The 106,474-nt window shown below is 40.0% G+C and overlaps 4 protein-coding genes across 17 annotated transcripts; 1 reads left to right on the top strand and 3 right to left on the bottom strand.

Annotated features, from left to right (window-relative positions):
* Positions 1-19,928: 19,928 nt before the first annotated feature.
* On the bottom strand, positions 19,929-32,696 carry CASP3 (caspase 3). 4 transcript variants are annotated; one of them, XM_014259261.2, is made up of 8 exons: positions 32,593-32,696; positions 28,431-28,564; positions 27,269-27,361; positions 26,309-26,433; positions 25,694-25,822; positions 23,037-23,212; positions 22,407-22,524; positions 19,929-21,356 (listed from the first exon to the last, which is right to left on the bottom strand). In XM_014259261.2, exons 3-8 carry the CDS (start codon positions 27,340-27,342, stop codon positions 21,130-21,132), a joined length of 849 nt encoding a protein of 282 aa, XP_014114736.1. In that variant the 5' UTR covers positions 27,343-27,361; positions 28,431-28,564; positions 32,593-32,696; the 3' UTR covers positions 19,929-21,129. The 4 variants fall into 4 exon arrangements, with proteins under 4 accessions (XP_014114736.1, XP_005517714.1, XP_087912995.1 ...); XM_005517657.3 differs by having other exon boundaries at positions 32,589-32,670; XM_088056869.1 differs by lacking the exon at positions 32,593-32,696 and adding an exon at positions 32,242-32,404.
* Positions 32,697-32,776: 80 nt separating this feature from the next.
* Positions 32,777-48,828, top strand: PRIMPOL (primase and DNA directed polymerase). 5 transcript variants are annotated; one of them, XM_088056735.1, is made up of 13 exons: positions 32,777-32,963; positions 36,524-36,708; positions 37,746-37,837; positions 38,793-38,934; positions 40,381-40,528; positions 41,829-42,113; positions 43,799-43,961; positions 45,116-45,213; positions 45,596-45,685; positions 45,770-45,878; positions 47,046-47,128; positions 47,207-47,253; positions 48,228-48,828. In XM_088056735.1, exons 1-13 carry the CDS (start codon positions 32,912-32,914, stop codon positions 48,531-48,533), a joined length of 1,800 nt encoding a protein of 599 aa, XP_087912861.1. In that variant the 5' UTR covers positions 32,777-32,911; the 3' UTR covers positions 48,534-48,828. The 5 variants fall into 5 exon arrangements, with proteins under 5 accessions (XP_087912861.1, XP_014114826.1, XP_014114832.1 ...); XM_014259351.2 differs by having other exon boundaries at positions 41,970-42,113; positions 48,228-48,827; XM_014259357.2 differs by lacking the exon at positions 41,829-42,113.
* An 84-nt stretch (positions 48,829-48,912) lies between these two features.
* On the bottom strand, positions 48,913-60,049 carry CENPU (centromere protein U). Of its 5 annotated transcripts, none has more exons than XM_088056739.1 (12): positions 59,958-60,047; positions 59,613-59,681; positions 58,143-58,260; positions 56,637-56,766; positions 56,242-56,332; positions 55,128-55,200; positions 53,992-54,109; positions 53,535-53,613; positions 52,488-52,535; positions 51,333-51,394; positions 49,973-50,129; positions 48,915-49,316 (listed from the first exon to the last, which is right to left on the bottom strand). In XM_088056739.1, exons 2-12 carry the CDS (start codon positions 59,661-59,663, stop codon positions 49,179-49,181), a joined length of 1,065 nt encoding a protein of 354 aa, XP_087912865.1. In that variant the 5' UTR covers positions 59,664-59,681; positions 59,958-60,047; the 3' UTR covers positions 48,915-49,178. The 5 variants fall into 5 exon arrangements, with proteins under 5 accessions (XP_087912868.1, XP_087912865.1, XP_087912867.1 ...); XM_014263264.2 differs by having other exon boundaries at positions 48,916-49,316; positions 59,793-60,049; XM_088056738.1 differs by having other exon boundaries at positions 48,916-49,316; positions 59,800-60,049.
* Positions 60,050-61,672: 1,623 nt separating this feature from the next.
* On the bottom strand, positions 61,673-100,005 carry ACSL1 (acyl-CoA synthetase long chain family member 1). Of its 3 annotated transcripts, XM_014261729.2 has the most exons (22): positions 99,916-99,969; positions 93,839-94,067; positions 90,888-91,115; positions 84,779-84,893; positions 84,341-84,405; positions 82,978-83,079; positions 79,255-79,354; positions 78,910-79,088; positions 76,151-76,183; positions 75,922-75,973; positions 74,906-74,979; positions 74,070-74,147; positions 71,649-71,783; positions 69,899-70,033; positions 69,064-69,159; positions 67,974-68,046; positions 67,217-67,305; positions 64,762-64,878; positions 64,257-64,400; positions 63,658-63,759; positions 63,485-63,556; positions 61,673-63,287 (listed from the first exon to the last, which is right to left on the bottom strand). In XM_014261729.2, exons 3-22 carry the CDS (start codon positions 91,080-91,082, stop codon positions 63,147-63,149), a joined length of 2,097 nt encoding a protein of 698 aa, XP_014117204.1. In that variant the 5' UTR covers positions 91,083-91,115; positions 93,839-94,067; positions 99,916-99,969; the 3' UTR covers positions 61,673-63,146. The 3 variants fall into 3 exon arrangements, with proteins under 3 accessions (XP_014117204.1, XP_005517717.1, XP_014117218.1); XM_005517660.3 differs by lacking the exon at positions 93,839-94,067 and having other exon boundaries at positions 99,916-100,005; XM_014261743.2 differs by lacking the exons at positions 93,839-94,067; positions 99,916-99,969 and adding an exon at positions 97,532-97,553.
* Between the last annotated feature and the right edge of the window lie 6,469 nt (positions 100,006-106,474).

The raw sequence follows: 106,474 nt of genomic DNA, 5'->3' as shown, positions 1-106,474 counted from the left end.
GGTTTTCCCTGCCGCTCCACCAGCACCGACTGAATCTCTCCTTGTGTCTCTCTAGCCCCTCTGCTGAGGTGGGAGTCTTGGTTTCGGTCTGGTACAGGCGCATGCTAGGACTGTCATTGCCTTTGGAAAATGACAATGTTGTAGTTCCACAACGAGGACAATCACAGATCAGATCCTTAGAACCCAGCGAGGCTCAAGCAGCTGTCTTCAAGAGAGAGTTCTTGGATTTCAACAGATTATACAAACTGCCGTTAGTTATGGAGTCAATGAAGAGACCAAAGCTTTCCACATGATTTTGCTAATCCCGATTCGATCTACAGTAAATAAAATTGAATGAGGTTGCAATGCGCCATTCCTAGCCCTAGCCATACACGAATGATAAAAGAAAAGAGCGCTTGGAGGCTGGAGGAGATATGAAATGCAATAATTTCAAAAGGCTGTACATGGATACAGACAGGTGTATGCATCTCTCTCACATGCACGCGTGTCTGTACGTGCGCATCCATACAATGTGTTCGGGTAGCCAAGAGGCGCAGCTCCCTGATACATTACAATGTAATTTATGTACATTGTAATGTACGTGATGCACCGAGACATGATGCACGGCCGGCAGCGGTGGGAGAAGCGCCGGGACACCGGGGTTGTTCAGGGAGTGGTTAAGGCGCTGTGTGCTCTCCAGCTGCACAGCAAATGGAGGGGGAGCTGTTCTCCAGGTGCTGTGTGCTGTGAGGATCCTTTATGGCAGCATCCCTGGACGTGCAGAGGACACTGAGCTAGCAAAGAGATAGGGAGTCTACCCTTGTGGGTCACAAGACCTCTTCCTGTCGTGAAAAGGATTTCCTTGCATTGAGAACATAATCACAGAACAGTTTAGGTTGGCAGAGACCATGGATGTCAGCAATCTGCCACTTCCCAAAAAACCACTGTGGCCTAGAAGGTGGCCACGGTTCACATGTGCACCAGTGAAGCAGGAAAGGTCAAGGAAGGGGTTTGAGAAGCAAGACATAGGTTGCCAGCTAGGACAGTAAAATCAAGCATCTCCTTCTAAACTTCTCTAGAAACATTCCCGGCAGTAAGGAGAGGTCCACACTCATTTGGAGTGACACAGGTTCCCAGGGAAGCTGCACAAGAGAAGCAAGGAAGGTCCTACTCATGGGGCTGATACTCCCAGATATGTCCAGAAGAGGCTGATTTCCATGAAGCCACAGTGGAATGAGAATGAGGTATATGTGACACCTGGCTTCAAATTGGCATGTTGATTGAATAAATGTGCAGGGGAAGGAAATAATCAGCAAGTCATGATAGTGACAGACCACAGGTTATGTAGGAGAATCAGACTAGGCTGTGACTATAGGGAAAGGGGCTATGAACTCCATGACAAAAGAAACAGCAAAATCAAACTCCAATAACTAAAGCCAAATTTTCACAGACTTAAGGTCTAACTAGCATAACAGCAGGTTGTTAGTGCCCTCTGACCAGGTTGGAGATAGTTACTATGGCCAGGTTGGATTGGAGTAAACTGATTGAAAGTGAGAAATTTCTTACCAGCTAGTTCCTACTCAGAAATAAGATATAACAGTTGCAATAAGTCATGGAAGAGTTGGTTCAGCACTCAAAAACTGGTGGAAGTCCCAAAGCTGGTGGAAGACAGCAGGATGAAGTGCAGAGAATGGAATGGGCACATAGCTCCAGATGATCGCTCTGGCCCATGTGCAGCAGAAATAGCAAAGATCCAGAGAAGAGCAACGAAAATAAAGAAAAATGTGGAGCCACCCTTACGTTAGAGCAATTCAAGGATTTAAGTGACCAAGATTATACAGGAGGGAGAAGTGATAAATGACAGAAAACAGTGAGACCAGAGAGAATAATGCGTAGAGAGGAGTAGGGGTGGACTATTTGCTTTCTTTTCTAATATAAGAACTAGAGAGCATCGAGTGATAATAGCAGGTGGCCAATTTAAAGCAAACAGAAGGAGGTGGACCTTCATACAGCAGGTAATTAAACAGTAGGACACCTTCCTTTGAGGTGCCAGTAGTTCACAGGGGATCCCAAAAAAGCACTTGTACACATTCACAGAAGAAAAAATACTCCACAAGGTCTATTAAATGTAAAGACACCAACTCTGCCTTCAAGCAGTCCCCAAAGCCATAAATTCCTAAGGGTTAGGAGCCCTTTGGTACCCTTCAAAAAGTCCTGGATAAAAATGCCTGCATATTGTTCAGGGCAGGAATGCTGCTCCAACACCTCCCTCCAAGCAAAGAGTAGAGTGACTTGGGCTGGCTTTTGCAGTACTCAGTAGCTGTTATTTTTTCTAGTATGTGCTTTTAATTTGTTTGCAGGATGAGCCAGCTGTGAAAAATACTGTAACTTATGTATCAGTAAATATTATGTAGAAAAAATACCATCATTTTAATAATTTAATGTCTCATTCAGAGGACACTATTCACAAAATGGCATTGCTTTGAATTGCATTGGTTGGTTTTGGTCCAAGGAAACTGTCGACTTCCCTGAGAAACACTAGCCAAGCCACTGGGAAGAATTTGCAGCTCACTCTTGACGTTTCCTCCTACCACCTTCACCTGATCCCAGTGGAGCACATTCAAGGATCTTGGTGCATTCTGCGCATTGACAAAGGCCTTTCCCTCCTTGTCTCCTAGCACCACAAAATCAGAAGTTATACCAGAAGTTAATTCTTCTGTTGTGATTCCCTTTTTTAATGCTGAAAAATAATGGGAATGGACAGCTTTTGTTGTCTAAACTTAACTTTCAGCAGTGACTCATTCCCTTCGAAAAAGAAAATCTTGTGACTTCGCTGTTTCAGTAAGATGTGGCAGCTTTAAGATCAGATAATTTAACCCAGAAGCATCATGTGTCCACAGATTTTTCTCTGCAGAACTGTCAAAGCTTGCAACTTATTCTTTTAACCACCTTCTTTAGAGATCTGGCTACTGGAATCAGTTGTTTCCATTAACATCTTGCCTTTCCTTCACAAATGAGTCTCTTTCCTAGCCTGGAGCTTATTGCTGTGAAAAAAAAACTTCAAACTGGGAATCCCTTAAGTTCCAGAAAATAAATAAATATGCAATATACCAGCCATCTTTGTGGGTTTGTTTGGTTTTGTTTTGTTTTTTACTTGTCTTTTGTTTTTAAAGTTTATTAACATATTTAAAAAGTTAAATAACATTTATGAGACATTTTCCATTTTTGCTGCTTTTGTTGTGGATTTTACCCTGTCTTTATGTGGAGCTGACTATACCATAATTTTGATTCTTAAAATCACTGTCACAGGCATTGGGACTATCCATATGTAGAATTGGAGAGGCTGAATTTTCTCATGGAGCTGGGACTCAAGCTTACCTACTCACCTACACCTGACCTGTTTATTTTTCTGATACAATTAAGTAGGAAAGCTAATTTATGTTACAGGCCAGTATCAATAAAATAAATCAATTGCAGGAGACTTGTAATTCTTACTTTAATAGTATTACCCACATCTACCTGAGTGCCTACACCCATTTTTAAACACGATGCACAGTTAAATTTATTTTAAATTTTAATTTGTTCTGTGAAAAACATTCTGATGCTGATGTAATCTTTTGCACTGATACTTTAAGATACTAGATAGTAATGACACCTTACTTATTGAAAAAGTGAAAAACAGACAAAAAACCCATGAGATTTTTAGGGATAAGTATTTAAAGTATTTGCATATTACTGTAACACAAATAATCATCCAAAGTGTAATGAAAAAGTGTTGGCTAACCTTTTAAGAAATTCTAATTAATTTGTCCTCTGAAATCAGTTGCATTTGTTGGAGGGGGTTGATTGCAGGGTTTTTTGTTTCATTTACTTTGTGTGTATACTGTTGTAAATAAAAGGACAGTCTGGACTTTGGTGTTCCTGCAGTGTTCTAAAATTATTTATGCTCATGTTAAATTCCATAGAAACTAACGCTTGTTGCTAGAACCCTGGAGATACAGCTGGGTCTCTTCTTCCTCACCCAGTCTCTGGAGGGAAAAAAAATAATTGACATTAAGTCCAAATTGGGGAAATAGGGCCTTAAATAAAAGGACATGAACAATTCCTCTCAAGTGCAGGGAGAGTCTTCACGCATCTGAAGTTAATGTGCACACAGGAGCGTGGATGGGGAGAGCCTCCCACCCCTCCTTTGCCTTCATTTAGTCCAGGTTCCTTAACTTGTGCTCTTTCTTTCTCTCCTTTTTTCTCCACTCTAGCGGCTGCAGGGAAGCGCGTAGCTCGCTCCAGCCGCTCCTATGGGATGCAGGCCCCTGCCCGCTCCTGGCGGGGTGCAGCTGTGTCACCTGCAGCAGCAGAAGCCCAGGCTGAGCCCTCCTGGCCCGCTGCAGCAGGGAGCCAGGGACAGCAGCGTGACTGAGCACTGGCAGCACCACCCCAGTGCTACCCACGCAGCACAAAGAGGGAATTTCCTGAACGCGTTTCGGAGCAAATCCATCCGTGGGATGTTTCCTTTGGTTTTGGTTGGGCTGCGCCAGCAGGGACACCGACCTATGAGAGGCTTAACAGGGCATCTAAATTAGTGAGTACTTCTCAGCTCTCATATTCCAGCTGTGCCGTTCTTCTGATTGCTAAGGAATGAGATGGTGGGAGTGTGGCTTTGTTTTTATTGGTAATAATTAAGGTAATAATGACAGAAAAGTGTTCCAGATGGAACAATCTATTTGCTTGGACCAGATCTCTAAGGAGTAGCTTCTCTAAATTGCAAAATAAAACTTTTCTGCTGCAATTCAAAGTCTCTTACAGTTTCAGAAAAGCCAAGTATCTTCACAAAGATGTTGTTTTATCCAGCCTTTAGCAAATTCAGTCAGAAAGAGCCAAGGGATAAAACAGTAACCTGTGACAGACATTATTCTACTAAGAAAGTGTTCTGCTTTCCAAATCATATTGGTCTGGCTGCAGCTAGGAGCTGCAGGAGGACAGGTAGGAGGGAAGAGCCTGTCTCCTGAGCCCAAACCAAATACATGACATAGAGGAACCCTACTGAGGACTATAGTGGCTGTTTATGTTACTTGCCACTGCTTTTGTTTGGCTGCAGTACTTCAGCCCATTCCTCTGCCAGCTCAGCTGCTGTACACAATTCACTTTATTTAATAGGAGAGAAAGAAGGGAACCAGGTACTTGCTTAACAGCACTGTAACATGGTTTTGGTTACTCACATCTCTTGGCCCTTGCAGTAAAATTTAGGGAGGAAAGAAGTCCTTTAAAAACATGTACAGCATCTTGTCATTTCAGAGCTGGAGTGGAGCTTGGCCGAGAAAGCCTGGATGGGAGCCAGGCTGCTTCAGCAGATCACACCTGAAAGTGATCCTGCTTAGCCCTGCTTCAATAGAGTGTTTCACTGAAGTGGAAGTTTTTATGGCAATTTTCCCAGTGAAACTTAGGCAGAATATAAAGGTAGGTGATATGTTGCCTATTATCTTGACAAAGCAGAATGAATGTATTTCTTCAGGATAACAATCAGCTGTTAAGAGCTTTGCTTCATATAATGTATAAACACATCCTTTGATTTATTAATTCAAAACTTATTTATTGTTAAAAATAGTTCAGTTCTCTTTGTAGAGGGGAAGGACACTCTTCTCTTTCTACCTTCCTGTTTGTAGTGGATTTTCACATAAAAAAGAGACTTTCCAGGGATACCTGTTGCAGAAATGTTCACCAGGCATATTGCCCCATCAATCATTCTCTGAAGCAGATGATATTGTTCCTTAAATCCTGCCATGGTCCCATGGTTTTGTGGGGAGAAAAGTTCCACCCCATGATAGGGGTGTTTTCCTCCTCTCCAAAACTGGAGGACAAGAGGACAGAGGGAGCCAACCCACCCGTTGGACCTACCCCAGACTGTGCTGGGCATCCCCTGACAGATGTGCCCACACAGACAAACCAGCATCCCAGCTCACATCCCCACTTCTCATGGTCCATGCCAGTGCACCCCTTTGCTGGGCAAGGGGGGTTGTCAGGGACCATTGTCCATCTCAGAAGGAGAGGCAAGAAGTGCTGGGTGCTGGGATGTGGCCACCTCACTGACCTCTCAACGGTGAAGGAGGCATAGGGGTGCCAATACGGGGGGGTCCTCCTCAGGAGGTTTCCTGCTGACAAAACAGGAAATTCTCAGTGTGCCCCCCAGCTTATCTGACTCTGCAGCAGCCTCTGATGCTACAACTTTGGGAGGCTATTTAAATACAGCTCCAGTTACACCTCCTTGGTGTATTCTCCAGTTCATACTGCAACACCACCCAAAGTAACCACAAAAAGAAAAAAAGAGGGACCCAATTATAAACAGTTAATTTAAGGCTTTTCTATCTGAAGTTAAAATGGTCATTACAAGTTATGAATCCATTTCCAATTCACCACTCTTTAAATCTTTGGCTCTTTCATTTTTCCTCAGTTTAATTATTTATAATTATTATATATTATATAATATATTATAATTAATAATAAGTGTTTAATTATTAACAAAAGAGTAATTTTTAGATAAGAAGTCCTGTCTGTTGACTGCCTTCATGTATGTGGCCTGGAAACACTGATCTCAGAGTGCTTCTCCATAACCTCTGCACATCCAACTGACCATCCTCTCAAAGCAAGAGCAGATGCAGCATCTTCTGGATACACTGGACTAGCTGAAGCTGAGCTCCTCTGCTGCACCTTCAGTGCTAGCTTGCAGAATCCAGCAAGTTAATTTTCTGAAAGGCAACAGCTGGCCCTGCTGAGCTGTTTCTGGAGTGCAGCTCATCCATGACTCATCTCTCCTACAGCCCATCTTGCTGCACTTCTTTTTTGACAAGTCATTTCTGCCACTCTGGCCGTTGCCCTGCTCTCAGGTTTGCTAAGCCCACGTAACTGAGGCTTTCAGAACTGAGTGGATAATCAGTGTCAGGGTCTGAACAAGAAACCTTTCATGGCACAGTAAAAGCTGACATCAATTTTAAGTCATCTATTCCCAATATCTTCCATTGCTACTGGTATCTTGATTGGGTTACAGGGGCGTTATGTGGCATATTTTTTAAGGAAACTGCATTGAGTACTCTAGAGAACTGCTGTAATGCAGCTGGAAAAATGCTGAGCTGGTATCTGAACACAAGGGATCTCAAAACCTTGGACAGGGCTGCTTTATCACTTTAAAAGAAAGAGGTCGTGGGAGGGTAGGGTGGAGGAAAACTCCTAGCTATTAATAGAGAACATGAGTAGGAGCTTTATTTTGAATGGTTTCTTTAATTAGTGACATGCAATGCAGAAGCAAGGCTCGTGATGCACCCTACCTGCTGACTTCCCAAGCACAGATCAGAGAGAGGCAGACAGATAAAAGACGATTGCTGTGCAGGGGAGTTTTGAATAGGCTGAGCTAAAATGCCCAGATTAAAAAAAAACCAGATTAATTAACCTTGCTCTTCAGAGGGGCTGTCTCTTAAGGTAGTCTAGTGGAGTCAGTGCCAGCTCAGACTCAGAAAACTTAAGTTACCTTCCCAGTCTTACCTGTCTGCTGTGAGTTTTCCTCTTTACTTTTATTTCTCTCAGACTATGTGGAGGAGAAGTTCCCAGAGATAACAGCTATCTCTTCTTACTCAGTGTTACAGTGTCTGCTACAAAAGTGTCTATCTCAGGAGCCCTGCTCTTGTACAGTGCTACAAGAAATAATATTGCTTTGTATAGTGGTTCTCCAGTAGCCCAATTAATTTGTGCTTGTGGTTTTAGTATTTCAAATGAATCAACAACAATTTAGGCAATTTAAAGCTAGGAGAAGGCTTGCTTCCTTAGTTCTGTAAGTCATGGCATGATACCTGGACCCATGAACCCAATTGGATTTCTGTAGTACATTATGATAGTGGGACTATTTTGTAAAACATAACTCAGGTGCTTGTGGCCACTATTTGCACCTTGCTTTCAGTAATTACATGTGGGGTGGCAAATCCTCCTCCTAATGAAATGTTATGAGGCTTATAAGCAGTAACCAACCCTGCAGGAAAGTTTTAGTATGCAGATACCAAAAGCAGGAGCAAGAGTAAACAGCTACCAGGCTGAGACAGAGTTCCTTCTTTCACAGTAAAGCAGTTCCATGGGAATGCTGACTCACCTGCTCCCTGTATAATAGAGGTGGAGAAAAAGCAATTATGTATAATTTCACTGCATTTCTTTTCCTCCTGCACTGCCATTTCACTGGTGGAGTGGATCTGACTGAAGAGTCAAGAGTTCTCTGTATGGGAAAGCCTTATAAAATTATACCTTGGGCTAGATATGTAAAAGTCTGATAAGCAGATGTTAATAGTTCCCAATCAGCTTCAAAGAAAAGTTAGTGTTTCCAGGCTTGGCAAGCCAAATCTTAATGCACATAAACCTGTTGTAAATAGTTTGTGGAATAGTTGCAGAGAACATTCACACAAAATCTGTTAGCAGATCTGCTGCTAGTGTTTGTGCAGGTTTCCCCCACTCTTTTCCAACTGAACTGTGTATTTAAGGTTTTCATCACATTCTCTCCCCCTTGTTCCCAGCCTGGGGAATCTTGTTCTTCTTGAAAGAAGAACATTTCAGCTCATCTGCAAGTACTTGCTCATCTGCTGGTGCTGGTCCATGACCAATTGTCCAAAACAGTGTGACTTTTAGCACCTGGCACTCTCAGCAGCAGCATTTCACTTCACCAGTTGAGAAGTCACAGCCTGTCCGGTCAATGACTTCTCTCTCAGCCAGAGTCAAATACCAGTGTATTAAATGGTTGCATGTGCAAAAGGGAGCAGACATGGAAGATAGCTCTGAGAAGAGCTTCACTACATGGCCTGTCATCACATCCGATTAATCATGTCAAGAACTTCAGCTGTACTGTTGCTTTCCTGTCCCTCAACTTGACAGCACAGCTAAACTATAATACCAACCAGAACTGATCAAGATACACTTTGGTTTTTTCTCCTTAAGTCACAGGGTCTGGATTCACAGAATCAATGCAATGGCTTGGGTTGGAAGGGACCCTAAAGATCATCTAGTTCCAACACCCTTGCCATGGGCAAGGACACCTTTCATTAGACCAGATTGCTCAGAGCCCTGTCCAATGTGTCTTTGAACACTTCCAGGGATGGAGCACCCACAGCTGCTTAGGGCTACCTGTTCCCGTGCCTCACCACCCTCACCATGAAGAATTTCTCCATACCGTTTAATCTAAACCTGCCCTCTTTCAGTTTGAAGCCATTCCCTCTTGTCCTATCACTACATGTCCTTGTAAAAAGTCTCTCTCCATCTGTCCTGTACCTTCCCTTCAGGTACTGGAAGGTCTCAGTTAGGTCACCCCAAAGCCTTCTGTTCTCCAGGTTGAACAACCCAAGTTCTCTCAGCCTTTCCTCATAGGAGAAATGCTCCATCCCTCTAAAAATCCTGGTGGCTCTCCTATAGATTTGCTCCAACAGCTCCATGTCCTTCCTGTGCTGAGGACCCCAGAGCTGGACTCAATACTCCATGTGGGGTCTCTATTCCACAACAGAGGGGTGGAGTGACCTCCCCAGACCAACAAAGCAGTTGGCCACACTGCTTTTGATGCAGTAGTTGTAGTAGCCCTGATGAGCTGAAGACATGAGGAAGGTAAAAAAAGACAGGTTGCTCAAAATGTCCCTTTGTCCCACTTTGTTTATGGTTCTGGGGAAAACATGACCTCCTCTCCCTAAAAACCCAGTGCTCTGCAGATCCTTATCTCCCACTTTGTGCCAGGACTCCAATGCTGTTGCTTGTGCACTAAGGCTGGTTATTTTGCTAACTTAAAGAAAATGCCCAAAGGACAAAACCCACAGGGCTTGGAAGGCTCATTGAGTGTCCATTATCACAGGACTGCTGTCCACCTGCCTTTGTTATTCCATGATTGTGGAAAACTGGGAGTAGTGGATGCACAGCCCCCAGCCCACCCAACCTGACATGGCTGTCCAAAGCCAGTTGATCCCTGCTGGAAGTTAAACTTCTGTAAGACAGCAGGGTTTGATGCACTGCCAGATACCACAGCAGTCCGTGGGAGCAGGCACTCAGGTAAGTCCTCTCCTCACTGCCCAACACCGTGCCAATGAGGCTGGCAGGGCTGCCTGTGCCTTAAAATACCTTCCCCCCTGCCCCCCCCCAGCCCTCACTCAGGATCTCACTTTATCTCATTAGATATGAGTTTCAGTTTTCCCATTTCCCAACCAAAATCCCCATGAGACCTCAGTGAGTTGAGTTGAGGATTTTGGCTGTGGCTGTGCCAAAGCTATATATGCCTCTGAGACATGGAGCAAAATCAGCCTGAAAATGGGCAACATCTGCAGTGCTGTTGACTTATGCCTGCAATCAGTGTTTGGAGTGTTTTGCAATATTTTTCAACATGGCAAACCAAACGATTCTCTGTTTTAGAAAGGAGGCAAATGGCGAACTCCACTACAGATACCTTATCTCTCTCAGTTATGGAGTGATCAGGACACAGTTGAAAAAAGAAGCCTGAGGGAGAGGAAGCTTGCCTCTGTATTTTTACACTTTTTCAGTTCTTATCTTTGGGATGCAGATGTTCATGGCATTTTGCTCCAATCTTTTGCAGTGCCCTTGCCTAGAAATATCTTGTTGTTTAGTGCCACATCTACACATACATCCATGCTAGAATCTCGTTTTCCAGCTTAAATGCAATACCCCCGCTTTTTTTTTTTCTTTGCTATCATGATTCAACTGCAGGTGTAATTTTAAGGGACATGGCTTAGAGCTCAAATCCAGAGTAAGGCCAATGAATGAACTGATTCCCAGCGAATCTCCCCAGAGCTTCATAATTGTAAGCTAAATACAAGATAGTGGCAAGTTTAGTGGGGTAATTATCAGTCCTGTAAAATGTAGATCCTTTTAAAATCACCTCCATCATAAAATGAAGGAATCGTAGAAGGTCACAATGTCTTTGCACTGCTTTCATTCTGCTCAGCTGCACACAGGTTTCAACACCCTGTTAGTCTCTGGGCTGCTGTAGATGCTGTGATGATCAGCTCAAGAACAAATCACCCTCAGCAGCTGTCACTCACCTTCTTCCTGGTGAAGAAACATGCACAGGAGTAATTTGCCACAGCCACAGGCACCCAAAAAACCCTGATGAGAGCTCACCCCTTCATATGTGTGGCGTGAAAGGAACACAAACAGGAAGCATAAAGCCACAGGAAACTTGACAACTGACATTTCTCTGTTCATAGGGTTTGGGTTTTTTCTAGTTCTATTGCTATGTCTTATGCCAGTAAAGGGTGTTTGCTTTCTCACTCCCTTTAGACCTTGGGTAGGAAACATATCCAAGGTATTATCCGTTTAGGTTATGGATTGCTTTTTGTTCTGCCTCCTGTAGTGTTGCAACCTAGTAATACCAAGCTCTAAAGATTCACACCAGGGGATGCTGAAACCCAGCCATAGGGAAACAGCTTCAGCCAGAACTTGGGAAGACTATATCAGTGGGAATTTTGTATTGATTTAAATGGGTTTGTAGAGCTTGGCACCCGTGAATGTTGCTGCTATTTGTGCATGCACTCAGGGTTGGCAATAAGACAGCCTTCAGTTGCAGTAGTGTTTCAGTCACTAGGACAAAGCTGATAACTACTATTTTGTTTTGAAGTAATGGGGGAAAAGGTATATGCTTTGTTGCATCTCTCAGACTACTCTTTTTAATCCTTCACAACACTTCTTTTTGTGCTTCTCTCAGCAAAATTCTCCAATCTATGAATTTCATAAATGAGTTGTTTTACTCCCAAATACTCCAACATTCAGCAGTGAATGAGGAGCACTCCATACTTTTCTCCTCTTTTTGTCCTGACTCACCTCTCCTCAGGGATTTCTTCATTCAGAGACACAAACTCCATTCCACCATGTGTGCTGCTGATCCATTATCCTGTCAAACTGAAAACCAAGTTGTACTCAGAGGCAGGAGAGAGGGGAATCTGAAGCTTCTAGGTCAGTCTGTCCTGAATAATCTCTCTATCGGTCTGCACTGTGAGCTGGCAGGGAAACAGCACGGGGAGACCGCAGCGCCTTTCCAAACGTGGAAGCAGCCTGTGGACACCAGCAGAGCTCACCTTCCCTCCACACTCTCCTGCAGAGGATCTGTGACCCCGCGTTTGCAGGGCATCCTCGCAGCTACAACTCTTGCTCAAGAGCTCCACACCTTGGCCACCAGTGTTTTCCTGGGCCTCCCGCAGGTGGTTTTCCCACAAACAGCTCCCTGGAGTTGGCTTTTCTGGTGGTTTTCCCAGCCCACCACTGGTCCTTGCTCTCTTCCTCTTGCATCTCTCTCCTGCTTCATTGTTCTCTTCCAAGTACGGGTTTTTGACATAGCTTGCTTGTCTGTTTTCAAGGCTTTTCCTGGACCCCATGCCCACCAAAGCCATCCTTGCCCCACTGCCCATCAAGTGCTCTTCCACTTTCTTCCCAGCTGCCACCCTCATCTGGATGATGCTCTAGAGCAGAACCCTGCAAAGCTCCTGGCATCTCTCAGATTACTCCTTAAAATTCTTTTTTACTAGCTTTAGAAAAAGCCACAGCAGGGTCTCTTTCTACAGCACCTGACATAATTTCCTTGCCTCCTTTTCTGCCCCACTGTCCTGCCTGCTGTTCCCTTTGCATGTTAAGTCACAGAATCACAGAATCATTTAGGGTGGAACAGAATTTTAAGATCATCAAGTGTAATTCTTGACTGATTACCATCTTGTCAACTAGATCATAGCACTAAACACCATGTTCAATCCTTTCTTGAACATCTCCAGGGATGATGACTCCAAAGCTGAGGATTTTGAGCTGGATGACTCCAAAATCTGAGGCTACAAAATTCGGGCTTTTCTGGGGAGCTTTCCTGGAGCTTTCCTCAACTCTCTGAAACAGCACAGGTCTAGCAGCAGCTGCTGCTCAAACTCGTGGCTGATAGAATCATCTGCTCCTGGGCACATTTTGTGCCCATCTCACAGTGCTGGGCACAACTCTCAGCTAGAGCAGGTGCCTCAAGCTGCTGGGTCACTCACAGCTTGCACTTCTCCTTCCCTACCTCCTTTTCCCCTCAGTTTCTGCCACACGCTATTAAATGCTGCTGCCTGAACACAATTAGCACTGATGGTTTACCTGGAGGTTTTTACTTCTGATATTGAGGGCATTCCCTTGTTTTTGGGTTTTGCTGGTTTAGCCTTTTTCATTGCAGGTAATTGTTGTGTTTTAGCTCTGACGTAAGCCTGGCCCATGCCTGGACTGGGATCCCTCACAGTGACTGTCCTCCCTCTTTCCTAATTCTCTCTGTTCCCTGGCCTGTTCCCCCTTGTCCCTCACCCCCAGTTTTGTAAGCCAGGCTGCTTCCTCTTTCCCCCTCTCACTGGGACCATTTTTTGAGTATTTTTTTAGCACTTCCCTTTTTCAGACTTGCTGTGCAGAACAGATGATGGAGGTACAGAATGTTTAGTAGACACTGGAGTAACCCTCTGCTTTCAACTGCCTGCGGCAGCACATGTTAATCTCATCAACAACTGCACAAACTATTTATAATTAGCTCTCTGATTGCATTCCTGAGGTCAACATCCAAGTTAAAAGACTCAGTGCAGCTGATACACTGCTGCAAAGCCTCCTGTCTCCCAGGGGTTTCCAGAGCTGCTGGTCAGTAGTTCAAGGCTGCAGTCAGAGGTGCCACCACCTGCTCAGGTCTCCCACCTCACTGCTACCCTTCCTGCTCCCCCTGCCCCCCACAGTGGTACCTTTGGAAAAAGCTGATCAAAATGTGCCTGCATTGACATGGCCCAGCAGGTAAAGCCTGCATTCCATATTCCCCAGCAGGCTCTCCCCAGCCCACCCAACCTGTGTCTAGCCCTGAGGAGATACAGCCCTTGCAGCACCCAGCTGGTGACACAGATTCCATTGCTTGCCCTGCTGCTGTCCCTCCCTGCTGCTCAGGCTGCTCTGTCACCACCACAGAGCCAGGTCACTTTGAGTAGCTAAGGCACCTGTTGAACTGATTTCAGTATGACTCAAACCCCCACTCTTCTTTTGTGACTTACTTAGAAAAGTGAGTGCCACCCTTTGGGCTTCCCTACAGAAACCTGAAGTCCTACGGGCCACCGAGCCCTGTGCACCACTGGCCCTTAGAGGTGGTCTACAAGGAAGCCCCACTAGAGCAGGGTGCTGGCCAGGGAGGCTTATACACCACATCAGGCATCCAATATGGGAACTAGTGAAAGGGGTGGAAGAATCTGGTCTTCACTTTGCCTTTGGACGTGGGTTGGTCACCCCGATGGAGAAGAGGCTCTAGGATGACCTTACTACAGACATGTAATACCTGAGGGGTTCTAAAATAGTGGAAGAGGGACTTTTTACAAGGGCCTATAATGATAGGACAAGGGAAAATGGCTTCAAACTAAAAGAGGGTAAATTTAGATTAGATAATAATAAGAAATTCCCTAGTGCCCAGAGAAATTGTGGATTTGCCATCCCTTGAAGTGTTCAAGGCCAGATTGGATGGGGCTTTGAGCAAGGTAATCTGGTGGAAGCTGTCCGGGCCTGTGGCAGGGGTTGTTGAAACTAGATGGTCTCTAAGGTCCCTTCCAACTCAAAATATTCTGTGAGTCTGTGCTTTCACCCAGCAGCATTTCAGCAAGCAGAAGCTACCAAACATAAGGCCAAGCTCCTGTTGTGATGCTGGAGATTCAGTAAAGCTGGATCCTTCTTCTGATGCTTCTCCCATCTTCCACAGATCTGCTCAGGAGACAATTTTATCATAATAGTGCATGCATTCTTGTATAGATCCCATCCTGGGAAAGAAAAGGTTAACCAAGAATTATGAATTCTTGGTTTTAAATGTCAAGCCTGAAGAGCAGGGAGAACAAAGCCCACTTTGGGGTTTTTATTTGCTTTCTGAGGTCTTAATAACTGGCTGGCTGTAGGAAGAAAGCAACACCTGTGGGATCACCAGTCTTAACAGCAGTGTGGTCAATGGGACCACAGGTCAGGTGGGGAAGCCACAGTCTCCCAAGTGCTCAGAGCCTCCTGCAGCCACAGCATCTGCATCACCTAAAGGTCATCCCTCATCCAGAAAGCTGATAGCCTCAGCTGAGGCTAGGTAGGAGTGTGCTGAGCACAGGGAGCCAGCTGAGGGATGAGGAGGCAAAGAGTGAAGAGGCTCAGCAGGAGAAACACTCTGTGCAGAGAAGGCTACTCCTGCCTTCAGCCAGCCTTTTTGCATTGCATCATGCGGGAGAGGTAAGGGTTGTACATTTGAGGAAGTGGCTTTTAGCTGAATGGAATAAAAGGGAACACAAAATGTTCTGTGTTTAGTACCAGAAATAGACAGAAAGAGGAAATGCTTGTGTCTGTTAAGAAGGATCTTGAAAATTTAAATCACCCTGTTAGTGTTTACTATTAATCATGTTTTTATGCTGCTGATAGTAAATTGCACAGTGATGGCTCTTTCCACTACTCTTTGTAAAGGTCTTGTGGTAAAATAAATAGAATCAACATTTTTTAATGGTCATGGAGTACTGTGGTTGGTATATCTTCGTATCAGATACTCTCAAACCACTCAGACAACATTACTACCACTTTACGCATATTCTGGAGAACCTGTTACTGGTTGTCTTTCAGAGGTAAGGAGATGGATTTGCATGCTACCTTTCTGCACACAATTTGAAACCAGGAGGACCTATTAGGTCATCTAGGCTGGTCTTCTACACACCCCATCCTATGGAATTTCATTAGGTAAGTCCCTGTAAAGCTCACCATATTCAACTAGATAGAAATATTCTGGTCTTTGCTCAGCAGGCAAAGGCAGAGCACCATTGCTAGTCCTTTGACACTGGGGGCAGCACTGGTGAGCTATTTAACCTGAGGTCAGATCTTGCCTGCCAACACTAAGCAAAATCACTTTTGGAAAATGACTACAGTGCATCTTGTTTTCTTTTGAGACACTTTAATTATGCAACTATCTTCCTGACAGAACATCTTGGTCTCTAGGAAGAAAAGAACATAGTTTCATTTCTTAGAACACAGGTCCAAAATTTTTGGTTTGTGATTATGCAGGAAAATCTGAACTTCAGAGTTTGATTTGAAGACATAAAATTAAAAATAGGAGCTTAAAATTAGGGCTTTCTTCTCTCTGTTTCCACTAATTGACTGTCATGATGCAGGCAAAGCAAGCTATTGCACCAGTCTTTTGTTTGAAGACCATCACCACAGATAAGGCAGAAACCTATTTTGGGGGTGCTGTGGATTTTTTAAAATTAAATGTAACAGGACTATCAGCGGTATGACAGGGATCTGCAGGGGTACATGCTCCATAATTGGAAGTATTCTCTATGTAGGTCTAGGGCAGCAAAGACAGCCCTTTTTGCCTCAAAATCAGCTGATTCTTGTTTACTGTGATGTGCAGTAAGACACTGCAGCTTTCTTGGGAAGCAGCAATATGATGTTCTCACATACTTCAAGATGCAAGTCCCAGGATGTAATAAACACATGAGCTGACAGCAATCAACCACTGACAGCTATGAAAGCGTTGCTTCATTCAGCAGGCTTTTGGATTTCATTTTGCATGACTCATTGATGAGAGCTTTGGAGAGCATTGTGCTATCTGCAGTGACACCCCGTGGTGAGGAAGCAGCAGTTTACCTCTGATCCTGGTCCCTCAGAAAGACAGAGTTCTGCTGCGGCTGTTCTTCTGTCTGCAGTTGAAAGCAGGAGAAAATACACAGCTGAAAGATTGTTTTTCCTGGTCACGGGTACCATTCCTTACAGAATATGAAGTGAAAAGTATTAATTTAGCAGCTATTATTCATACTGTTTATATTTCTAATTACTAGATGTGATTTCATATACATACTGCCTGGCTTTAGCAAAAAATAATTGATATGATAGTTAAAAATATGAATTGCATGTGATTGTATAGTAATCCAGTGAGTGTAGAGTAATGCAGTTTAAAATTTCAGGAGAAAGCATATGAACTTCCAAGAGAATGCATCATGCATAAAAGGTGACCCAGTACTTGCTAACAACCGGATCATCATAGAAACAAAGAATGACTTGTGTTGGAAGGGACCTTTAAAGGCCATCTAGTCCACTCCTCCTGCAGCAAGCAGGGACACCTTCCACTAGACCAGGTTGCTCAGATGCTGTCCAACCTGGCCTTCCTTATTTCCAAGGATGGAGCATTTACCACCTCTCTGGGCAATCTGTTCCTGTGTTTCACCACCCTCATCGTAAAAGAACTTCCTCAACTGTAGTTTGAATCTACCCTCTGTTAGTTTAAAACCATAATCCCTTGTCCTATTGCAGCAGGCCCTGCTAAAGACGCTGTCCCCAGCCCCCTTTAGATATTTACATGCTGCTCTAAGATCTTCCTGGGACCATCTCTTCCCCACACTGAGCAACCCCGAATTTGAATTTTGGGTAAGTTCCATGGGTTTTCTTATGGAGCAGAGTACTAAAAGTATGGATTTTGTTCTCAAGGAAGGACTGTTCCCATGGGGCTTACAAGCATTAGTGTCTGACTTGCCTTTTTTTCTTTTACCAAACTCATATTTGAAATGGGTACTCTCAGAGGCTGTTATCTCAGAGGAAGAGAGACTGACTGCATTCAAAATAAGGATTTGCTTAGCCAGAAGGGAGTATTTGACCTGCTGTAAACCAGACAGCATGAGTTGCCCCCCCAGTTTCAGCCTAGGTCTTTTATTTTCTTCCTCCTTCCATTGCTTAACTGTAAATGTGTTTATTCTCATATGTGAGAATAAACAAATTTCAATTTTCCAATGTGAAACTCGTGTTGCTTTTATTGGTTTGGTGTTTTTGTTGTTGTTGTTTTACTAGAAAAAAGTAAAAATTATTAGGTATCTCATCACCTTTTTTAACTTCCTAATTGATCTTTGAAAAGTTTGTGGTTCTGTTGGCTTTTCAAGTCAGCAAAATACTAATGTCAGACTTCTTAAAAGCCTTCTGGACATGATTTAACTGATGATCCAGGTAGTCACAGATCTTCAGGTGTAAACAGGTGTTTGCTTTCCACCTCAGCTTGGAAGCTGCAGCCACACTTGGCATGAAAGGTCTCCCTTTATGGACGTGATGAACTGTTCCACCTGGGTAGTATATTCACTTTCATGAAAGTGTTTTCACCCAGTCTTTCACCTGACTTCATCTGGAAAGGAGGTCTGGTGAACTAGTGAGCCCATGGATAATTGGGAAAATGTGGTCCAGTAAAAAGGTTGAATTTGAGTAAGAGGCAGTGGGATGAAAGATTATTACAAATAGAATGTTTTGGAAAGACATGAGAAAAAAGGATGTTATCACCTCTGCCTTCTCCAACAAGCTCTGTCTCTACAAGCAGTCCTACAGACTGAAACACCATCCCTCTAGAAGTATCTAGATACCTCCTTAGCACTGTGAAAGAATCTAGTACTTGGCCTGAAAGGACTTGATGGGAATACCTCATTTCCTAAGCCCTACCTCTACTAACTATTTGGTGCTTAGAGTATAGAAATTCAACAGAAAATAAATTCCCTTGCTTTCCAACTAGTCCTCAGAGATCAGAGGGGCTAGGTTTAATTTCTGATTATAACCAATTCAGCACTGTAAGTCTGGCTGTATTCAGTAAGGTCTCTGATGCACAATGTGGGCTACGCTCTAAGTCTGGTGTCATTCATGACCACAAGTTAACAAAGAGTGCAGTTTATTGGAGCAACAGGCAACCTAACGGATTCTTTTCAGATTGTCAGTGATAAATTCAGTAGATCTACATAATCTATGAGAGAGTACAGCACTATGTATAAGTGTTTCCAGGTATGTTCTGGTGCTGGTGGAAATCTTGCCAGAGTTGACCCTGCTTTAGGGAGGGGAGAGGAACAAGCCCATCAACTTGTCTGCATGGTGGTCACATTCTCATCCTCTGCCATGGAGGATTTCAAACACTTTTGGGAGAAGTGGAGACTGTAGTCAGGTGTCCTGTTACTGTCATCATGAACAGCGGGGTGGTGCAGCCACTTTATATATAAAGGAGGGATATGATAGAGACTACAAAGGCTGTGGGTCATGCCCAGGGTGCATGTAATATCACTGCCTCTTCCATCTGGCCAGTTGCAGAGCTAAGGTAAGATTAATAACTCCTCACCTCCATCACCAGGCCATCATGCCCACTGTAGCCCCTCCAGCACCCACCTCATGGCATACCTCAGGAAATCCCTTTACCACATGTGCCACAGTGTATCTCATGGGTGCAGGCGTCATTCCTGCAATTGGCTACTCATTGTAGCCTAGCTTTGGTTTTGTTTTGCTCTGTTTTAAGGACCATTGCAAAAGCTGCACAATAATTTTCCATTAAATGACTAAGATGAATTAAGACCAGAACTTATTAAATCTAAGGGAAGAGCAAACTCTGACAGGAGTTTTTCTCAGTAAAATAACTAAGAACTCAAGGAACATCCCTATGCCCCATTACTCTGAAGAAGATTTAAGAAAGTCTTGTCACTCATTTACAACATATAACCTTGCAAATGCTTGTAAATCACAACCTACAAGAAGAGGCCTGTTTAAATTTTCAACAGGAACATGGGCAAGAATCTGCCCAGAACTGAAATTTCAATGAGTTAAAATAGACCAACCCTCTCTCACAGAACATTTTTATAAGAGGGAGACAGGATTGCTCCTATCCAGCAGGCAGTCATCTGGGAATTCATCTACAATGTTTAAAACTGCGTCCTCTGCATCCCTTTTGAACCTGCATTTCCCGAGTCTGTCACAACTGTACTACTTGGCTATAAAACGGCATACAGTGCTTTAAAGTGGATTCTTTTCAATTTCAGGTGGTAAGGCCAATGCAGGAGAAAAAGGACAATAGTAATTTGAGGGGAAAAGGATATAATTGAAGTTAAAATTAATCTGCAAAAGCTATCAGATCCTAAACAAATAAAGACACATATAAAGCATGATACAATCTAGGAAACAGTATTTAATTTAAAAAAAACCCACAAGTACAAAATGCCTCTGGCAGTGATCATCAATTTACCACCGTTGTTTTTGCTACACAATTTTAAGAGTTTCAAGTCTTGTTTTGCAAGCACCTATTGTAATTTCATATTCTGTCTTCCACCGGTCTTAAAAAGACAAGTTGAAATATCAGCAAAAATGTTTTGCAGTTTTGTAAGTCTGTTTCACAAAATTCAGAGTCAAGAGATACAACTTAACCATTTGTTAACATATTTTAGCTAAACTTTGTAATTGATTCAGTGGAATTAGCGTTTTGAAGTGAAATTTCCCCACAAATCTAGGTTTTCACACAGATTATATGTGATACGCACAGAGCCAACCCATTCTTATTTAAGGCTAAAAAGAGGAAAGCAGACTGTTCAGAATGCAGATTTCCTTTTGCACTGGCTCTTATAGCCCCAAATATAAAATATACCCTTAGGGAGCTGCAGAAAAAGACACTTTGGAAGACTGGTCCCTTAGGCACTCAGCTTCAAGGTCAGAATACAAAATTTCTTCTGAAACAGCTACCATGCTGATATAATTGTTTTCTGTAATAACACATACACAAAGTTATTAAATTATCAGGAAAAACTAACTGTACTCTGTTGAGATGAAGAATGAAAGTTTCTATTTTTCCATTTCCAACAGTACTCTAAACATGCTTTGTAACTGTATGCAAAAATATGAAATGGCTGTTTTCCAGAGTTTATGCCCAAAAGTGTAAAAATAGTTTAGGTTAGTTTATAACCTAAACTTTAAGAACTTGAGTTAAGAGGAAAGGTATGATGACACTACTATATTACCATCACTGACATTCTAAATCTTGTTTGTACAATATGAAACCAAATGATTTACAAGAACTCTTTCCTCTGCCCCAAGTGAAATGTAGCACCAAATAGCTCCAATAAACAATCTGATCTTTCTCCAGTCTCCCCTTCCACATTTTTTGCGATACTCAGAGCACTACTTTCAAAGCTGCTTCAGCTTTGCAGTTTTACACAGCCATACTATGTTTTACTTCTAACAACAGACATATATCTAACTTTGAGACACTTTGTTGTGCCACACACAGCAGTGAACAGTTATTCAGGTTTAAAAGTGGTATTTCGTACTAATATTGCATATAAAATGCAGGTAAAAAACATTAACTGAAAAACTATTTTAGGAAGGGAAATAAAATTCTTTGGTGAGCATAGAGACAATACACGGAATCTGTTTCTTTGCATTAAAATCTTGATGAGTTGAGCAGGACTCATACTCTGCCACTCTGCGATTAACACGAGTTAAAATCTGCATGAGTTCAAGTTTCTTTGCATGTTCCTTCAGCATTTTACAAAGTGACTGAATAAACCATGAGCCTTCAGCTGAATTCCTCCAGGAGTAATAGCCTGTGGAAGAGAGCAATGTCCAAGTGATCAGAAGGAGCAGCCTTTGATATGGGACAGGTCAGCAATTAGGAGAACAATGCATTGTTTCCAATAGCAACCAATATTTTAAAATAAAAACTCTAAACCACCAACAACATTTAGATTTTATAACCTCCACAAATGCCAACTAATTTTTTTTTCTAATCCTGTCATCTTTTATAATCTAAGAAAACCTTAAGTAGGAAGAAAATCAAAAGGCAGGAAAATTATCTTCTGCTGCAGCAATCTTTGTCATTAATCACTTACTACTTTTCATGGGGTACACAAATACAAAGAAGAGGTGACAGTACAGATGGAAAATGGGTTTCAATGTTTCACAAATATGTGCAAAATAAAAGACTGAACCTACTTCTGTTAAGTGGAAATGTAAAGGACGTATGAAGGGCTTTGCCACCAATTTTGCTTAAGGAAGCAATGCAAATACAGTTGATAGACAAATAATATGCTGGTACTTATCATCCACTTCTGCACATCTGATTGCGTTGTTCTCTCAGAATTATATCTTTTCCTCTTGCTATAAATTGTTTGCACAACTCCAATTAACTGAATTTCCATCAGATGAACCTTTGAGGGTTTGCTAGTGAGAAGGATATATTCAGGGCTTGGTAGGGGTTTTGTAGGAACTGAGAATGGCAACTACCTCAAAAAGAAATTAAGTCAAATCTTAAAAAGTGACTGAGGGAAGTAAATATGTATTTCCATGAAAGAGTGTATTGTCTGGCTGAGCAGGAGTTAATTTTCCTACAGCAGCCCTCACAGTGCCGTGCTCTTCATTGGGAGCTGGAAATGTGCTGGTAACCCCAGTGCCTTGGCTACTGCTGGGCAGTGCTGCCTCCCCAACATTCCCCCCACCAAGGGGCTGGGACTGGGCAAGATCCTGGGAGGAGACAACCAGGACAGCTGACCCAAACTGACCAAAGGGACATTCCACACAAGTCACCCACTGACTGGGTCCAACTCCAAGCTGTAATTTATAGCATGAATACAGGCTGACATGGATACAGTCCTTACCTGGAGCTGTAGAATAGGCATACAGGAAGTCTGCCTCTACAGGTATTTTCTGACACATTGTTTCTTCTGATCCACTGTCTGTCTCAATACCAGAATCTAATTCTGTCCCTCTACAAGCCTATTTGGTAGAAAGAAGAACAAAAAATAATATTAAAATAGAAAAATAAAGGCAGTGATCATTATAAAAACATTGATGTGTTGTGTTTTAAAAATTATAATATCATGATTAAAAAATGGCAAAAGTAACAAGAATTTATGTGTCACATTTCCATTACACAGACTCAGAAGGAAAGTAGTAACATTTATTTAAATCAGCTACACAGTTTGGGTAAGATAGATATTCATTCAGAAGTTTCTGAATTCTGCAGAATTCAGAAATTCATTAAATTATTACCTAAGACTCTTTTTAATACATAGAATTAATGCAATGTCAGCTGTTATAAATACAGCCTACCTAATGGGGAAAATTGTGCCATTTTAGACTTGAAGAGAATCTTACTCTGAAAGTAATTATATTCAAATCTACTTTAGAAAGGATAAACTTTTTGCACTAATAATTAGTGGGAAAAGGTATTTTTTTTTTTTAAACTATCTGGCTGATTTGATGATCATTGTTCAGCTGTACATCACCTGAATGAAAAAGAGCTTGGGTTTTCCTGCTAAACTTCTGCACCTGTCACCTCTGAAAAGGCTTGTCAGTACTTTCAATTCAAGAGGCCCATCTGTACCATAGATCAATCCTTCGTCGCCATGGCTCAGCAACACGCAAACAAAACTGCTCCGCTTGCTGTGATCTTCTTCAGACACTTGAAAGAAAAAAGAGAATTAACTTCCTGTATTCTCTAAAAGTTGGGAGCATTTGATCCTTCCTACGTCACAGAAGTCTTTAAGAACTAATTTGCATGTTTAGAAACCTCCAAAGAGTCTTCACTTCTGAACAGAAGAAGCCTGCCTACTTTACTTCAGGAGGTTGGGCACAGGAAACCTCAAATTAAGGGCCAACCCTACCCATTGCAAGTCACAGAGCTAGGCCAGGAATACTGTAAGGAGACAAAAAGGGTACTCCCACAGTGTCTCAAAGTCTGAATGATACACCTCATTCATGCAATAATGGTCAGTCTTCTGATTTGGGATTGGACTCATGGAATATCCTCAGTTTTGGGGAATAATGGAGAAGTCCTACCTCTTTTTCCATCTGGGGATGCTTCAACTACTTGGATTACATGGAAACTAAATGCAGCATCACAGTTGTTGCTGCTCCTGCAGTACTAGCACTACACTTCTCTCTCTCACTTTTTACCTGTGGTGAGGTCTAGAAGGATTTTTGAATCCTCTTGATTTTGTCCTTATAGTTATTTAAGCTTTATATAAAGTGTTTGTAGTTTTACACTTTTTTTACATCTTGTGGTAGACAAAATTTATATTCTTCAATGTCTTTTGTTGCCTGACATTGTGGAAAATGTACTTGAGGACCAAGATGATTTTTTCAAATTTATGAAAAGATACAAACAAGATTAAAAAAGAAGGATCCAAAAGAAATTATTAGTGGTAACTCAAAAAGATGCAAGAGTTTGTAGATGAAAAATTAAAACAGTCCCTAAATCTGAACTCTTACTGTTTAGTGCTTAATAAAACACTAAATTTCTGTTCTGGACAAAATTAATAGTTTCAGCTTTACTCAAGTGATGTACACTCAGGCATTTCTACAATTTATGGACAAGCACTGCATCTAGAAGAGTCACATTTTCAGCTACTGTCAACAGACTAGCTGCAACAATACTAATGAATTAACCATGCCTGGAAACATTTTCTGGCATACACATTAACTGGCATTAAAGAATCTACATCTATATGAGAAAACACTTTCATTCAAAAAACAAACAATACAAAAACCAACAAAAACCAAACACAAAAACCAAGACCAGGATTGCTGCAGGCTAACTGCTGTTGGGAATAATCACTGGAACGCTTTCACTGTTTAACAGTCTGGGAGGGCACTAGTGGGCAAAAGTCCCAGTCATGGCAGAGAACCTTCCAACAGTTAACTAGAATGGCCTGTGTTCCAGGCATCATTTAATGTACAGGTCTAGTGTCCTGGGGTGACTTTATGATACTGGTATCCCCAATCGTCTGGTTTATGTTATATATTAAGTTCTGCACCTTTAAGACTGGCTTTGAGAGCAAGAGAGGGGGAAGAAGAAGCGCGCAGTTTGTGTTAAGGAAAAACATCACTCCCACACATCCCGCTCCTGGACTGTGGTGTCTGCAGCACGGACAGACAGCGGGACAGAGCTTCTCTCTGGCTTTTAGTTAGTTCTAGCTAGCTGAGGCAGAGGAGTTCCCTGGACCTTTGTTTGGTTTTTTTTCCCAATTTTCTTGTATCTGTGCAAGCCTGCTCTGGACTGAACACCCAGCCAAACCCCGGGAGCTCACGCCTGTGGCCCACCGGGGCCTGGGCCTCGGCACTTTCCAGCGACGGAGGGACTGATAAAAACCTGAGCGAGCCGAGCTACACCACATAAAAAGGACTTTTCTTCCTAGACTTGCCATCCCATCAAACAGCAAGAAGTTTTATTATTTAATATTACTCAATTTCTGTTAAATAAACAGCTTTTTCCACTTCTCTCTAAAGAATTTTTTTTCTTTTCCCGGACCAGTTAGTGGGGAGGGGCATTTCCCTAGAAAAATCCCCATTTAGAGTTTTCCTTCCTAATTTGCCCTAAACTAAGACATCTAGATGAAGCCAAGTCCAAACAAAGCAGAACCACCAACAGAGTAGTATAAAGTAGTATAAAGTTCTCACTTGAGAGAAGGGTGTTTTGCTTCACAAGTTAAACAAAATGTGAGTTGTTTATGCATATACCATATATCAGTCCATATACCTGTAGTTCTGGTCCCTCAGTCTGAACCCCTCTTTGGGCCACACCACTAAGCATTAAGCACAGAACCCCTCTACCCAATCTAGCAGTTTTCTTTCAAACTCACAGAGCTTCAGTGATCCCAGGGTCAGAATATAAATCAGTCTGCTTATAAGTTTCAGCCTTTTTTCCATCCTTCTTTAGAAGATGAGAAAGGATATGGAGACAACAGTCATGGCACAAAAGATGGAGAGACAGCTAAGATGAATAAACATAGAAACTATGATATACACGTCATCCTTAACAATAAATCACCAGAAGGTGTAAAATGTCATCTAAAAGAACACAGAAAGAAGAGATGTGAGGGCTAGAGATGTATTTGGAAACAGTGGATGACTTAATGCACACACTAAACATATAATAACTTACCATTTTTTAATAGTTTAAAAATGTCCCCACATGAAAGATCATTGTTGATCTTTATTTTATATCCCAACTTCATAAAAACTTCTCTGACACTTGCAGCATCTGCATCTGTACCTGAACGGGGCAACATCCCTATACATAAAAGAAATGTGTTATTTTTTATATTATATAGATGGCACGATCTGATTGAGACAAATTCTTTTATTGTTTATAGCTGTATCTGTCTGAAATACTCCATTATTGCAGATCCTCTCCAGCAGAGAAAACATTTCACTGTTACATGGGCACACCATCTCCCGCCCTCTGTACCTGTAGTGTAGATTTATCTGCATCTTATTTTTATATCTACTTACCTATTTAAGGACATAAGAAGAATTTAATTTACAAAATATAAATCACAACTACAGACTTGTACTGCTGATCAATTTTCCTCCTCATTACTGCTATACCCTAATGTATTCCCTCTATGCATATTTGGAAGAATAGACTGAAATGAATCACACTCAATTAATTTTAAGAGTGCAATCAAAACTGGTCTGCACATTTAATTTTGAAGAATAACACACAGCACTAATTCATCTAAATTAAGGAAAAAGGTCAAAAACTTGTGAGTGGTACCAGTATGTCTGTGGAAGTTCTTATTGTTTATTATTACACATTCCCCCATCTCTGGATAATCCATTCTGTAACTGTAGTCTGGCAAAATTCCAGAGTCCATAGACTTGCTAGCAGGTAGGTTTTTTCTGTATAGAAACCAGACAAAAATTAGGTGTTAATTTCTAATCTCTCTTTTCAAAATAATGACAATAATAGGCTATTTTAGCAAGCCAAATGAAACTGGTATGGTTGTATTTGTAGTAACCTTATGTGGAACTTGCAGTAAGCTTGAAATTAAAAGAATCAAGGAAGAACAGTGTTTAAAATTGTAATGCCTCCACACAGGAGAATATGAAAACTATGAAAACTTAGTTTAAGGATGCCAGTTACTGTATCAACAAGAAATCAGTTGGGCTTTTTTACTATCATCTTTTGAAATCTATGTACCCGGAGGAAAGCTTAGCTCTGAGAAAGCTAATCTGTTCTCAATTCTGAACAAAAACTATTATCATTGAATTTTCACAAGAAAACATTCAAAACCTAAAAAGACGTGGCAGATGTGTGCTCCTTTTCTGCATAAGCAATAGTCACCAGCATGATGGTAAAGCTAGACTTTGGGGGAGATAGCTAACACAATAGCTAAGAGCCGTAAGTCTTCCTCAATATCTAAGGGCTAGCTGAGCATGCACCATTCTGAAATATGTCTCATACACAAGGATGACTGCAAGTCACTTGTCTTACTCCACATACAGCAGGCTGCACACCAGGATCTCCCCTTGAGCAGGGATGCTTCTCTTGGTTACTCCTAGAGGCTGAGAGATCCCTTGCCACAACAGCTTCTTGGTAAGTAATTGATAGCATGCTAAACTTTAAAATTTTAGCTAAGTGATAGAAAGAATTCATTGTTTACATAGAGTCCTTTAGACATAAACTGCTGACCAGACTTAAATTGAAGACTTAAACCAAAAGAACTTCACTTACCCTTTAAAACCTGGAATAGATTTTGCATCTGCCAGATCTTCCCCCAATTGTGGTCCATCTCCCTTGTCTGTCATTATTGCTTTCAATTATCAGCTTGAAAATGCAAGAAAATAGAAATATGACAGTTCACATAATAACTTTAATCTAGGCTATTAGTACACAAAAAAAGAGCATTTCTGAGTAATCCCTATACATATTTTAAAGAAGAACATGAAATATTTTTCTAAATTATTGCCTTCTCTGGGGAAAAAATGTAGATCCCTGTGACCAAAGCATTGAAAAGACCTACAAAAAGCAAAATAAGAGACAAACAAATTGAAAACAATCTTTAAAATATTGCAATGTCCCCACATGCATTAGAAATTAAGAAACAAAAGAAAAAAGTTATTAGTTATGTGCAAAGACTAAGATAGATTAGAAACCGGGTCATAGTAGTTTGAGAAATGAGTCATTTCTCTGCATTCCATTTGAAATGGAATCACTGCATCTCATTCCAACTGGTGTACGTGAAGGCAATTGCAATCGTAATAGAATAAAACCACAGAATAGAATAAAACAACGCAACTTTAAACATTTGATATAATGAACCCTATGCTGTGGGCTTTTTACTTTTATGAGAACACAGGATAATAAATTATAATGGATACTAAATCAGAAATCAATTTAAAGGCATTAAACCTCCCCCACAGTTATCCTGTGCATACTCCTGGAACATATTACCACAAGTTACATTAAACTCAAGTTTCAGAAAACAATTATGCATCATAAATTTAAACCACCAGATAGGACAAAGTAATAAATGCTTAGAAGTGCCAAGACCTCAAGGAGGTCAAACAAGGCATTACAAGGCAAGAATTTTGCAAAAACTTACTTCAGCAGATATATTTATGGTAAATAAGAAGGTATAAGTAACCAGACTGAGTAGCAAGATTTGCTGGTCAGATGTGATGAGGATTCTACTTAAGGCTTAAGTTCTTTGAGGCAAACTGTATTTGTCATCTTACATCATGATATTCTTATTGAGTCTCAACTTTGTATCTATACTCTTGTTAGTACAACAAACACCCATTTTTGTGGCAACAATTACTGATGCATCAGAAGCACGAATTTAGTTACGTGAAGCCCTCTTTCTTAACTTCTTTATAGGAAGACATTTACTTACATTTTTAGTGGCTTCAAAAGATCTTCAGTGTTACTCTGAATATTATTTTAGAGCACTGATGTAATTAAAACGTCTTCAACAAATTATTCCAGACTTGAAAACTGTATCATGTAATGCAGCGAATGGGAAATTTCCTGAAAATCAAATTACCAAAGTATTAAATAAGCTTGGTATTTTAGAAATAAAATGTTTAAAATTAACATTATGTTTTACGAATTTACTTTAAAGACAGTATAATGGGGTAAAAAGTAAATCTACAATGCAGAACTTGACTGCCTAGCACCTTGATCTGGATTTATTCATCCTAACTCGAAGTCTAACTACGAAAAGCACCCTGTGGGAAGAGAAAGGCAAGCAACTCCAAAGGGCACTGAAATACCCATGACCCATGGCATGACAGTGATCCAACCCTATACCCTTGGCAGAGAACATCAGCACTGCCAGCAAAGGCTGCTCTACAGTAACAACTGGTGTGTGCACCCAGCTCTAGCTGAAGAGCAGAGCTCCTGATCCCAAATAATTGGAAAGAATGGATTTCATTGACAAGGATGCTGTAAGTTCTCCTGCTCCAGCACTGCCCAGCTTCAGGAGTTTCTATGACTTTTTCAACCATCCCTACTACAATCATCCCTGGCTTTGGTTCTCAGCTTTTCTGAGCTCTCAGCCTGAGCAAAATTTGTAGGAAAACATCCAAGCAGACCTATCCACTATTCTGATGCAATTCATACTGTTCCTTCTCCTGGAGAAGAACTATGTGTAAGAGCACAACCCAGATCTTTCAGTGTGGCTGGGATTAATAAGAAAGACAGGGAAATTATTAACTTCCTTCTGCTCTTTGTCTGACAACAGTAATAAACAGCCACACCATATAAAATAGCACAGCATCAAGTGCCAACTCTATTCAACTTCAACAAAAGTTGAAGTTCTATTCAACTCTATTCAACTTATTATTTCAACAAAATCAACTTCTGCTAAATCCCAGGTGTTTACCCCAGCTGTTTGGCACCGTGAAGTTCTGCAGTGCCAGTGCTGCACGTACATGAAGGGTAGAGTGTAAACTAGTAAACATGTACCTACACAAGCTGTGGCCACCTCCTGTCTACCAACAGCTACCTGGAGAAAGACTCAGCCAAAGCATCGGGAAAGCAAACACCCTCTGGCCAGCAGATGAACCCCTGGAATCACGAGGGAGGGTAAGTGGCTCATTAGTCTGCCCTGGGCTCACATCAGCTGTGCTCCAACCAAACTGCTGAATCAAGCAAACTGCAGACCCAGCTGGCTGCCAGCACAGAATGCGTCTTACATGAATGTTAAGGCAGGATGTAAACACTAGGAGAGATCTTCAACATTTAAGTGACCTTAAAGTAAGACTTATCTCCTTTTGCAACTTTAAAATTTGAAGTTTTAAAACTGCTGTCCTTGATCCAGCGCCAAAGAAACAATGAAATTGGAAGAAGTGGCTAGCAAAAACTACAATTACAACAAAGTATATTAGTTTCTTTCTGAAAAATGTAAAACACAACTTGTAATATTATATCATAAAAATATTTCTTACTAGGGCCTCTGCAAGCCTAGCTCACAGCCTACACTTTCAATTGTTTAATGAAGTGTTGAAGCTTCCTGCACTCTACCTCATTACAACTGGAGCTTGTCTGAGAGACTTTACAGAAGCTATAAGAATTGCCTAGAAAAACTGGTTATAACATTTGAACTTCACATGGCATATCTTCAGGACAGAATCTGTAACTCACTTCTAATATCCATCAATTCCTGAGCACCCTCAGGCACCAAGTCACCTGCACTCGTTTAAAGAACAAAAGACACCCACAAAGAGATACCTCCTTTGTTACTAGGCACTCAAATGCGCATTTGAACCAGCAGGGTGTTTTGTGCTTTAAAGCAGAGGTCAGGAGGATGGTGATGATTCTAACAGGCTGCTAAGGATTGCCTCATCTTGCTTTAAGTAATGCAGTGATGCCATGCATTTCCCTCTGGAGGATGATCTCATCCTGGTGGGGGGAGGCGCAAGAAATCACATCAGTGCTTTAAAAATTTATTACAAATTTTTATTCTGCTCTTTGATATTATTTTCTTTGACAGCTTAGGTAAAACGAGGTTTCAAGTGTAAGGAAATATAAAAAACAAGTTCTAGAAAAGAGCAACATCATTTTTATAATCTAGCAAAATTTATTCTGTAGATTTTAGGAAGCTTATTTTATAATATTGTATCTGAAAAAATACAATTGAAAAAAAAAACGAGACAGCGACATCAAATATAAAGATGATCCTACAATGATCTTCACATATACTATGTGTATACTAAGCAGTAAGAAACAAAGTGGCTCAAAAAAGACCAAAGCTATGCTCTGCAAGCTACCAAAAAATAATCAATGTCTCTCTGTACAGCAATAAGAGCAAAAATATTTTTCCCCCTACATAAATGCAGTTGTTCCAATGCTTTTCTTTTGATGAGAAAATAATAAATAAAACAACTTTTTACTCCATTCCAGCCTGGATTTATTGATTCTTGGTGGACCTAACAAAAATAAATTCACATCATCATGTGTCACCTCTGCCATAAGAATCACCAGGCTTCTTTTTAAAGCCGTATTAAACTGAAATGAGAACCAACAAGTGAAATGAATGGTATAGTGATAAAAATAATACCAAAGCTTCTCAGACAGGAGAAAGCAAATAACTAAACTGCCTTTAGTCAGCTGGATCCTGAAATATGCAAACCACAGGAGACAACACATGTTCAGTATATATATGCTGCCACAAAGCAATGATTGTAGCATTACTAAAATACATGTTCAAAACAGACATCAGGATTGTAAAACATCTCCTTAAAGATTAGAAAAGAACAGTTTTCCACCTCACATGACTGCAAGAGAAAATGTTAAGCATTCAAAGAAGGTAATTTTTGTACATGAACATATACGTGACATATGATACTAATGCAGACATGCAAATTAAAATATTTCCACTCTACAATGTATAATGCTAAACAATAATTATCTGACTAACAACATAAGGAAAATATAGAAGCTGAGTATATGAAAAACCGAAAAACATTTGAAATATACCATTACATTTTCTGTGCGACACTATCCCCCTACTAAATACTGCTACAACAGATGGGAGCAGGCCCATACTGAGACAGCTCTTCCCATTACTTCTGGGCTGGATGTAGTTGCTGGAAAGCCCTGACACTGGGCCAGCATTCTGATCTCCCAAAAGCAAAGACTTCTAGGTACTCAGCATGAATCTGTAAAATCAGCTGAAATTACACCGAGTGTAGAGGGGACCCTTGGGTTATTAATTCACCTGCACCAATTAATCACATCACCACCGCTACAAGCAACAGCCGTATTAAGGGCAGGGTGTGTTGGTTTGAAAGCTACCACCTGACAAGCATATACCTGAAGGAGAGAACAATGAGATACAGGGTAAAAGACTTCAGCTGGCCAGCCCTATCCTTCAGACCATCAGGGGTCACACAGGACACAACACACCTTGGGCAGGGCCTTTTACAGGCTATCAAAAGTTAGTTACAGTGCCCGCCAGGACCCCAAGCATGCTTTTCGTCACTACAGACGAGGTTTAACACGCTTTGTATTAGGAATATGCAAATACAGACTCTGACCCCGTGTTTCCGGTTCGTTAATGGTCTACCGAGGGGTCACCAGAGAGCAGCTCAGAATTAAAGCGCTTTGCTTTTTTTTTTTTTCTCTCTGTTTCGGCAGCTTCTCCACCCAAACAGGCTGAAAGGGAACAAACTAGCGACCTTAAGCTTCATGAGAGCTATTACCTGAGGCCCCGCGCTGTGTCCCCGGCAGGGGGAAGCGGCGGGCGCTGGGATGGCCCGGCGGGCGTTCTCTCCCGCCCGGCCCGCGGACAAGGCCGTGGGCTCAGCCACCCCCACCACCGACCGACCGACCTACTGACCGACCGACCCCCGGGCCTGGGGGGCCGGGAGCGCCGCCGGCAGCCGGGGAAGCGGCTCTCTCCGCCGGGCCCGCCCCGGGAGAAACGCGGCCCCCCTCCCGCTCCCCGCAACCGATTTCCTCCAGGAGAGATGCGGCCACGCAGACCCAGAGAGCCATAGCCCGGTCCACCTCACCCCCTCCCCCCCGCTTTGTTCGGCCCCGCCACCACCCACCGGCTTCGCCGCCTGCTCGCCTCGCCCCGCCCCGCGTTCTCCCGAGCGTGGCTCAGCGGCGCGCCGCCCGGCGCCGAGACAGCCCCGCCGCTGGCCCCGCCCCGCGCAGGGCGAGCGGCCCGCCCCAATGGCGGCGGGGAGCGGGGCCTGACCGTGAGCGCCGCGGACAAGGCGGGCCCGGCCGTGCGGGCCGCTCCCGGCACGGAGGGAGACGTGCGAGGCCAGGCTGAGGAGGCACGGACTGGCTGCTCTGCTCTGCTCTGCTCTGCTGTGCCGTGCCGTGCCGTGCCGTGCCGGCGGAGCCCGCTGGGCCGGGCCGATGGCGGGCCATTTGAACCACCGCTCCCTGTGGGCTCTGAGCGCTGAGCCGGGTAGGGCTGTCCTTGCTGTTCTTGGGTGTGAATGGTGTAATCCAAACCTCGAAGTTTGCGCTGTTGTTCGAGTTCCTCTGCCTGCTGAAACAAATGTGCTATTCTGGTACACTTACGCTATGTTACAATATGAGGTGCGGCCTTATATTAAGTGCTGTGTGCAGTTTTGGGCACCACAAGGTAAGAAGGATATAAAGTTGTTACAGAGCGTCCAAAGGAGAGCTATGAGGATGGCGAAGGGCTTTGAGGGGAAGCCCTTTGAGGAGCGGCTGAGGTCACTGTGCCCGTTCAGCCTGGAGGAGACTGAGGGGAGGCCTCCTTGTGGTCTTCAACATCCTCATGAGGGAAAGTGCAGGGTCAGGCACTGATCTCTTCTCTGTGATGACCAGTGACAGGACCCATGGGAATGGCCTGAAGCTGTGTCAGAGGAGGTTGAGGCTGGATATTAGGGAAAGGTTTTTCACCCTGAGGGTGGTTGGGCGCTGGAACAGGCTTCCAGGGAAGTGGTCACAGCACCAGCCTGACAGAGCTCAAGAAGTTTGGACAATGTTCTCAGGCACATAGTGTGGCTCTTGGAGATGGTCATGTGCAGGGCTGGGAGAATCTTTGGGTTAGATGATCCTTCCAGCTCAGAATATTCCATAATTCTGGTAGAATGGTGGTTGGTAAAGGAAATGGCCAGCTCGAGTAATCTGTGGGGTCAGTTACTAAATGAGCAGCCCCCTCCTGACCTCAGTGAGTGAGATACCCGTGGGTGAGCTTGCCACAGCAGGACCTTCCCTTGGGCAGGGTTTTCACCCACCAGCATGGTGACTGTCCCTGGCTGCCCACAGACCTGCTTTGCACAGCAGCGCTCTTGATGCTGAGGGCTGATTTTGGCTTCATCATCAACTTTCAGGTCAGTTAGTTTCATTGACCTTCAGTACATCGACCTTCAGTAGCAGAAGTCAGATACATTGGAAACTATGTATTCCATCTTCTCATAACAGGTACTAACCTACTTTTTGAGGTCTTATCACCAGGTCTGATGTACTGAGTTTTGCACTTGCAGTGTTAATTTAAGGAGCAGATTGCATACTGGAACAGGTTGTCCAGAGGGATTGTGGAGTCTCCCCCACCAGAGATACTCAGGATCCAACTGGACACAATCCTGTGCCATGTGCTCTAGGATGACCCTGCTTGAGCAGGGAGGTTGGACCAGGTGATACACTGTGGTCCCTTCCAACCTGAACCATTCCATCGTTCTGTAATTGTAGAGGCCACTTCCTCTATCAGGAGGGCAAGATGAAAATTTTTTGTTGTTGAGGGAAGGTGAGTAGTGTTTATTAATATGCCACTCGTCAGCTCAGCATAAAGATGGCTAAGCTAATTTTCAATAACATTAAGGAATTTAATGTGTTCTTCTAAGGCTGAATCAGTAGCTGGGAGAAAATCTCATGGATTTATTTGTGTCAAGGACCATGAATTCTGCCATAGAACTGTGTTGCATGATACGCACTGTCCGGGAAACGTGTAACGTTATTTTGAGTAACAGTTGATTTGCGTGTCTCAGCTTCAGTTGTCAGCAGGTGTGGGTAATATGTTTTGTCGTTATCATGAGGAGTAAACAGAGAAGTAGTCTTCCATAAAATAGAGAAAATGAGATAGTTCTGTAAGTCATTGCTCAGGAGACATTTTTCCAGGCTCTCCATGCAGTCATCCTGCTGAATCAATAACACTGAAGTCCAAACATGTTGGTGACAAAACTTCTTTCAGTCAAGTCAAACAAAAATAAGTATTGCCCTTACTTCTGGTGGGGCATAAGAGAGGAAGATGAAGTGAGAGTTTCCCAAACTCAGAGGGCTGGTCTGTAAATGTTAACTGTATGTATGTGCTCCAAATAGATGTGTTGTATTATAGTTCACACAGGAATTGAAATTGCCTTGAAAAGACACGTTGGACTCTTGGGAGACCAAGTGTTTGGGCTGCAAGAAGCATGGATAGGTTTCAGTTTAAAGTAAGGGTCATCAATCTTCTCCCAGGTTCAGGTATCCTCCCAGCTGTGTTTCTGCAAAAATACAGCCTGATATAACTAGAATGTTTAAAATTAATAGTGAATTATGGGGCTTCTTCTTTGCCTTCCTTTTTTAATGGTCAACTTGTGGAAAGTGCTGATGTAGGCATGTCTTTTGCACCCAGTTAATTTACAGCCAACAGCACCAAAATGAGACCGAAAGTTTTGTTAGCACTTCTGAGAAACACTGGTTGTTACTTATAATCTAACTTTTCATTCCCAGAGAAGGAACTAAGATTATAAAAAGGGAGTGAAGCAAATGCACAGTTCAGAAGATGGACAAGGGGGATAGAGATAATATGTTTGATCCCTGTTAGAGAAAATACATTCTGTTACTTAGACTTGACACAGGCACTGACTATCAAGACATTGGCAGGCTTAGAACAATGGGCAGAAGGGTAAGTGTCCAGGAACTTTTGCTGTGGAAAACTTGGAGGGGAAATGAGAGGATCTAAAATTTGGGCTACAGGGCCCCACAAGAATATTTAAATACTTAAATTTGTCTTGTGGATCCAGCTTGTTAAAGGTTTGAATACTTTTCAGTACACTCAGTTACATTTTTATCTTTCACTGCAACCCAGGGGCTGTTAGGAGAACTAAGTGGTTATGCTGAGCAGAACAAGATTTCCCTTCATGTTTGTTGCTTCTTGCCTCTCTTCCTCTGTTTCACAGTTTCCTGGCAGTGCTTTTTACTGATGTGCAGGTGTTCCACTTACAGATAATTGTACATATGTGTGCTTAGGCTTCACTGCATTACTTTACAGCATTTGGATTGCTTTATGGAGCTAAAAGCTTAAAGGTTTCAAGGTAACAAGGGTTATTGCATGGTTCTATTTCTTGAAAAGAGATAAGATTGCTGTTTTAAGGTTGTGAAAAGTGCATGAGCTTTTAAAGCAGGTGAAAGTATCACTGATCAATAGCAAAGGTTGGCAGTGGAGAATGGAGCCCTCATTTTGGATTTCAGTTCTTTGAGATGCAGACCTTGGAGCTGAAGTCACTGAAGTCTTAATTCCTCTTATGAACTCAAGTATTGTACTACGCATACAAATTAATTACCTCATTTGTCACCCCAACCATAAAGCAAAAATATTTTTTTACTCTTAGTATTTTTTCACTTCTAGTATTTTTTTACTCCTTATTAACATTAGGTGCCTAGTCAAGTCTGTATACTTTCCAAGGACCGTAATGCCATTCTGTAGACAAAAATGAAAATTCCTAGGCCATCTTTCACTTCTTTTCACTTTCTTTATTCTGTTGTGTTTATCTTTGATAAGATGTGTTCATATGAAGCTCTTGCACTTCCAAAACAGTGTAGAGACATTTAATATTAAAATGAGTATCGTAGTAAGGTTAGGTGTTGATTTGGAATGTTGGCTACTTCCAGTTAATTAGTAAATTACATTCAATAGAACCAGAATCAAAATCAGTGAGGCATACAGGATATACTCAGATTAAAATTGCCTTGCAAATGGATTGGTATTGATTGGACTATTTGTAATTGCTTTAGGAGAAATGAAGAGAAAATGGCAAGAAAGACTGAAGAAACTGGAAGATCTAGCATCTCACTACGAAAGAAATCCTCTTCCTACAGTTTATAAACCAAGACTGTCCAAGCCCTCTATGCCATCTTCTGTTTGGAAAATATTTTCTCGACAGGCTGAAGCTTTTAGTTATGTAAAAACCTGCAAAGAGGTATACTATGTGTTAGGTGAATGTCTCTACTCTCTATATATTTTCAGGATTGAATATAATTTTGAATTGCTGTTGGCAGTGAAGTCTTCATCAGTTTGCAAGATCTTTTCCTTCCCAGTCCTGAAAAAGCAAGGTTTTTATTTTATCTTTGTAGGTCATGTTGAACTGGAGGTATCTCTAAGAAGAACTAGTTCTGTTCTAGCATACAAGTTGATATATGGTGTTAACTTCAAACAGTAAAAGTGAACATTGTAATGATAAATCTGTTCATTCTCAAGATGAACAAGCTGTCAGGGTGGGCAGGAGAATGGGAAGGTAGTGAGAATTGAGTAGGAAGAAAGAGGAGGAAAAAAAAGAGGAAGAAAGAGAGCTAAGAGACATAGACTAAATAAAAACAATACAACTCTCCAGTGGCATCTGAGTAGCAAGTTCAGATGATTAGAAGTGATTAGCTAAATAAATATTGTATGAAAGGTATCCTCTGTTTTCAGTTTAATACTTTTCAAATTGATTGCTATTTTTAAAGGAAGTATTGTGTTTTTCTCCATGCTGTTTCAGGTGTTTAAGTAATCCTGACAGCTTGTTTTCCAAAACGGATTCTCACTGGCTTAGCAGTAGTTTTTTTTTCATCTTTCTTCTCAGATTTCCATTTTTGGATCTAAACAACATAATAATGTCTGAAGAATATTTGCCCATAAAGCTTATACTGCCATCATGTCCATGAGGCTGCTCCTTTCAGGATATTTTTCCTGCACCCTATAGATGCACTTGATACTGATCAGAAAAACCCAAGAGTTTACAGAGAAAACAATTTACATTACTGCACAACAAAGAAAAGCTTCAAAGTTTTACCCATGTAACTGAAATCAGAATGATTTAAAACTAGATGCTACTGAGCATGGAAAAGGATAAGTGATCTGTTTATAGTTCTCTGGTATTTATTAACCTTTAACTGATGCCAAGGAGGAACTTATGAAGATTTAAACTGTTTTTTTGAATGAAACTAAGAAAAAAAATTTAATCTATTTATTTTAAAGGATGTTCACGTGTTTGCTTTGGAAAAAAACACCCAGAATGGACAGAGGTTTTACCTTGTGACAACATATAAAGAGCTTTGGTTTTATTATACGTGAGTATTTGAGAAGGTACCCTGTATGTTACTAAAAGTTAGTGGTATACTGGATCTCCCACCTATAATAGCTGTCACTGGATGGTATTCCCAGGAGCCATCTGCTGCTCTGAGCAGCACAGAGCTGTAATGGGTTACCTGAGCTTTCATCTTGGCAATGGGAAAAGTCTCCATGAGAATAAAACAATATATTCTACAGCAGGTTTATACTTTCTTTTAAGTAGTAGGATGCCATTATTTTCTGTGAATTAAGTACTCTGTCTGTTGAAGTGAAATTTATTAACGGTAGATTTGGTTTTGCTGTCAGCTTTCCCCAGGGGATCATACCAACACGTGACAAAAACATACTTCTCTGACCAGTCATACAGCAGTTTCAGTGAGCGTTCATGCAGATGTCTGGAAACTGATTTATGGGTTTGCATTTGCATGATGTACTTCCAAGTACTGACAATTTTATCATGTGCTGAACTTTTCCCCTTATTTCTTCCTTTTACAATAAAACATTTGGCTATGAAGTGAAAGAAATCTGAGGCAATTTCTGTACATAAAGCCTGATTTTTTTTTTTCAAACTGACAATGAGATGATTTTTTAAATTTAGTTAGAAAAACTCGATATAACTCTTTCTTTGTGCTAAAGACATATGAGATATCACATCTTTTTACTGTAGTTTTTATAGTTTTTAAATTCTCAACATTTCTGTATGTATTGTAAGCCTGGGGGGTTATGGAGAGGAGAATACTTCACAAAATTAAATTCTAGGCCAGACAAATAATCTTTGTTGATATTTGATGATGATCTTAGTTACAAACTTTTCAAAGCATTATAGGGCTACTACATTTTTTAATATGGGTGATTGATTGCAGAATAAAATATGTGGGATCCTTGTTTGCAACTGATTAGCATGCTCATAATGTTTATCATGAGAGGTTGTGATTTGTTTTTGTTTTTCCTTAGCAAAGGTTGCAAAACAAGTCTTATGCATTGCTATGAAGTAATTCCTGCAAAAGATGCTTGCAAACTTTATTTTGATTTGGAGTTTTACAAACCAGCGAATCCTGATGCAGATGGCAAGAGTATGGTCAAGAAGTTAATTGAGGTAAACTGGAGCAAAGTCATGCTGTGGATGAATATGAATTTGTTGTTAATTTAATATGAAACCAAAAGTATTTACCACTTTATCTTGATTATGTTATAGTAAAATTAAAAGAATTGCAGACCCAGTGATTATTTTTAATTAAAAAAAATACTGTTTTAGTTAAAGCAAGGGTTTAGTCATAGTGAGAGACAAAAAATTTTACTGAGAGACAAAAATAAAAAATGATGGCTATTGGACTGTTTGAATTCACAGTAGGTTTACTGACATGGTAAGTTTACTTTTGAAGGTTGTTTTATATGCTCTGCCACTTCAAAGCTGTAAAACTGAAGGAATGTTTAGGTACTCTTTGAAGTAGTGTCAATAAAAGTTCCATACATATATTCCTCAGTTCATTCCTTTTGCCTAGTGGTGCAGTCATATATCAAGGCTTAGATAAATCTCTCCAGAAAGTTTCTTTAGGTGACAATTCATTATAATTTAGTTAAATGATGATTTAGAGAGCATCATGTGACTGCATTTACCAATTTGGTATGTAAAATTAAATAACTTTGCTAATTATTGATTTTATTAAATAGTGCAGTTTCCATTTTATTGCTTTTTTTTTTTGTAAATGAGCTCTCTGCAAGTTCAATATGGCATTCATATGTTTTTAGAAGAATATCTTCTGTTAATAAAATCTCATTGTGAGTGGATGTCTGTGAGACTTTTTTAACCTACATGTCTCTAGTTAGAAGTGAACAAAAATAAAAGACGATTGAGGTAATTCCTTCATAAAGAACCTTCCATTGATACAGAATCTGGAGGACTTAATCCATTGTGGATCAACTCTGAAATGTAGAGATTCCTCAGGTTAAGAAGAGGATTTTGGATTTGCTGGGTGGGGGATCTGAGCTGCTAAAACCCAAAGTTTTCAGTTCTTTAGGTTCTGAGTCCTGGTCCTAAGCATGAGTAATCAGTAGCTTGGTTTATAAAGGGTTTATTTAGAGCTAATTTAGACTGAAATATGTTTTCTGCTTAGTTACTGTTCATTGGGTCACACCAATGAATTAGCCAAATCATAACCAGTGAATTAGCTCCTTTATATTGTGAGAGCCTCCATCTTCCACTCCCGGTGAGCTTGCATTACAAACATTGTCACTGTGGGTGTGAACTGCTGTGTGGTGGAAAACAGCCTGCAGGGTAAACCCTCCTAACCAGACTTTGACCTGAGAACTGGAAGTCTTCTCAGCTTATCACTGTTAGTTAAGTGACTTGCATATTTAAGGAAATAGAGTCTGTGTCAAACTTGGTTAAAACTTTATATGGGTTAATTTGAATTAAATTAATTGTATGCTCAAAATGAGGAAAAAAAGAAAAGCTTGGGAAAAATGTAGAATCTGAATTTGTATTAGGTTTTATAGATACAACTACTAGATAAAACAACATAATTAATGTTTATACTTTCAGCTTGTCAGCCAAAAATTAAAACAACTTTATGATGTAAATTGTTCATCAAAAGATGTCTTGAACTTGGATTCCAGTACTGAAGAAAAATTTAGTCGGCACTTAATATTTCTACCCCAAAAGACAGTATTTAAGGATAATGCTCATGTTGGTAAGTGTGTTCTTTTCTCTTACACCTAGAAATAAAAGGTGAGGTTTTGACTTTATACAGTGCCATCTCCCATATGAGTATTTATTTTAATGGAATTATATGTGGAAACAAATATGTATTCCCAGCATACACATAATTACTCTCTATTTCATTAGGCCTCATTTTTTTCTCATCTTCTACTTTATTTTCCTATAGTTAGCATGTGTGCTTGCAAAAATGTAACTTTTTTGTGCCTGTGTGTTTTATTTGCAAAAATACTGATTTATATGAAACTGGCAAATCTAGAACACCTTGATTTTTCAGATTAATGTCAGTCTTAGCAATTAAAGCTGCTGTTTTTTGCTCTAAATACAGTTAATTTCTGCTCAGCACATTGTCAAAAGGGCAGGACAGAGATTATTTCAAGCCACTTTTGCATAAACATGGTTAAGAGAAAGCTGAAAGCAATTTTAATTGTTTATGTAAATTGGGATTTCTCAGGTATGGCAACTCCAACACAGAGAATTGCCAGTTTCGGGTTGTCTTGACTCATTTGTGTGCCCCAGTAGTCCTGTAATCAGTTATGAGGGTGATGATGATTTTGATGCTTGATATACTGAGTCATTCTGCTGATACGTAGCATGGGAGGAACCGTATTTCATATTCATTCATGTTCCCCATGGAAGCTTCATCCAACAAGTGCAGAATCATCGTTGCCAGTATTCCTTCCACTTCATAGTTTTTTTTCCCACTTACGTATTTATTCTATTTTCTTGCTTTCTCCCTGGAACTGATTTGGCGATGGTTTTTATTTGTCTGTCTTTGGTTACCATCTAGCACAGCCTGGACATACAATGGGAGTTGAATTACAATACTGTGAGTTTGAAAAGTCATACAAAATACTTCTGTGAAAGTAATTTGTTGAGTAAGCTTTGGTCAAGCTCTTACATCAGTAAATACACCATGAAGCTGCAAGTAAACATTTCGGTCATTCTGAAAGTGAAATTAGGGAAAGCAGTTGTGACAGGGACAATCACAGCCTTTTCAGAATCCTTAATCTGACCTTGTTAATATTTAGTTGTTTTTTTTTCTTTAAAGACATTTAGTACAAATTCTTGCAAGGCATTGGTTTCTCTGTCACTGGCCGGAAACATTTTATACAGTGGGTTCTTCAAAAGATCCAGAAGGGCTAAAAAGACCCTGAACTTCAACCTCTTCCATCTTGGCTCTTTTGAAAAATGTTTGCACAGAAACTCTCTTAAGTTCTTTCTTTACTCATAGATGATGTTACCTGCTTCTGGCCTTTTTTGTTGTTTCTAAGGTAACTTTGTGAGAACCATTTTGCAGCCTGCCATAAGATTAATTGAGAGTAGAGCTGCCGTGATTCCAACAGAGGAAGCAGGGCATGTTTTCCAGTGTTCTGCAGGAGCTGGATTAGATGGCTCTTTTACAAACCTCACAGCTGTTGAAGATGATTCTAAAGACTGGCCAGCCGCTGCTCATGAAACAAAGGATATGGAAATGCCACACCAGGGAGAAAATTTGGATTTTTCCTTCCTAATAGTAAACAATAAAGAAGGCAACAAGCAGCTTTTTGTGGATCTAGGTAAATATAAGTGTTTTAAAACCTTTTTGGGATTCAACAAAGGTTAAGAATGAAACGTTCCTTAATCTTTGATTACAGAGAGTAAGAACAGTGAGGTTCTTACTGTTGTCCCTGTGGTCAGACTTTAAAAACATGTTGAAACTGTGATTGTAAGTGCTGTACTTCAAAGGAACCTTAGATTCATGCTCTATAGAATTTCTATTACTACATTTAATTATTTTGTTCTGAAGTTTAAATTCCTTTTCTTCCCAATTCTTTCCACACAAGACTAATATTTTTCTCCCTTAAGGGCTTAGTGCTCCCATTTGGATTAAAAGAGGATGGCATATATTGCATTTTTGTTATTTTAGTTGAATCAGAAGCTGCTTAATAAAGGAACAAGTCTTACAGGCGTGGCTTTCCGTATTCTTCTACAAGTATGAATTGAGCCTTCTTTCCCTGTTTGTAATGGCAGCTTTTAGCTTTCAGTGATGGAGTAACAGAAATTTTGGGTTGGGCACTTCATGGCCCAGCTGGGCATAGCCTGTTCATGGTATTAAAATGTTGCAAATCTCCAGGAACACCCATAATCAAACAAGAGTATGAGAGTTCCACCTTTCTTTAACTTCTTATCTGCTTTTTTTGCTTTTTGTCTTATCTCAGGGAAATGAAAATGGCTTAGCACACTTTTGCACAGTAATGTGCTACACATTTCAGGACTTTGCCTTGGGTTTTTTTCCTCAGACCCTTCTGAAGAACTCCCATTACTTCAAATTTTTCTCATGGAAGCAAGGTTCACTTTTATTATGGACCTCTTCAGTATATCTGATCTATTGAAATGTAATCCCAAAGTAGGCTACAGTAGGCTTTGTTACTGAATCAGAGGGTTACTTTCACCTACTGTTCAAAATTCTTTCAAGCATATTTGTGAATGGAATTCAAATAAAAAGTTTGTTTCCTATCTCACTTTTTAAGAATTTGATGTTAGTTTCCCAAAATTAACCATCCTCAGTATTTATGATAACATAAACACATTACCTCAAAATTTGGAAGCTAAAGTCAAAGTTGCTGACATAATGAATTATATCTTGAGGCTGCAGTGACAGAAAGCTTTGTGATGCTCTTCTTGTACTCTTCTTGTATATGAGCTCTGTAAGTGCTTTTCTCTTCATGAAAATCAAATGCTTGAAAATCAAATGCAACCTGCAAATAAAACTCTCCTCAATCAATTATTAGATTTTGCAATGTTAAGATACCTGATAATTGTTTTTGAGATTGGAATTAATTTTTCCTGATATATGCCTCAGAAAAGTTGTGAAACATTCCACAGAAAGCAGAAAGTTGGATTAAGTTCTTTCTGGTTAAAATAATTGTGCAGCTTTTTGGGATCAGTTGTATTTCACAAAGTTATTGTGAAAGAACCCATTTCTTGTATTGAAGGGGAACTTTTAACAATTATAATGTCAGAATGATTAAAATGCCTGTGTAGAGGTGTTGAGCATTTGTCTTAATTATTCTGTAACGTAAAAGTGTGCATGATCTTGCTTTGTTGCATTTTTTCTATGGGATGTTAGTCAGCCAGTAACAGTTTTTGTCCATTCATTAGACTTTTAGCTGGGCCCAAGGAAAATTGTTTAATTTGCAAGTCATCAGCATCTTAAATCCTAGCCACACTGCTGTGTTAAGAAGTATCTGTTTTTCTGTAGGTGTTTATACAAAGAATAGAAATTTCCGGATGTATAAGTCATCAAAAGCAGGAAAAAATGTGATTCTGAAGATAGCAGAGGATAATAAGTTTATCCCCAAGTGTGAAAAGGATGTTTCCTTGGAAGAAGCATATTTTCTTTCCTCTTTAATCTGCAACATTGGGTAATGATTCAATTCCAGTCAAATGTACGGTATTTTAATGATAATTCTCCTGTAGCAGTTACAAATAACTAATATGAATAAGTAATTATTCAAATAACATTGTTACAGTGTAATTTAGGAGTTCCTAGTAGAATTTCTTGGTTTTGAAGAAAAAAATTTCTTGTGAGTCTTGTTCATTTGTTAAACCTGCCTTCAAATATGATACAGCTTCTAAATTGTGCCTCATTTCACTATCCACGCTCAAAATGCCAAAACATAAACATTATTAAGTTTGGTCAGATTCTGTGTAGTTCCGGAAGCAAAACTTACATATTTTTAGTCAGTTAAATAGGAGAAGTCTGAATGTTTTTTAAAGCAGCATAAGAAATACAAAAGGTATCTGTTCATGTTTCCTTGCATACCGGATTTCCTATTTGGTCCAGACCCCTCTGTAGGTTGGCTACTCGTACAAACAATAATCAAGTTTTCTATATCTAATCTAAACCTTTGATATGTCATACCTAATCTTAAGAAGATCCTAAGCATTGCTGTAGCAGAAAGGTTAAAATAGTATTAATATTTTTATTGAAAACATGTATTTGTTCTGACTTCAGGTTTTATATCATGAACTGTTCATTATCCTGAACTGATGCCAATGAACCACAGAGTTTATTCAGCTCATAGTCATCAGCTGAATCCACCATAAATATGGATGAGAAATTCTGCTGTGTTGAATTTAGACTTCTGTGATCATCTGGCTTGCAGTTAGCAATATGGCAAGGAAAAGCAGTTCATTGTAGAGAGAAAAAAGATAAACCTTTTGAAGGGTATATTTGCATAAATACTACATCTAGAGCACATCTTGCTGTGGGAGTGTGGACCAGCAGTTGTTAAATAGGTGTGTCCTGGGACTTTGGCAAGGAACCAAATGTTGCTGTTGGGGAGGAGGAACCCCTGTGCTGTGGTGGGAGTCAGGGGAACTGCCAGGGCCAGAAGGGAAAGTGCTCCAGGGACAGGGAAAGGTGCACAGTGAATCACAGGCTGGTCAAGGTTGGCAGGGACCTCTGGAAGTCTCCTGGCCCACCCTTGGGCCCAGAGCTGTGGGACATACAGTGAGTTGTGTTGTACTGTTATGCTGTAAGAATCACACTCTTTGTATTCTCTCCTTTCTTTAGAGAAAGTAATGACATAAAAGTTCTGTCATCTGGCTTTTCAGAGGAGGAGAGAAAAATATCTGCTTTTTTAAACAGTAAAACTAACAGAAGCAGCAGAGGTACCTCAAGCCTTTTCTACTGCATAGAAAGAAAATACTCTTAACTTAGATGTTCTGTGACTTGTACACCTGATAACTTCTAGGAGGGCCCTTCTTCAGCTCTTTCTGCAGGGGGCAGAGTACATCTCTGCAGCACCTGAATGCCACTGACCCCACTTCCTGTACCCACAGCTGTCCTGCTTTGTCCCAGCTCCCTCTGCACCTTGGGGGTGGCACTTTAAAGATCTACTAGAAAGTTAACAGTGGCTTTCTCCCAGATTCTGTCTAAGGGTGTGATGTGATTCATGTGCATTTTCTGCCTATGGTCTATATAGTGTGTACAATGGCATATTACAGTGGCAAACCCTCTAACAGTGTGTGTTTGTGGCCTTTGGTTTAACAGATCCCATGGAAGGTTACCAGGAGGGTTCGCCATACCCAGAAATTGATAATTTTGTTCGTTCTTTGGTTAATAAAGATGGGCTACAAGGAGGTAAAGAGACCACCTTACTATTTACAAATGCATCTTCTACAGCGCTATTTCTAAAGAAGTTAAAGAACTATTTTTTGTCCCCAGGGATACGACAATGGAGTTACTTCTCTCTCAAAGAACTACTTATTTATGATATTTCTGGTTACCGTTGGTGTGAAAATATCGGAAGAGCTCACAAAAGTAACAATATAATGTATGTTCTTTAACTTTCAGTTGAAAACAGCTTCATTTATTTTCCTGTTCAGCTGTTATTCTCTAGAAACGCTGAAAAAAAACTCTTATGAATAGAAGCAACTGTTACAATTTCTGCTGTCTTGCTTTGTGGGGATACAATGTTTTAATTATAAAAATGACCCCCAAAAAACAAAGAAACTATTTATCCCTACTCCCCAAGTTGTGATAACTGGACTTTTATTTCTAATAATTCTATGAAGTAATCTTTGTGGGATTTAAAATATGCACCTGAAGATGCTAATGTGAAAGTCAGAGTATGTTAAAGCTATTAAACTGTACTATGTTTTGGTACTTCCCAGCTAGGAAGCTGAAAAATAAGAAAGCAAGCAGCCTGCTTTTGAATTAATTTATAATGCATCTTAAATTACTTTCTTATGTTATTAAAATTACTCTTGTCATTTTAATAATTGAGAATTGCCATTTTAGAATGGTAATTCCTGACACATGAATCAAGATGTATTTTGCTAGTGGTTCTACAACAACTATGACTCATACTTCCTATAGTTTTAGCAAAATAGATGATGGAAAGTCAGTTTTTTTAGATTATATTAGAATTATGGTGTATAATTAGTATAAATATTTTAACTTAAAAATGATTTTATGTAACATTTAAAATCACTGAAACATAAGGAATGTATTTCTGAGAAACAAGGATGTTTAAAAAACTCCACAGCTGGATGAACTTGCTGTTTCTCAAGTGAGTTGCTTGAAGTTTGGTGTTTCTAAAGCACAGTTGAAAAAGGTGGGTGGCCTAATCATTTGACAGAAAAGAGTGACTTTATGTGGCTTTTATAATGAAACTATTTGTAACAGCATCAGCAACAAAATCTTACCTTACATTTAAGTCCCATATGCTAATCTTAATATGCTGACTTTTTCTTCCAAGCTTAATGTAATGAAGTTGACTAAATTTCACTTTCAGATGTTAGTCTTAAAACTTCTTTAAACTTCAGAAACCTGAAGTTTACTAAAAATTGTACAAAATATGTAGTAAGTATGCCAAGAGTATGAAAGCAATGGCCATAGCTGAGGACAAACAAAACCTGTTCATTTAGTGATAGAATTTCCAACTGTATGAATTAGTTTCATTTATGTACTGTTACTAAAAAATGAATTTCATTCTTAGGATTCTGGTAGATCTAAAGAATGAAGTCTGGTATCAAAAGTGTCATGATCCTGTCTGCAGAGAACAGAACTTCAAATCACAAAGTATGTAGCCTGTAATCTCAATTATACTTAATACTTTTTGGAATGTTAACTTTAATTAATGTCCTATATTTGATTTAGGTTTTCCATTACCGCCTGGGATATGCCTCCAAACGCTTTTCAAAGAGGTATGTTTTGGTCCGATTCAGATGCTTAAGTTCTTGGAAGGCTCTGGAAATCCTTGGATATTCCCACTAACGTCCCAGTCTGCTGGGAGAGCTCCACATCCTGGTACAGTGGTATAGAAGAGGTCCCCAGAGCAGCTGTGCTGGTGTGGTAGCTCCATATATTCCTTTTCAAGTTCTCCAGCAATGCTAAGTTACTGGAATTGTCTAACTTCACCTGGGACCAAAGACTTTTTCTGTTCTGATGTGAACAGCAGTTCCCAATGTCTAAGCCACAAGGCAACACAAGGTGCTGAACAGAAAAACTGCCCAAGTTTAGCTCTGCTGTGCATGTCTGACTTCATGCAAGGTAAAATAAAACTGCTTCTGGAACACCTAAGTCAGAGGCAAATACATGTCAGCGACCCTCATTCCTGAAATTAATTTCTCTCCATTTTAGCATATGAAAGCAGCACATTTGCCCGAACAGGAAGAATATTTAAACAGACCTGATAGTGCTATGCCCTGAACATACAAGCTTTTCCACTGCTTAGGCAATAAGAATTGGCATTTTTTTAACTTTTAAATTTAACTGTACAGCTCTAAATATAATACAGCAGAATGGCACATTAAGTGCTAGTCAAGCACCTCATCAATAACTATTGGTGTTATTTCACAGAAAGTGTCATTTAACTGTATTTTCAGGTCCTGACAGTATCTCTGAACAGACACTTAAGTTAGTTTTAACCTTGTATTTTATGAAGCTGTATTCAACAGGTTACTTGTTGGGTGCTAGAAAAAGGCACATTTCTACTCCTATTAAAATAGCTTCCACAGGTTAATGTGGCTATACATGAACATGCTGGAAAATCTTGTTGTGATGGGCAGCTTTCTGAAGTATCCATTCTATGTGACAGCACAAACTTTCAACTTGCAGAGCAGTTAAAGGTGTGAAGAGTATTTGCACATGGAGTAAGTAATTTTCTTGTTTCACAAAGGAAGAAGAGTCCATGCTAATGGATGACAGGAGGAACACAGAAGGAAAAGTAAATCCACATTCTAGTGCATCAGACTTGTCAAAAAGCTCAGTATCTCCAGAGAACAGCTGGTCTCAAGACTTCCTGTTTTCAGAGAGTGAGTGGGAAAACACAAGTGATGATGCCTGTTTCCAAGAAGCTGCTGAAGATGTGGAACTAGCTGAAGCTGCAGATGATAGTCTGAATCATGCCATGGAAGAAATCCCAGATGAAGTTCTTCTGGAAGCTTTAAGGAAAGAAGATCTCTACACTAAAGAAGGCAGCTAAGCACAGGCCTGGCCAGCAATGAATGACACTTGTGTGGCGCTGGTGTGAAAGGTCCTGCAGGGTAGTTCACAAGCACCACTCCAGAGCTGTAGGATGAAGAATGGAGTGCCTGGGTGAACTTCAGCAGGCCTGAGGAGATCATAGAAGATTACGTGGGGGGCTGAAGAGAACTAGACTAAAAACTCATCATGAATGCTGCTCCAAGCTTAGCACTTTTAGCACTCTTTGCTGTACAGTTTCTATTAGTTTTATGTCCAAGTTTTATTGAGAAGCCAACAAAACAGACTTCTTATTTCCATATATGAGATGAAGTAATATATTTCAAATGGAGATTCAATAAAAAGATTTGTTTATTCATCTTTGTTCAACCAGAGTCTCTTTACAAATATATTCTGCTCAAGATTATTTTAATAGCACAAGATTAACACCCAACATTGTTCAGAGTACAGGAAAGTTTTATTAACTGTGGTTGTCTTTTCCTTTCATTGGTATTCTGAGACTATTTGACAGTAAGATACAATCTCTAAGTTGTTGACTGCTTTTAAACACTGAAACAAAATAGAGTAACAATGATTAAACAAGCTTTAAGCACTGACAATTCTAATACCTGTTCTTTCTGAATGTCTGAAAGTCTTAAAAAGACACTTAATTTTTCTTTGATCTCTGCTCTTTTTCTGCAGCCAGCGCTTCTTCCAGTTTCATATTGATACTCTCAAAGTGCCTTTCTGCTCCTAGAATTCTCTGAGACTCCACCAGAAGAGCAGGGAGGCTGGAAATTCCATACTGTTGATAAGGAAATAAAATTACAAGGCAACATTTTTAAACTCTTTGAAAGATCACTTACATATCAGTATTTATTTTTCCTCTGTCTAAAATGGTGCAACATGACCTTTAAAAGTGAACAACAGCCAAAATCAGAGTCTTCTAAAAATGTGAGGATTTCCCTTACACATGGCTGGTGTGTAAGCCTTGTCCATAGAAAATACCTGGGAAACAGGAACAGGTTCTAAGGCTACATGAGATGTTACTCTGGTCATGAAATACCAGCACTGTTCTCAGCATTAAATATCTTACATGGAAGTGCCAGAGCTTTCCCTGCTTTTGAACAATAACAACACAAAAAATTAATTACTTCTGTCCCACTGTTAATCTTTAATTTCTATAAAGAAGTTACAACTAAGGACAACTGTTTCATTTCTATGTCCTTTGAATTCCTGGATACTGAGAGCAACACCACAGAATCTTCTCTGCAATAGTTCAGTTTCTAACATGAGACCAAAAACACAAAAGAAAAACTACAGTTCAGCAGTGATTCTCAAGTTGTTCCCGCAAAGACAATGAACAGAATACTGCAACTTAAGAGATGTAAATAAATAAATTTAATAAATTAAAATAAGAAACACTTAGAAAACTGAAACACAGGCAGAATATGTACTTACTTCCACTTTTTCTTTAGGGTTTTCTTCTCTGTAGTCCAAACAGTCTTGCTGTATCTCCTTTAAATCAGTAATTAATTCAATTGTTTGCCTCAAGGAAGATTTCCTTTCCTGTACCTCAGCATATTCTCTTTGTAGTTGTGTCAGTTGTGGTTCAGCTCTGAAAAAAGATCAGGACTTTGCAAGATCTGCATATTTCTTGCATGAATAGCTGTGACCTTATTTCCTCTGAAGGAATTCTTAAAAGGCTGGTCAGAAATACGAAACATAGGTTACTATGGAATAGTGCTTAGGTAGAACAAGCATATTACTTAAATAGAGGCATGAGATCAAATCCACCAAAAAGAACCAAACCCCTCTTTTGAGTCTGACAATGTAGCCACTCTCAAGCATTTAAGGTTTTTAAGTGTAGTTTCTTAAATACAAGGTGTTCTGCTTCTGCACACCCCTGCCTGCAAGCTCAGTTCAGTTCTTATGCTGAAGCATATTCAGGATCTACAAACTACCTACACCTCTGCTAAATAAACTGGAGTGCTTGATCCATTAAAATAACACTCCAAAAATGAGCACCAACAGTGGTTTTCATCCAACAGGGTTGCAGAAGAAAAGCTTTCTTAAAATGATCAAAGGATTAAAACACAACATATAAAAATGTGAAGACAGCTGTCAGGGGCTTCAAATAGTTCTCTGAGCAAAGTTTGTCCACAGTACTACAAAGAAAAGCACCTCTCATGGCCATAGAGAAAAGGTTTTGGCTCTGTTTTTGTGAATCCAAGCCCATGGTTCCCTACAGTTACCTTACAGGGTGTATGTTAAATGCAGCTTCAGCATAAAGCTTGTCTCTAGCAGCTCAAGGGATTTGGGGAAGTCTAATGGTTCTTCCAACCCTTCTTCCAACCACATGATTCCTGTGTTGTGTATATAAATGACACTTAAGATTAATGCCAAGTTAGAGAAGGGGAATTTTGTGGCCATATGAGAAGGAAACAAACCCGCTGACCTGCAGAGGTAAAATACAATCTCCCACCTCAAAACCAAACAAGTCCTCTATCATCTTTGTTATTTATGATCCAGCACTTTTGAAATTCAAATCATAACACTGGTGTTGTTCCTAAGAACATATGGTGTGAAACACCCTCCCAGTAACTAGTTAGCTAGGAGAACTTGAAAGAAGGACTGTCTAGGAAACTGAAAAAAGTAACGAAGTGATTATCATGAGCTTTTGTAAAAACAAAAAGCAAGACAGTGGTAATTTCATCAAAATAAAATGAGAGAACAAAAAAAATTACTTTCCCTTCCAAATTACAAAATACCAAACTCCTTAAGTTCTTCAGGCTATTATTGTACATCATTAGAAACATACCCAATTAGCTCTTCTCTGAGTTGCACCAGTTGCTGCCTTTTCTTTTTGATGTTTGTTATTGCCTGAAAAAAAAAAAGTGAGCAAAGTCTGTGAAACAGTTTCTAAAACTTCAAAGGCAAGCAACTCAAATCTCATTGCCCTTTTCTTCTCTGAGGTTTTATGCTGGTTGTCATTGTGGAAGATTCTAAGATACCAGACCTGATAAAATGCTATATTTTACATCTGTATTTTAAACAATTTAAAGCTGTTTAAAATGTCAAACTCTGATCTCCATCCACAATTGTTCTTAAACATTGGATTTACAATCAAACAGAAGGATAAATCTGAGTGGCTGTGAATTTTCATTTTACATACGGAGCAGTTTACTGTATCACCTCACGTCAACCAGACTTCAGCATATTAATTGCTACTTCCCAGGATAAGCTTTATGTTGACTCTATTTGTTAAAGCTATTTTGCCATTGAAAACTTTGCAGAAGATGTTAATTTGGGCAGAAATCCAGACAGTGCCAAAGCTTCTCTTAAATCTCTCTTCTGTAGGCATTCACATCTCCCTGATGAACCCACTACAATGTTTTTCTGCCCTTACACTAGTGCCTCCTTCTGTCAACATTCCCATTGCATTTTCGGCTATTACTCACTGTAAATGAAGAGAGGAACTGTCTTCCTCTGAAGAAAAATTCTGTTTAGGGAATGCAGCTGCCTGAGACTTCCCTTTTTTAAATTAAGCAATCCAATTCTATCCTCACAGGCTGCTATCTTTGCTGCTCTCCTAGATTTTATATTCATTTATGTTTCTTTAATGTTAGCTGTCATCATTTAACTGGCTCTCCAGAAGCCTCACCATTACTCATTAAAAAAAATAAACCAATAAGCCAGGAGAGTAATTGATATGCATAGATCTTACCCATCCTAATGTGCATTCATACTTTTTACACCATATAGCAATATACATCTGGAGTTTGCTATCTATCACATTTACTCAGATCTTTTCCAAAAAACCTCTGGTGGTTCCCTAAGTTCTGTTTGTGCAGTTGATTCTGAGTGCAGTACACCTTTTTGTCAATTATTTTATCTCTTCCAGTCAAGTTCTTGACACTCCAATGCCCACAACTGTATGCTGTACAATCTAGCTAATATGGATGTATGTATTTACCTTAGCGTTTTTTTTCTTTATGTTCTTTAATTCCTGGACTCCTGCTATCTAGAGAGAAGAAGAATTACAGGTTGAGTTCATCACTCTCCTCCTAAAAACGTGGCTGCAAGAATTACTTTGGAATAATGTAAAAAGTTGTTTTTTTATTAAAAAAAAAAACAACCCTGGTTCAAAGGGACATCACCGGTTGTGTATTCTTTCCTCTCTCCTTCCAGAGGAAAATCACTTGCACAAAAGGAGTTAGTGCAAGTAATACTTCTTGTACCAATTCCTGTAATAATACCTACCTTAATTTTTCTATACCTTCATATAGATGTATAAAATTGGTAATTCCAACACTTGTTATTTCTAATGAACCACTCAGAACTACAGCTTTAGTACTCAGCCATTAAGTACTTGGCACAACTTCTGCAGAGTTTTGAGTTCATTTTACTCATCATAATCACCTTAATCTTTCCAGCCAATAAATCACAGAAAGGCTCAGGTTGGAAGGGACCACAAGGGGTCTTCTGGTCCAGCCTCCCTGCTCAAGCAGGGTCATCCTAGAGGATGGCACAGGACTGTGTCCAGATGGTACTTGAATATCTTACAGTTATGTTCAAAATGTTAATTAAAAAAGGATGATTTTCCCTGGAATATGTTAGAGGCCTTACTCTGAAGGCACTGAGACAGCACAAAAATTAAATCAACCTTTTAAAATTCTAGTCAATAAGATTTTAAAACTGTTTGATATACCTGTATGCTCATTTAAATTATGCAGCTCACCAGTTTTACTACATAATGATTTAGATATGACAAACACTTCAAGATTATTGGATGCTTCCCTATTCTCAAAAGGTGACAATTTGGCAAAGTACTTGCGTGACAGCAGTGTTGTCTCTAGAGGCAATTCTTGTGAAAGCCTGCACACAACAAATTGTGTTTTCCTATTACTTATACTGACAAGAGATAGGAAACTTTTACAGCTTGTAAAATTAATGTGTAAAGGGCAATATAAAACCATAGGTATTTTGACCACGAAGTTGATTTTATTCCTGGTGTACTTACAAGATCAGTGATTTGGTCCTTGAAAGCAGAACAGAAGTCATTGATAGCCTTTCTGCCAGTGTTTGATTCTATGCTTTGTCTGGAGAAGTCAGAGGGACAAAACACATTTGGTTTAGTAAAGGGGAAATCTCATCCAAAACCCTTCTTTTGAGTAACAAATAAAACCTCAAGTTAAGCAGATAGACAACTGCAGATCTTTCATATACTAGCAATAACTTCACTTCTACCTTGAAAAATATCAGTTGAGATGTGCTGTTCATTTTTGGAAAAATATCAATTCCCTGGAAACCATGACAAGATCACATGTGAAGAAATATTTGTATCAGATACTTAATAATCATTAACATTAGAATGTAACCGTGCAATACTGATTCCTAAAGGACAGCCCATTAGCAAAACCACAGGCATTTATTTTTAAAACTTTGAATATCCAATCATGGGAAAGCAGAATATTTACCTGTAATTTGCTGCTATCTTCTCAACTTTGGCCAGAACAACATCCAGTTCTGTAATATCTTTAGGAGATCTCTTCAGCTCTTTGGGACACCAAACCTGTACAGAATGTGGGCTATCCACTGGAACAACAAAATGAACATAAGCACTGCACAATTCAGGTACACATTGTAAAACAATAGAAAAACTCTTGTGCCCACCATCAAAATAACCATCTAAAAGTTATGAGTATTTCAACATGAAATTTGAGAAGAGGAATATTTGAATTATTTAATCTGTCTTTGCCTGAGCTACTGTGATAGGTTTACCTGGGAACACCTTAGAACTGGGATGATCAGTGATATGTTACTTAATTCTTATTCTTTATGGATTCAAGCAAGCCCTGAAACACATCTGTAAACTAAGTATTAAACTACACAGTGTACTATAGACATGATTTTTTGTGTTAAAGAACTATTAGCCTGAATCTGCAACTTGCATTACTCAAAGAATCACGAGCTTTTATATTTGTACACATTCTTTTATTAATACCATATATGCCTCAAAAACCCACTGTACACAAATACACTTCTTTAAATTTTGCATTATTATTATAAACCAATTCCACAAAAAGCTAAACCACATTTCTTCACACACTCCCCAATGTAAATCTAGTACTAAAATGTGATGGGGTTCTGTTCAAAGGAAGCAAGATGACACAAGGAACAGTTTCTTCCTACTGACAAGTGCCACTGTCTTGAAGCTCCCTGCCTCAAGGGTCTTTACACTGACTGCTGTCCTGTGCAGTCAGGGGCACTCCAAGTTCTGCCCCACAGCTGCTGCTCCAGGCTTCCAGACCAAGGAATGTACTGACACCTCCTACAGCTTCATAGCCATGACTCCAGGCTTCCCTCCAAAGGAAACCAGGCTTCCTTAGAGGTAAAATGCACACCTATGCTTTACCTCTTCAGGGGAAGAACAGGCAAGTCCAGGGATGCAAACCATGGAGATCAAAGCAGGGGCGGTTTATACCAAAACTGAAGCTGAAACTTCCCATTTCTAGAAGCACTGTGTTGCTACATTCCAGAAATGAAAACCATTGAAAAACTTTGATCTTGGATGAAGAAAAGCTATATGAGGGTTCTGAAAAGTGTACTTTACCAGAAGAATCTGATGTATTCTCCTCTGAAGACTGCCTCTCTTCTGCTTGGAATTGAGTAGTTTTTGGAGTCTTCTGTGACACAAAAAGCAGATTAACTTCCAGAATAAACCCTAGGTTTACTCATCTAAACTCCTGCGAGATGACAATTAGGCAGAATGCAGAAAGCATTTCCTGACTGAAGCTTCAGTAACGTTTCCTTTGGCCTGTTCCAGCATTCCCAGCCCAGTGGTCACTGCTGCAGGACAGTGACTGCCTGACTGCACTGGCCACTGACCCATCAGCCACTGGCCATGCGGCAGGGCTGGAGACATGCTAAGGAGCTTAAGGACCCTCAGCTCCGCACAGTCATTGCCCAGGATTAACATTTCTCTTATCAACAGTGCCTGCTTACATTCCTTTTCACCCACATTCTCCCAATCCTTTCTTCACTTTGATGACCTTGTGACAACCACAACAGCACTTGTACAAGGGTTCTGCATGCATCCTGCCTGCTGATGGAAGACTAACACTGTACTGAGTGTACAATTCCAATAAATTTCAATACATAAGAAACTTGTTCCAACTACTTCACAACCTCTTTTATCATAGGCTACTTTCTTGAGCCTGCAGTTGACTCCTGGTGTATGTCTGGCAGCTAAGTGGGCCAAAACCATATTACACTAATTGTGGAGTAAGTGTTCAAAAACACTAATTCAGAACTGAATGGCTTTTAATTCTAACACATATTCAAAATTAATTTTATCAATATTATTTTCCCATAAACTTGTTTTGCTTCAATACCAAACAAGTACCAAGGATTCATATTACATCTAGTATGCCATTCCTCAAGAACATATATTCTAGATTCGAGGAAGATAATTGAAAAAAATAAGAATATACTCCCAAACAAGCAAGAGAAGAGACTACAGGATCCAGGAACACCTGGCTAATAATATTCCTTGTTGATGTGATGACTTGTAGCTTTAAGCATTTCACTTGGCCACATCACAGGAATACTCTGAGGACTGATTATTTCGGATACAGTTAAGTACTAAGACACCCTCTAATGCAGGCATGGCATGAAGTAAACTAAAATTAAATTGACTGATAACACTCATGAAACTTTTTCAGTACCACAGTCTCCTTAAAGGCTTCCTCTTCAGAATCAGCTGTGTTGAATTTCTGAACATCACCATCGGAGGGCTTTGAGCTATGTGGTTTTTTACTGGGAAAAGAAAATACATACACTGATACCCTCTGAGGAAGGATGATCTTCAACCACATACACAAAACCTTGTGTTTTGAGGAACATTTTGTACAGCTATATTTCATACAAGTACTATTAAAGTTCTAGCTCGAATTAAATAGCAAGACAATTTCAGATTTAAACCAAATTTGATTTAACACAAGAAATATACTAAAATTTAAAAATAATAATATTTAAAAATAATTTCCTTTGTTACATATAATTTAACTAGAACACTTTTCCCTTTAAATCTAAAAATCTAAAGATTAAATTAAATTCTGACCATTTTATTTTTTTTCCACCAGACCGTCTGTCTGTGTTTTGCCTTTGTGGTGCCGAAACTTGACTGAGTGCCTCGTTTTGTGACTGTTCCTCTCCATAAGCATCCACAGCAGTACTGTGCAAAGGGTGATCTATAAAGAACAAAGAAATAAACTGTATGAACACTGCTCCCATCCTTTAAGGCAAAGAGAGTGCTCTGCCAGCCATTAAACATTTAGCTAGACTATTTGTCGTTTGATAACTAATAAAATAAGTTCTCATTACAAGTATTTTTTGAGGATTATGAAAAAACATATAATGAAAGGTTTCATAGTTTCTGTACTCATCCACCTGCTACTTCTTTATGAACCCAAACCAAAGGTAGCTCAGCATGTACACATGGCATAGAGCAAGCAGAATACTTGATACAGTTTCTTTCAAGTCTCTCTTCGCTATGGCATACGTTAACCTTCTACACAATTAAACAACTACTTTCTTTTTTTTTTTTTTAATATAGATTTTAAGCTGCCTTAGTGGATACTATGAGAAGGCAATTACTGCTGCTACAGAATATTTGTAAATGTAGAATTCTTGAAGGCAGCTACCAAAATAGATTGGAACTCTGAGAAATTGATGGTTTTAGTATGCCTTCCACAGTATAAGTTTCTTTTTTCAAGCACACTGCCACAAAACTTTTGTGTTACATTAGTGTCAACGGGAATCCTTTTTGCAGTCTAAACACAAACCACAGAAATAAGGAAAAGAACTTTTCATTTTGCTAAATTGTTTTTTATAGCTCATTGTCAATGCTATTCCCAAGTTACATTTATATTTCCATAATTTTCTCAGAGTAATAACTATTACAGTTGAGAAACAGCTCTTAACATTTTCTCTACAGCTTCTAATTACACTGGTTTAAAAATAATAAAAAATGTACAGGTAAGATATAGCAGAGGACTCCACACAGAGGAGCACCTACGCCATCTATAGTGATTCTTTTCCTGTGTATTGAGGCCTCATTACACAAGTCAAATATAAAGCATGGAAGAGGTTTTAATCCTTCACCAAAAATTGTATGGCTTAATGTTATTTTTTTAAGTAACATCTGAAAGTGGCAGAACAACTGCAAATGTCCAACTTTCCTGCCATGCATACTCTTACAATGGCAAAAATGTCACTTCATAATTTGTGTAATGTAATAAAGAATAAATTAAGATATTGAACTTTGTTTTTTAACTGTATGTTATTGCACAACTGCAATATTATGATATGTGAAATTCTACATTCAAACTATAAACGTGGAATAGCTGGCATTTTTCCACTGACTTTTATTTGCACATACTACAGTATTATTCCTGTTACTTCCTAAATTATAGAAAATAACACAAAAATCCCATCTGTCTGTCCTCTCCATTACTTTCTCTTGCAAAGAACCAAAACCTTTTCCTAGGTAAGCACCTGAAGTATTCTGCCCATGTGGTTGGTTTGTGAAAATCATACATTAAATGACATTCAAGATAATACTAACCAAAGGAATCATTAAGGTCCTCAAGTTGATTTGTTTCTGCTACCTTCAATATCCTTGAGACATCTGGCTCCTCAAGTGAAAGTGATTTCCCACGAAGATTGGAGCTGGCTTTGTGCTTCTGGATAGGTATGAAATTAACAGCCAGTTTATGCAGCTTTTTGAGATTAAATGACAATGAATTTCAAGATCATTTGGCTAGAAATACACTTAACCAGAACCATATTGACTCCTAAGCTATAGCATAAGGATTTGAAGCATATTTTTGTCTCAGGCTATGGGGTTTTTCCCCTAAGAGAAGTGATGGTATAAAATGTGTATGTTCTGCTATTTGATACTGTGTTCTACTGCAAGTTTGTCTTATTTCATAAAAGTGTACAAGCTTAGAAATATTACAACCTTCCAATACCTGCTTTCTATGATCTGTAGTCTTTTTCTTTTCAAGCGTTAAAATATTTCTTCTTTCATCTCTATATCCCAGAAATTTCCTCCCTTTTCCAACTTAACTACTTTCATCTTAAGAAACTGAAAAACTAAAGTGGAATTTATAAATCAAGGATTACAGAGACACTTCTGTAAAGCAGAAGGGTAAGGGAGAATGACACAAGTTTATGAAACAGTTGTGGAAAAAGTTGTGTGCCATTCACAAAATGTACAAGTGACTTTCCTCACTAATTTCTGTGTGTACTTGTAGGGTGAATTGTAACCAGAAAAGACTGACCTCTGTGGCTTTTTAATTTTATCAGTGCTTAGCAGTGCCCCAGCATTTCTATTATAGGATCAAATATACACATAAAGTACTTTTTCTACAAATTGTCTTTTATGAGATTGTTTTTAAACTTTTGCCTGTTTGAAAGTCAATGTTCCATTTTGCACTACTCCGAAAATGAAAAAGAAAACCCCACACCAGCACCCCAAGCCTGTCCCAGCAGGGACTGCACAGCAGTTCCCAGTGCCAAGCAAGTCCTGCATTAACCCCTATGCATCCATCTCCAGAGACAATGCCTCGACTGCACAGTAGCACAACACAGCATCACCGCATATCCTGCACTGGAAGGGATCCACAAGGCTCTGCACAGGACACCCCAAGAGTCACAGAGTACTGTCCGAACAGTCCTTGAGCTCTGTCAGGCTGCTGCTGCGACCACTTCCCTGGGGAGCCTGGTCCAGTGCCCAACCACCCACTGGGTGAAGAACTTCTAATATCCAACCTCAACCTTTCAGGCACTCCCCTTGGCCCCCTCACTGGTCACCGAGAGAAGAGGCCAGTGTCTGCTCCAGGAATCCCCTCGGTGAGGAAGCTGAGACCACGATGAGGTTTCCCCTCAGCCTCCAGCTGAAGAGACCAAGGGACCTCAGCCGCTCCTCACACGGCTTCCGCTCAAGGCCCTTCACCTTGCCCTCCTTTGAACACTCTCTCTACAAAACCAAAATACTGGCTGTTTGGATTCTGCCCAACCTAGCGAAACTTACCTCTAGCTTGTAGCTGGTATGATTCTTCTTTATTTTCTTCTTTGAGGACATTTTGCTGTTTAGTATATGCTGCAGAATACAAAACCGAGGACGAAGTTAGTGAAAAAGATACCAATCGCCTTTCTTAACGTCTGTACTTGGGAGAGAACGGGAAATCTTTGTTCAAACTATTTTTGTTACTTCATACTGTTATGGCCAGCTCACTCCAAAAGCGGTAAAGCCCACTTCCTCAGCCCAGACCGACGTAGAGGTTATTTATGTACGGATGACGGATGTATGCAGCACGTATCAGTGAGCCGGGCATATGAAGAAGATAAAGCGCGACGCTGTAGCTCACGCCTGTACCGCGGCTCCGCTGCCGCAGGACCCCGTCTGCTCCGGCCCGGCCCCTCAGGGATCCTCCCGCTTCCCGCCGCCTTTGGAACCGCGCGCGCCGCCGGCGGGAAGGAAGGGGAGGGGCGGGGAGGAGCCGCCGGCCGGAACGGGAAGCGGGCCAGCGGCGGGCCAGCGGCGGGCCAGCGGCGGGCCAGCGGCGGGCCAGCGGCGGGCCAGCGGCGGGCCAGCGGCGGGCCAGCGGCGGGCCAGCGGCGGGCCAGCGGCGGGCCAGCGGCGGGCCAGCGGCGGGCCAGCGGCGGGCCAGCGGCGGGCCAGCGGCGGGCCAGCGGCGGGCCAGCGGCGGGCCAGCGGCGGGCTCGTCCTGCTGGAGTCAGTTCAGCGTCCGAAGAATTCACCGAACCAGCGCTCTCCTCCGTAGTTTTCTGTGAATGGCTCTGATTAAATACAAAAAACAAACCACAAGAACGTCCCCTTTTCTTCTCCCCTCCCTTTCCCTTTAACTAATGCTGTGCAGCTGGAAAAGCAAGCGAAAGAGATCGCTTCTGCAAAGATAAAGTACAAGCTGTGGTCAGAGACAGCACATTTAACAGCAAATTGATTTGAACAGCACAAAATAAAACTTGCTTTAATAGCGTACCAAACAAACAAAAGAAGTAGGCTCTTTAGCTCGAAAATTTTAAGTTTCATCTCTGGCAATTAAATTGATAGAGGAGATTCAAATATTTGTCTTGTCAGCTGGAGGGGCCATTTTGATATCACACCTCTTTATACACTGGTAGTGGTGATATTCTCTGGCTTTAGCCAGAAAAATATACTAAAACAGTGAAATAATCACTTCAGGTTATGAGGTGGTAAGTTCTTTTTTAGAGTATTTTTCTGGCTATAGCACCCAGCCCCCTGAGCCACAAATAAGACAAACAAATTTGTTTCTGTAGTGATAGAGGGCTTCTCCAGAAAGGTTTCTCAAATAGAATGTTGTTAAGAACATAAACCTTAGATCCCGTTCTCATCAATCTCTCAGCTCTCTCTCCAGTATGAGACAGAGTGACACTTCCCTGCCTTTCCAGGCAGCATACACACACTGATTTGAGTGTGTTATTTAATTAATTGACAAATTTGGTTTAGGTTTCCTTCACTATGGAATAAAGGAACATACAAAATTACTTAAGAGGGGAAACTCTACAGTGACTAGGAACAGAAGTTTGCTTAGTATCTTGCACTGACATCTGTAGTCACATGGAATTTTAAATAGTGTCTGGGTGGTGGTGCTTTCTCCACCCTGGTTTGGTAAAACTATCCCTGAAATCTCTCCAGCTGTACCCCGAGGATGTTTGGATTTAATAAATGCATGGAATAAGGAAATCCACTACCACCCAGGTAGAGTTTCAGAAAACTACCTTTCAATTAAGTAATTTGAGATAATAGTAAGAACACAAGTGTCAGGAAAAAGGAAAAAAAAAAATTGAAGATTTGCATCTTTGTAGTGTACTGAAAGAGCAAGTTACATACAACAGCACCCTTTCCTTACAAATATTGACCAACACCTTAAACATAAAAAGTCACTTTCCAAAAGTAAAAGTGTAAACAAAAAATACAAGTGTATACAACTTGTACTATATTTAGTATGTCTGTAGCAGCAGAGTTTTACAGGTTGTCAATTAGAATATTACACTCAGGCTTGTTATTCAGCAGCATTTTTCTTGATAAACAAACACATCACACCATTGAAATGAAGAAATATTTATTTTGGTTTCCTTCATTGGTTTTGAAAATTGTTTTGGTTTTAAAAAACATAGAAATAGCCAACACTAAGCAAACATTTGAATTTCAATGTAACAAACTACTGCTCTAACAGTTGACTTGGATTTGTGTACCTGAATTGCATACACATGAAATTATGCTACAGAGTAGTGCATTACAATCACACAAATCTTAGTGCAAACCTTGTTGTGCTTGTATTTTACACAGATCCACGTTTTCAAAAAACAGCAATGAATGTTAATGCAAAACCAACTCTGTTAAGGATAGCAAAAGACTGATGCTGTAATAAGGCTTATTTCTGCTGATTTTTCAAACAAACGATAACTAGTTATTATTTTGCAATTTATCTGGGAATTAGGTTTTTATCCCTGAACAAATGCCTATCCTGGGCCAACACACAGTTCTGTTGGCATGTATAAATAGTTCCAATTGCTGCAAAGCATCAGGCAAAAACATTCTACCTGACCTATTTTGTTATTCGGTGAAGAGTACTCAGTGGCTCATACATAAAGCACAGAAAACAGAGGTTATGTCAGAAGCTCTTCCACTTACAGAGGGCCTGGCACATTTTTATAAAATGCATTTTAAATACAAGTTCATTACAGGGAAACAAGTGTCTGGTACAGGTGCAGTGTTTACCCTGACTGTTACCATAGCCCAGCCTCCTGATTTGGTTTTTAGGTCTCTAGTGTTCTCGCCAGAGTTACAGGGCTGGTGCCACTCCTGAATCATGCTAATGTAGCAAAGGCTATACTTGCTGAATGAACTGCATCCACACAGTGCAGAACCACCATATGCAGACTTTGAGGAACTTCTACTCATCAGTCTTCTTTGTGTGGAGTGCTGACTTCTACCTTATAGAAGTACATCCCATAACCGGCTGCAGATGTAGAAGGGAGATACAGCTCAGATGCCTTGCCCCAGTTAATACTGGGACTAACAAAAGATGTGATACCAGCTATGCAAACTGTAAGGGTTTGGGTTTTTTAGTGGTTGGGTGGTGGGGTTTTTTGAACAGATTAAGTAATTTTTCTGAGGATGCAAGATACTTAGAGGCATTTTCAAAGTTGCCAAATCCTTTGTGGAATTGACAACTGCAAAACACACTGCAGACAGCAAACATGCTGGCAATAAAACCTTAGCTCCTTGGTGAAGGTGAGTCCCATTTTCAACCAAGGAAATATTTAATAACTTACATATAGTTACCATTTATAGTTAAGGCTCTTTTTGGAAATTGTAGGTCACCATAAAAACAGTATGCAACACGACTTGACAGTAAGGCAGTGTTCCATTTCTTCAATGTTCCTATGGCAAGTACCCATTTTTGTACAAGTTAATGATTGCACAGTTTCCTTCCCTATTTTTGCTGTAGTCAAAATACAGATATGAAGGCCAACAGTAGACAGACATGTGCCACTTTCCTCATTCCATTTGCAGTTACATTTTGGTATTAGCATAGAGTTCATCTATCTGTGACTGGAAGTATTTTCGCAGTTCTGGTCTCTTTGCCTTCAGTGTTGGTGTCAACAGGCCGTTTTCAATAGAAAACATTTCAGTGTGCAGGACAATGTCTTTCACCTGGAAAATAAAAAGGCATTAGCTAAACTGTATTCCTTGAAATAGACAAGACTATTAAAAACTTGCCCAGACATCATGACAAAGCCCATTGCTTGAGAAGTTTTCCAGACAAATTAAAAGCAGTTTCTGAAGAATCAGATAATATTAGTGTTGAGAAGTTCAAAGAATTAGGTATTTGGTTCTCACAAGCATCATACCTGTTCAAATGACTTCAAACCAGATTCTTTCCCAATTCTCACCATGTCTTCCAGAATGTATTTTTTTACATCCTGTGGATACAGAAATACATTGTACAGCTTCATGCTTGCATAAGGAGCAACTTGAAAAAGTTGACGCAGAACAGCTAACTGTTCAATTAGATATGCCTTGCCTTGTTTCTGCATAGGTCTTTATAGGAGCCTTCAAATCCCTTCTTCTTGGCCCAGTTGTGCAGAGTATCAGGATCGGGTACCACAACAGCTACTAAGAAGGCCTAAAAAAAAGAAAAAAAGCTTGACAAAAATTCCTAAGTCAACACTTTAGCTCCTACACATTTCTTTGGGGAGCATTTCTGATCCTGATGTAAAGTCAGCAGCTTTCTGCTACCTGAACATAGGAAGCACATTTAGAACTGAACTGAAAGAATTAAGACCCACATTTCTCTTTACAAAACCCCCAAGGTATTCAGGTTCTTTCTTGGTGTGTGGGGGTTTTTCTGGTTTTGTTTGTTTTTTTGGATTTTCCCACAGGACACTGTTAGCAATTTATATACAGTCATTAATATGCAAATTAGTTCAGCTCCACTACCTGGTGTAAAACTAAATCCAGAAATAAGCTACCTGACTGCTGGAATCCAATCAGAACTAAAATGCATAATTATAAAAGTTTATGGGACAAATTTAAATTTCAGTCCCAAAGCTTGGGGAAAAGGAAGACTTTTCTGCAGTCTCCTTTTGCATTCATTTTTAAAATTACCTGAAAAATGCTTACCTGCAAGCTCTCTCCATGAACAAACACCTGTGCAACAGCTTCACATCTCAGATACACATTCTCTATTTTCTCTGGTGCTATGTACTCTCCCTGGGCTAGCTTAAATATGTGTTTTTTCCGGTCAATGATCTTCAATGTACCATTCTGTTGACAGAAATAACTTTCACTCAGAGGAGATACTTCAAGTATACCTTACATACCTACATACCTTAGGCATGCCACACTGGCACAGTAGAACTATGCTAGAGCCAGAGAACTGTCAAACTAATGTTAGAAGAAAACAGGTTATGTTTCCATCTAATCTAAACTGGGGAAAGCCTCAGGAATGGCACTGTCAATACTTTTTTAGGCCCAGGCACACAGATTCAGCTACAACAGTGATTATCCACAAATTCTTGTCTTTCACCTAACTAATTCTGTTCAATACCAAGTGTTTTCTAATATATTTATCAAATTTCTGTTAATAACTATAAAAGCATCATTCCAGTAATGTAAGTTAACTTACTGGTAGCCATTTCCCAATATCTCCTGTGTGAAGCCAGCCATCTTTGTCCAGAGCCTCTGCTGTTTTTTCTGGATCTTTCAAATAGCCACGAAATACATTTAGCCCTTTAATACACACCTGAAAAGAGCCATCTGTTAATATATGCTACAGTGAAGGAAAGTTAGCAATCACTACTATCAACAAATGCTTCCTCCAATAGTTCTCAACCCCCATTAAAAAAGGCAAGAGGAAGTTTGTGTTTGTACAAGAAATTCTACTCATGGTTTTTGGAGACCTAAAGTTTTCCATTGGTATGAAATATAATAATAAGCAATTGGAAGGATCTATTCTCTTCCAGTCTAGCAGCAGTGCTCCTACCCACTAGTTGAATAATTGGAACCTATCAAAAAATTTGGTTTTATTTCTTTATGTGAAAAAGTTCTGCTAGATCCAGAAATACTATCTCTCAGCCTGGCAACACATTAATTTCAGCTTTGGTAAACAGCAGGGGCATTGTGCTAAAAACTAGTGGAGAAAAAAAAGAAGTTGTGTATCAAGCAAAAAGCACTTCTGTTGTCCAAAAGTTAGGCTAGAAGGAATTACTAGTTCAGCAATTGATTCTTGAAAAACTTTCAGTGCCTATCCAGCACGCTGGTGAACTGCAATACAATGAACATGAGATGTCAGTAGGAGCGAGATCAGAATATTAGTGAGGGTTCTGAGGACCTTATGGAGAAAGTACCAAACTTGGGACCAAACCAAAGTAATGTTTTACAAAGCAAGCCATTTCTGTTCTAAAACAGACCTTGTCTGGAAGGATATGAATAAAACAGAACTCTACATGTCCCAGTCAAGTCAAAGACTGACCAATCAAATGTTAATTTTTCACAGCTCCTAAGATCACAGGAAGGCAGTAGATGACAGCTTTTCCCAGTAGACACAGCCAACCATTTATCTGTATCCTGCTAGCTGGCACAAGACCTCATCTGCATATGCTCATATATAATTCTATTCACAAATTTATTCTTCTTGACTGGCAAAAGTGAAAAGCAAGGCTAACAGAGCAGGGAATATTGCAAGGTTACTCTCAGAGAAGGGGACTAGAAATATTTAAACCAGATGAAAAGCAGAAAATAAGAATATTTATTTTAGGCCAATAGATAAAGAGCCAATTCCATGGCCATGGACTTTTTGAAGCAAGTTACAATACTCTGTTATATTTAGAATAGTTTGTACTGAGGAAGGTAGGCCTGAAAGACTAAGATAGCACCTGATATATTAAGGGGCTACAATTTCTATTCAAGTCTAAAGTAACTCCTAATGCAGCAAACTCACATTAAGTGCAAAACACTTTTAGGAGGGTTTTTTAAACTATTTAACTATTTCTTATTGTAAGAATTTATACTTAGCTTCTCTAGCAGACCAAGCTTTAAGAATATACTGAAAGTGGAGCAAAAATTGCTGATGAAGACTAAATATGGAATTATACACAAGACATTAGAATTTTGACATTGTTCTTCACTTGCAAGCAGTTTCCCACCACCAAGACTAAGTACATCCTTGAGTATTTCTGGGAGTTAAAGCAAATGATTTGTCTCTAGTCTCATAGAAATTACAACCAAAACAAATAAAGATTATAAATCCTTTGTAGCTACAAATTAGTTACTTGCTTAAACTATTTTTAAGTTTTCACTCCCTCAGCTGCCCCCACAGCCTCTTGAAAGCGTATTAAAGACACCATAGTTAATCTGCTTTCGAAGCTCGGGGAAAATAAATTACTATATGAACACCTGTTTGAAGTACATGCAAAGTTAAAACTGTTTGTACTTTATTTTGAAAAAATACTTTAAAAGAAAGCATATAGCATCACATATAAAGCTGAGCCCTCAAAAGGCACTTTATAAAATATACAAGTTCTATTTGTGCAGACTGCATAAAAGGTTCAGAAAAATGTGCAGGCAGGTATCACAAATCATCAGCAACCTTCACGGCACTTGATCTCAATTTCTCTTAGAAGTTTCCAAACACTTTAAATTACCTCATCTCACACATCACAAGCTAGGTGACTGACTATAGGCATCATCTGTTCTCTGGCCCTTGGCAGTGGAGTGTGAAGGAAGCCCTCTGCCAGCATTCTGCTGAAGGGTAGCTGCAGTATGAGGTAGGTGGCCATACTTCCCAGCTATTCCACAGCTGGAAGATGTTGCCTTGATCATACAACCTTATGTATGGTCACATAACCATGTGTTAACCTGTGGGATAACAGATTACCACATAAACTCTTTCCTCTCCCCTCCCACATATTTCCTGATTTCCATCTGTGAACCATTAACTGGTATTGCATGCAGGCATCTTAGATTTTAGGTAGCAGGCCATGTTTAGCACTTCTACAAAACTCAGTTACTTCAGGAACAAAAAAAATAAACATTTTCCAAAATTTCCAAGAGGCTCATATTGACTTTCTGAAATTACTTACCTCACCCTCTCCTTTGGCAGCCAAGTAATTCATTTCTTGTACATCAACAAGCTTGATGATATTGCATGGCATCGGTGCTCCAACATGACCTATTATACAGAGTAAAATTTCAATAGCCTGATGCTTTTTAGTCAAATTCTGAAAAAAAAAAATCTTCAGTTTACACACTGAAGAAAGATGGAAAACTGATTTCAGGTAGCTTAAATTTGCCAGGACTCAGCTATCCTAAGAATTTTACAAGCTGAACCATGTACTCAGACTTGATTTTTCTTACAATCAGGATCCTCACTCTACAGACATATTTAAGTAGCTGAAGTGCCACTATAGTTTCCATTAGCAAGATTATTTCATTTAGGGAGCTAGAGATGCTAGGGAGCGTCTCTTCATTTAGGGAGCTAACAGCTGAGGGAAGTGCAGACTCTAGATTCCACCACCAAAAGATGCCATTTGTATTTCCAGCTCTACACAGAAGATTCGTGTTTGCTAGAAACTACAAAGGTTAATACTATGACCTCCCTTCTAAAGCTACTTCAACTTACAAGAACAAATCCTATTAGAAGTTTGAATTACTGAACATACATAGCTATTTAGGGGTCAAAACATCAAGGGATCCCTTCATTTTTTTTTATTTTCTCTTGAAGAAAACCTATATCCGTTGTGATAGGTGTTACTGAAGATTAAATGATGCAATTGGGGACCTCTAAAAATTTCAGTAATCCTAAAATTTAACTGACCAGTAGACAGCTGAACATCATACCTGCTGTCCAGTCACCAGGCAATGACAGGGAGCATCCAGCTGTGCATTCAGTCTGTCCATAACCTTCATAGAACTAGAAGGTGAAATCAAAATATATTCTAAGACCACTACTTTTCAACACAGTTTCTTCATTTAAATGCAATTACTATTTTGTTTCTTCTAACTGTTTAAATTTGAGTGCACTAAAACTCTCAGCAGCACCTTCTAAAAAAAACTTGAAATATTAGTTTTATCACAATATGCAATTTTAAGTGCTAATATTCACCTTCAGTTCCAATATTTACTCAAAAGTTTCACTCAGTTTCACACAGCATGTGACACCTGTTTAGATCAAAACAGAAAACAGCAGAGGAAGCAAGAAAGAAATGAAGAACCATAGCACTAGCAGTGACTTCATTCACATAATTTAAAAATAGGTTTGTCTGAGACAGCCAGAAATGGAATCCCTATGCCCCATCACTCTGTGATCGCTATACACAAGACAGGCTTCCCTTTTCTGTGCAAAACACATTGTTACACCAGCACACTACTAAAAACTTCAAGAAATTATAGAAGCCTGATATTTTACAGTATTAGTTTTCTATCCTTGAAATTTATTTAATTTCAACACATTTGTTCTATTCTATGCCATTCTTGTTCAAATTTTACCTTCAAAAGCACATACTTTGAAGAGGCTCTGAAGATAAATTCAATGTGTGCATTCACCCCAGCCTCATCTTCAAAACAGTAACACCTCAATATTACCACATTGATTATTAAATTTTCTACAGTAGTTACAAATACTTCTGTAAGCAAGGCAAACTCCAGAAACTTAAATAAAGTAGGTAATTTATTGCTTACTGCAGCCCAACAAAAAAAAAAAAAATCTTCCCTCTAAGACAGGTCAGCAGGTTGCTCCAGTTAAGACTTTGGGATGAATACAAAAATTTCAGGGGACTGAAAGAAACTCAGAAAAAAAGCATGCACTTGTATAGTCTCCAAGAATACTAGGAAGAGTTATCCATATAATCAGACTGCTAGAAAAGCTCTAACAAAGCTGGAGCCAGGTGCTAAAATATTTATGGTTTAGGACTAAGGCCAGGCAACTCACCTGACAGCCAAGAGCTGTTCTCAGGAAGGTCAGTACACTTGCAGACACAGGTGCTGCTCCTGTAACCATCAGCTTCACTCTTCCTCCCAAACTTGCCTACAACAGACACAAGATACTGTGGACACCAAAAGCATTCTAGAAAAACTTCCAGAGTCATCTTCTATGACAACCTTAGCCACTGCTCACATACAGTGCCACCCACACATGTTCAAGAATAGAAGTTTAGTCTGCTATGGCAAGGTGTCTTTCTTGCAGTGTTTTTAGTCTCACTAATGGCTGGAAGATACAGAATCTCAAACATATAGTATCTGCACATGGTGTCACTGCAATGCAGACTCTGCAAAAAAGAGCTTAAGCCATGGCCTTACAGCAATGGCTTTATTTTTAACTGCCTTGTATCAGTTTCTCATACATCCTGAATGCTATAAAAAGCAGCCACACAGGCATGTTGTACAGCCAAGGTTAAGGCCATAGCAAGTGAGCGTCAGATATAATAGCAGGCATGACTTACTGGTGACCAACCAGGAGAAGACAGTGGGGGCTACAGGTGGTGCTGTCTCATACTTAGCATTCTTCCTTCAGAAGGACAATGTTTGCTTTCAAAGTGGTAAGAAGGAAGCACCAAACTGTTTCAGAGTGACTTCCTTAATAGTTAGCTGATACTATGAGAACTAAAGGAATTGAAAAAAAATCAGCTTGGAAACAGAAAGACAGCTCTGATTTTTGCTCTGAGTAGCCAGATAGTCTTAATTCAGTGAAAAAGCCATACCAGATTATAACTCTTCGTATGAAATTCAACAACTTCAATGTTCAACTCCAAGGTTTTCAAGCATACCTGTATTTTACGGAAGATGACTTTATCCCAGAAACTGTTATTTCTAATTATACCACTTCTGAGTTCTGCTTCTTTCCTCTTGGAAGCAAAATCCAGCAGCCACCTCTTTAATGAAGTATCTGCCTGCCCAAAAATCTATTAAGAAAGATGAACTATGGTTAGAATCCTCATAGACTACCATTCCCTTTTTCTTACATATGCATGCATAGACTCTTAACAGTGAGAACCAAATAAATTAAAACAACCTTTATTGACAGGCATCTTAATTTTAGTAAGAAATACTTGTGCATTTTTATTTTGACCTCAATTCAAGAGTTGAAATCAGCACTTAACTAACTCTTGATATCCATCAAACTGTGTGATGTTCTTTCAATGAGTAATTTCTTCATTAAAATGTATGAATCAAAATGGATGGTTTACTTCTCTATTCTAGTATCATCAAAATTCAAATTGAGCATAATCCTCAGCATTTTTTGAAAAGAACCCTATCATAATACATCATGTAGCACAGGGTGTTGTGAGGAGCTGCAGGTCACTTCAGAAACACCAAATGGAGTTCTGTCTTGCATATACAAATTTGCACTTTAGATCAATTTTCAAAGGCTCCTTCTAGTTGTTCTCAGGAAGCCAGAGAGCAGACTCAACAGCAACCCACACATTAGTATATTCATTTTGAAAGAGGAAGACTCAGCATTATGACTGAAAGCATGCAGACAGCAGCATTATGCCACCCTGCCATGCCAATTCCCCAGCTTGCTGGCTTCATATGCTACCTTACTGCAAGGGTGGGTGAGGTTGAAATGGTGGCAAGCCTCAGGGCATCAGACTAAACAAGCAAGAGGAAATCATGAGAACAAGTCCCAAGCCTTAACTTTGCTTCTCAAACTCAGAGAATGTGTGAGCAGAATAAGGAGCTACATTTTAAGTACTAAAAGCTGGTCTCAGGTTTTCTTCCCCTTCAAATGGATTCCAGCTGCACTATTTGTTATTGAGCCAAACAGGACCTTGTGTTACTTGGTGCTCCACTAGCCTCATGGTCAGAGAAATGTCCTGGCTAAGACAGCATAGACAGCTCTGCCATTTCTTTAACAGTCATAGGATTTATTATATCCTTTAGCTCCCCTGGCTGTATCCTAGAAGGATATACATATCTACACATATATACAAAAGGCCAGTTAAAATAAGAAGTTCAAGAAAGAATCTACTTCCAAATTCCTATCTCAGATGACCCTGAGCAGGCAAGCAGCACACACAGGAGAATGGGGCTACAGACACACCTTCTCTGCAGCACTCCTAATTGGCTGGTTTACAGTTCTCCCAGCTAGGGCACACTGGCAGCCATGTAGGAAATTTGTATGTGTCCGTGCTAACACAGGCAAACACCTGACCTTGCTTTGCAAATTCCACTCTATGAGTCAGATGCTAAAAGCGTGGCATGCAGATGCCAAGCCTCATTTTTGTGTTGTAGACTAGACTTAAATAACTTGCTCAGAGCAAAACACTAAGTCATTAATCAAGATAGAGAGAATCAAGTCCCCTAGTCAGTTTTTTCAACACTGGTATTTGCTGCCTGAAAGTGTTTTAATGCAACCAGTACTATTCTCAGTACTTTAAGCTCTCTTTTAGAAAGCAATATACACATTTGTTAGCATGCCAATTTGATATCCCAGGGCACAGTAGTTACTCCTACTCAGGCAGCACAAACTTTATGGAGTCTCTTGAAAGTCTGCACTCATGCCTGTAAACTTACCTTGTCAAACATTCTATTCAACAGTCTTGGTACTACAGGAAATACAGTTGGCTGAAGTGTTTTTAGATCATCCATGAGTAGCCTGATATCCCCTTGAAAGAATCCTATCCGGGCTCCATGGCACAGAACCACACACTGTTAGAAAAAAAGTAAACACTCTGAAAACGCAGAAGGTACAATGTGTTCCAGCTCTGTATGGATGACAGTCCCATGCAGTGTAGATCAGCCTTAAATCCTCTCAACTTCTGGACTAGTTTTGCACCATTCTCACACTCTTAAGATGGCACTAAAAAGACTAAGTAGCAAGACATATCTGGTGTACACAAACCAGACTTTCAAGCTTAGACTAAAAGCCTTGATCCAAAAAAGGGCAGTTGGTCAAATAAGGCAATACCACTGAGTCAAGAGGTAGCAAAAAACTTGAAAAGAGAGCTTTTCCCTTTGAAATATTTGGCAAACTTATTTAAAAATATTAGACTTGTTTTTCCCCTGCTTAATACCTAGAAATTCTGTGTTTATAGTCAGCACATGCTATTTACTAGGCCAGTGAGGATTTCTGTCTTGCGCTACTTCATTTCCCCTCCTTGCACTCTGGTTTTCCTTCTCAATTCACAGGACTGATGTGAGCAGAGGTTCTTAAGTGATCAAGATGCTATTTAGAAGATTCTATAAGAACCAGAGCTTATTTCTGCATCACTTCAGACACAAAGTTAGGCAGACTTAATCCTGTTGTGTTGTATATTTTCTGTCTAGAAGCTTCACCACCAACCTTATACCCCTCCCTTTATTTTCCTATTTTTTTTTTTTACTTCTTAACATTTCTCTTCTTGTGTTTACAACTACCTGCTTTTATTTATTCTGCTTCCTCTGTAACACCTACCCCTTCATTCCCTACTACCCATCCTCTTATTTGCTGCATGAGACATTCTAAAGTGTCACTTTCCCCATCCACCTATATTTTGCCACCATCTGCTAAAAGCAGCAAATATATCAGTCCATATGGACTAAGCAGCAACTGCCTTTACTAGGTGGGAACATGTTTGTCAAGTCAAGTTCATTGATCCTCTAACTTGCATATGATGCTAAATCCAAGGAAACATCAGCTTTAAAACACAACTGTAAAGACTGGTTCTCACAAAGCCTGTGTTCATATCTACCCCAAACAGCAAGAAATCTTTTCTCCTTTCCACCAGTAATGTCTTGGTTAATTTTCTTATGCAGGCAGCTACACCGCTTATTTTGTACAGGCCTCAACCAGCAGAGCAATTCTGCAATCCAAACAGTCTTTTCATTGTTTATTTTAAAATCCAAGTTCCTATCTTGTTTCTGCTGCATAATCAAGAGCAGAGCTGTCATCTACAGAGCTTGTATGTTCTGGTGCAAGACAGGGGAGTTAAAATAGACACTGAGGTACAACTGATGTCAAGGTGACCAGGAAGAAAAAGTACTGAATGCCCAGGGGCACCTGTAGACCTCAGTTGTGTACTATTCCAAATCTCTCTAGCATATATATATATACACACACATATGAATATATACATTTTTGTGTATATATATATACACACACACACTTTCAGTAGAAAAGTAAGGATTCCTCATGGAAGTCATAGAACAATTTCTGGCTTCATATGCCTTTTCATGCTTGCATGGATGCTCCGCTCCCTCTATAAACCTTCAACATATGTATTTGCAATCTCACCCGAGGAAAAGGTGTTAATTCAACTTCAACAAGTGAAGTAATTAATACATGAACTTCTTACATATTGTAGAGGCACAAGGAAATTGCATCCATTCAATAATGCATAGCACCCAAAATGGGCCCAGAGGTCTTCAAGACTGCCAGCATTAATACAACCGCAGCCCTCATTCTTAAAAATTAAGCCTCAGATTTTGCTATATGGTAAAACAAGTGATCCAAGAGAACTTCTAAGTTTGTCATTGAAATGGCTTTAAAAGCCACTTCCATTTCCTGGAAGAAAATTCCACTGAAACAAAATCCCTTCCTCTTTGCTGAAATTTCTTGAAAGCAATGGTGACTTCAAATTAGTTTTATGTAAGCAAACAAGGTATCTCCTTATAAAACAAATTTTTGAAGTTTGCAGACTAAAAAATGGCATGGATTTTTAATAATGCACTAACTATATTGGAGGAATTTCTAGTGTACATGTGCTAATTGCCTCATGTTCTAGTAAACCAATTTCTTATTAACCCTTGCTCTAAGGTTAATGTTTATATTTTGGCATGAAAACCAGTAGTCTAGTGTTCACTATGGACTGTTTATGGGATACTGCTTTCCTGAGCCTTATTTCAAGCTTTGACACACATTTGCAAGAGTCAAGAAAGAAGACCATGTTTCACCTGCATGCATTCTGTAAGAAAAGTAAGCTTCTCAATAATTTAGTACAACAAACAGATGCTTACCTCAACAATTCTCTCAAACATATGAGCCAGGGGCAGGAATGATATCAGAACATCATCAGTGGAAGGTGTGAATGATTTCTGGAAGTGTTAGCAAAAGTTTAATTCTCATTGAGTCTCTATTTTGCCCAAGTTAAACCATAAAATCTAGCATCTGAACTCTAGAGCACAGCCCCTGCTTCAGTTTTGTTTGTAATGAAGCTTCTTTGTCTTTCTTTCATTAAAAAATTACCAGCAATGACTTACTAGCATGAGTAAAGACACACAGCAGAAACAATCTTTTTGAATTGAGTACAGTGACTAGATTATTACAACTTGTCATACATAGAATTCTGAAGAGAAATTCTGATAGAAATCACAGAATTCCATTACATATATTGGGAGAGTAGGGGAGCAATAGAGATTAAAATACTATTGGTTTGAAAAAATGCACTTTCATCTTAGATTAGTAAGTTTGTTTATCCCATTTACCCTAAGGTTAATATCAAAAGTACCTCACATGAGCTAATTGTGAGACAGTTGTTTAATTTAAAAACAGTACTCCTTGCACTAATGAAAAACACTATAAGCCCATGGCAGAATGTAATGTACATTCACATCAGGATCATTATATCACTTTGCTTACATCAGAACAGACTGGAAATCTGTTGGGCTCTTGACCCTGACAGAATAACCAGTAAACACTGACTTCTGACTAGTGGGCACAGGGCACTGTCAAGTTACATTTTCACTTGGATCTTAGTAAAGCTTAAGATCAAAGTTAGAGATTTCAGTATTTGTTTTGATCATGAGATTATTTCTCCCCAAGCAAGAACACAATGTTTATCTTTTCAGTTTACCTCTGTAGTTTTCACAAAAGCTGAAGCATTGCTGACTATGTTTTGATGAGTGATCATAGCTCCTTTAGGGTTTCCTAAGGAAGAAAGACATCAGGATTCAACAGTGAAATTTAGATCCTTGAAATTAAGGTAGCAGAGGCAAAACTAATGTGATAGCGTTCTTTGATATTAATACACTTATTTGTGTATCAATTAAAATTCTGTCAAGAACAGCTGGCAACAGTTAAGTAATCAGTTTGTGATAAAGTCTTATAACTTTTTAAGGAACCCAAAGATGCAGCTACCAAATTCAGATTAATTTCTGTTCTCACATCTGTTTTAAAAGATGTTGCTTGCTGCTGTATTCTTTCCTTATGCTCCATTCTAGTGGATATGAATTTCACAAATGTCAAGCAAGTGGCATCTAGACAGTCTGTTTTGGTCTTACAGCAAGGTTGCTTAGACCTATGGAACAACTTTGCTGATAAAGTAAAAAAAATACTATGGAAGAATTGATAGTCTGAAGTCTGATGCAGAGCCCTTAACGTAGACTTGTAAGTTCTTTCCCTTATCTTGTTCTCCCCAGTTCCCCTTGTTGGTTGTGTAAATCCCCCACACCCCTTTCCCCAGCCTTGAAAAAGGACTTTTTATCCATACCTCTTGCTCTTTCCCTCCTGCATCTCACCCCAAAGGATCCCAAGAAATAAAGCTGTAACTTCATCTCAGCAAAGGGAAAGAGCTTGTTTTTAGGGTCTTCTTGGCAAGCTAATCTACCTCCCCTGCCCCCCTGGCTGCTGCGGGGCAGACAGTGGTAACAGAGGGGCAGGGGACACTAGAATTTTAGCATTAATAAATGGGAAAAAAATTAAAAATCCAAGGCAACTTTATCATAACACTACCCCAGCTACTATTTGCCAAAAATGTGCAACAGCAGGGGGAAATATTGGGGAAAAAACCAAAAACCAGTAGTAGAAGGGCTTCTGAATTAATTTTGCACATACATAATAATAAATTCTACATAATGTAATGAGGTGTACCTGTTGTTCCACTGGTGAAACAGATGACTGCTAGATCTTCTGGCTTCGGAGGCTGTGAGAGTTAAAAAAGTATTAGCATGGTTAAGACAGCAAGGAAAAATATTTTCCTGGACAAAATATCAGGATACTAGTGTTATTTCTGAGCTATGGGAGATAGGGAAATTTGCTAGTTTGATCTAAAGAATGCTAACCAGCTTCACATTGTCACTTGAACCAATTTCACACTTACCATAGGTTTTTGCCTGTGTGCTCTTCCCAGTTCCTACAGAAAGGAGAAAAGAGAGAGAAAGTGTAGACATAAGAATGTAGCTTTCTTGATTTAAATTTATCAAACATAACTAAACACCATAATACTTCATAACGTAGACTCTCTCAAGGCATTTTAACTTGTTTAGCAATCCAGTGCAGTAATCCCTGCCCATGGCTGCAGGGTGGATGGGTATTAGATGATCTTAAAGGTTCCTTTCAACCAAACCATTCTGTGATTCTCTAGTGAATGTAAGAGTAACAAAAGCTTTAAAGCACATTTCAAAAATACATAGAATAACTACCATGTTCTACAAATACAAAAGTGATAACTTAGCTAAAACTCACAGGGCTTTTCTGCAGCTAATAAACTAGAAGTCACTCACTAGGGAAGTTCAAGGTTATGGTAAGGCAACAATCAATCCTATACCTCAAGCAGAAGATGCGCCACCAACAATTATTGAATAAGTGAAAGGAAATTCATCTCAGCAAGCACCTCCAAGGAAGACTGAGTTTCATTGCTGGTTTGAACTCCTTTTACACAAGAGAAACTCTCATCCAGAGCCCTTCTTCCTCCTTAGTTACTCAGACCTGACCACTAATGTTAAGGTTCTTTAGACAGAAGAGAAAGGATATGAAAACCAAGGATAGAGCAAGTAAGAGGAAATATTTGCAAGCCGATATTGAGTATCTATGAGCTTTAAAGTTTCAAACCAAGACTTAATACTGTCATGCCTATATAAAATTAGAAACAATACTAGCTTAAGGGCTTATGCAAATTAAAGAGGACCTTCTGTTAAGCATATCTTTGGAAGCACCCTTTGAGGGCAGACATCAACTTCACCACTGCCTTTACATTCCAGGTAACAATAACAGCATATGCATTCCTTTGAGCCCTAGACTTCTTTAGTATCATGTACCTCTTGGATTTACCCAAAGAGGTTTAAGACAAAGGGAATGTCTGGAAACACAGTTAACATCCCCATACCTGTAAGCTTGCCTTTTTGAAAGGGTGCATTATGCAAAGATTTACCACTATGGCAACACAGCTGTCTGATCAAAACAGCACCTCCATTTCAAGTACCACCAGAAGCTCAGTACCTCCCTATAACCTGCTTTGAGTAAAATCTGGGATTTACTGAACATACAGCTATGATCACCAGACATTTGTTTTGATCTCTTAGAACAGAACTCCACCACCTCTTCCTGTTAAAGAGCCATTTATTCAGAGTTACTCAGCTACAAGTAACCACATGATACATATAGATACTGGGCATCAGAAACTAAGCTGATAGGGGATACACAGAAACGGTTCACTTAACCCATGCACAGCTGAGCAATAAGCTCAAGCCAGAAATCCAGAAAACAACCACTCAAAACTAGAAATAGTATTCTAGTCTAATCTAAGCTCCTAAACAGCTCATAGTTACCTTTCAGGAGACACTACAAGTCTCTATCCCCTTAAAAAAGAAGTGACAAAACCTTCCTGTTCACTGAAGGACTATTAGAATTATTTAAGCTTGCCTCTATACTTCTCCAAAAGGCTCTTGGAACACCTATTACTTAACACTTGATGTTTGCATTAATGAAGTAAGAGCTATATAGTACTACTGAACATCACTACTTAAGCATACAAACATCTCATGTAAAACATTTACCCTCAGTTTGGTTTTTCCACAGCTAGAAGATCCAGTGGAAAGCATCACCCTCTGTCAAAAACTGCAGTTCAACTCAAGGAAAGAAGTTCATTTTAGCCTAACAACTTACAGTTGGGCCACTTTTTCCAAGTTTAACCTAGCCCTTTGGCCAGTGAACTATAAGTCACTGAACTTTAGCCTTATTTCATGTTTTTAGCTCCATTTTAACCTGGCACTTTTATGGACGCTAGTTTGCCAGTCAGTCACCTTTTGAAAGAAGGCATGCTGACATTTTTGTATCTTTACCAGAAGGTGGCCCTATTAACATAGTTGTCTTAACTGATATGAAAACGAGTTCAGTGAAATGAGGCATTTCACACCAGTTACTGACACCTGCACAAGACAAGCACATTTATCTGGAGATACTCAAAGTCTAGTGAGCCAAGCCTTCATCAAAACAACAGCTGAAACCAGGCTAAACCCAGTTTCACAATCTTACAGTAAAGATGTACTTCATGCAATTTGATCCTGGAAGAGGGTTCTCCAAATGAGTGAAGTTATGAAATAAACTTGCATAAGAGATCTATGCAGACAAAAACTACAAGCAAAACCAAGACTTGATATCAGGTGGTTAATTAAAAAGATTTATACTTCCAAAACCCAGAAGCTCATTCCTCTATATCACCATAACCTTATCCTGTGAGAAGCTGACTGACAATTTCCTTCTCCCCCAGAAAACACTTTGTAGATTCAGTAATAAACAGGGGTAAGCACCATTTTCTACAAGACCAAAACCTACACAGGTTCTTCTTGAAATAAGAACTTCTCAAATATTAATCACAGTATATAATTATCACATTATGCTTCACATGGGCAAGCCTTAACACTCTCATCTAGTGTTCAGTCTTTTATGTTAATAAGCTTTCATTCTGTCATCTTGGCATATCCACTTTTATACTTTGGGCATTGTGAAATACTATTAGCAAGTTGTTTTCCTCCTATTATTTTTCATATTTTTGTATACACTTCAATCCAAGAGATAGTTAAGTATTTTGAAACTAATCCATGGCAAGTAAATGGGATGACAGCAGTTAAGCATTCTTACCTCTATTTCTCTCATACTGAAGACTTCCACACCACACTTTTTGCCACGTTCCACAAGATCCACACCAAAAGAATCCATAATAACAATGGTGTTGAGTATTGGAGTTTCTCCCTTTTCCACACTGGTTAGCAGAAGTTTGGCCTTGTCAGGTTTGTCACAGAAAACCAATGACAAGTCAGCTGATGAAAAAGAACTGTATTATCAACATGACAAGTTCAGTTTTGACTAGATCCATACATACATTGTATGTCACAATGGAAGGCTTTTCTGAAGAAGGCTACAGTTCTGCCCTCACTCATCACTGTCATCACACATCCATTTGCTGAGCTACTGAAGGTGTCCTACCTTTGTTCACAATGTACGTAATAGCTTCAGCTCCCAGTGTATCATAGAGTGGCACCACCACCATGGAGAATGCATAGCATGCCTGTTCAATGATGACCCACTGCACAAAGAGAAGTGATGAAAGTCACTATGTTTTGCTTACTGTAACAAGCCTCCAAGATTCATATTTAAAATTTAGCTTCCTTCTAACAAGGAAGCTAATAGGACACAGCTCATGTGGACAAGTCTTTCTAAAAAGTAAGTGGCAGTTTGTATTGCTTTTTCACTTTGAAGACCTACTCAAATTTTATGTGGGAGGAAGGAAAAAATGCCCAAATAATAAGGAGCTATAGGAAAGAATCCAATAAAATTCAACCCTATCCCTAAAAGTAATACTAAGTACTTTTGAAAAAATCAGTTAACAAACTGTCTCCTTAGTTTACCTACTAACAGAAAGGCTTTGAGCAAGAATACAGTATTTTTTATTGGTTTTATGTTATTGAGGTTGGCAAAGCTTTCAATATTCCATATTACCATGAATCAGTGAAACACTCACTTATATCCTGACCACATGTTAAATTTATATACACACAGTATTCTTACCCCTATATTATGTGCATCTCATTTGATGGTCAGGCATACAACACATGCAATTAAAGTAAAAGTCCTTTGGAGAGTCAGCCCCAGAATGTGCCTTAGCATTTCTCACCACTAACCATTCCTCTTTATAGAAATCTAATATGAAGACTTCTATTAAAAAAATGCAATTACATCCCTGCAAGCTGCAGTAAGAAGGATTTACATGCTAACAAGTATAACAATAACCATAATGAATATTTCAGCCTTATGATGTGCTATATGAGTTATGCTTTACAGCCAGCCTATTTTCAGCCAAAGTACCATCAAGGTAAGACAGTAATGCAATTCTTTTTTCTGATAGTAACTCTTGGGTGTATTTTGTAACCAACTAGCTAGACCAAAATACAGAATAGCATGCAACTCCTCAAATAAGAGCCTCCAGACACAGAGGAGGGCAGTGAGACTAGAACATTTCTGATTTTCCAATCAAGACTGACAAAAATTCTCAGTACCTTTAGTCTGTCCAAATGACAGGAACAAAACAGCATGCCTCTTAAAACCTAACAGAACTTAAAATTCAACAAGCTTTGCACTAACAGAGGTGTTTCCTTTCCCCTCCCCCAAGCTGTTACAATTTCCAGTGTTTTTGCAGGACCAGCCAGCTACCTCACCGCCACATGATGACAAGTTTAAACATGATTCAGCTAATTATTCAATAAAATATCTAAGAGAGATTATGTCAAAGTTGCCCAATCTCAGTTTTACAAATTGTTTATTAGGGGCCAGTTTCCCAAAGTACTCAATTGATTCAGCAGCCTTAAACACAGGAAATTTTTCTGACAGCATTCATGCAATGGATAAGTTGTACACCTCTTGTCCAAAAAGACTCCTTATAAAACTAGTACAAGGCCAGCTAACAGCTAACTAGAGTTTCATGAAGACATTACACATACTGGTAAGTCTAAGCAGGCACATTTATAATAGCCATGAAAGGGTGCACTGAATAGTTCCTGCTATACAGCAGCCTCCAGGACTTGTACCAATGGGCAGCTGTGCTGCGGTTCAGCAGCCAGACATTTAGAAGTTATTTTATTAAGATGGGGGTCTACTACAAAAAGACTTCAGAAACTGCACACAGCAATAAAAGCTTCCTGTTGCAGTCTCCAACAGCTTTTGCACATCATCATTCTCAATGGTACAACCAGCATCTTTATTTTCTGGGCTACCAAGACACTTTTTTCCATTTTCCTTCTAAAATTATGAGTAAATATAAATATTAAACCCTGACACTCAAGTTCTCTCAAAGCCCAAGCAAGCAACTTGTACTAAATATAGACAGCAGTCAGACTTTCAGTTTCTTTTCTGACATGGCTCTGATCTTCTGTTAGGGGAAATCATACTTCATTGTTGTGATTTTTCTCAATCCAAAACAAAACCTCCCCACTTCCAGAAGAGATGTCTGTTTTCCAAGAACTCAAAGAGAAAGTAAGACTTTTATTTACAAATCCAAGTTTTGGTTTTGCTAGGATTTTCCCCATTAGGGGATTTCCCCAGAAGTTGTTCCCTGAAATAACAAATGTGAATCATTTCACACACACACAAAAAAAAAACCCTTCACATATTCTCCTGTCTGGATTAGTGGCCATAATTGGAATGTCACAACACCCATCCAGTAGTTTTGTGCAGGGAAAATCCCAGATTTAAAATTGCTGGTTTAAACAAACCTTTTCAGCTCATTCCTGACCCAACCCAAAGCAATGCAACTTAAGCATTTTATCTCAGTGATCCATGAGCAAAATTCCATTTTCTCCTCCAGAAAATCACTAACCCTGCACACAAAGATCTACAGAGAAACAATTCAAATTGGTGCAACAAAAACATCTGTGTCCCATTTTTACTTCTGGTTCATTATGTCATATGCACAGGAAACTGAACTGTATGGTCTATAGCTCCATGGTATTTTACAGCTTCCTAACTGAATATATCCCAGCCTTGTTTATTACAGAAATGGAACTAAAGCTGTTAGAAACAGAAAACCATCAGGAAAACCCAAGCGCTTGGGAGTTTTTTAGGGTGTAGGTTGAGAGAGAAAGAAGGAAGTCAAAGTCACTTGTCATACAGCTTGCATTTCAGTGACAAGAGACCAAGACACTGGTAGAACTTCCAACCCTGTCAGAATTGTGGATGTCCTTTGATAATTGCAAACACAAATGGCAGTGTTGAATCAAGAGGGGCAGCATCCTTTTGATAAACGGTAAGAAGCAGTCCCCTGTCTTTATATAGGTTTACACTGAACTAGCTTAATGCAGCAAGTACAAGCTCAAACACAACTACTAAACACAAACCTAGGTTAGAGAAATTCAGTCCCATCAAACAGATCTAATAAACAAGTGTAGAGACTATATACTTACTGAATATTGCATGTTTTTAGAAAGGGAAATCTAGAGCCACTTCTGGGTTAAAAAGAATATGGCACTATCAACCTGAATATCCCCGTAGCTGTCTCACATGATCTTTAATTGTGCCACTTTTAGTCTTTCTATCCATTTTTATTAAATTAATTTCCAATTTTTGCCTTCAGCAGTAGTTTTCCCTTTTCAGAATCTTTGTGCCCAGGGCCTCCAGCAGAAACAGAATTATCACCTTAACACATTTTTGTCCAAATATTTAATCACTAAGTGTTTCTCTGTGTTTTAAAAGTTTAAACACCTCCTTGTGATTTCCTGTCACTTTCAACTATTTAGGTTCTTCAATGTTACTTTTTAAGAGAAACCAAGTTGTGTTTACATTCACTAAGAACTACATTCACTTCCTATTAAAAAAGCCACTGCTATAACCTGGAAACAGAAGATAATTAGTAAAGTTCTCCTGAATTCCCTGATTTTTTTTCTGCTCTCCCTCCAGCCTTCTGCATTTAGCTCTGGGGGCAAAACACAGAAAAAAAACCCCAACCAAAACACAACAATACATAGCATTTACCATTGTGTCAACTACCAGTATTGGTTCTTAGCTAAAAGGTGCCATGTCAATGGCTCACAGGTCTATAATATTAGTCTTTAGGCTTTTCAAATGGGCTCTCAGTGGGGAGGGTACACTGCCAAGAGAAAAAAGAGTAGGCCATTTTAGTAATGGCCAGACCACAGATTAAAATTTTAGTTAAATTACCTCAGGTCTGTTTTGTGAAAAGATTCCTATGTACTGAACATGAGATGGTTTGAAGCCTCGGTGGAGTAATGCAGAGCCCACATACTCAGCTCTGTCTGAAACCTGGAAGGGCAAAAAAAAAAGAGGAAGGACAAAAAAATAAGAGCAAGCTCATAACTGCAAACTCCCCTTAACAATTATTAATTGGTATGAATAAGAGAGAAGTTTTTTAGGCTATTCTGGATGCCCTCTATGACTTTGATAAACTAAACACTGCAGTGTCATTACACTGCACTGATTGTAATTATTACACTTGCACTCAATATACAGCAGAAGTAACACTTGATTCAGTCAGACTTGAAAGTGTTAAGTCTGTAACTTAGCAGTTAAGAATTAAATTTAGAAGTTCAGCACACATACACAGAAAAGGCTGTTTTGCTGTATCTGTGTTAAACCCAAGAAGCGACCCTAGAATGATTAAAAATAGTATTTCTGCTTAATCACAAGCATTACATACAAACATTATCCTTTTACTTCATTCAGTGCCTATAGAATAGCATTTCTCCCTTCAAAAATCAGAACAAGGAGGCAAAACCCACTTAGTTCTATTAACAAAGCTTAGGAAGGCAATTTTCTAAATTCTTTCTACATAGCACATGACTTGAAACCATGTTAGTCACATGACCCCAAAAGCAAAGCTTTAATAAAAGAGGTAGCACCCAACAAATTCCCAGCAAAGTCACCTTGGGAAAAAGGTGAGGTCTGTTACACACAGAAGGTGTTTAATGACCTTAACAGTATGCAATAGACAAGGTTTATGCAAATTTGAAGACCAACTGATTAAATCAGGAACAACCTAAGTGTGCACAGCTGTAAATGGAGATTTGCATATAGATATTTTCAGGGATCAAGAAGCAGCATGCTGCTAGTTAGAAGCAGATCTGCTAGCACCCTATACAATCGTCATTCAGCACTATGGAGACAAGGTGTCAGGAAGCCCAAACAACACCTGCAGATAGAACTTCTCCTACTGTAAAGTGAGCCTCTTGGAAGCAAGCACAGTCCGAGCCCCTGAACACTACTTCAAAGCTGCTGCTGTGCCCAAGCTCTAAACAATTCAGCACTGAGATGCCAAGATAACAGTTTTATTTCAGAATTTTTGGGGGTTCACAAACCAAGCGCAGGAGATGCTCTTTTTTCTTTCCCTTGCACACATTTAAGGCTGCTCCTTTAAGATACTGTAATAGGAACTAGAACCTTTCTGCAATATTCTGCTACTACTTTAAAACATAAATAATTCAGATTTGTTATATCACATTACTAGACGTTGTATCAATAGTCTCAGCAAGCAAAAGCAAGTCTAGCACTAAGAGAGGTTACTTACCTCTTTATAGGAGATCCATTCATATGGCTGGTTTGGTTTTCTAAAACCTAGACATGGACCATTATCTAAAAAAAATGATAAAAGTTACTCAAAATTTAACCCAAACTCCTCTGTCCTGACACCACTCTTGGTGGTAAGCCCCTAGATTCTCATCAGACACTTTCAGATGACAAATGGGGTTTTTCCAGGGGTGCAGGGAAGGAAGCTGACAAAGGATAGAGGCAACAAAGTTGGTTTAGGCCAAGGAATACAGCACTGACTTTATTTACAGAACTCTGTTTCACAAAATACCTGTTTAACTTGTCCCCAAGAAAATTCACATCCAGTGCATTGATCATATTGCTAGATAGAGATCCCCTATGCCCAGTTGCATTTTAGAAGAGTTCAAATATGTAGTTTTTGACATATTTAAGATAGTATCTCTAATTTTAGACTTACTTGATACTTGTAAACCCCTTTGGAAAATGTCATAAACTGTTCTCACATCATCATAGTAGTACAACAAGAGTTCATCGCTGTTGAGAAGAGAGGACCTTCGAGCATGCTCACTGCCCTAAGGAAAAGCAATTAGAAAGGTTAGACACCCTTGTTGGCCATAAGTGAATGGGAATTGCTTGAAGGAATATTCTTCTTGAGAGAACTTGAGAGCTATGCAAGGGTTTCCAGGACATTGTTTCAAGAGTCAAACTGCTCCCTACATCACAAAAAATCTGCCAGGCAAAATCTTATTCCCCAGCTACCTATGATAACACAGAATAAATGAGACTAATAAAGACTAACAAAGGACATTTTGTAAAAAAAACCCCTTTTCTTAATATATATTTTACTCTATTAGTGAAGCATAGACCATAATTAATTTCATCAAGCTTTCTAAATCCAGTCTCAGAGCTGTCTAGGCAGAATATTAGTGGTTCAATACAAATCTATTTTTCTAGTTAAGATTACAGAACATAATCACACTTCAGTACGTGGTTTCAAACCCTAAATGATTTTAAGCATGATCACCAACACCCTAAACAAGTGTTCTAATAATCAAAATATTCTGTCCCACATAGAGTCCTTTGATCCAATTAAAAGTTACATCTTACAAAAAAGGGTTTCCGCCTGATTTATTTAAAAAAAGACAATACTATGTTAAAAATGAAAATTAACATTTTTGAGCTGTTGAGCACTTAGATAAGATACAAGTAGAAGACAGTACAAGAATTTAATAGTTCAATTTTAACACTATCCTTTTTTAAAGTGACTGATTAAATAATCTCATTTTATAGAGAGCAATCAAGTTTCACAAACTACAGTTATGCAGTTACTATTAGGCCACACTTGTTACTTAGTCCTGTTATGATGACAGACACCTACAAGCAAGTTCTTATCAAGAACAGCCCAGCTGGTTAAAAAGAGGGTCTTGAGTAAACACTGCGTAAGATTTTCTCTACCAGCATAATCAATTTCTGGCTCTTTCAGAAAGTCAAACCCTAGACAATTCAGGCACAGATTTAGTTAGTCTAGCACCCATAATTAAAATCTGTTCATACATAGTCATAGGTTCTTTTTCTGTTTTCAAAGTATTCTGGAGGACCAGACATTACCTGTTCCATGTATAAGCTACATAAATACAGGCTTATGTACAGAAGATGTCGTATTACCCATGTCTACAGAAAACAGTTAGCACATTAAAGGCACAGCGAGGAAAAAATATTTTTACACTAAAACAAGCCAAACTTGTTTTAGCAAAACATATGAGTAATGCAGTGCTTGCCACTCCTTTGACAGCAGAAACGTACACTGTGAACATGACCCAGAACAAGTTAATGAGTGGCTTACCTCTAAAAATTTATAACATTAGAAATTCAAGAGTGTACTTGCTCTCACAGCAACCTACTCTACAGGAAATTAACAGATCACTAGCACATGTCTCTGCCTGGAAAGAAAAGCAAGACTGCTTGCTTTATTTCACTGGTTTCTCTGATCTTGGATAATCAAGGTCATCTTATAGATTTTCCCAATGTTGCCACTCTGGAGCTAACCTAAGAAAGATCACACAATGTAGTTTGTTACCATGGCCACAGGCAACATCAACAAGTGCAATGTATCACATGTAGCATGTCTGATGTCCTGTAATTCCTACATCAGCTGAAATACAATAGCCTAAGCCATTCCTCAGCAAGAGTCAAGAAGTATTTGTTTCTCCTCATGTGGGCTACTACTATTTTGTTTACATGCCCTATTACACAGCACCACAAAAGCATTTTTTTAGGGCCTGAGGCACTAACCAAATTAGAAGATGAGTTATCAGACAGTACACTGCTTAGATACAAGACTGATAGCACAATCCTTCTGAAAAAAGAGACACTATAACAGACTACTGTTGAAAAGTTCCCAGCAGTTCGTACGGGTTTTTGGTAAGGGGAAACAAACAGCTTTCAGTTTTGCTTACTTTGTTCTTTTTTCCCTAGTAAAGTAGAATTAACTAGATTTTCAACAGTCTTAGCATAAAAGCTTTTCTGAAAAACACCCACCTCCTTGTGTGAAGGCCATAAGTTCAGTGTTATTGATGCAGCAATAACTCCCAGATATACTGAAGGTCAAACCAGGAGCATAATGCAAAACTAAGTCATCTACTAAGCAATAGAACTCACACATATTTTGCTTGAAAGCAACAAAAACTACTATTTTAAGACCTAATCTAAATGGACTTTATCCAGAATGTTTGTGCAATATCAGGGAAAGTTCTGTTTGCAGCAAACTTGCTTAAAATTCACATTACCACCAGGTATCTGAATCCCAGAACTGGAATGTTTGGCTGACTTCACACAGGTTAGTTGAATGGCATCTAATAGATCTGTCCAGTAAAACTATAAGCAATCAAAAGGGTTGTCAGTTTTAATAGGTATTCTTAAAAGTAGCCAGGCAATAAAATCAGATTAATTTGAGAACAGATTCTAGTTACTTGTGTAAAGCAGCCCTTGAAGCAGCTCAGCGACTTGCAGGAAATTAACCTACTGCATATCAAGTGCTAGTCAATAAGAAAAACCTTGGCATTGGTTAAAAATAGCATTTGAAGGAAACAGATTTATTCTACAGCAGAGCATATTAGGCCTCTATCAAGGCCTATTCAGGTCACAAAGTATCTGCTTTTGTTCAAGCCATGGGTTTGCTTCTTGTTGACACAGGCTTCTCAGGATTAGCAGTAATGTGAAAAGACACTGTGGGCTCCAACATGCCTCAGAGACATGAGAAATTTTTCTTTACCTGAGAGGGAAAGTATACTAGCAAGTGGTGCTTAGGTCACCAACATACTTATTCTGAGCAGCAAGTAGTATAAGCCAGAGTTTTCAAACCACCCATATAATTTAAAGCATATAAGTATTAATTATAAATTAAGTAACCATACAGCACCTGAAACTCATCATTCATAGGGAGATAAGCACATATGTAATCAAGTGATTCTTGAAAGGCAAGGCATGCTGGAATTCTGGTAGTGTATCAGAAGAATATCAGAAGACTTAAAAAGTTTTCATGAGTTGAATACTTCTCTCCATATTTGAATAACTTTTCTTAAGGGAACAAAAAAGGTAGTCAAATCCAGTCTTACTCCTAGAAAATACTGACATCCTAATATTTATTTCTATTCTGTTCTTCTGTATAGCATAAGTTGGGACAAATAAAAGTTTTTAAAGCAAGATTTAATATATTTGATTGCCATACACCTCCACACAAAATCAACAGCCCAAGTTATTCAGCTGTTAGTCACCAGTGGAAAGAAAGAGCAATATACAGGCAGACAGATACAGATGTGGATGACACATCCCTGGAAGTGTTCAAGGTCAGGCTGATATGGGTTCTGAGCAGCCTGGTCTAGTGCAATGTGTCTCTGCCACTTGAGTAATTCTTCGCACTCATTTTCAACTATGTGTGCAATCTTTATGTTCATCCAGGGATGGTTCAAACAGGTCACTGGGTGTTGGTCTACCAAAACAGAACTTTCGAGAGATGGGAAGTGACCTGGAAAAACTGTAAATGGGATCTTTCTTCTCCCATATGAAGTTATTAAAATACGTTATGAGAACACGTAGAAACCTTATTCCAGTCAATGACCTCACTTATTCCCTTGGCATGTAACAAAGCTAAGTCAAAAGTAAGAATTACGTAGAAGTTTATTTCTAGTTCAAATTTCTTACTGTAAATGAACAGGTAGATTAGGTAGCCAGTAGATTAGATTACCAGTAAAATGGTAGCAAAGAGGCATTGCCTTCTGCCATGTCTTTTTTGGAGCAACTGCTCAGGCCTTTTAATATCATATTGTTTAGGCAGAAAAAAAAAAAGTTAAGACAATTTCAGAGCAGTATTTGATTTTTTCCCCTGCAGAAGTAACAACTCAACATATATATAAGAAAATGGATGAAGTTAAATTTTAAGCAAAATTTTGTGAGAACCTGAATACCAGGCACTGTATTAAAAACTTGTCACTGTTATAAGAGCAGAAATTCCAACAGACACTTGAAACTTGATCCAAAACATACATTCTCATTTGACTACCATTTTAAACATTATTAGTAGTTCAGATACAGCCCTTAATGAAAACAATACTGGAGAGATCTTACTCATTTAAAATGTCCTCTAAGTTTGAGATCTCATCACTGCAACATGCTAACACCCAGGTGTTTTTCATTTAAGTCTTACTACCATTCAGCCTTCCCATTAAAACATATTTTCTAAAGAGGCACTGAAAAATAATGCTGTTACACTTATCTTGCTCTGATCAGAGAGCCAATTAGTGTAATTGGATCAATGATGCATTAAGTCACTTAGTGAAGTCTCATACCACCAAACAATGATTTCAAATCTCAGAATCCAGCAATGACAAGTAATGCTATTTGAAGAAATAAAGGCAGTGAACTGAGACTACTGTCAAGAGTCTCAAGCAAATAAGTATTCATCATGGGATTTATGGACAGCTAAGAGCTACTGTCTTACCATCTTATAATGCAATGTCCCCCAAAAATCTGCTGAAGTTTACACTACCTAATGAGGCACTCCACAGCTGGAAAACTTGCACTGCTACCTCATTCCAGCAACCAAAATGTCCTGTTTACAAGGCTATTCTACCCATTGTCTACATGTCTGCTGTCAGAATTGGAAAAGCTCACCCAGAGAAGTGAGATCTAACTTCTAGATCCTTACTCTAGACATGTTGCTTGAACATAGGTGGTTTTTTGCCAATTATCACATTGCAAGTGCATATTTTTGTTTCCCTTTTGTGTACTTTTAGTAGCACATCACTATTTGCTACAGTAACATGATGTGTCAGTAAGCTTGTTGTATGCTCCACTGAGATTAGGAAATAAACTGTGAAGGGAAGTGCCAACTAGTGTATCATTCTTCAATCTCAAAAATAGTATGAAACATTAAAAAAGCACCAAAAATCCATGAAATTGACCTACTATAAATTTCAAATGCTGCCACATTTGTTTACAGCAGTTTGTAGTCACATCTGCTCTTAGGCGCAAGAGTCCTGTTAATTCATTTGATAAATGACAACTAGATGCAGTCTATCCATGCAGAAGAATGTGGTGTACAAGGAGACTTCAGTTCCAAGTATAGATATATATATATAAAGAGAGGTAGTTTCTGACTATTGTGAGGCAAGAAGCTTGTCAGCTTTCCAATTCTACATTTTCTAAGTCTCTCCCTTAAAGATCACAACCTTCTAAAACTCTCCTTCCTTTAAAAGGAGAAAACAACTTGTCTATCCTGAAGAAAGAACACTCTTGAAAGAATAAATATTTGACTCTGTAGTGAGCAGGAAAATCAATAAAACCACAACTCCCAAAAACACCAGCCTTACAATCAGTAGTCTATATTTGCTCACAAAGCAACAGTTTCTCCCAGTCAGACCCTTTCTGTATTTAACTTCATTTTTAAAAAGCCACTACCTAAAAGTAACTGTGCCTCTAAAAAGTGTAAAACAAAAGTTAGCATATCTAGAGTTTAGCAGGTGGCTGGTTTAATTTCAACTTACTCTATGGCTGGGATCTCTTGGCAGACTAATATTTCTTTCCACAGATCATCTGAGGACAATTAGTACCCTCTTCATGCTTGTAACACAATATAAAGTCTCATGTGTCAGCTATTATACACTAAAAATAACAGAAGAGTCTAGTCTAATCAGTATATACCAGCATACTCATTCTGACCTCAAGAACTAATTTAATAGGTCATCACATGGCCAGGAATTGAAAACTATACTGTGCCAATTCTAACATGAACAAGTCTTGTCAGTAGTGAGATCAGAAGCTCAGTTGTCTCTGCGGAGTCTTTTTCTCCTGTGATAGTTATTTCCTCAGCCCTCAAGTTGGTTTCCAAATTCAGAAAGCCAAAATAGTGAGTTCAAGCCACATTTCAGAAATGCATACTCCCCCCACTACCGGTTTAGAAACTCCCTATTGTAAATCAAGGGTGATTTGATCAAGTGTTTGGTCTCTGTCAATGCTGCATTTAGGGTTCAAATTTCAGTGAACTACAGCATCCATCAAGTGGCACTTACCTCTACTTCCACAGACTGCATTGCTAAATCACATGGTGGTTTTAGTGCTTTTGGTCTTGTTGCATACCAGTAGGTCGTGAGAGCTGCAAAAGCACCGAAGCCCATCAGCGTATTTGTCGGAAGGGTGCGCACATACTGTCGGACATCCCCAAGTTCTGGCATTCGTAGGTATCTAAACAACTCATGTGCTTGCATTTCAGTTCAGTGCAGTTGTTCCAATGCTGGAATCTGTTGGTATGAAAAAAAAAGTTGCACAAAAAAATCTGAAATCCACTTTTGATTCACTGTTGCTGTAGGGCACCACTGTATATTTTGTCTACTGGCTTCCCACTATCAAAATAACTTGTTCTGCTGCTAGGCAGGCAATATCTTTAGATATCTGTGCTGCAATTAAGTAAACAAGCAATTATTAGTTCATACTCTAGAAAAACAGGTAGAGCTGAGAAGAAGGAATTTATTCACGGTTTTAGTATTGCTTTCAACAGAGACTGCACTCATATTTTAAAAAAAAGGAAGACCTTTTGTTAAAGGAGAGAATTGCATAAATGTAAAATAGTTATTTGTAGAGCAGATGTACTCTATGACTGTTTAAACAGTTAATCATCAAGCAGGGAAGTCTGGGAAATGAAGGGCAGGGACATATGTTACCTTGCCTACATGTAACAGAACATCCCAATCCTATAGGAGCATAGCAGGAGCACAATTTTTCCTTTCCCAAGTCCAGTAAAATAAACTCTTTTCTACTTTCCCTTCATACATGCCCAGAAAGATCAGTACAGCAAGCTGCTTTCATAACCAATATCCTCCAATAGCTCCTCCACGGTACTTAGCAAGTTTCCTATTTCTCCCAGCACCATGCCAGTAATTTATCGCTGGTCATAAGGCAGACTAAAGCAGTGGCAAATGAGGCCCAAGGCAGCGGCACGCAGCAATACAATCAAGCACAGGAAGCACATTTGATTTGTCACGTTCACACAGAAGGAAGAGCTGGAAGAGGCTGCTCCCTGCCAGCACTCACTGACACGGATATTCCACAGCAAGAACCAGCTGTAGAAAAAAGCGGTATGGCAGTCAGCTCAGCTGGTGCTCTCCGCCACAGCCAAGGTCTCCCGGGACGCGTGTCACATGGCAGAGCCCCCGGGCGATGCCCACTAGGTGAGAGGTGAGCGGGAGCAGCCGGCCCGCGCGGGGCCAATGGCAGCCGGCAGCGCTCGGCCCGCAGCGCTCACCCCACCGCGCTCAAGGGCGCCCGCGGGCCCCGACACCGCCACGGCCGCCACACACACAGCGACGGCTGGCAACGCTGTCCCGCTCGCTTGAAGAACAAAGAGATGGATTTACTTAGGTCATTTAGGTCCTAGCTGTTTCCTATGGAAAACAGGATTAAACGAAAGTCCTAGAGAATGTCAAAAAAGGTAATTAACAGCTAAAGCATCCTGTGTAAGGAGCCACCGCTGAAGGATGGTGGCATATAAGACTCTGAAACCTCAATGGGCAGAATTACATTTACAAGTTTTAATAACAACACTACTCAGTTAACATTTTATATTTCTACAGGAAAATCTCTACTTCACATTCTGACCTTGAAATCTTTACTGTTGCAATCAGTTATTCAGCCAGACAACAGAAACGTGGCCTAGTTCACAAAAAGTCTAACTAGTATTTGGACAAGATTTGCTAGAGACAGCAAAATAGTAATAAAAGTAGTTCAAAGGGCCCATGCTTTCACAATGTTAACAGGACAGGCTGAAGCAAGGTCATGGGTGGGGGCAGTGTCAGGACTGGAATCAAGTTCCATCTCTGGAACGGTCCTGGACCCATGGAGTAATCCCCAGCCAGCAAGCACTGCTCTCTCTTCCCCACACTTTTATTTTCTGGCATAACCTTCGGGCACAGGGCTGTATCACCTTGACTGGCAGCACAGGGCCACTACAGAAATGCCTTTTTGTTATTTGCACAGTGATATACAGCAGACTATAATCAAAACCCACAACACATCAGACTGTAGTAATAGAAGGTTGAGATGATCTGAATATATAAACAAGCTCATCATCTTCCTTTTTTAAAAAAGGAGTAAGTTATTGACTTAATAGCTAGGATCACCATGTGGTTGCTTTTTATGCACCTAAACATGTTCATTAACATTGCAGGTGCAAAAACTACTTCTTAAGTTTTACTATACACAGCTGAACAGTAAGAATAAAAAAACCCCTCATACACCAACAAAGAAGTCTGGACTTAAAAGTTAATTTCACATATACTTCATCATAGACACCGAGTTATGAAACTAGATAAGGGGGTCTGTGATGTGTGTAATGGCTAAAAGCAAGCTTAGCTCTTTCCTCAAGCTCCCCGATGAGCACCTTTGACTTTTAAAACTGCTTTCCTGTCTGCATTAGTCATGAAGTGTCCTGCACACACACTATGATTTAGGAATGCAATGTAACTTGAATTACTCAAAAGGCTGTGATGCCTTTAGAGGTAACAAGAGTGAAGTAAACATCATCCTTTAATTCACACAACAGTCCCATTATAGTCAAGGATCAGCTATGATTTCAGCCTGCATGAAGAGGTGCACACCTCTGCTTTTCATTTCCTTGAACAGCTGTTTCTAGGGAAGCCTGCAACATAAAACTTTTCTTGAGCAGTGATACCACAAGTTATCAGGCATACGATACATTCTGCTGCTTATGATTATATTGAGATATCTTAGTATACCCTCTTCCTCATCCACATAAAAAACAAGGTGAAGACACAGTTTTCTGCAAGACTAAGCAATTCCAAGCTTTAACACTACCCGTTAAGTCATATGAACTCTTGTCTTCTGCATCTAGGGCAAAGCCGTGTAACCAAGACAATAAATTCACATTCTTAACATATGCATCCAAATATACCCCATCAATAAAAGAGGCTTCAATGCCTTCCAGCCTTCAAGTTTTCTCAGTATTTACCTGGCTTACGCTCCAACATCAGATACCCTGGGTTTTTATCATGACCAAGGAGAATGGTTTAGAGCCTTCACACTGAGATACAAAGATCTTCACAGTGGAGTTCGCATCTGGCTTTCAGTTGTTCTCCTCAAGGAACAGTCCTGCTAAGTTTGCGCTCACTCAAAACAAGTACAAAAAGCCACGCTCTTCACAAATTCTAGTCCTGCAATTCCTTCTTGGCAAGCAGTATCTGGAACACAAGGAACAGACTCAAACTAAGTGAGACACAGCTGAAGACCAAAAGGAAGGAGATGCCAAGTGAAAAGTACCAGTCTGTAATACTCAGATTGCTACGTGTAGGGGGCAAAGAGCAGAATTGACATTTGAGGTCAAAAGCACTTCTTTCTCAATGTAATCAGTAGACCTTGGTCTTTTTTCTAAAAGACCAGAGGGAAAGCAGTGTGGGTAATGAGTTAAAACTGCTTCAGAGAAAACTGTCTTGACCACCTCCAGAGAAACAGTTCCCTCAGTGCAGCCCAAAAAGGCACCCCTCTGAACTCACCATATCAATTTGGCTAAGGAGCGCTGTAAGTTTCAGACAAAGCCAGCTCTCTCTGCTCACACACACACACACCCCCTGCCGCACCCAAGACTCATTCTTTACAGCACAGCCAGTATCTCAAGGCAACGACCCAAGTTGGCAGGGCTCTGCCGTTCTTTGCTGCTCCTACTCTCGGCGTACAATGGTCTATTTACAGTGGGCAGCAGTCTGCCTATTGTCTATCCATAGCCAGACATCGTTCGAGTGCAACGGAAGAGAACAGGAGAGCAGCCTCAGCTTCTGTATTGCAAAGAAAACAGCCCCAAGAACCAATGGCCTTTCTTTCTCTCTATTCTAATATTTAGATAAACAACACACCAGCACTGCCATAAAGGCAGATCCATCACATGGTGTAAAAGAATAGGCTGTGTTATTTCTACAGCCTTTTCCAGGGAGAAGAAATCTACAAGACAAGTTGCCCATCTCTTATTATGAGCAATATAGCACTAAGATGTTTTCATTATGATATGCTGAAACAGGGAACCAGCCACCCACATATCTTTGAGTTGTCCTGACAGCTACCTGCCACTGCAGTCTGTTTTTTTCTTACTCTTACAGGTTACACTGCACAGCTCCCATGGATCTCATTTTTTACTTAAGCCTTTCTCCATTCAGCCTTTGAAAGAACAAGTGCAGAATCATGTTATAGCCCCTTTATTATGTATAAAAAAACAGGCAGAACAAATAGCTTTGGCTATTAACCTGAGAAATCCTTTTGTCAGAATAGAATACATAATCCTAATCTCAGAGTGCATTTATAATCACCTTAAATTTGAGTCAGTCCAACCTGTCCTAGATACATGCACTCTCAACCCTGTCCACACTGGCCAGGCAGTCACAAGGGAGGTGATCTGGCAAGCACCATATTTCTACATTATTTGTGATGCAAATTCTCAACTAGATCAACTCTTGGCTCAATGACCAGATAGCCATTAGCTCCCAGAAGGAAACACAGGAGCACATCTGGGGAAGAGGGTGGACTACTGTAATACTACACATCAGGCACAAAACTGCATGCAAGTCCTCACAAGATTTTCTGCCTGTCCCACAGTCAGAGGGACTGTGGTCTTGCAAACACCTGCAACATAGCCGAACTAACCAGCAAGCAAATCACAGTCACCTTCAAGATACAGCAAAGGAGCTTTGGTATTTGAGACCTGAAGGAGAAATCCCAGTTTAAGCCCTGTATAACAAACAGGACAGCAAGATGCCTACTCTGGTGCAGCCTGTCATGTCATACATAACACCTCAGCCAGAGAAGATTTGTATGAATGAAACAAATACATTGAACTGTCTAATCCACTACTATGACCTCCTCCTCCTCCATGAACTCTGCCTCATCGCCTGGCCCTTCCCCAACTTAAAAAAAATGAATTATCTTACCCAGAAAAAACCTAGTTCACCAGCCAAGCATGAGAGCTATAAAACCTTTCTTTTAAAGCAGTAACTGCCATATTTACCTTCCTGCAAGAGTAAAGAGGAAAGAACTAGAGAACTGTTAATAAGGAACATACCCCAGGCAGGAAGAACCACCAAGTCCTTAATATTCACACCTGACATCCAACTCCTCTTCAGCTCCCAGAACCATGTGCCATTATGCATTGGGGTGTAGGTTGCCTCTACTGGTTCAGTTTCTGTTCCTGAATTTGGGGCAAGGCAGAGCTGGAGGGGAACAACCTACAAGCTGGATTCAGACCCATCAGTAAGGCCACAGTGACTTACTTCATAAACTGCAATCAAATTTAAGGCTTCTGCTGCAACCTTTAAGGTACACTAAATCTGAAACTGGCGTGTCAAGGTTCTGTTCACATCATCAAGGAAAGTCACAGGCTTGTCCTCAGATACTTGGCCTCAGTCCCCTTGCAATCAAGTGGAACTCCACCTGGATTCTTGCCTCTCAGTGATGTCCAGTAAGTAATCTGAGTGCACACTGGTGAGGTCACTAGAGTTTATTCAAGTTCAGGAGTTGAAACACATGACAAGAAGCTGTTCAATGCCTTTTGTGCAATTGCTGTCCTCCAACATTTGGTAACCCTGTGTATAAAAGGAAATCAACACCTACCTCTAAAACCTTTCAGAGAATGATTAAGTTACCTTCAATCCATGCCTATACATACACAACATGGCACTAAGCAGTCTTACCAGTTTCTCATCTCCAAAAACCAGATAAGATGCCTACAAATATTTATTTTTCAGCCTAGACTGCTATCTATTAAAAATGCATCCCTGCAACTCTAATTTGCAAGTACATCATGGCACTACTCTGTCAGTCTAGTGTCCTCATTCCAAACACCATTTAGATGAAAAGCACCCTACAGAACCCAACAGCTTTCTTGCGGTATGATCTACTCAGCTTGAGTAGATCATACCAACTTATTCATTCTACTCCCCCCAGGAAAAGGCTACTATTCAGAAAGCCCAGTATGCAATATCAAGCTAACAATATCAAGCTGGTTTAATTGCTTACTTAAGACACTCTGAGAAGGAGTTTCTCACTCAGACTTCTGATAGCTGAACTGTCACAGAAGACAACTTGGGTCAGGCACACTAAACCCCACTGCATCACACTAGATAGTGTTTACATCCAGCAGGTTGTTACAAAAAATATAACCCTTAACACTCTTGAGACTGGAAGATCAGCAAGTACCCATGTGAACCAACTGGTTCACTGAGTGACCTCCCAAGACCAGCAGCCCAAAAAACAGCATGACAAACAGAGCAACCTTTTGACCTCAAGTATTAAAGTATGCCTGCATCTACTCTGAGTCAGTGATAGTAAGCATTTTCTTCCCACTTTCCTAGGAAACTACTTAACCTTACCAGGCTATTATTGCAGTCCAACTGCAAAAGGCAGTTCTGGGTTCAAGAACAGTAATTATTAAAAAAAAATTAAGGGAGAAACTCGCTTCTAGAAATAGGACATCATGCACTTCTGCTATAGCATTTCAATGGTTCAACTACAAAAGCAAAATCCATTTTTCCTCTACATCTCTATAAAATAATGCAAGCTGTTTTCAATCAGTTTTGAGCAAACTACCACACCACTAAGATTCAAATCCTAACCAAAAAAAGAAGTATTTTACTACCATAGAATGGTTTGGGTTGAAAAATACCTTAAAGATTATCCAGTTCCAAACTTCCTGCCAGGGACGGGGAATCATACTTTACTCTGTGTAGATGAGTAACTCTCAACGTGAAAGGCAGCAAAAGAACAGCAGCCTTATGCTATCAAGTGTCCTTGTTTCAGGAGTCAGGTGGGATCTGTAGAAATGCAAGCCCCACATCCACAGATAGGGTTCAGCCTACAGCCTGTAAAGGTCAACGCTGTACAGCAGAGCTACCCTGAGCCACACAGCATTGCTAACTCCCCCACAAAACCATTCACCAATGAATAAACCATCTTACTTGTGAGGATTTCTAGGAGGTTACCAGTGGTTATATTTACCACAGTGAAATATTTAACATATCTGAACTCATAATTTAGCATAGCAGGGTAGTAGGATATACCAGGCAGTCTGTTCATTAGACCACCAGAAGCCAAATTTATCAAGCAATGCATCTCTTGGGCCAGAACATCTCTCCTGTCTCTGCTGCACATTCAAAAATTTTCATGCCATTAATTTCCTTCAATCTACCTAATTCCATCAACCACATTATCAAGAAAAACAAAACACAAGAACCTATTATTACCTTCTGTTGTCCACATTAGTAAAAGTGTTGTTTTCTTGGAGTGATTATAAAGAGAAAAGGAACCTTTTACTCTGCAATGGAGAGCAACACACACAAAACAAGGGAACAGGGAAGGTAAAACCCACCTCTGCCGCCTCCCAAAAATCCCATTAAGTATTTTGTAGTGAAGCAATGAGACAGGAGAACCAGCTACACAGACTTTGCTCAAGAAACAGGCAAGTCACTTACCCACAAAAGTATTTCAAAGTTGTCTTTCCCTCCATTTTAAACTGCTGGTTTTGTTTTTCTACCAATACTAGCCTTGTCCTAGAAGCAAAAGGCTACCTGGGGGTTTCCTTCTCAAAAACTAAAGACTTGCTTCCAACCTCATGTTGGCCAAGTTGTAAAACAACATTCACCAAATTTAGAAGCTACCCCTTGCAAATTCACTGTAATCATGCAGTCCTCAGACTAGGCTAAGGCTGTTTGCTCGAGATCTTGAATTGATAATACTACACACAACAGCTTCTTGTAATGACAAGCTTTAGCTCTTTCCCATCAGCTATCTTTCAAACACTTCCCCATCCCAATACAAGCAAGCTACATACCCTTAAACTTTAAAAAGGCAGTAACAGCAAGGGTCCATGAGGAACTCTGTGTATCAATTTTTGCATTATTAATACTGCTATTGTTGCAAGAGGAAGAGATAGGTATTTTTCAGTAAACTCAATGCCTCCTTATACTCAATTTCTTGATCCAAGAAACCTGATCCAAATCTTCCTCAAGCTGAGGAATCTCAGCTTGTAAGTTTGAGAGCACGTTCCAAGGCAAAAAGGCAATAATAAACTCTCCTGATCAGGCTCAGGAGAGTGCATGATTCCCTGTAAGGCAATGGGGATGAAAACAGAAAATCTATTAACACCACACGGATGAGGTCTGTTCTTTCCTATCACAGAACCTGACCATCGTATCTCGTTTGCTAACACAAGAGAGGCATATGTTTAGATTATATAGTCCAAGAGGGTGTCCATAATACTCCAGACAGCTCACAGACATGCCCTTTAGAAATTTTGAAGGCTTCAAGTGTTGCAATTCCTGTTCAACAGGACCAAGAAATGTATGCATCCTAGAACAAAAGCGTCGTGTAACCAAGCTAAATCTCTACGCTGTAGCACTGCAAGTCCTACCTAGTAGCAGAGGAGGCCTACAAAGTCAAAGCCACTCAACCTTCCATTTTAGGCCAGTTTGGCTCACGCTGCATTTCCATACACACTCCAAACTGCTTTAAAAGAAGAAAAAGCTGCATCAAGTACATGCTGCATTCATGCCCGAAAGAACAACCCACTTGAAGGCAAAGTCCGGCAGCTAGACGAACGCGAAGCCTCGAGATCAGGAGGCAGCACGGCGCTGCCCAGCCCGCTACCTGCTGCTCGGCCCGACCGAGCTGCTCACCCCGCGCCAGGCCGAGCCGGGCTGGAGGGCAGCGCCGGCGCCGAACAATGCCCGGCCAGCCCGAGCTGCCGCAGCGCCGGGGAGAGGCCGGAGACAGACAGCTACTCTTTCCTGATGGCTTTTGTGTGAAGGGAAGCCGAGCCGGCTCCGGGGGACGCCGATCCCACTGCTGGGCGGAAAGGAAAGCCCCGCGGCCCCGCAGAGACAGCCCACAGGGCTCGGCGGCAGGATGGGACGGGACCGCCTGGCCCCGCGGTGACAGCGGCCGCGCAGCCCACCCCAGCCCCGTGGCGGCCGCTCCCGCAGGCCCAGCCGCCTCCCTCGGCAGCGTGTCCCTGACGGCCCCGACAGCAGCAGCGCCCCAAACCCCGCTCACCTCCCGGCAGCAGCAGCGACCACGGCTGTACGCGCCTCCCCGGCGCCGCCCTATTTAAGCCGAGCACGGCGGGAGCGGCGTGTGCGTGTGCCGAACCCGCCTCCGCCTCCTCCTCCTCCGTCTCCTCCTCCGTCCCCGCCCCCGCCTCCGCCAGTCCGCGTCGCCCGGCGGGCGCTGGGAGTCGGCCTCGTCCGTGTCTGTTTCGCGTCCCTGCCCCTTTCCTTGCCCGTTTCCCTGCTCCCTCCCTTGTCCCTGCCCCTGCCTGCAGTAGCTCGCACAAACCCGCGAGGAGGGCGGTGGATGTTTCGTGGTGTGCGGGCGCAAATGACAGAGATGCACAGGGGGCTGAGGGGAGCACTGGCACTGCTGCCGCTGAACACCTTACAGGTCTAAGGTGACAGCTTGCAAAGGAAGGGCTTTCTTACGGCTTCTGAAAGGACATATTCGCCCGGTATAAATATGCTAAAAGGACATATATTGCAGTATGAAAGTGTTGGAAGGGGACAACGACCTTGTTGCAATTTGTTGCTTAGCTCTGCCAAACTTTTTCTTTTGTGACGTGCTGTGAATTTGAAGGGCATGTTGAGGTGGCTTGGGCTTTATCAGGACCCCTGATAGTTATCACAGAATCATAGAATTGTTTGGGTCAGAAGAAACCTTAATGATAGTCTAGTTCCAATGCTTCTGCCATGGGCAGGGACACCTTTCACTACACCAGGTTGCTCAAAGCCTCATCCAACCTGGCCTTGAGTATTTCCAGGGACATGGAATCCACAGCTTCACCAGGAAACCTGTTCTATTGCCTCACAACTCTCACAGCAAAGAATTTCTTGCTCAGATCTAATCTAAACCCACCCTCTTTCATTTTAAAAGCCATAACCTCTTTTCCTATCACTAAATGTCCTTGTAAAAAGTCCTTCTCCAGCTGTCCTGCAGACCCTATACCCTCCCTTCAGATACTGGAAGGCTGCTGTAATGTTTCTCCAGAGCCCTCTCTAGGCTAAGCACCCCCAGGTCCTACAGACTGTCTTCACAGGAGAAATGCTCCTGATCATCTTCATGGCCCTCCTCGGGACCTGCTTGAGGAGGTCCATGTCCTTCTGCTGTGGACCCCAGAGCTGGATATAGTATTCCAGATGGTGTCTCATGACAGCAGTGCAGGAACAGAATCCTGTCCCACACCCTTCTGGCCATGTTGCTTTTGATGCAGCCCAGGACACTTTTGACTTTCTAGGCTGCAAGTGTACATTTACCAGCTCATCCAGCAACACCCCCAAGTCCTTCTCCCCAGGGCTACATCTCAATCTGTTCTCTGCCCAGCCTGTATTCATGCTTAGGATTGCCCCAACCCAGGTGCAGGACTTTGCACTTGTCCTTGCTGAGCTCTATTGAGTTTCATGGCTCCACTTCTCAAGTCTGTCCAGGCCCCTCTGGATGGCAGTTAAGTTACCTCAAATGGTTTTGGTTTGGCTGTGTGCTGCGTCAGTCCGTTAGACCTGTAAATCATCAACTCACATGTCAAAGTCCCACTATGTTGCACATTCTGCATTGCCATAATTTCCCTGTGTTTCTCGGGTATTATTTATTTTAAGTGTGTGTTGGGGTGTTAAGGCTGTACACTTTCATATATACACACACATATATATATAGTATTCTATAAATTACTAGAGGTACTTTTATTTTACATAAAGGCAACTACTGTCTCCTAATGCTTCAGTTTATACCAGAGTATATCAGGCAAAGTATTTCCTACAGAAAGTGATTTAAGAAAGAAAGAAGTCTATATTCACTTTTTAGCACAAAGGAGGAGAGCAATTGTGAAGCTGCTGGTCCCCATATAACTGCAGCTGGGTTCACACTGTGGAGTGGCTCAGAAATGCAACATAAATTCCTTTCTCAGGAAAGGAATTGGAAGCATATAATCCAGGAGTACATCTCACTGACTGCTGCTGCTAATGGGTACAGAGTCTCTAGCACCACACTAAAGCTACTTGAGTAAAGCCCCGGAGTACAAGAAGCAAGTACAAGAGCATCAGCAGCTCTGCCATGGGTGGGCTGTCCTGCTTCGCTCCTATTGCACCACACTTTGTGCTCATGTAGACACAGCCAGACTCTGACAAATGTTTTTGCATTTTGTCCTGGATTTTGGATGAAAGAAACAAGTGAGGTAGAATTGCATACACCATCTCAGGTACTGATGATTTCCTGCTTTGTCCTGTATGTATTTATGTTCCATCTGCCAAAACACCAAAGCTTATTATTATTTTATCTACTATGCTAATTAATCCTTTATTAGCACATATTTTTCCACATCTGGGCTTCTAAAGGCCATAAACCACATTTTGGTGGTTTCTCCAAGAACTTCAGTGAATTATTTTTCTCTTGTCTTTCACTGGAAAGAGAGTCTTTAAAAAATCTCTCTCTCTCTCTGTGTCTCATACCTTTTCACTAATTCTGTCTGCAACATGAAATTGCCAAAGTCCCAGCTACACAATATTTAAATAGGTATTTCAGTAGTGCCAGGTATCACTCCTCTGATGCTCACTGATGCTCACCACATTATACATCCAGGGACTACATTACTCTTTGACTTTTTGCCAGCTGATCAGAAAAGATAGGGACCCAGTCTCAACCAAACTGTGTAGGGAAACATACACAGGCAAGACAGAAGTAGGAGTATAAACAAAATCTACAGTGATAATATTGGACTGTCTTACACAGGGAAACAAAGAAACCTGTTGTTCCTTTGGATCAGGATGGATCTAGGACTCTTCACCAGCTACATACACATTTTAACTATATTTGAGGTTTCACCAACTCTTTTTATTGGTGTACAGGGCAAACAGACTCAGTTTTTTCTAATGAAAACCCTTTTCATTAAGGAAATCTGCTCATTAAGTACATCAGATAAACCAAATAAGTAAATAAAGACGCAAAAAGGAGATTCTGGCTTTCCTATTTAAAGAGAGTTCCCTGTATTCCAGTCTGTGTCCACAGCCTCTTGTCCTTCTATCAAGAAGGGTCTGCCTCCATCTTTCCCTGCAAAAATAGGTATTTACACACCAGCAAGATCCTTCCCCAGCCCCAAGTTTTCCCTTCTTAAGGCTTAGCGTCACGTCATATGAAAAACCCCAGTGTCTTTACCATATTCATGGCCCTTCACTGGACTCTTTCCAGCATGCCCACGTCTCTTTTGTGTGGAGGTGACCCGAGTGGACATAGTGCTCCAGCTGTGGCCTCCGCAGTGCTGAGTAGAGGGATATGATCATCTCTGCTTGACTGCATGTGGGGATGGACCACTCTTGAGCTTGGAGAAGGTGATCCTTAAAAACTCAATCCGTTTCCTTGGACTCCTCCTCTCTCCAGGACCATGATGTTAACAGGGCAATTATCCTGTAAAGAGATTACCCAAAACAAAGAATTTCCATTTCAGCATATGAACATTATTGAATTTTCAGCTTGGTATTTTGTTTTCCCTGTAATATTGATATCAGAGTACTGTTCTTATATATATGCACTGGTTGTCATTGCTGTTTTTATTTAATTGTGCTCTTTTTCTTTACAGGATATGCACATCACTCTACTGAATTGGGTAATCCTAAGTGTATCATCTCAGAACCATCCCAAGTGTCTCATTTTTACACAAAACAGACTGTTTAGCCTTCTACCATATTGTATCTTCATCTGCTAACACTTGTGTGCAATCTCAGTAGAAGAAAAACAAAGAAATCTTATCTAAATAAGCACTTCAAAATGTCTAACACATATAGCAGTTAAAACCCATGAACTAGTGGGTCCATGGAACAGGAATAGTTACTTATGTCTTGACAACCCTCTTCCTAGTGAAAAATGGAATGATGTTAATTTTGCATTTGTACATTTCATACACTTGAGAAATGGAATGTCAGCACTGACAGGAAATGCCAGAGAGCAGGAAGGAGGGGTGGGGTCCCTCCATAGCTGGGAACCAGCAGGATCTGAGGACAACTCCAGCAGAAGCGATGCTTTTCCCCAGGAGCTCTGCTGTCCCCCAAGGCTCCCACACAGGTGCTACCAAGTGGTTTAACCAACAGCCTTGGGCAATTTGTAGTGACAGGTCCATGTGGAGGCCCAGTGGGGAACAGCCGGAGCCAGCACTAGGACGGAGGACAAAGCTAGGACATACATCTCTTCCCTTGACCTACCGGCCACTCTTCTTTTGATGCAGCCCAGGATGTGGTCAGCTTCCTGGGCTGCAAGTGCACATATTCCTGCCACATATCAAAAGACAGTGGTTGCATGGGGACCCAAGTCTGAGGTTATATGACAGTTACATAATGGTTGGATTTAACATCAGAGGTCTTTTCCAAACTAAATAGATTCCATGATTCTATAACAACCAGAGCTAGGATTAAAGGGTGGTGTGTGAAGAAGATATTAGAATAAGATATTGCAGGCTTGCAACAGATGAACTGGTTTGTTGAGGATAGCTGAATTTGGTTATCTCTATGCCTTTTTTTTCCCCCAATCTATGTCATCATCATCATACAAGTGCATTTTCACCCAAGAAAAAAACATCATATTGGGCACTGCAGCAAATATCCCAAAGGTAAGAGAGGCCCAGAAGTAGGAAACCTACTGTTGTAGGTCAGAGATGAAAAAATATATGTATGGGAATTCCTGCAGACTACACTCATCTGCCTACCTTTCACATGCATGAAAACAAATTCAGACAAGCTGAGTTAATGAATGAGCTGTACTGGCAGGGCTCTAGATGAAGATCTGCACAGAGCCAGTCTAAAGCTTGCTTCAGTCACCCTCAGTATGTTGCCTTAAATAGTTCTTCAACTTAGAAAGACAGAAGTAAGGAAGTCATGAGTGTATTGAGTCCCATAAAATGCAGGTCTTCTGAACATTGATTGAGATACCTAACCAGGAAAATAAAATGTTTACAAAATCCTCTGTATAAAGGCACAAATAAAAAAATTGTGACATTTCTATGGCACACCAGAAAGGAGGCATGATATATGTATACACACAGATACATACATACAAAAACATATCCAGAGAGATTTTTCAGAAAAAAATAAAGAAACTAGAAAGCAAATTTAAATATCAATTCCATGTTTTTAAGCACGTAATGACTTTGTTGTGTTTTGAGGATTTTGTGGTTTTTTTTTTAATATAGGAAGGATTTTTCAGCGATGTTTACTACTCCTTCCACTTTCTATTACTGTCTCTGTTTATCAAATATTTCTCCTTCTCTTGCTCCCAATCCCCTATAGGATAAATGTATATCTTATGGTTTGGGATCTTCTGAGGAACTTCTGAATGAACTGGAAAATGTCTCTGTTTAGTTCACACTCAGCACACAGGAACTGCCCTCCGCACAGCATTAAGGTGTCAGTTTGAATCCCAGAAGATATGAAAGAGACGGAGGAGTCCTATGGAAACAGTATTCTGTCCAGTAAAAAACAAGACAATCTGGTCATAATTGATTCAGCTTGCTTATGTCAGGCTAACAAAAATGTTATTTCCTCAAATGACAAGGTGCCTATGTAATGACACAGGACTGGAAAAGTCAGCTTAAAACAGCAATAGACTAAATTGTGCCAGTTCATTTACCACCAGTCCTTCTTTCTCTGAACTTTGGTTCACAGGCTATATTTACACCCCTTTCCTCCTCTAAGATGTACACGTATGCAAGTTTACTATCAAGTTTACTACTTATTTCATCAAAATTACCAACATAAAGCTTTTCAAATTTGAAAGTTATTTAAGTGCAACTACAAATATAAAAAGAATGTTCTGCTGGTTGCTTATGCCAATGCAATATGAACAAGCCAACTTGTTGACTTTTTCTGTTGTAAAAATTTTCCCCAATCACTATTCCACTGTATGTCAATCTTTTTGAGGATTAAAGGCATCACACAAAAGAGATAAAGTTTATGTTCTTTATTTCTAACAGCTACTTGAGAACAGATGCTGAAATGTATAAAGCTATATTGCTGAAATACACGAACCAACAATAATGTTCCATCTGCTTAACTGAATATCAAGTAAAATATTACACAGAAATAATCAGAGCAAGAAAGCTCAGAAGTTAAATATTTATTATGTTTAGACTCCAACTAAGAAACAAAGTCATGAAAAAAGTAAAATACTATCTCTTCTGCTGAACCATATCGTGATCACAGTCTTTTCTGACTGACAAAAGGATTAAGTTGCTCTATTCAGTTGAATTTACTTTATTGAATTTTTTAAATGAATTTAGTTCATTGGCAGATGTTTAACACAAAACAAAACAGGAGAACCCCTATGCACAGGAGACAGTGCCAGACTACAGTATATTGAACATCTCTCATCAGCAATGACCTCTAAATACACAGCATGTTCTCACATTCTTCACATACCCACACCTCCTTGCAACTATTTCTAATGAGAATTGATGCACAAGCCAAGTTCAGCCCCAGGAGCAGTCCAGATGTCATGGCAAGGAACATCTCCTTTTCAAGGATATCTCAATATGACTGTGCTCACCTTTCCAAGCTGTCAGCTAAAAAGCATGTTTCACCATTGC

This window comes from Pseudopodoces humilis, chromosome 6, assembly GCF_049639895.1.
Source record: "Pseudopodoces humilis isolate 2021_Gansu_Grassland_sample_001 chromosome 6, ASM4963989v1, whole genome shotgun sequence".
NCBI classification, from domain to species: Eukaryota; Metazoa; Chordata; class Aves; order Passeriformes; family Paridae; genus Pseudopodoces; species Pseudopodoces humilis.
The sequence above is the reverse complement of the archived record's forward strand: the minus strand, read 5'-3'. Positions and strand labels throughout refer to the sequence as shown.

Excerpts from the sequence above, each read along its gene's own strand:
- CENPU (XM_014263264.2), bottom strand. The coding sequence starts at position 59,663 with ATGTCCTCAAAGAAGAAAATAAAGAAGAATCATACCAGCTACAAGCTA. Across the intron at positions 56,767-58,142 it reads GGACCTTAATGATTCCTTTG|ATCACCCTTTGCACAGTACT; the intron begins GTTAGTATTATC and ends TGTTCTTTATAG. Across the intron at positions 55,201-56,241 it reads AAGCCTTTAAGGAGACTGTG|AAGACTCCAAAAACTACTCA; the intron begins GTACTGAAAAAG and ends TTTGTGTCACAG.
- ACSL1 (XM_005517660.3), bottom strand. The coding sequence starts at position 91,082 with ATGCAAGCACATGAGTTGTTTAGATACCTACGAATGCCAGAACTTGGG. Across the intron at positions 76,184-78,909 it reads TCAGTATGAGAGAAATAGAG|GAACTGGGAAGAGCACACAG; the intron begins GTAAGAATGCTT and ends TCCTTTCTGTAG. Across the intron at positions 74,148-74,905 it reads CTTTTGTGAAAACTACAGAG|AAATCATTCACACCTTCCAC; the intron begins GTAAACTGAAAA and ends TAACACTTCCAG.
- CASP3 (XM_014259261.2), bottom strand. The coding sequence starts at position 27,342 with ATGACAGACAAGGGAGATGGACCACAATTGGGGGAAGATCTGGCAGAT. Across the intron at positions 25,823-26,308 it reads GAACTTCCACAGACATACTG|GGATGTTGCCCCGTTCAGGT; the intron begins GTACCACTCACA and ends TTTTATGTATAG. Across the intron at positions 21,357-22,406 it reads TGCCTATTCTACAGCTCCAG|GCTATTACTCCTGGAGGAAT; the intron begins GTAAGGACTGTA and ends TCTCTTCCACAG.
- PRIMPOL (XM_088056735.1), top strand. The coding sequence starts at position 32,912 with ATGGCGGGCCATTTGAACCACCGCTCCCTGTGGGCTCTGAGCGCTGAG. Across the intron at positions 45,214-45,595 it reads AACTAACAGAAGCAGCAGAG|ATCCCATGGAAGGTTACCAG; the intron begins GTACCTCAAGCC and ends TTGGTTTAACAG. Across the intron at positions 47,129-47,206 it reads ACAGAACTTCAAATCACAAA|GTTTTCCATTACCGCCTGGG; the intron begins GTATGTAGCCTG and ends TATTTGATTTAG.